Consider the following 144,179-nt stretch of genomic DNA (forward strand, 5'->3'; position numbering starts at 1 on the left):
ATCCCCATCTTAATGGTAGAAGGCAAACTAAATTGGCTCCAGATTCATCCAACACTTTCTGAAATCTACCCTCACTCAGGATTTTTGACTGGGAAAATTTTCTCTTTTGCCTTCCCAGGAGAAGTGCTTAATATGAATTATGCAAAATTTAAGAGTCTGGGGAAGGTCATCCCCTCAAGTGTCCCTTTTGGAACATGAGCCAGATGTGATAGATAACTTAATCTTCAATATGTCTTGGATTATGGAGAAAAGAGGTAGCCCGCTCTTGCAATTAGAGGTGTTAATTTGAGTGATAAATGACGTTTTTGACTAGAATTAAAAATGGTTGTCTATCATCCAAATCTTTGTTTCTCATACCATTCTCCAATAAAGTGATCAAGGCTTCTTGAAGAAATGTTTGATTCTAGATTTTTAACTGAGAGTGTACAAAATAAATGAGCGTTTCATAGCGGTGGAAATACAGAAGTGCTAAAACATGCACACAAACGGTGATGGGGACACAAGAGTCAACTGAAACAGCCTACAACGGCCAAAGCTGTAAAAATTTTTAGCAACAAAATAAATAACACAGTATTGAAATATAACCTTAATTGTAAAATATATACAGAAAAGTTCACATTTATAAATAATTGAATACATAGTTAAATAAAATAGAATTAGAGGATAACTACCTTTCATTTATTTTTTAGTTGATATGTAATAATTATATTTATTGGATATGAAGTGATATTTCCATATGTCTTTACAATGTTTAGTAATAAAATCAGGGTAATTAATATGTCCATCACCTCAGATATTTATTTTTAATTTTTAAAATTTTAATTTTTACTTATTTTTATTTTTGTGGGTACATAATAGGTATATTATATGGTTTGTCTGTGTTCTCACCTAAATCTTATCTTCCATTTTAGCTCCCATAATCCCCATGTGTCGTGGGAGGGACCCAGTGAGAGGTAATTGAATCATGCGGGTGGGTTTTTTCCGTGCTGTTCTCATAGTAGTGAATAAGTCTCACAAGATCTTATGGTTTTATAAAGGGCAGTTTCCCTGCACAAGCTCTCTCTTACCTGCCACCATGTAAGACATTCTGTTGCTACCACCTCCCCTTTCACCATGACTGTGAGGCCTCACCAGCCATGTGGAATTGTGAGTCCATTAAACTTCTTTTTCTTCAATAAACTACCTAGTCTTGGGTATGTCTTTATTAGCAGTGTGAGAATGGACTAACACTATATATATATATATATATATATATATATATATATATGGAGTATATGAGACATTTTGATGCAGGCATGCAATGTGAAATAAGCAGCACATCAGGGAAAATGGGATATTCATCCCCTCAAGTATTTGTTCTTTGAGATGCAAATAATCCAGTTATACTCTTTAAGTTATTTTGAAATATACAATTAAATTATTATTGACTATAGTCAACCTGTTGTGCTATCAAATAGTAAGTCTTATTCATTATAACTCTTTTTTTGTACCCAATGACCATCCTCACCTCCAGTTTCTGGTAATTGTCCTTCTACCCAAATGTCCATGAGTTCAATTCTTTTGACTTTTAGATCCCACAAATAAGTGAGAACGTGGTGTTTGTCCTTCTGTGTCTGGCTTATTTCACTTAACATAATGATCTCCCATTCCATTCATGTTGTTGCAAATGACTGGATCTCATTTATTTTTATGGCTGAATAGTATATACACCACATTTTCTTTATCTATTCATGTGTTGATGGACATTTCGGTTGCTTTCAAATCTTAACTGTTGGAAACAGTGCCACAACAAACATAGGAGTCCAGATACTTCTTTGATACACTAATTTCCTTTCTTTGGGGTATATGCCCAGCAGTAGGATTGCTGGTTCACATATTAGCTCAATTTTTAGTTTTTGAATAACTCTAAACTGTTCTTCATGTGGTTGTACTAATGTACATTCACATCTACAGCATACAAGGTTTCCCTTTTCTCCACATCCTCGCCAGCATTTGTTATTGCCTGTCTTTTGTATATAAGCCATTCTAACTTGGGTGAGATGATGATATCTCATTGTAGTTTTGATTTGCATTTTTCTGATGATCAGTGATGTTGGGCATTTTTGTTTTTTTGAGATGGAGTTTCACTCTTGTTGCCCAGGCTGGAGTCCAATGGCGCAATCTTGGCTCACTGCAACCTCCGCCTCACAGGTTCAAGTGATTCTACCATTAAAGTGAAAATAAGGCAGTTATAAGGGCAACTTTCACTTAATATAAAACTTCTGAATATTCCACTGATTTTGTACTTTACAATTTTACTACTTCCTTTCCTCATTTATGATTTGAACTATAAGACAAATTGAGAAAATATGTTCAGCAAAACATGTTTTTGTTTTGTTTTCATTTTCTGCTTATTATCCTCTAAGCAGAATCATAAAATATGTGTTTTAATGACAACAATTGTCCCCACCTGACTGTGTTTACATGTCCCTTTTACCTCTGCTAACAGTAGTGACCATTTGTAGCATGTTCCCTCAGAATACAGGATGGGATTTTTAAAATGTATTATGGATTAAGCATCTATGATGATCTGGAAAACAAGCCAGAATCCTGACTTAAGGAATGCACATTTTGCTAAAACAAAAGAAAAACTGCAAAATGATTTGAAATCAAGGATGCTAAATGATTAGAATTAGACCAATAGAAATACTATACATTTCTATTAACTATAAGAAATATCCACATAAATATTCAGTAATACAATTTGGGTCTTCTGGTAATCTGTCACTTTGCATTTTCTTTTCTTTTCTGTAGAGCTGAGGACTCAAAATACTTCTTCTTATGGCTGTCCTACATGACACCCCGTTTTGCTTTGCTCTCAAGCCTGGGATACACCTCAGACTAAGTGAGAATCAGGATATGCATACCAAATGGAATTACTTTTTGATCCAGAGAAAAACTGAATTTTCTGGATCTGAGACTTCTTTATTGAAAATTAGAAGTTTGGATATATTGAGCAATTCCCAGATTAATTTGTTCACCAATCCACTTCTCTGTGGTTATCTTTAAATCAGTTTGTTTTAGGTAAATAAATCTATCTGTAAAATAAACAATATGGTATCTTGTAAACAAGGACAGCATCAGTTGTAATAAAGTAAGGAGACCAACAACTTCTTGATCCCCACCCCAAATGCCCCAACGTATTGTAACTGTCATTTTACTGTCTACTTTTATGAAATCATCTCTTTTAGATTCCATATATGAGTGAGATCACGCAGTACTTATCTTTCCTGTTTTATTTCACTTAACATAATGTCTTCCAGGTTCATCCATATTGTCACAAATGATAGGATTCTGAGAGGGTGAATGTTCAGTGCTCTCCCCACATGATAACTACATGAGGTAATGCATATGTTAATTAGCCAGATTTATCATTCCACTTTGTATGTATACTACAAAACATCATGTTGTATGCTATAAATACAGCAGTTCCTCTGTATCTGTGGGGTATCGGTTCCAGAACCTCCCATGGAAGACCAAAATCAGACAATGCTTGAGTTCTTGTCATAAAATGGCATAGTATTTGACATAACAGCTGCATATTCTCCCTTATACTTTAAATCATCTTTAGATTACTTATAATACCTAATAAAATGTAAACGCTGTGTAAATAATTGTTATATTATACTGGTTAGAGAAGAGCAAGATAAAAGTCTATAATGTGTTCAGTACAGATGCAAATTTTTTTGGAGTATTTTCCATCCATGGTTGGATTGAGTCCATGGATGCAGAACCCATGAATGTGGGGGGCTTACTACACATATAGATGTATCTGCCAACTTAAAAAATAATAATAAATTTGAAAAAAAAAACAGTAAGAAGAAAATTGGTCAATGACCCCCAAATTACTAAAATCTTTTTAGGTACAGTTAACTGCTAAGCATTAGAAGTCTGATAATTATTATTTTGAAGTGTGTGTGCACGTGTGTGCATGTGTGTGTGTGTGTGTTAGGCTTATTGCAATGCTAAAGTTATAGTGGGAAGAAATCGAGATTTTTCTCCTTGGTGAAATTAGACTTGAATTATAATTGAAAATAGAATTGGTTTCTCACAGTGTGGACAATATTTAAATGCCATATCAATGACCTATTTACCATCTAAAATTGTTGTAAAGACACAGTTTTTAAATTCCTGAAGTGCTGCATTTGATGATTTCTAAATAAGTTTGCTACAAAAGCACTCTGAGTTTTCTAGATGGTAATATGGGATGCCCAGATGTGGTGGCAACATCTGATACAGAATAAGGTAGAAGTACTGATGGTTTGTTTTCATCCTCATGGGGTGTCAGTTAATTCCTCGTCATTGGGTAAAACAGCTCCTGGAAGTGTCTCTCTCTATTCTGCACTCTTTTTCCCCTGCATAAAATATGCCTTCTCAAATAAAGTAAACCTGTTACTATTAGCATGTGCCAGGAGCTGGGAAATTTGTTAAATAATTTTATTTACTCCTGAAAACCATTCTAGAAGCCTTTACCATGTTTTACAGATGAGGAAACTGAGGATTGTAGAGATTATGGAGATCTCCAAGTCCTTATATCTGGTGAAGAGTGGTCAGAAGTTAAATCTAGTGTCCTTTCCACTACGACAGAGTAGATCCCCAGGTTAACCTTTCTACCTGGCCTTTGTTTTCATGTAAAAAATTTGTTATAAAAATACAGTTTCAAGATGAAGAATAAACTGAATGTATAAGACTACTATGAGTGAAAGGGTCTAAAACACAAAACTCTATGTTTCTAAGTATTATGATTTCAAAAACAGACATAAAATCCAATTCAAGAAATGAAATAATAACCTTAGAATTGCAAGTGTCAGGCTGAGCCATACACAGCACCACCTCAGTTTCCCGGTCTGCACTACCTCACCCTCCTCTAGACAAAATAATATAACAATGGTAAGTCCAGTTACCAATGTGAGTCTCAGCCTAAAGGTTTCCTAATAAAAACAATACCCAAACACTAAATTCCCAGCATTTGTTCCAGCACTGAGAATCCCCTTCCAGAAAACAGGCCAATAATCGTGAGTTAATCTTAGAAGGGAGGGGCTCAGGCAGGTCCCATCAGTCTACTTTTAAAAGAATTACTCTCAGAACATAGGCCAATACTCCTTGTCAAGTAATAGGGGGAAAATGGAGAGACAAAACCCAGGTGTTAGAAAAAGCTGAGTCTAGGCCAGGAGTGGTGGCTCACATCTATAATCCTAGCACTTGGAGAGGCCAAGGTGGGCAGATTGCTTGAGCTCAGGAGTTTGAGACCAGCCTGGACAACATGGCGAAAACCATCTCTGCAAAATCTACAAAAATTAGCTGGCCATGGTGGCACATGCCTGTAATCCCAGCTACCCAGCTACTTGAGAGGCTGAGGCAGGAGAGTTGCTTAAACCCAGGAGGCAGAGGTTGCAGTGAGCCGAGATCATGCCACTGCACTCCAGCCTGGGCAACAATGGGATGCTCTGTCTCAAAAAAAAATTTAAAAAAAAAGATAAACAAAAAAAAATTGCTGAGCCTAAACAGTTTACTGTTTTTGATTGGGAAAGAAAAAAGAAAAAGTCCTGATGTAAAAATTATCTGCAAAGGCTATCAATTTTGGATAAATCAGAACATGGCTGTAATCTACTTACATTTCTCTCTGTGTTCTAATTCGCACCCAAAAGAGACTACAATGAGCTGTCATGGAGAAATATTTACATGCTGTTTAATAGTTGATGTAATAAATAATTCACATTTTAAACTCAATTGGCTATTATCCCTGTTGGCTAGATTGAGACATTGTTAATTATCAAAAACAGGAAACAATCTAAATATAATTCATACTTAGTTGTAGAGTGCACTCAGCCCATCAGCGACGTGTCTGGACACAGAAAGTGTGACACCTTCCCTGTCTCCCTCTGCCTCCTTTTTGTTGCAGAATTATAGAAATTGAAATATGTGGCTGTGAGACTGAGGGCTTAAGAACATAGACTCTGGCCTTTTTCCTGAATGAGACAGAGAGACTTGGTCCAAAGCCTTGTTTTCCCATTACTACCTGTGTGGTCTTGGAAAAATCAGCAAATCACTCTGTGCTTCATTTTTCTCATCTGCAAAATGAATTCTTCGACCTACTTCATAAGGTTGTTGTGATGATTAAATTAAATATAATGTTCCTAAAGACAGTACTTAGCAAACAGTAGGTGAGTAATAGATGGTTGTGGAAGTGGCTAGTTAGGATCACTGATTCCCTTCCCCCTAGAGTTAGAGATGTGATGCCTACTGACAGAAAAAAGGGAAGGTCCTGTGGATAAAATAACTTACTGGGTAGAACATTATTATGTTGACTCTTTGTTCTCACTCAGTCCAGTAAACTTCCGATTCTGTAAACAAAATAAATGCGTTGTTTGTTTACTTGGTCTTCAAATATTATTCATATGGAGCATAGTATATGACAGAACAAAGTGGAAATACAGAGGTGAGATGGGTTAAATTGTGTTTCTAAAGGATGTGTTGAATTTCTCACCCCCAGTACCTTTAAGTGAGATGTTATTTGGAAATACGCCCTTTGCAGATATAATCAAGTTAAAATGAGGTCATACTGCAATAGAGTGGGCCTTTAATCCCATAATACTGGTGTTTTGTTTATTTGTTTTTTCTTTGCAAAAGCAAGTTTATTAAGAAAGTAAACAAACAAAAGAATGGCTACTCCATAGGCAGAGCAGCCAAGACTGGCATTCTTATAAGAGGAAAAGAGGCAAAGAGACACATATACACGAATAGAGACAGCCATGGGAAGACAGATGCAGACATGAGAGTGATGCTGCCATAGAAGCAAGGTACATCTGGGGCTTCCAGAAGCTGCAGAGGCAAGGAAGAATCCTCCCCAGAGGCTTAGGAGGAGCACAGTCCTGCTCACACCTTGATTTTGGACTTGCCACCTCTAGAACTGCAAGACAATACATTTCTGTTGTTTTCAGCCACCCAGTTTGTGGTGCTTTGTTATGGCAGCCTAGAAAACTAATACAGAGATTAGAATATAAGATAAAGACAACCCTGGCCTTCCAAGAGCTTGAAACCTGGGTGAAAGGTGTACACAGAAAAGAAACTCACATTACAAGGCTGAATTAACCAAATGCTGAATATTGGTAACAAGTGACATGTAGCAGGGTAAACAAGGAAGTTTGAGGACACAGAATTCAAGTCCTCCTAACAGAACCGGAGAAAAACCATGGAGGAGGCCACATCTGCACTGTCCTGAGTGCTGAGCAGGATTTCAGGAGAGAGAAGGCAGAGATGCTGGACAGGCCAGCACAGGTGGATGAGTGTGCATGGACACTCTGAGCAGGGCTAGTTCCTGAGCTGGTTGCGGCAGAGCATGGGGCACTGAAAGGCAGACACTGGCCCAGAAACTCTTTCTGTAGAGCTTCTAGTAAGCCTCATGAGCCACCCTGGACCACATCTTCATCAAGTCCCAGATGTCTACATGCCCATTTGGTTTCTTTTCAGCTCATATAGTTTCCTAATTATTCTAGTTAATAGTCCACTAACTTAAATTCCCAGTTTCTATCTCTCTGGATAATATTCAGGTATCAATAAGACTAAACGTGTAATCCATTAGAAGTGAAGATTTATCTGAGCAGTCATAGGCAACATGGAAGAGTAGGACCCTGGGGGACAGGCAGGAATGTCTCTCTCCACCCTAAGAGGGTAAGCACTTACCCAAAGCTTCAGCATAAGATGAAAACAGATGGTTTTCACACTTTCAAAAACACACAAACCAGTGAAAAAAATATTTGCAACCATGTACTTTATATTCCTCTTGGAATTCACAGTTGGAGTCAGTTTCATATTTCTTAAAATAGGCCTCACAATTCTCCAGTCTGATTATCTTGGATCTAAGAAAATGAAACAAGTTATTAGGATACAGATTATTAAAAAAGTAAAGAGGTTACTCACTTTTTAGGTCTTCATCATGAAAAGATAAAGAAAAAGACAATCAGAAAGACTCATTCATTTGGGAAATAAACATCTTCCCCAAAGACAAAAGCCAGAGAAACCTGAGTATATATATATTTTTTTTTCAAGGGAGTGGTTGAGAAAAAAGGGAGGAGGGCTAACAAAATATTATTTATAAAACACTGGAATGAGAATCCAAAAATCTAATTTCTCGGCCCTACTGTGTAACTGATTGGCTTTGTGACATTAAGTAAGTTCTCTTCCCTGAGATCTTGATAACCCATTTCTTTAAGTCACTATATATATATATTCAGATAGACAGATGATAGATAGATGATAGATAGATAGATAGATGATAGATAGATGACAGATAGATAGATAGATAGATAGATAGATAGATATTAGGTCAGTGCAAAAGTAATAGCAGTTTTTGTATTGTTGGAATTAGCCATTGAATTGGAATTCATTCTTAAATAAATGTGGTTATGTTATACATTATTTTAATGCACATTTCTTGATTTTTTTTGCTGATGACTTATTACTTGCTGTTTATTTTATGTTTATTTTAGACTATGGAAAATGATGTTGGACAAAAAGCAAAACTGAGTGATTTTCTTATTCGAGTCAAAATGGGTCATAAAGCAGCGGTGACAACTCACAACATCAACAAAGCGTTTGGCACAGGAACTGCTAATGAACATAAAGGGAAGTGGTGGTTCAAGAAGTTGTTCAAAGGAGATGAGAGCCTTGAAGATGAGGAGCAGTCATGGAGGCTGATCCTCTTACAACTGCAGGAGAAATTGCTGAAGAACTCAACATCAACCATTCTATGATTGTTTGGCATTTGAAGGAAATTGGAAAGGTGAAAAAGCTCGATAAGTGGGGGCCTTATGAGCTGACCAAAAATCAAAATAATCGTCATTTGAAGTGTCTTCTTCTCTTATTCTACACAACAACGAGCAATTTTTTGATCAGATTGTGTCGTGTAATGGAAAGTGGATTTTATACAACAGTCAGCAACAACCAGCTCAGTGGTTAGACTGAGAAGAAGCTCCAAAGCACTTCCCAAAGCCAAACTTGCACCAAAAAAGGTCATGGTCACTGTTTGGTCTTGCCAGTGTGATCCACGACAGCTTTCTGAATCCCAGCGAAACCATTACATCTGAGAAGTATGCCCAGCAAATTGATGAGATGCACTGAAAACTGCAATGCCTGCAGCCGGCATTGGTCAACAGAAAGGGCCCGATTCTTTTCCAGGACAACCCTCGACGGCAAGTCCCATAACCAACGCTTGAAAAGTTGAACGAATTTGGCTACAAAGTTTTGCCTCATCCACCATATTCACCTGACCTCTTGCCAACCGACGACCACCGATTTCAAGCATATTGACAACTTTTTGCAGGGAAAATCCTTCTGCAGCAAGCAGGATGCAGATAATGCTTTCCAAGGGTTTGTCAAAACCTGAAGCACAGATCTTTATGCTACCGGAATAAACAAACTAATTTTTCATTGTCAAAAATGTGTTGATTGTAATGGTTCCTACTGTGATTAATAAAGATGTGTTTGACAGGAACAGAAAATCAAACACCGCATGTTCTAACTCATAACTGGGAGTTGAACAATGAGAACACATGGACACAAGAAGGGGAACATCACACACAGGGGCCTATGGGGGGTGGGGGGCAAGGGGAGGGAAAGCATTGGGACAAATACGTAATGCATGCAGGGCTTGAAACGTAGATGATGGGTTGATGGGTGCAGCAAACCACCATGGCGCATGTATACCTATGTAACAAACCTGCATGTTCTGCACATGTATCCCAGAACTTAAAGTATAATACTAATACTTCTACTACTAATAATAAAAAGATGTGTTTGAGCCCAGTCATAATGATTTAAAATTCATGATCTGAAACTGCAATTACTTTTGCACCAATAATATATATATATTACATAATATATTTATGCATGTTATTTATATATATAATCAAAACTAAGTTCATTAAATACATATAAAAATAAACTTATATGACAGCAATACCCTATAAAGGCACTAAAAGGGAAGAAATGTCCAGAGAAATATTTATTTATTTACCAAACGGGGTGGTAGGTTTTTCTTTTGTTAGTGTAAATCTGAAAAGTTATTTCTCCTCCCTTACATAACACAGACTTCCAAGTTAGTCAAGTTAGTCATTTAAAAACATTTATTTATTTAAACTTTTATTTTAGTTTCAAGAGTACATGTACAGATTTGTTACAGAGGTAAATTGCATGTTTTGGGGGTTTGGAGTAGAGATTATCTCATCTCTCAGGTAATCAGCACAGTACCCAGTAGGTATTTTTTTGATTCTCACCTTCCTGCCACCCTCCATCCTCAGATAGTCCCTGGTGTCTGTTGTTCCCTTGTCTGAGTCCATGTGTACTCAATGTGTAGCTCCCATTTATAAGTGAGAATATGTGGTATTTTGTTTTCTATTCTTGTGTTAGTTTGCTTGGGATAATGGACTCCAGATCCATCCATGCTGCTGTAAAGAACACAACCTCACTCTTTTTTATGGCTGCATAGTGCTCCATGTATATGTACCACATTTTCTCTATGCAGTCTATTGTTGATGGGCATTTAGGTTGCCTCCATATCTTTTTTATTGTGAACAGTGCTATGATGAACATACACGTGCATGTGTCTTTATGGCAGAACAATTTATATTCCTTTGGGTATACACCCAATATGGGATTGCTGGGTTGAATGTCAATTCTGCTATAAGTTCTATGAAAAAATGCTAAAATGCTTTCTACAATTACTGACCTAAGTTACATTCCCACCAGCAGCATGTAAATGTTCTCTTTTCTCTGCAACCTTGCCATCATGCTATTTTTTGACTTTTTAATAGCAGCCATTCTGACTTCGGTAAGATGCTGTCTTATCATGGTTTTAATTTGCCTTTCTCTAATAATTAGTGATGTTGTGCATTGTTTCATATGCTTGTTGGCCAAATGTCTGTCTTTTTTTTAAGTGTCTGTTCATGTTCATTGCCCATTTTTTAATGCAGTTGTTTGTTTTCTGCTTGTTAATTTGTTTCTTTTTTTTCATAGAATAAATTTTAGTCTTTTATTTATTTATTTTTCTTTTTCTTTTTTTATTATACTTTAAGTTTTCAGGTACATGTGCACAACGTGCAGGTTTGTAACATATGTATACATGTGCCATGTTGGTGTGCTGCACCCACTAACTCATCATTTAACATTAGGTATAGCTCCTAATGCTACCCCTCCCACCTCCCACTACCCCACAACAGACCAGGTGGCTGATGTTCCCCTTCCTTTGTCCATGTGTTCTCATTGTTCAATTCCCACCTATGAGTGAGAACATGAGGTGTTTGTTTTTTTGTCCTTGTGATAGTTTGCCGAGAATGATGGTTTCCAGCTTCATCCACGTCCCTACAAAGGACATGAACTCATCATTTTTTATGGCTGCATAGTATTCCATGGTGTATATGTGCCACATTTTCTTAATCCAGTCTATCATTGTTGGACATTTGGGTTGGTTCCAAGTCTTTGCTATTGTGAATAGTGCTGCAATAAACATACATGTGCATATGTCTTTATAGCAGCATGTTTCATAATCCTTTGGGTATATAGCCAGTAATGGGATGGCTGGGTCAAGTGGTATTTCTAGTTCTAGATCCCTGAGGAATCGCCACACTGACTTCCACAATGGTTGAACTAGTCTACAGTCCCACCAATAGTGTAAAATTGTTCCTATTTTTCCAAATCCTCTCCAGCACATGTTGCTTCCAGACTCTTTAATGATTGCCATTCTAACTGGTGTGAGATGGTATCTCATAGTGGTTTTGATTTGCATTTCTCTGATGGCCAGTGATGATGAGCATTTTTTCCTGTGTCTTTTGGCTGCATAAATGTCTTCTTTTGAGGAGTGTCTGTTCATATCCTTCACCCACTTTTTGATGGGGTTGTTTGTTTTTTTCTTGTAAATTTGTTGGAGTTCATTGTAGATTCTGGGTATTAGCCCTTTGTCAGATGAGTAGATTGCAAAAATTTTCTCCCATTTTGCAGGTTGCCTGTCCACTCTGATGGTAGTTTTTTTTGCTGTGCAGAAGCTCTTTAGTTTAATTAGATCCCATTTGTCAATTTTGGCTTTTGTTGCCATTGCTTTTGGTGTTTTAGACATGAAGTCCTTGCCCATGCCTATGTCCTGAATGGTATTGCCTAGGTTTTCTTCAAGGGTTTTTATGGTATTAGGTCTAACATTTAAGTCTTTAATCCATCTTGAATTAATTTTTGTATAAGGTGTAAGGAAAGGATCCAGTTTCAGCTTTCTACATATGGCTAGCCAGTTTTCCCAGCACCATTTATTAAATAGGGAATCCTTTCCCCATTTCTTGTTTTTGTCAGGTTTGTGAAAGATCAGATAGTTGTAGATATGTGGTGTTATTTCTGAGGGCTCTGTTCTGTTCCATTGATCTATATCTCTGTTTTGGTACCAGTACCATGCTGTTTTGGTTACTGTAGCCTTGTAGTATAGTTTGAAGTCAGGTAGCATGATGCTTCCAGCTTTGTTCTTTGGCTTAGGATTGACTTGGCAATGCAGGCTCTTTTTTGGTTCCATGTGAACTTTCAAGTAGTTTTTTCCAATTCTGTGAAGAAAGTCATTGGTAGCTTGATGGGGAAGGCATTGAATCTATCAATTACCTTGGGCAGTATGGCCATTTTCATGATATTGATTCTTCCTACCCATGAGGATGCAATGTTCTTCCATTTGTTTGTATCCTCTTTTGTTTCATTTAACAGTGGTTTGTAGTTCTCCTTGAAGAGGTCCTTCACATCCCTTGTAAGTTGGATCCCTAGGTATTTTATTCTCTTTGAAGCCATTGTGAATGGGAGTTCACTCGTGATTTGGCTCTCTGTTTGTCTGTTATTGGTGTATAAGAATGCTTGTGATTTTTGTACATTGATTTTGTATCCTGACACTTTGCTCAAGTTGCCTATCAGCTTAAGGAGATTTTGGGCTGAGACAATGGGGTTTTGTAGATATACAATCATGTCATCCACAAACAGGACAATTTGACTTCCTCTTTTCCTAATTGAATACCCTTTATATCCTTCTCCTGCCTAATTGCCCTGGTCAGAACTTCCAACACTATATTGAATAAGAGTGGTGAGAGAGGGCATCCCTGTCTTGTGCCAGTTTTCAAAGGGAATGCTTCCAGTTTTTGTCCATTCAGTATTATATTGGCTGTGGGTTTGTCATAGATAGCTCTTACTATTTTGAGATACACCCCATCAGTACCTAATTTGTTGAGAGTTTTTAGCTTGAAGGTTGTTGAATTTTGTCAAAGGCCTTTTCTGCATCTATTGAGATAATCATATGGTTTTTGTGGTTGGTTCTGTTTATATGCTGGATTATATTTATTGATTTGTGTATGTTGAATCTGCTTTGCATTCTAGGGATGAAGGCCACTTGATCATGTTGGATAAGCTTTTTAATGTGCTGCTGGATTCAGTTTGCCAGTATTTTATTGAGGATTTGTGTGTTGATGTTCATCAGAGATATTGGTCTAAAATTCTTTTTTTGTTGTGTCTCTGCCAGGCTTTGGTATCAGGATAATGCTGGCCTCATAAAATGAGTTAGGGAGGATTCCCTCTCTTTCTATTGATTGGAATAGTTTCAGAAGGAATGGTACCAGCTCCTCCTTGTAACTCTGGTAGAATTCGGCTGTGAATCCATCTGGTTCTGGACTGTCTTTGGTTGGTAAGCTATTAGTTATTGCCTCAATTTCAGAGCCTGTTATTGGTCTATTCAGAGATTCAACTTCTTCCTCGTTTAGTCTTGGGAGGGTGTGTGTGTCGAGGAATTTACCCATTTCTTCTAGATTTTTTAGTTTATTTGTGTAGAGGTGTTTATAGTTTTCTCTAATGGCAGTTTGTGTTTCTGTGGGATCAGTGGTGATATCCCCTTTATCACTTTTTATTGCGTCTATTTTATTTTTCTCTCTTTTCTTCTTTATTAGTCTTGCTGGCGGTCTATCAATTTTGTTGATCTTTTCAAAAAACCCGCTCCTGGATTCATTGATTTTTTGAAGGGTTTTTTGTGTCTCTATTTCCTTCAGTTCTGCTCTGATCTTAGTTATTTCTTGCCTTCTGCTAGCTTTTGAATATGTTTGCTCTTGCTTCTCTAGTTCTTTTAATTGTGATGTGAGGGTGTCAATTTTAGATCTTTTCTGCTTTCTCTTGTGGGCATTTAGTGCCATAAATTTCCCTCTACACACTGCTTTGAATGTGTCCCAGAGATTCTGGTATGTTGTGTCTTTTGTCTCATTGGTTTCAAAGAACATCTTTATTTCTGTCTCCATTTCGTTATGTACCCACTAGTCATTCAGGAGCAGGTTGTTCAGTTTCCATGTAGTTGAGTGGTTTTGAGTGAGTTTCTTAATCCTGATTTCTAGTTTGTTTGCACTGTGGTCTGAGAGACAGTTTGTTATAATTTCTGTTATTTTACATTTGCTGAGGAGAGCTTTACTTCCAACTATGTGGCCAATTTTGGAACAGGTGTGGTGTGGTGCTGAGAAGAATGTATATTCTGTTGATTTGGGGTGGAGAGTTCTGTAGATGTCTATTAGGTCCACTTGGTGCAGAGCTGATCTCAGTTCCTGGATATCCTTTTTAAATTTTTGTCTTGTTGGTCTGTCTAATGTTGACAGTGTGGTGTTAAAGTCTCCCATTATTATTGTGAGGGAGTCTAAGTCTCTTTCTACGTCTCTAAGGACTTGCTTTATGAATCTGGGTGCTCCAGTATTGGGTGCCTATATATTTAGGATAGTTAGCTCTTCTTGTTGAATTGATCTCTTTACCATTATGTAATGGCCTTCTTCGTTTCTTTTGATCTTTGTTGGTTTAAATTCTGTTTTATCAGAGACTAGGATTGCAACCCCTGCCTTTTTTTTGTGTTCCATTTGCGTCGTAGATCTTCCTCCATCCCTTTATTTTGAGCCTATGTGTGTCTGTGCATGTGAGATGGTTTTACTGAATATGGCACACTGATGGGTCTTGACTCTTTATCCAATTTGCCAGTCTGTGTCTTTTAATTGGAGCATTTAGCCCATTTACATTTAAGGTTGATATTGTTATGTGTATAAATTCTGGAGAATAGATCTTTGTCAGATGCATAATTTGAAAATATTTTCTCCCATTCTGTAGGTTGTGTGCTGATAGTTGGTAAGTTGCAAATATTTTATCTCATTCTGTAAGTTAAGTTATCTGTTTATAGTTTCTTTTATTGTGTAGACACTGTTTAGTTTAGATTTCATTTGTCGATTTTTGTTTTTGTTGCCATTGCTTTGTCGCATCATGAAATCTTTGCCAGCGCCTATGTTCATAATAGTGTTTCCTAGGTTTTTCTCAAGGATTTTTTTATAGTTTTAGATTTTATATTTTAGTATTTAATCCATCTTGATGTGATTTTTGTATATGGTATAAGGAAGGGGTCTAGTGTCTATCCTCTGCATATTGTTACCCAGTTACCCCAGCACAATTTGTTGAATAGGGAATCCTTTCCCCATTGCTTATTTTTGTAGACTTTGTCAAAGATTGGATGGTTATTGGTGTGTGGCTTTATTTCTGCACACTCTATTCTGTTCCAATGGTCTATGTGTCTGTTTTTGCAACAGTACCTGTTTTGGTTACTGTAGCTTTGTAGCATAGTTTGAAGTCAGGTAATGTGATGCCTCCAGCTTTGTACGTTTTGCTAATGATTGCTTTGTGCATTGAGGTTCTCTTTTCATTGCATATGAATTTTAGAATAGCTTTTGCTAATACCAGGAAGAATATCATTGGTGGTTTGATTGGAATAGCATTGAAACTGTAAATTGCTTTGAGATGTATGGCCATTTTAACAAGACTGATTCTTCCTATCCATGAGTATGGAAAGTTTTTCCATTTGTTTGTATCATCTCTGATTTCTTTGAGCATTGTTTTGTAATTATTTTATAAAGGTCTTTTGCCTCCCTGTTTAGCTGTATTTCTCAGTACTTTATTCCTTTTGTGGCTAATGTGAATGGGATTCCATTCTTTATGGCTCTCAGCTTGGATGGTATTGGTGTATAGAAATACTATTTTTTTTTTTAAGATGGAGTCTGGCTCTGTTGCTAGGGTAGAGTGCAGTGCCACGATCTTGGCTCACTGCAACCGCCACTTCCTGGCTTCAAGTGATTCTCCTGCTTCAGCCTCCCAAGTAGTTGGGACTACAGGAATGCACCATCATGCCTAGCTAATTTTTGTATTTTTAGTAGAGATGGGGTTTCACCATGTTGGCCAAGATGGTCTCAATCTCTTGACCTCGTGATCTGCCCCCCGTCAGCCTTCCAAACTGCTGGGATTACAGGCGTGAGCCACTGTGCCTGGCCAGAAATGCTATTGATTTTTGTACATTGGTTTTGTATCCTGAAACTTTGCTAAAGTTATTCATCACACCTAGGAGCTTTTCGACAAAGACTGGAATTTTTTTTTTTTTTTTTTTTTTTTTTTTTTTTTTTTTGAGACGGAGTCTCGCTCTGTCGCCCAGGCTGGAGTGCAGTGGCGCGATCTCGGCTCACTGCAAGCTCCGCCTCCCGGGTTCACGCCATTCTCCTGCCTCAGCCTCCCGAGTAGCTGGGACTACAGGCGCCCGCTACCACGCCCGGCTAATTTTTTGTATTTTTAGTAGAGACGGGGTTTCACCGTGTTAGCCAGGATGGTCTCGATCTCCTGACCTCGTGATCCGCCCGCCTCGGCCTCCCAAAGTGCTGGGATTACAGGCGTGAGCCACCGCGCCCGGCCAAGACTGGAATTTTATAGTTATAGAATCATATAGTCTGAAGAGAGATAGTTTGGCTTTCTTTTTTTTTTTTTTTTCTAATTGGATGCCTTTTATTTCTCTTCTCTGATTGCTCTGCTAGGATTTCCAGTACTACATTGAATAAGTGTGGTGAGAGTGTCATCTTTGTCTTGTTCCACTTCTCAAGGGGATTGCTTTCAGTTTTTGCCCATTCAGAATGATGTTGTCTGTGTGTTTGTCATAGATGACTCATATTATTTTGTGGTATGTTCCTTCAATGACTAGTTTTTTGAAGGTTTTTTCACATGAGGGAATGTTGAATTTTACTGAAAGTCTTCTGCATCTATTGAGATAATTATGCGGTTTATGCTTTTTGTTCTGTTTATATGATGAATCACCTTCATTGATTTGTGTATGTTGAACTAACCTTGCATCCCAGGGATAAAGCAAACTTGATCACGATGGATTAGCTTTTTGAAGAGCTGATGTGTTCAATTTGCTAGTATTTTGTGGAATATTTCTGCATCTATGTTTATCAAGGATATTGACATGAAGTTTTGCTTTTCTATTGTGCCTCTGCCATGTTCTGGTATCAGGATGATGCTAACCTCATAGAATGAGTGACGGAGGAATCCATCCTCCTCAGTTGTTAGGAATAGTTTCAGTAGAAATTATACCAACTCTTCTTTACACAACTTGTAGAATTCAAATGTGAATGCATCTGGTCCTGGGCTTTTTCTGGTTGGATGACTTTTTATTACTGATTCAATTTCAGAACTCATTATTGGCCTGTTCAGTGATTCAATTTCTACCTGGTTCAATCTTGGGAGGCTGTATGTTTTCCAGAATTTATCAATTTGTTCTAGGTGTATTAGTTTGTGTGTATAGAGGTGTTCATAGTAGTAGTCTTTGAGGGTTTTTTTTTTTTGTATTTCTGTGGGTTCAGTTGTAATGTCCCCTTTGTCATGTCTGATTGTTCTTATGTGGATCTTCTCTCTTCCTTTATTAGTTTAGCTAGCAAGCAGACTTCAATTTTATTTAGTCTTTCAAAGAACCAATTTCTGGTATCGTTTTTCTTTATATGTTTTTATGTATCTCAATTTCATTCAGTTCAGCTCTGATTTTGGTTATTTCTTGTCTTCTGTAGGCATTGGGGTTGGTTTGCTCTTGTTTGTCTAGTTCATCTTGGTGTGATGTTAAGTTGTTAATTTAAGATTTCGCTATCGTTTTTTGACATGCACTCTTAATGCTATAAACTTTCCTTTTAACGTTACTTTAGCTGTGTCCCAGAGATTTTGGTATGTTGTATATTTTTTTCCCATTAGTTTCAAAGAATTTCTTGATTTGTTCCTAAATTTCATTGTTTACCCAGAAGTCATTCAGGAGTCAGTTAATTTCCATGTAGTTGTATTGTTTTAAGTGATCTTCTTAATATTGATTTCTATTGACATTGTGTTGTGGTCTGAAAGTGTGTTTGGTATGATTCCTTTTTTTATTTTAATTTGCTGAGAATTGTTTTATGGCAGATTGTGTGGTTGATTTTAGAGTATGTGCCATGGGCACATGAGAAGAATGTATATTCTGTTGTTGGGAGGAGGATTTAGTAGGTATGTGTTAGGTTGATTTGGTCATGTTGAGTTCAGGTCCCAAATGTCTTGGTTAGTTTTCTGCCTTGATGATCTGTCTAATACTGTCAGTGGTATGCTGAAGTCTCCCATTATTATTATGTGGTTATTTGATCTCTTCATAGTTCTCTAAGAACTTGTTGTATGAATCTGGGTTCTCCTGTATTGGGTGCATATATATATTTAGAATAGTTACTTTTTCTTGTTGAATTGAACCCTTTACTGTTATAGAATGCCCTTCCTTGACTTTTTTTTTTTTTTCTTGATACAGAGTTTTGCTTTTGTCATCCAAGCTGGAGTGCAGTGGCACCATCTCGGCTCACTGCAACCTCCGCCTCCTGGGTTCAAGTGATTCTCCTGCCTCAGCCTCCCGAGTAGCTGGGATTACAGGCATGTGCCACCATGCCTAGCTAATTTTTGTATTTTTGTTAGAGATGGGGTTTCACCATGTTGACTAGGCTAGTCTTCAACTCCTGACCTCAGGTGATTGGCCCACCTTGGCCTCCCAAAGTGCCTTCTTTGCCTTTTTTGATTATTGTTGGTGTAAAGTTTCTTTAGTCTGAAATTAGAATAGCAACTCTTGCTTTTTTCTTTTTAAAGTTCGTTTTGTCTGAAATTAGAATGGCAACCCCTGTTTTTTTTTTTTTTTTTTTTTTCTATTTTCTGTTTGCTTGGTAGGTTTTTCTCCATCCCTTTGCTTTGAGCCTATGGGTATCATTGCAAGTGAGATAGCAGCATACCATCAGAGACTACTTCTTTATTCATTATGCCACTCTGGGTCTTTTAATTGAGGCATTTAGCACATTTACAATGAAGTTTAATATCGATATGTGTGGATTTTATCCCACCATCATGATGTTAGCTGGTTATTATGTAGACTTGACTATGCAGTTTCTTTATAGGGTCAATTGTCTATCTACTTAAGTGGGGTTTTTTTTGTTTTGTTTTGTTTTTGTTTTTTTTTTGGTAGTGGCCAGAAATAGTCTTTCATTTCCTTATTTAGCATTCTTTTAAGGACCTCTTGTGAGGCAGGTCTTGTTGTAGTAATACATTTCCTTATCATTTGCTTGTCTGAGAAGGAATTTATTTCTCCTTTGCTTATGAAGCTTAGTTTGGCTGGATATAACATTCTTGGCTGGAGTTTCTTGCCTTTAAGAAAACTAAATACAGGCTTCCATTCTCTTCTGGCTTGTAAAGTTTCTGCCAAAAAGTCTGCTGTTAGCCTGATGGGGTTCCCTTTTTAGGTGACCTGCTTCTTCTCTCTAACTGTCTTTAATATATTTTGTTTCATGTCGACCTTGGAGAATCTGATGAGTGTGTACTGGGGATGGTCATCTTGTATAGTATCTCACAGGGGTTCTAATATGGTTTAGCTACATCCCCACCCAAATCTCATTTTGAATTGTAGTTCCCATAATCCCCATGTGTTGTGAGAGGGACCTGGTGGGAGGTAATTAAATCATGGGGGAGGGTTATTCCCATACTGTTATCATAACAGTGAATAAGTCTCATGAGATCTGATGGTTTTATAAATGGGAGTTCCCCTGCACAAGTTCCCTTGCCTGCCACCATGTAAGACGTGGCTTTGCTCCTTCCTCACCTTTCACCATGATTGTGAGGCCTCCCCAGCCATGTGGAAATGTGAGTCCATTAAACCTCTTTTTCTTTATGTATTACCCAGTTTGGGGTGTGTCTTTATTAGCAGCATAAGAAGAAACTAATACAGTTTTTTGCATTTCCTGAATTTAAATGTTGGACTTTCTGGAGAGGTTGGGGAAATTTTCTTGGATGATATCCTCAAATATGTTTTCCAAGTTGCTTGCTTTCTCTCCCTTTCTTTCAGGGACACCAGTGATTTGTAGATTTCACCCCTCTACATAGTTCCACATTTCTCAGAGGTTTTGCTCACTTTTTTGTTATTTTTTCTTTATTTTTGTCTGGCTGAGTTAATTCAGAGAACCAGTCTTTGGGCTCTGAGATTGTTTCCTCAACTTGGTCTATTTTGCTGTTAATACTTGCAATTCTATTATGAAATTCTTGTAGTGTGTTTCTCACCTCTATTAGATCAGTTTTGTGCTTTCTTAAAATGACCATTTCATCTTTTAGCTCCTGTATTTTTTTTTTTCTTAAATTCCTTGGATTGGGTTTCAACCTTCTCCTGAATCTTAATAATCTTCCTTCCTATCTAAATTCTGAATTCTATGCCTGCCATTTCAGCCTGGTTAAGAACCATTTCTGGAGAAGTAATGTGGTCATTTGGAGGTAAGAAGACACTGTGGCTTTTTGAGTTCCAAGAGTTCTTGTGCTAGTTTTTGTTTTTTGTTGTTGTTGTTTTGTTTTGTTTTGTTTTTTCAGCTGTGTGGACTGATGTTCCTTAAACCTTTTAAATTGCCGTCATTTGGATGGGATATTTTGCTGTTATCTTCTTGGATGCTTTCAAGGGTTTGATTGTGGTATAAGAAGGGTATAAGTCAGCTGACTGGCTTTGATTCTGGAAGATTTCAGGGAGCTCAGCTCAACACTCCTTGGCTGTGTGCTCTAACACTGAGGGCTGCTACCAGCCTTGTTCTCTGGTCCCTCAAGACTAGGAATCTGCTGCACTGGAGGGACCAAGATGTTCCTGGTCTGCTGGCCCCAACACTCTGATTAGGGGGTGTTGGCCAAAGTGCTTCACTGAGGTAGTGACAGCAGGATCCTTGCCTGCTAGTGTATGTCAGTAGCCATGATGGTGATTGAGTTGCCTATACATCATCAGCAGGGTCAGAACATTAGTGGGTGTGGGGCTTTGGCAGTGGCACCAGCATATACACACTCACACTGGTGGTGGTGGCAGTGCAGTGGGGATGGTATGCTAGTAGGTGTAGGAGTGCTGGCATCCATGCACACTGATTGGCTTTTGGGTCTCTATAATATGCACTCTAATTGAACTTTAACATTTGCCACCCCCCTCAGGTTTTTACTTATTTATTTACTTATTTTTTAACTTTAGGTTTAGGTGTATACGTGTAAATTTGTTACATAAGCAAACTCGTGTTATGGGGATTTGTTGTGTAGGTTATTTTATCACCCAGGCTTTGAGCCCAGTACCTATTAGTTATTTTTCCTAATCCTTTCCCTCCTCCCAGCTTCCACCTTCAAGTAGGCCCAGTGTGTGTTGTTCCCCTCTATGTATCCATGTGTTCTCATCACTTAGTTTCCACTTATAAGTAAGAACATGCAGTATTTGGTTTCCTGTTTCTACAATAGTTTACTAGGAATAATGACCTCTAGCTCCATCCATGTCCTTGCAAAGGCCATGATCTTTTTCTTTCTTATGGCTGCATAGTATTCCATGATGTATATATCACATCTTCTTTAGCCAGTCTATTGTTGATGGGCATTTAGGTTGACTCTATATCTTTGCTATTGTGAATAGTGCTGCAATGAACATATGTGTGCATGTATATTTATAATAGAACAATTTATATTCCTTTGGGTTTATACCCAGTAATGGGATTGCTGGGTCAAATAGTATTTCTATCTTTAGGTCTTAGAGGAATTGTCACACTGTCTTTCACAATGACTGAACCAATTTACTCACCCACCAACAGTGTACAAGTGTTTCTTTTCTCCCACAACCTTGTCAGCATCTGTTATTTTTTGACTTTTTTTTTTTTTAGATGTAGTCTCAATCTGTCCCCCAGGCTGGAGTGCAGTGGTGCCATCTCAGCTCTCTGCAAGCTCCACCTCCCAGGTTCACGCCATTCTCCTGCCTTAGCCTCCCGAGTAGTTGGGACTACAGGTGCTTGCTACCACACCTGGCTAATTTTTCGTATTTTTTTTTTTTAGTAGAGAGGGGATTTCACCATGTTAACCAGGATGGTCTCCATCTCCTGACCTTGTGATCCACCTGCCTCAGCCTCCCAAAGTCCTGGGATTACAGGCATGAGCCACTGCACCTGGCCTTGACTTTTTAATAATTCCACTCTGACCAGTGTTAGGTGGTATCTTATTGTGGTTTTGATTTGCATTTGTCTAATGATCAGTGAAGTTGAGCTTTTTTTCACATGATTCTTGGCCACATGTATGTCTTGTTTTGAAAAAGTGTCTGTTCATGTTCTTTGCCCACTTTTTTATGGGATTTTTTTTAATGTTTGTATGTACATTTGTTTATGTTTCTTATAGATGCTGGATATTAGACCTTTGTCAGATACATAGTTTGCAAAAATTTCTCTCTCACATTCTCTGTAGGTTGTCTGTTTACTCTGTTGATAATTTCTTTTGCTGTACAAAACCACTTTAATTTAATTAGTTCCCATTTGTCAATTTTTGCTTCTGTTGCAATTGCTTTTAGCATATTCATCATTGAATGTTTATAGCAGCACAATTGACAATTGCAAAATTGTTGAACCAACCCAAAAGCCCATCAATCATGGAATACTACACAACCACAAAAAGGAATTAATTAACAACATTTGCTGTGACCTGGATGAGACTGGAGACTATTATTCTAAGTGATGTAACTCAGAAATAGAAAACCAAACACTGTGTGCTCTCACTGATATGTGGGAACTGAGCTATGAGGATGCAAAGGCATATGAATGATACAATGGACTCTTGGGACTTGGGGTAAAGAGTAGGAGGAGGGTGAGGGATAAAAGACTACAAATATGGTGCAGTTTATACATGGGTGACGGCTGCACCAAAATCTCACAAATCAACACTGAAGAACTTACTCATGTAACTAAATACCACCTTACCCCAATAACTTATGGAAAAAAATAAAATAAAACAAGAAACAAAACAAATTGATTAAAAACAGCAAGATGGAAGACTTCAACACAATCATATAAATAATTATTTTAAGTGTGATCTAAATATATCAGTTACAAAGCAGAGATATAAATATGTGATTAAAAGTAAGGGTATAGATGGCCAGGCTTGGTGGCTCACTCTTGTAATCCCAGCACTTTGGGAGGCCAAGGAGGGCAGATCATGATGTCAGGAGATCCAGACCATCCCGGCTAACATGGTGAAACCCTGTCTCTACTAAAAATACAAAAAATTAGCCAGGCATGGTGGCACGCACCTGTAGTCCCAATAAATATAGATAACTAGTTTTTGACAAAAGAGGAAAATGTAATCTGATAGAGAAGAGGCTGAGGCAGGAGAATCACTTGAACCCAGGAGGCAGAGATTGCAGTGAGCCAAGACTGCACCACTGCCACTGCGCTCTAGCCTGGGTGACAGAGTGAGACTCCATCTCAAAAAAAAAAAAATAAAGGAACTGTATAGAGAAAGATATACCACAAAAACATTAACTGAAAGAAAGCTAAAGAAATATTAAATTCTAACAAAGTGGCTTTCAGAAAATGAAAACTATAAGCAGTAAAGAACATTACATAATGATAAAGGGATCAATTCTCTGAGAAAGCATGACTACCCTAATATACGTGCTCCTAAAAACAGAGTTTCAAAATACATGAACCCCACATTGATAGATCTGATAGATAAATAGACAAATCAAAAATTACAGTTGAAGACTTCAATGTCCTTCTCTCAGTAATTGATAGAAAGTAGAAAATAATTCAGTAAATCTGAAGATTATTTCAACAGCACTACTAAGTAACTTGACCCAATTGACATCTATAAAACATTTCATATCAACAACAGCAGAATACACATTCTTTATGAGTGAACATGGAACATACACCAAAATGTACTATATTCTCAGTGATTTAACAAGCCTTAACAAGTCATACCATAAACTTTCAACCTCAATAGACTTAAACTAGAAATTAATAACACAAAAATATCTGAAAGGGTTCTAATATTTAGAAATTAAACAATATCCATAAATAATTCATGGGTGAAAGTGAAAATTTCTAGAAAGAATTTTTAAAAATATTTGAAACTAAATGAAAACTCATCATCCCAAATTAGCAGCATCCAACAATAGCAGCACTTTGAGGAACATTTATAGTACTGAAGGTATACATTTTAAAAATGAAAAATCCCAATAACACAAGCTTCTTCCTAAGAAAATTAGAGAAGAAGTTCAAGCCTAAACCAAGTAGAATGAAGAAAATAATAATATTAGAATAGAAATAAGTTAAACTGAAAACAGAAAAACAATACAGGAAATAAAATCAAAAGCTAGTTCTTTGAAAAGAACAATGAAACTGATAAACTTCATTTCAGCTTAATAGAGAAAGAGACAATGTGAGAAAGAGATAAAGAAGACACACATTACCAATATCAGAAACAAAGAGGGGACATTACTCTTCATACTCCAGACAGCAACAGGATAATAAGTTTGATATCATGAACAACTCTGTCTGATAAATTCTACAACTTAGGTAAAATAGAAAAATTTGAAAGCCATGTACAACGAAAACTCAGTAAAAAAGAAATTTATAAACTTACTAGCCCTATATACATTTTAGAAATTGAATTAGTGGTTAAAACCTTTTAAAAATGCTGTCCCAGAAGGCTTCACTGCTGAATTCTATCAAACACTTAAGGAAGCAAAAATACCAATTCTATACGTTCTCCTTAAGTGAAAAAGAAATATTTCCGAATTCATTTTGTGAGATATCACCCTAATAACAAAATAGATCAAAATGCTGCAATAAATGAAATCTAAATACCATTATTTTTTATGTATATAGATGTAAAACCTTTAACAAAATGTTAGAAAATCGCATCCCGCAATCAAAACAAATATGCTACAACCAAGTTGGGTTTATCCAAGCAATACAAGGCTGGGTAAACAATTGGAAAACAATCAATGTAGTTTACCATGTTAAAAGACAGAATAAGAAAAGCCGTATGGTCATATCAATAAATGCAGAAACAATTTTTAAGAAAATTCAACATATTTTAAAGCTAAAAGCTCTAAGTAAACTAGGAACAAAAATGAACTTCCTTAGTCAAATAAAGAATGCCCATGAATAACCAATAGCTAACATAATAATTAATGATGAAAAACTAACTTATATTATCTAAGATGTAGAACATGGCGAGAATGTCTTTTTTCACTGCTTATTATTTAACACTATGTGGAAGGACCTAGCTAGTGCAATAGGCAAAAATAATTAAATTTATAAAGTTTAAAAAAGAAGAAAGAAAATGGTCTTTATTTTCAGCCAACATGATTGTGTTAACTTTACAGAGAATCTACAAAAATCTCTTGGAACTAATAAATGAATTTAGCAAATTCATAGGATACATAGTCCACATACAAAATCAACTGCATTCTTACATATGAGCAATGAAAAATTGAAATCTAAAATTTAAAAAAGTGTAACACCTATTTGCATATAAATTTAATAAAATATGTGCAAGGTCTGTGTGCAGAAAACTATAAAACACTGACGAAATAAATTAAAGATGATCTAAGCAAACTCAGAGATATACCACGGTCATTGATTAGAAGATTCAGTATTGTTAAGACACTGATTTCTCCAATGAATTTTAGATTTAATGCAATCACAATAAAAATTCCAGCAAGCTTTTTTTTAATAGATATCAACAAGTTGGTTCTGAAATTCACACAAAAAGGCAAAGTAACTGGAAGAGCTAACATAATTCCAGAAAACAACGTTGGAGGGTCCAGATGACCAAATTTCCAGACTTATTAAAAGTTATAGTAATCAAGGCAGTGTGTTATTGGTGACAATGTAGATACATAAATCAAAATACAGAACCCAGAAATAGGACAATAAATATAGATAACTGACTTTTGACAAAAGAGAGAATGTAATTTAATAGAGAAAGGATAAGCTTTTTATCAAATAATATTAGAAAAGCTGAATGTTCATATGCAAAAATGAGCCTAGATCCATGCCTCACAGCATATACTATATAGATTAAAATGTGTTAAAGACCTAAAAGTACTCTTTAAACTTGCCTTTAAAGAACTTGGGAAGATATACTTAGATGCTTTCTGTTAAGGGGGAAGAGAATCCCTGGAGTAGGAGAGTGTTTTGAGTAAACAAATACAGCTAGAAAAATGAATGGGCACAAATGTCTGCAAGAAAAGACAAGAGGAACATAAGGGACCCCATGGAGAAAATGCTAACATCTGAAAACAATATGAAAACACTGACTAAATCAAGAGTGGGGGAAGACATATAACAAACAGAGAGAAAAAAATGTTGAAAAAGAAAGTTTAATTGGCTTGTAAGAAATAGACTGATCATAAGCAGAACTTCCAGAATCCTTTGGTAATAGTACTTTAGGGGCAAAGCAAACTTACAGGTTGAATTAATTTTTTAATACCTTGGTCTATGACCTTAGGGTATTATTATACTTTTATTATTTTAATGTTCTAATCATTAAATAAGACACAGATAAATTAATGCACAGAATAATGAATAATTATAAAGAGAGATCCCATATAACTCCCCCTCAAGGCAAGAAATGGCATTTCTGTTATTTCAGTTGCATCCTCTTTCTCTCCCTATTTGTAATCTGTATCCTAGAAGCATCACTTCCTTGCCTTGTAATTATTTTATGCCCTAGGTTCTTCATCTCTGAAATGCAAATGGTAGTGATATCTATCCTGTAGTGTTGTTACAAAGATAAATAAGATAAATGTCAATTTGTTCATTATGACATAGAGTAAATGTTTACTAAATATTTGCTCTTATTAGTGGTGCTCACATAACAAAGTAGAAACAAGGACTAGCTTTGAATATAGATGTAAAAAAGGAAAAGCTTATTGAAAATGACATGACCAATGCAAAATTACAGAATGTTCAATGGTATTGTTGACAAATATTAAAATGAATATTTTGTAAACTCAAAAAAGTTATACTTTTCCTGACAAGTCTCCTTAAAGGTAAATAAAGTATGTAAGAACACATACTTCTTCCCCAGAGAACATGATGAAAGCACTGCATGGGAATTGATGGAAGTAATTTTCTTACATAAGAACCAGAACTAGAGTTTCCCTCTCAGATTATAGAGAATGGAAAAAGAAACTCAAATTGCATAAACGGCAGATCTCAGCCGTAAAAATCTTTGTATTAAATAGGATTCAAGTTACATGCTCTGGTAACGTGGGTCTAAGAGGATGCTGATTGGTGAGTTGATTACATGGGGGACATATAAATAATTAACTGTAAGTAAGTAAGAAATGCCTTGGGAAGAAATAAAAATGTAACTTTAGAATATAGCCTTTACCTAAAATTTTGCCTGGCATTTGAGCTTGAACACCTTCAGAAATCACTTGGTTCTCTTTGGACTATGATTTGAGTAGTTTTTGAAAACAAGGCAAGTACTCCTCTTGCCTTCAAACTTTTTTTTATGGGGTGGCCTCCCATCATTTATTTGATTTGGTGATATGACAGGTAATAGTTACTAACATGGTATGAATTTTGTGTTTGCTTGTGCATAAGTTGGGGAAAATAGGAAGTGAAATATCAGTAGCACTCAACATGCTGAAGATGTCAAGTCAGATGTTGCAAAGAAACCATTTAAATAGTTAAGGAATGACTACTTTCAATGAAGAGAGGACAGAATCGACTATAAAGGAAAAAGGAAGAGATTCTGAATAAATTCAGAGCATATGTGACTCAATTATTTTTTTCTCTCTTAGCATTGCCCTCATAAACATGTGATATTTGTTGAAAATATATTTTTTACTCCTGTGTTAAGAAATCATATTAAGCAGTTGCTAATTTTTAAACAAGCTGTACTGCAAATTCTATAGACTAAGACATTTTTGGATTAAATGAACACTAAGCTTAAGGAGGACCTGATTGTCCACTGGGGATGAGATGACATGTTCTAGAAAAATAAGATAAATGTCAACAGATAATAGCGCCTACTTTCTTGGAGAACTGCATGTGAGAAAAGGGACATGCTGTTACAACTCTTGAGAGATAGCCTGAAAAACTTTGACAAAAAAGAAAGTAATTCTGAAAATGATATTGTGAGAAGAGTTCTTAGATAGAATTGAGGCTAGTGTCCTCATTTTGCAGAAAGGAAACCTATGGGCCAAGAATATAAGGTCATAAATCTAAGTGGCAGTGTTAGGGTATACACTCAAATCACTTTTCCCCCAGCAATTTTTCTTACAGGGACAATAGCTGAAAATGCAGTATTGCTATTCATGTTTGGGAGAACAAAATATATCTTGCTTCCTGCAGAAATATGTGAGCTGTACTTTTGTTGCTTTCTAGAGCTGGCTTATATAAGGATCCTGAACTGATTCAGTTTGTGTTTTTAATAAATACTTTGGCCTAATTTATAGTTCTATATTTCAACTTAGACATTTTCCATTTAAGTATCACTGTCTAAAATGGAGTGATGACTGAAATTCAAGAAGTGTCCTACTTTGCCTGAGAAATTCAGACATGTATGCAAACTTCAGAGTTGGGACAGTCAGGATTAATGTTCAGTTTATCCCGTGTGAGTTTTCTTACTTTCACATGGACATATGGTGAGAGGGTTATAAATTAAGACTTTGGAGTCAGAAAACTCAGATTTTAAGCCTTAGTTTGCTATATACCATTTGTGTTACTATGTACAATTTCCTAAAGCTCTAGAATCCTAATGTAATTTTCATGTGTTTTCCTTGTGATATATTAATATTAGCACAACGATATCATCCCTTGTACACTATTTTATTCTTTTAAATGTCCTTTCTCATCTATTATTAAGGTTGAGCTTCAGCATCAATCTCTAAGTACACAGAGGAAGACATATTTCCTTACATTTAAAGTGAAGATAAAGCATTTTAAAACAAGTTATAAAATTTGCAAGATTACATTTGAAGTTAGTGGCTGAATTAAGACAAGTAACAGGGATTGCCTCCAAATTATAAAGCATGATTAGATTTTTACTGGTAAATTAAAAAAAAACACTAACATTGTAGTAGTTAAACATGGTGGTTCTATGTCTGTAAAAAAGTTGAACCCAGAAGAAAAATTGCCAGGTAGAGAATTTAGTCATCAGCTGTAGCTGACAAAACCAAGACAACAATTATAGGGATTCAAATTACGTTTTTAGTAAACTTACGGTAAATGAAGACAGATTGATGCACTGGTTTTGTCTGAGAACATTCTGTGCCTTACTTTACTTAGAGGCTTAATTTTATGTAAGAGTCTTAATATGCTTGTTGGGGTTAAGAAGTGTATTTCAGGTGGGTTTTAAATAACATACATAAATTTGTGAAAATGGAAATGTATAAGAAGCAATTTTAAGAATAATTCAAACTAGTAGTGTATTCAATATTATAATTTTCTTCTTCAAATAAAATGAAATTGCCTTTCTTATTTATTGGCAAAGATTAGTGTGATTATGGAGAAGATCATAACCTTTTTCTCAAAAAAGTGCCTTTAATCTAATTCTAGTTCTTGAAATTCCACTATGAAAATGAATGTCTTCTTGAAATTTCAATTTCTATTACAATGAAATTATTCATTGTATTGATAACAATGTTAACTTGGTAACATGGAGAGATGAGGAAGAAATTTAAGGGGGTTTGAGAAGTCAAGAATGAAATTAGGGCTGAAAATGTATATTATAAATGGACAGTCATTCTGAGGATATCTGGTAAGAATTAATTAAAATATTTTGATGTAATATTATTTTTAGAAAGCAATGAAACACACTGGATAATTCAGCATCATCTTTGCAGCAACATCCAAGACTAACAACTTAAGATATGTTTGTTCACCACCTACAACGTTGGTTTTAGTTTATGCAATCAAATCCCATTTGTTGATATCAATATTGCTAATGCTTAGTGCTATGGTTAATTCAATGAATTTTCTACATTATTTTAAAAATAATATTTGTATGACTTGTTTCCTTAATAAATTTTGAATCCCAGAGAGTAAAAGCAGTATCCTTTGCAAGGAATTATTTTGTATTACAATATTGTATATTACATTAGACTTTGGAAATAAACATTCCCTATGATAGAATTTTAATATTGTTGATTGAACAATAGAATTCATACCTACTAGGGCAGGGATTGATCACAGTGTGCTAGAGAGCTAATGGAAATCATCTAGTATATATATACATGGAGAGTCTTATTAGAAAGCCATTTTAATTGAATACCAGATATTTACTCTCTGAACCACTTGAATGAGGTAAATTAAATCTAGCTAGTTCCTCAAATAAAATATGATCATTGTACTTCTTAACAAAGACTTGTAAGCTTATAAATTATGTCATTTCAGGTGACTTATATGTTCTATCTACACTGGACCATGGAAAAAAGCAATAATAGCACTTTGTTTATTCTCTTGGGGTTTTCCCAAAATAAGAACATTGAAGTCCTCTGCTTTGTATTATTTTTGTTTTGCTACATTGCTATTTGGATGGGAAACTTACTCATAATGATTTCTATCACGTGCACCCAGCTCATTCACCAACCCATGTATTTCTTCCTCAATTACCTCTCACTCTCCGACCTTTGCTACACATCCACAGTGACCCCCAAATTAATGGTTGACTTACTGGCAGAAAGAAAGACCATTTCCTATAATAACTGTATGATACAACTCTTTACCACCCATTTTTTTGGAGGCATAGAGATCTTCATTCTCACAGGGATGGCCTATGACCGCTATGTGGCCATCTGCAAGCCCCTGCACTACACCATTATCATGAGCAGGCAAAGGTGTAACACAATCATCATAGTTTGTTGTACTGGGGGATTTATACATTCTGCCAGTCAGTTTCTTCTCACCATCTTTGTACCATTTTGTGGCCCAAATGAGATAGATTACTACTTCTGTGATGTGTATCCTTTGCTGAAATTGGCCTGTTCTAATATACACATGATAGGTCTCTTAGTCATTGCTAATTCAGGCTTAATTGCTTTGGTGACATTTGTTGTCTTGTTGTTGTCTTATGTTTTTATATTGTATACCATCAGAGCATACTCTGCAGAGAGCCGCAGCAAAGCTCTTGCCACTTGTAGTTCTCATGTAATGGTTGTGGTCCTGTTTTTTGCACCTGCATTGTTCATTTACATTAGACCGGTCACAACATTCTCAGAAGATAAAGTGTTTGCCCTTTTTTATACCATCATTGCTCCCATGTTCAACCCTCTCATATACACGCTGAGAAACACAGAGATGAAGAACGCCATGAGGAAAGTGTGGTGTTGTCAAATACTCCTGAAAAGAAATTAACTTTTCTGAATTGTTTCTGCTTTTCTTGCCGTGGTTCCCTGATGAATGAGAAAAATTCACTCTCATCTTGCTCTTGTCCTTAATGTTTGGAGAGAAAAGTGGGCAAACAGGAAGCATATCCCTTCTGTGGTTTTATACTTCTACATTGACATCTCTTTAACAAATTGAACATTATTTTTATCCATACTCTCCTCCGCCTTTCTTAATCATTACAATTGTGCTTATGTGACATGAAATAACCAGAAAATTTCTTAAAAATAAAGGATTACATGGCGTTGTGTTGAAAAAATAAAACAGATTATGTGTTTTTTGTGCCTTAAATTTCTGAGAAGATCAATGAAATATTACTCTCAGCTTTTACATTTTTACTCAAGTCTAAACACAGAAAATGCATGTATTGCCTGTGTACAGCTCACGAATTTTTGCAAACTGAGCATGATTGTGAAATCAGCAACTGAATTAAGAGACAGAAATTATCAGCACATCAGAGGTCCTCCTTATTCCTCTTTATGATTAATACCTCCCAAAGTTAACCACAATATTTATTCCTAAAATAAATAGTTTTCGGCTGGGCACGGTGCCTCATGCCTATAATACCAGCACTCTGGGAGGCTGAGGTGGGTGGATCATGAGGTCAGGAATTCGAGACCAGCCTGGCCAAGATGGTGAAACCCCGTCACTACTAAAAATACAAAAATTAGCTGGGCGCAGGGGCGAGCACCTGTAATCCCAGCTACTCGAGAGGCTGAGGCAGGAGAATCGCTTGAACTCGGGAAGCGGAGGTTGCAGTGAGCCGAGATCATGCCACGGCACTCTAGCCTGGGTGACAGAACAAGATTCCGTCTCAAATAATAATAATAATAATAATAATAATAATAATAATAATAATGTTTTTATCTTTTCTTGTACTTTGAAGAGTAAGAGTGATTTACATTTTGCTGCTGAGTGTGTGTCTTCTCAGTATTTCATTTGTGAGTCATTTCTCATGTTGGTAAGTTTTCTGACTGTTTTCATTGATGTATACGGTATCTTATCATATGAATATATAATGATTGATTTATCCATTCCCTTGTTGCCAGACATTTGGGTGGTTTCCCATTTAGGGTTACTATGTATAGTGCGGCTTTGAACATTTTGACACATGTCTTTTTTGGTGAATGTATGTCTTTTATTATTTCATTATACTTTATAATGTAATTAAAACAATTTTAAGAAAGTAGTAAGTACTATATTTGTATTAATATTCTTTCATAATATATTACTGATATAAAATGAAAGATATTTATTGAAAAAATGATTATCCATAGAAAAACACTAAGTGAAATAAAACATTTAGAAATAAATAAGTGAAACATCTTGCACTTCTAGGATCCACACAATGGGGTATGGGATAAGCTGATTAATGCAAAATTGTCTGTCAATCATAGGGAAAAAGGAAGAAAGCTCTTAGAATGGTAATTTACACAATGAAGCTTAGAAAATATTCCAGGAATGCAGCATTAGATTATGATAGCAAGATTAAGACACAGGAATCACCACTGAAAAATGTTATCAAATAGAATATTCATTGTAGCATATGAAGTCACTTGCCATATTAAAAGAAACTAGGAAAATTCTGTTTAGCTTCTAAGAATGAATAAAAAATATACTTCACTGTACTCCCAATAAGGGCAGTGATGCCAAATGAAGAAGGCATGCTATGAGTTTATACTAATACTGGATTGTCACGCGCACACTCAAACACACACATGTGTGTGCAGGCACATAATGCAGAAAATAAAGTCTTTTCAGGAATTTATACTTAAGGCATAGTTGAAATAAATTTGCTCATATAGAAAACCAAAAATTAAAAGAAGAAAAAATTTGCTCAAAAGCAAATGATCACACAATAAAAATGACTGAATATAGGAAGACATTAGGTTGGAAACAGCTACGTCAGAGCACAGCATACAAAGACTGGGTTTATTGTAATTAATGGACACAAAATATAATATAAATCTTTATTGTATAAAATAGAAAATGATTTTAAAGTCAAATTACAACATTGGTTTAAAAATTTTCTAGGCTGTTAGAAAACAAACAAAATAACTTCAAGAAATAAATAAAATGTTATTTTTATTAGAAACTCAGTGGATAAAACATAGTAGTGTATCCTAATTAATCAGTGAATTCCAAATATCAACAAAATTACTCAGAACAAAGAAGAGAGAGACAAAGATATGGAAAAAGTTAAAGGGATATTAAGAGACCTTAGAAATGGAGTAAATGGGGGCAACATATATCTACCAAACTTCAGGATTTATAAAATAGTAAGAAAATACAATTAAAGAGATAATAATTGACAATTTCTAGAACTATGAGAAATATTTAGAAAAAAATTACAACAAAGTGAAAGAGTTGCTCTCAAAAAGAGCCCTACAAAATATTATTTCTAATTAATAATAATTTAAAACACAGGGTAGGATGCAGCGACTCACACCTGTAATCCCAGCACTTTGGGAGGCCGAGGCGAACAGATCACCTGCGATCGGGAATTTGAGACCAACCTGACCAACATGGAGAAACCCTGTCTCTACTAAAAATGCAAAATTCACTTGTGTGGTGGCACATGCCTGTAATCCCAGCTACTCAGCAAGCTGAGGCAGGAGAATCGCTTGAACCTGGGAGGTAGAGTTTGCAGTGAGCAGAGATCATGCCATTGCACTCCAGTCTGGGCAACAAGAGCGAAACTCCGTCTCAAAAATAAATAAATAAACAAATAAAAATTAAAACACAGAAAGACTAGAAGCCAGAAGAAAATAAAATTACATTTTAAAAGTGCCAAATGTAAAATATTATCCTTGAAGTCTATATTTTTTCAAGAAAAGTGAAGTGGGGAGTCTTCAGTAGAATAAAACAAAAGAAACCGCAATTTAAAAATGGCCAAGAGTTCACTATACAGACACACTCACTTAAAGTAGTTGTAAATATTAATTCTTATTAAGAGGAAAGATGTTCCAAGAAGGAAAATTTAAAATCCAGGAAGGAATAATGAATCAGGAAAATACTAACCTTATTTGTAAACTGAGATATTGTGTTAAAAATATTAATCATGTCTAATATATAAGATGAAAAATAGAGGAGAGAACAAAACTTAGACCACAACATCGTGGAAGTTGAAAAGAAGTATTGTTTGGTAGGAAAGAAAAGACACTGATTAAATTCAGACTTGGTAATATTAATGTACAGATATGATTTTTTGAGTAATTACTAAAATACCAGGAGTGGGAGAGAAAAAGAGACAAAGAAATGTATTATTATTATTTTTTGAGACAGAGTTTCGCTCTGTCACCAGGCTGGAGTGCAGTGGCACGATCTTGGCACACTGCAACCTCTGCCTCCAGGGTTCAAGCAATTCTCCTGCCTCAGCCTCCTGAGTAGCTGGGACTACAGGTGCATACCACCACGCCCAGCTAATTTTTGTATTTTTAGTAGAGACAGGGTTTCACCGTATTGGCCAAGTTGGTTTTGAACTCCTGGCCTTGTGGTCTGCCCGCCTCGGCCTCCCAGAATGCTGGGATTACAGGCGTGACCCACTGCACCCAGCCAGGAATGTATTTTTAAAAAGGAACAATACCATTCCAAATAAAAGGCAAGAAAATGGGAAGGAAACAGAAAAATTGGGCAAAAGCAAAAATAAAAGCAAAAAAAGATCATAGAAGCCAATTAAAATATATAAGTAAAACAAAATTAACACAATGTAGTAAATTCTTCAGCAGGATAATGAAAATTATCATAATGGTTTAAAATACAGTTTGTCAAACGTGCTTTCACAAAAGATGTGCCTAAACCGTCGATTACACATACACATGAAAGTGAAACTGAAGGCATGAAAAGGATAAAGCAGGCAAATATGTTAGCATTTGAAGCAATATTGATTATTGTGTCTTAAATAATTAAATATTAATTGAATTTGCAAGATAGAACATTTACAAATTCTAACTTTGTGTGGATGGAGAAGGATAGAGAGAATTTGATCCAAAACCACAAGCAGCATTAATAGACATATATAGAACAGTATAGTCAACAACTAAATTGAAGGGATTTATCATATTTTGTAGTTAATTCTTCCACAGAATAATTAATTATAATTAACCTGCCACAAATTAACTCTTCATCAGCATTGAATAATCCACACCCCAATCTAGATCTGGGTTTTAAACTCTTTACAAAAATTATCTTAAAATAGATCATAGGCCTAAACATAAAATATAAAACTATAAAATTCTTACAAGGTAACGTTACAGAAAATCTAGATGACCATGAGTTTGGTGATGACTTTTTAGATATAACCTCAGAAGTATCATCCTTCAAAGAAAGAGTTGATGATCTATATTTCATAAAATAAACACTTCTTTGCTGTGACAGGTAATATCAAAAGAATGAAAAGACAAGCCACAAACTTGCAGAAAAACTGGCAAAAAACATCTGATAAAAGACTGTTATCCAAAATATACAAAGAAATCTTAAAACAAACAATAGGAAAACAAACAACGTGGAATCAACCTAAATTCCCATCAATGATAGATTGGATAAAGAAAATGTGATTATATATATATACGTGTATATACATATACACGTATATACATATATACACATGTATATACATATACACGTATATACATATATACACGTGTATATACATATGTATATACATATATACACGTGTATATACATATGTACATATATACACATGTATATACACATGTATATACATATATACACATATATACGTATATACATATATACATATATACATATACACACATACTATATATACACATACATATATACATACATATATACATATATACATACATATATATACATATATACATACATATATATACACATATATATATACACATACATATATATATACATATATATATACCCATACATATATATATATATATATATACCCTGAAATACTATGCAGCCATATAAAAGAATGAGATTATGTCTTTGTCTTTTGCGGGAACATGGATGGAGCTGGATGCCATTATCCTTAGCAAACTAATATTGCATGTTCTCACTTATAACTGGGAGCTAAATGATGAGATCACATGGACACATAGAGAGAAACAACACATACTGGGGCCTTTTGGAGAGTAGAGTGTGGGAGGTGGGAGAGGAGCAGAAAACATAACTGTTGGGTACTAGGCTTAGTACATGGATGACAAAATAATCTGTGGAGCAAATCTCCATGACAAGAGTATACCTGTATAAAAATAATAAAGAGAAAAATAGAAAGAAAAGAACCAGACTAAAGAAATAGGCTGAAGTCCTTAACAGACATCTCACCAAAGAGGATATACAGATGACATGGAAGCCTATGGAAAGATACGACATATCGCAGGTGACCAGAAGAATATGAATTAAAGCAACAATGATATACCACTGCATATCTATTAAAATGACCAAATGCATAATACTGGCAATGCCAAATGCTGGTGAGTGTGTAGAGCAAAGGGAACATTCATTCATTGTTGTTGGGAATGAAAAATGGCACAGCCACCATAGACGAGAGTTTAGCAGTTTCTCAAGTACTAAACATACTTTTACCATAACATACAGCAATTATGCCACTTGGTATTTACCCAAAGGAGTGAAAAACTTATGTCCATGCAAAACCCTGGCATTCAGGTGTTTATGTTAGGTTTCTCTGCATCACCAAACTTGGAAGCAACCCAGATGTCTTTCAGTAGGTCTATGCATAAATAAACTGTGGTATATTCAGACAATTAAATATCGTTCAGCACTAAAAAGAAAGAAGCTATTACCCCATGAAAAGACACGGAGGAGACTTAAATGCATATTATTAAGTGAAATAAGCCAATCTGAAAATACTAATAATGTATGACTACAACTATATGACATTTTGGAAAAGGTAAAGTTATCAAGATAGTAAAACTGTGTTGGGGTGTGGGAAGGATAAATAGGTGGGGTGCAGGCAATTTTAGGGAAATGAAACTATTCTATATGATATAAGAGTGCAGAAATGTCTTTATACATAGACCAAACCCACAGAATATACAATACCAAGAATGAATCCAACCGAATCTCATTATAAAACCCTGTTGTATAACAAGAATAAACCCTGTGGACTTTCAATGATAGTGATGTATCCATGTAGATTCACCAGTTGTAAAGAATGAAACGCTCTGGTTGGACAATGTTAATAATAAAGGAAGTTATGCATGAGTAGGGCCAGAGGCTATATTGGAAATATTTATGCCTTCTGTTCAGTTTTGATGTGTGAGAAACTAAAAGTGCCCTAAAGATAGTCTATTTTTTAAAAAAGACAGAAAAGAGGACAGAATTTTATACTACACAAAAACATTTCTTGATTAGGTCAAAGTAATAAAGAAAATTGAGAAGAAAGTTATAGAGGAGACAAAGTAAACTGCAACAATAGAAACAAATTCAAAAATCTTAATAACGTTAAATATAATTATACTGCATTTAAAAGACAAAAGTTGTTAGAGTAAACGTTATAGGATGTTTTAAAGCAAACACTCTTCTGCAAAGGAAAATAATGGACTAATGATACACAAAACAACATGATAAATCTCAAAACAGTCTAGACACAAATGAATAAATGCTTCAATCAGTCATAATAAGTTTACAATTGGAAAAACTAAAATTGAATCATAAAAAACCAGAAAAGTAGTTGTATCTGGGGGAATGAACTGAAAAGGTGCATGACAAAACTTCTGAGTTGTTGAGTTTTCTACATCTTGAATTTGTTAGTGGTTACATGAATATATACATGTGTCAAAAATCATCAAAGCATATACTTCAAAACGTTGCACTTCATTGTATGTAAATTTAATCTAGAGAAAACAATGTATTACAAAAAAGTGTTCATATCTATTGGTCTCAAGAAAAATATGGCTTTCAAATCCCACTTATAAGTGAGAACATGCCTTATTTGGTTTTCTGTTCCTGTGTTAGTTTGCTAAGGATGATGGCCTTCAGCTCCATCCATACCCCATCAAAGAACATGATCTCGTTCTTTTTTATGGCTGCAGAGTATTCCATTGTGTATATGTATCACATTTTGTTTATCCAGTCTATCATTGATGGATATTTAGGTTGATTCCATGCCTTTGTTATTGTGAATAGTGTTTCAATGAACATATGTGTGCATGTGTCTTTATAGTAGAATGATTTATATTCCTCTGGGTAGATACCCAGTAATGGGATTGTTGGATGGAATGGTATTTCTGCCTTTAGATCTCTGAAGACTCACCACACTGTCCTCCACAACGGTTGAACTAATTTACACTCCCATCAATGGGATTATCTTTAAGAATGCTACGGCAAGTGAAAGAAGCAAGTTACAAAAAACTACATATTGTATTATTATTTTTATGTAAAAAAAAGTCCAGAGATGCCAATTTGTAGTAATAGAAAGTAGATTAGTGTTTGCCTAGAGCTGGGGGTGATGGTGTGAGAGAGGAATGAGGAGTGATTGCTAATGAGAGTGGGGTTTCTTTTTGAGGGGACAAAGATGTTGTAAACTTAGATTGTGTTGATGGTTGCCCAACCCTGTTTATGAAACATCAATTAAACTGTACACTTTAAATTGATGAACTACATAGTATATGAATCATATCTCACTAAAGCTATTATAATAAATGAATGTTAAATCTGTTGGCTGTTGCTGTGTATGTACTATTCTTATATCTTTTATTAATTTACTATCATTCTCCTATCACATGACATGTAGCTGTCTTTTTTTAATCCAAGAGATAATTTTCATCAGCTATCCTTCCTTTGCACACATTTCTGTTATAAAATATGGACATTAATATTCCATTATTTACAATTATATTTAGCATTTGTTCCAAAACATATTTTTAAACATCTCCTAGATCTCAAAGTACGTTTTGCAAAGTAGGAATAGAAGATATACTGACTCGCCCCACTACTCATCTAAATAACTGAGCAGCAGAATAGGGATCTCCAAAGATGTTCACATCTTAGTCCTCAGAACTTATCAATATATTTTGTTACATGATAAGGTGATTAAGACTGTAGATAAAAATTAAGTTTGTTAATCAGTTGACCTTAAAACAAAGATGTTATCCTGCACTATCCATGTGGGCTCAACGTATTCACAAGGTTTATTTAAAATGGGAAAGTGAAGCAGAATAAGTTAAATTTGAAGATGCTACACTGCCTGCTTTGGAGATGAAGGAAAGGGGCCATAAGGAAGCTGGTAGATTCTAGAAGCTGGAACAGAATGAGTTTTCCCCTACAGACTTCAGAAGGATTCGTCCTTTCCAATGCCTTGATTTTAGCCCAGTGAGCCTCATTTTGGACTTCTCACCTGCAGAACTGTGAAATACTGACTTGGTATTGAATTAAGCCACTAAGTTTGTGGTAATTCGTTGCAGCAGAAACAGGAAACTAACACACTAGCTTAATCATGATGAATGTTTCCACAAACCTGGGCATAATTGCTCTTTTACTTCCTGCTCTTTATTTTTCACTCATTTCTTCTGCTAACTCCAGATAGTGAAAATATAAGTAGGATCTCTTGGACATTTTGGATGTTGTTTGAAATAAAGAAAAAGGTAAGATAAGGTAAGAAGAGTAAAGTAAAAAAGTCAAGCATGGGGAAAGAAACTAATAGAAATAGGAAGAGAAAAAGCAAGATTATTATTAGTTTTCGTGAGTCAACCTTAAGGATTTACAATATAAAAGTAAATGAATTAAATTCAACACCATACTTATTCCAAGCATAGGCCAAACATGAACCTTATCCCACCTATTTCTCCATAAATCAGCATAGAATCAATTAAGAAGAAAAGCAATGTTCCCAAATAGCACAATCGAATATACTATTTTCTATTACAATATAGCTTTCAAGAAAGAACAATTACAATTCAATAAATAACATAAAACAGATATCTTAATATGTTATATCAAATATGGACTATTTAATGCATATAGTAAAGCATATTAATTCAAAAACAAGGTTTAGAATGATAAAATTATTACTTCTCTTGGCTGAATTGCTTTGGATTAGGGCTATAGTCGTTAATATGAGAATTGACCGGTTTTTGTATTTAGCAACAATTTTTAAAATTTAAATTTAAAAAATTGAACAGACACTAGAATTAAAGTTCATTGGTAGGGCTGCAATTTGGTTTTGACTATGGAGGAAGACTTTGGGGAAAAGCTGTCTCCAAGGTCATTTATCATTTTGCATCTTCCTCTTTAAATAGACCTGTAAGAATAGAGAAAAGAGCATTTATTGTCAAAGACCCTGTGAAATGGCAGGTATCATTAGATGAGAAAACCAGGAACAACAAAGACTCATTTCTACCAGCCTTTCAGTTTGGGGGGTCAGGTTATTTTCCGGTACTAATTATTCACAAAGGAATTCCCCAGGCATCACTGTTACTTTACTTTGGGCAGCTGCACCCAAATTAACTCAAGAAGAGATAGAAACATAAAGTGAACTCAAGCTCTGGAAAATACTGGTGAGATTTTTTTTCTTTTAAAACGAATACAGAATATTTGTGGAAAAAGATAATTAAATTGTTAGATTTTGAACATTTGTAAAATAATGGAAAAATATTGTTCTCTGAAATACAGAGAGAATGAAATTATTAAAATCATGATAGTAAGATAGTAACATGTACCTAAACATGACTGTGAGGAAGGGTAGGATGGACACAAATAAGAAAATGTCAATAATTTCAAAGGAAAGTGAGTTATTATGCCCAACATGCCCAGATAAAGGAGGAAGGCATCCTTGTGATGGATATTGGCTTAAGGAGAGAAACAGCAACATGTTACTGCATCAGTTGGAGTCAAGAGAGGCCATGATTCAGAAGGTTAACAGCCTTTACTAGGATGCACATTCTGATAAATGGAACTTTAGATATCAATCCTGCAATTAAGATAAATGAATACCTGAATAAAATAGATTGGTGAATGAAAAAAAAAATTCCTCTAGAACCTTGTGATATGGACGGTAGGGGAAAAAATCCTCAGGCTTGTGTGCAAAAGCCCAGTTTCTTCTAGATGAGAGCAAAACAACATAAATAATTGTTGCCCAAAACTGCTATGTTGTGAGCTTCCTTAAGTTGAGGGGCTCTCTTAGTGGAGGATAGTATTTTTCTTTTAATTCAGCAGGATAACTGAAGAGGAATGAGCATGTAAAAGCAGGGGATGTGCTTGAGACTGTATCTAAATCATATTACTATTACTCTTACAATCATTATTTTGTAATGCACAAGAGATAGCACACCTGTAATGACTACTGTGCCAACTCTAACATGAATACCTGAAGAAACACAATCCTATAGATTCCCAAAAGCTGGAAGTATTAGGCACAACTTCACTGCATAAGGATAGCTGAGAGCACAGAGTTTAATAGGAGTTGTCAGCATTCAGCTGGATGGATCTTGAGAGGATCTACAGGTCTCTGCTAGACCACCTGTAATTGGAGGGATCATTTACACCTGCGGTTGATTAGAGAAAGAATCCTAAAAGCTCCTTTAATCAAAACTATTACAGATACCCTTTTCCATCCATGTACCAATGACCCCATTGTAGTGCCTGAAATTTCACCAATGAATATTCATCCATTTAGATAAATGTCATTTTCCTAAACCCATTAAAATTGTCATTCAGTGATGATCTCTTCCAGAAATATAAATCGACCAAATTGGGAGAATGAATATGGCCAGAATAAAACTTGAAAGATTAGAAAGATGTATGAAGCAATGTTGACATTAAGGGACAGTCTTCTCTTTTTTACACCCATTTTCTTCGTTTCAGTTAATAGACAAATGTTTAAAAATACAAAGCAAAGTCAGTCCTGGAAAATCCTAAAGTATTCTGAGTTTGTACATGGAGAAATTACATAAGACTTCACTCCCTCTCCTTTCAAATCAAACAGGTCTTGCTTTGTCTCTAGAAGTTTCTTTTATTGCTTTACCTTATTTCTGCCTTCCTATCAGGGTTTTATGAATATTTCATACTGACAGAAGTGATATAAGTTCATGGCTGAAATAACTATTAATGTGATACGTAACAGTGAAATTGAAACTGTCATTTCACAAATGGGATAAGAGAATTTCTGTGAAGTTAAATAATTTACCTTGGGGGTTACAGTAGTATCATTTTAGAATCAAGTTTGTGTACTTTTGCTCCTCTTTCTATTACATCACACTACATCTTGACTATCAGGGCTCGAGACCACACTGGTGGAGGTGCATACATCATGTGCACAAAGATAGAGTTTCATGAGAAGAACTTGCAAGGCGCAAGAGTGGTTAAACTTGCAGAGAAATTGCAGAGTATTTGTGAGTGGATGTGATAATCAGGCATGGCAGTATTCAAAAGGTGAAATGTGGCCGTATGTTTTCACTTATGGGTCAAAAATAAAGCAATCATTTCCAGATATTTGCCAGTAGATAACATAGATGTTACCATATCCCAAAATACAGAAGTTGTTTCAAAACTCAGTGTCTTATACAAAATAAAAACTAAACAAAGTTTAGAAACAGCTAAATAAACATTAATAAAAAGTGAGAGGCATATGGTAACATATATATGAGATTGAGGGGATTTACTTTCTCTCTCTGGATTTTGTTTTCTCACCTGAAGTGAACGAATGTGATCTTATCTTGAGGCAAGATGATCAAAATAGATGCATTTCAATTTCTTCAAGTATGCATGCCAATCAGCATTTTTTCCTCTTTTGATCTACTGTGATTTTCCGTTGGTTCTGCGTTAGAAATAAAATAAATACAGTCCTTTTTATGTTTTCTTTTTTTCAGGTAATTTAATTGTCTCCTAAGAACTTGACCCATTCCATGGAAAAAATAAACAACGTAACTGAATTCATTTTCTGGGGTCTTTCTCAGAGCCCAGAGATTGAGAAAGTTTGTTTTGTGGTGTTTTCTTTCTTCTACATAATCATTCTTCTGGGAAATCTCCTCATCATGCTGACAGTTTGCCTGAGCAACCTGTTTAAGTCACCCATGTATTTCTTTCTCAGCTTCTTGTCTTTTGTGGACATTTGTTACTCTTCAGTCACAGCTCCCAAGATGATTGTTGACCTGTTAGCGAAGGACAAAACCATCTCCTATGTGGGGTGCATGTTGCAACTGTTTGGAGTACATTTCTTTGGTTGCACTGAGATCTTCATCCTCACTGTAATGGCCTATGATCGTTATGTGGCTATCTGTAAACCCCTACATTATATGACCATCATGAACCAGGAGACATGCAATAAAATGTTATTAGGGACATGGGTAGGTGGGTTCTTACACTCCATTATCCAAGTGGCTCTGGTAGTCCAACTGCCCTTTTGTGGACCCAATGAGATAGATCACTACTTTTGTGATGTTCACCCTGTGTTGAAACTTGCCTGCACAGAAACATACATTGTTGGTGTTGTTGTGACAGCCAACAGTGGTACCATTGCTCTGGGGAGTTTTGTTATCTTGCTAATCTCCTACAGCATCATCCTAGTTTCCCTGAGAAAGCAGTCAGCAGAAGGCAGGCGCAAAGCCCTCTCCACCTGTGGCTCCCACATTGCCGTGGTCATTATCTTTTTCGGCCCCTGTACTTTTATGTACATGCGCCCTGATACTACCTTTTCAGAGGATAAGATGGTGGCTGTATTTTACACCATTATCACTCCCATGTTAAATCCTCTGATTTATACACTGAGAAATGCAGAAGTAAAGAACGCAATGAAGAAACTGTGGGGCAGAAATGTTTTCTTGGAGGCTAAAGGGAAATAGTTGGACTTAATAATTTAAGCTAGACGACCTTAAAATTTCTCAGCCTTGGTTAACTCATCTGTGCAATCAAGACAATAACAACCTCATGGGATTTGGAGTGGAAAAATGAGACAATAACACATTCAAAAGAGTAAGGTATTATTTTTCATTATTATAGTATTTTTATACTATTTCATAATTAGATAACTTCCTGAAATATCTATGACACAGAAATATTATTAAACTTAGAATCACAAAAGTGCAGAAGAGCAATTCCTCTTGGCTTTCCTTTGAGGACAGATTTCTATTAACCTACCTTGCTATTCACTGGTTTTATCATCATCCCTGAAAGCAGAAACTCACCATATGTATAAAGTGGAGGAAATAAATTTTAAAAAATTTAGAATTTCCAAAAGTGTGGGAAGTGTTTTCGTATTTTTGGGCTTAAATTTTGAGGTTTCGGGCAGTACAGTATCACTCATATATTTCCTTCTAAAAAAACAATCCTCTACCCTGCTGCTTAGGCTATGTATAGAGTAGTGGGGAATTGATAAGGTTGTAATGTGTGCTGACTGCTGACATCTGGGGAGCAGCAAGAGGAAAGGGCCTCATAGTTCACACTGTAGATTTCACTTATCCTTGTACATGCGTGTTTCATCACTGTCCTCCACATTAATACTGGGAATTATTTAGCTCAGTCTTTCAAAAGAATAAACCTCCAATCTTTTGTGAAGTAATATAGAGGAATTCTTACCTGTCTGTGTAGAAAATGGCCTGTGGAAATAAAATAATTTTCATGTAATACAACGTATGTTTCACTCCTACATTCTGTAGAATCATATGCTACAAGCATTTAGCATCTCAGGAGTTTTGCAAGTGAACTAACTTGCTAGTTTTCTCTGTCCTTGCTCAGATGGCTATAACTTCTCCCACAATGCTAAGTTAACTACTTAGTAACACTGTTCTCTATTTCTCAAAAAATGTGTGAAAATCTTTCACCAGCTGGTATTTCCTGTTTGCTTTTTTGTCATTGTGGATTAACATATAATTTCTATTTTGCTCTTATTTTAGCAACAATTCAGATGGCAGAGGAAATACATTTTTGTGGATACTTTACTATGTTTCACAGAGATTCTATTTTTTAAAGTATGCATTTATTAGCTTTTGTCATAATACAATGACAAAAGAAGAGAAGAAAAGAATAAAATCAAAAGTTACATAATATTAACATACAGATGTCTTATTTACATGAAAATATAAAGGAACACATGCATATTGAACTGTCTGAAAACTCAAACAGTTCAATAATGTAAAAAATGAAAGAAAAACATAATAATCACTTTCCTATCTTTTCTTACAAACACACCATTGTTCTGTTTCTTATGATTCCTTCCATTAAAAATAATCCTATACCTATATTCACTTATAATTTCTATTTTGTTTTATGTTTGTAGTCACATAAAGGAATAGTATAAACATTGACACATAACTTTTTCCTTTAGAGAATAATATACTCTGACCGTCACTTCATGACAGCACTTACAAATGAAACCCCAGGATCTAGTCAGATTGGACGTAGATGATCTCACCATAGCAGTTACACTAGAGACCATGCCAGAAAACAGTCCTCTCCCAGGGAAGGTCAAAGCAGCCGGCAGTGTGAGAGGGTGAGATGAACGAGGTAACATCCGGGGTTCGCAATTGATTGAGCATGTGGCCAGAGACTGGGAGGTAGTAACTGAGAATGTCCTTAGGATTGCGACCAGTCCTGTTTTCCAAACTAGACCTAAAGAAAAACACAACTGAGATAACTTCCTTAGTGTTGCAACAATTCCCAGAACCATAGCTGATAGAGAACATCTTCCTCTTCCAGCACCCATTTTCTCACCCTTGATTTCTTTCACCCTTGGCCAGAACTTCAGTTGGTTTGGGTTGTCTGCCTTGTGGGGTGACTGAAAGCTTTATCTATAAGAGTTTGATCCCTAGTTGCCTTGTTCTTATTTACTGTAGTTGCCGCAATTGTCCAGTTACAGTTATCCCTGGTGTGCAAGTGCTAAGAGAGATTCCACTACATTCTCTGCATTCTGGATATAATCATCTCTGTCCTAATCCATTATAACAACACTAGCTACTCATAAAAACCAGAATCAAGTACCCTAGTAAAAATAGTAACTATTTTTTTTTTTGCGTGCCGGTCCATTTGTGTAAGGAGCACAAAATAGTGTTCCTGCTGTGTTCCTGGAAAATATCTTCTTCTCTCTAGAAACCAGGACTTCTGTCCTCATGAATCTGAAGACTAAGAAAGTGAGTTTCTGGGAGTGTAAAAAATAGAAAACACTCACTTTCACCCTTTGGATCTCAGAATGATGTATGGCAGGCAAATGGGGACTCCACACCACATATCAGGCATCGGTTCAGCATTCAATGCATACTCTGAATCCTGAAGACAGCATCCCGTCTCCTCCAGCGCTGACTTCTATCTAGTCCCTTGATTGAACTCTTAACAATCCTTTCCCCTCTTCTATGAAGCTAGAAGCTTACGGGTGATGGGCTATATGGTAAGATCAGTGAATTCTGAGATCATGAGAATATTTTATATCTCCTTTGCCCTAAAAGGTCCTAGGCAATCTTTAAGGGATATTATATCAATGTATCAATCTGTCTGCGAGTTGTCAAATGTTGGTGTAGATGAAGGCACTATGGAGATAGGAGGCAAATCTATGTCTACAGTGTCTATTGTTTCTGATTAGGAGCAATTGCTTTCACTTTCAGGGTGGAAGAGGTTTTGTATAATTAACCCGCTATCAGTCACATAAATATTTTCCCAGAGATAGGCATCACATTGAGTGCTCAGGCATGGATTCTGCTACTGGCATGTTGGACACTCACAGGGGGCAGACGGCAGATCAGGATTTATGGTAGGGAGCTCGTGTCTCTGAGCCCAAGCATAAAACATCCTTGCCAGTATAGACACTCTGTCCATGTGCTTATTGTGCCATCACTGGAATATCCTTAGGCTGGATCATGTCAGAGCACAGTCCATCCTCATGGTGTAGATAGTTAAAGCCTGTTCTCTTGTACATGCTTTCAAGTTAGTTCCAACTTCAATAGGTCTATTCACATAACTCTTTTCCAGATCGCTTGGTCCAGTCTTCTGACCTTCCAGACACTTGATCAACAAACTAGGCATTTACCACTGCTTCAAGTCAATGTATATTTATTACCCAGGACTCTTCCCCTTCTATACAAAGTTGAAACCAAGAATATTATTCAGGATTTTGTCCACTAGCAGAAATTCTCTAGGCTACATACCTTTGAGGCCACCATTTAGGGCTGGGATGTCATTTTAGGTTAATATCAATGTATTGTGGTGACTTGTTTGTGAACCTGAACAGAATCCTTTCCTCCTCTGTCAGATCATCTCAGAGCATTCCCTGTGAGGCCATATGTGTGACTTGAGGAAGAGGCATTGATTTAACAGAGATGAGTCATATGAGAGTCAGAACTATCCATTTGTTCCTGAACCACTCTTTTCTTCTGATCTGCTCAGGCCAAGCTTTTACCAGTTCAGGCTTGTATTTGTTAAATTCAGATTGTTTTATTCCAAGTATTATATTTTATTCTATTTATTTCATATATTAACATAAAACCTTGAAAAAATTTGATTATTCATTTTTTCCCATTCCTTTCTCTAAATTAGTGTCAAGATTATCTTTTTGAAAGCAGCCTTCCCATAGAATATAGGAAAAAATTTTTTCCTGCTTGTCAGAGGGAATATTTCAAGACATGATAAAAGGTATTAGCATCCTAGACAATATTATTCCCTAAAGTTTCCCTTATTTTGCATATTGAAAACAATTCCAATGTTGTAATAAATTTAACTTTTGGTTTGTCTATTTAGCCTACAAGAACAGTAAGTTAATCTTCCTCATACTCAGTAATTAGATACAAATGAGGATGTGGAGGTGCCTCAAGGACACCAAAGATATGAGGGAGAAAGAGGAAAAATACAAATGGATGGTGGAGAGGGTGATAGAAAACAGAAAGGCATTGGTTAAAGAAGCTGTGGATCACCAAGAAACACTTCTACTCCCACCAGTGATTTAAAGTTGCCCCTCCCTGCATTGGGGAACAAATTTTTCTAGCTTCTGTAATACACTTATAATTTATTTGCAAGTAGTATGCAGGAAAGGAAGTGTGATGTCTCAAAACAAGAGGTTCTAGTCTGTGGGATATAGACATCTCCCTCTGAGAACCCTCATATTTATAGCAAGTGGCCTGAGAATTAATATGTATACCAAGAACTTAATCTCACTTTTTTCAACTTCATTTCTATTTGTTTTATTAACTCAAGTTAGTAAAATAACACTTATTAAAACATTTTTATTAATATAATTTTATTCTACCAAATATGTATTGAATGCTTTTTATATACTAGGCTCTGTTTATCATTTTATAAAAGTTTGATCTTTTAATCCACATAAATATTCCATGAAGTAGGTAATAAAACTGAAAGAAAACTGAAACTCACAGAACTTAAGCAGCTTGCCCAGGTTGCACACTTATCTACCCTAAGAAAATGTTGAAAATGACAATTAATGGCTGGCATTAAATAATCAATTGCTATATAAGTAAATTAATAAATAAGACAAATGAAAACACAATGGAAGAGAGCTTGGATAATAGTTTATAACTAACTTTTCTGTAAAATTACCTATGCGATGGTTAAGGATATAAATAAAATATTCTTTCTGAACTACACTAAAACTAATTATTTAGAAGAATAGCAGTGTAAGTGAGGTCGGGTCTTGAGATACATCAAATGCTCCAGTAGAAATCTCTTTCACTGATACGACTTAGCACTTACAATCAACACGTCAAATGAGATGTTGAAAATGTCAGGATGCGCCTATTATACAGTGCAATATTTTTCATAATATGGTATGGAATGTAGTCTCAATAAGGAGAAAACGTGCAATCTTTGGTGGTCATTTGCTGTTTTTATGTACAATATCTAAATACTTTTGCAGATGCATCCTGCCTGCCTCGTAAGAACACTAACGTCAAGTTGTGGAAACTCTCTTGGTGGGCTCTGAACTCTGATTTTCCTCTAAGTAGCCGTAACTTTGACATTTTCAGTATATCTGTGTAATGTTTGGTTGGGTTAATTTCTTCCCAAGGGTGTTAATATGACTCTCGCTAGCTTGATTATAAAACAAGTCTCCTAGGAGTTAATCTTTGGATTGAAGCATTATTAGCAAACAAATGCAAAGTCAACACATTTTTCTGGACTATTGAGAGAAGTCATTTTCTTTTTCCTAATAGAGTTGCTGAGAGTACAGATACAGGACTCCTGCTTATAATCTTACCAAGAGTGAAAAAGGTCAACACAGAAGGAAGCAGAGCCAACAGATAATTAGAAGGAACCAGTTCTTATAATAAAATTTTAACAACAGAATGTACCTATTTTCAAACAATTTTATCATATTTGTTTTCTGTTATTGCTTTTTACATTTATTTAACTACTATAACAAATACATGTAAATTTACTATCCATACCAAAACTTAAACTGTTACCAAAAATTAAATCCATTTTTAACCTCTTTTCTATGCTATCCCCTGTCTTACCTGAAAGGTAGCCAATATCCTGATTTTGTTAATGCATAATTCTCTTATTGCTTAAAAATAAAATATATTTGCCTAAGATGGATATGTTTTTTAAAGATTTATCTGGTTTTGAATTTTAAACAATTTAACATACTATATGTAGAGTTTTAGGCATTGATTTTACTTTTTATTCAGCATTAAGTTATTAAGTTTTGTATTGGTTATTAAGCATAGTTGTAGATACATTTCATTGATATACAGTATTGTTTGTGTGATTATTTCAAAATGGGTTTATCTCTTACCTTGTCAATGAATAGTTGACTTCAATGAATAGTACAAATGTGGACATTTTTGGAGTGTTTGTGAACCAACTTAGTAAGTTGCCCATACTAGGAGAGAAGGATTGGGTAGCAGAATGTCCTGTTTTTGTTATTGTTTTTTTTTTTTGAGACTTTGTTATTGTTTTAATTAGAGGAACGGATAAATTTTTATTCCACAAGACAACCTGGGTTTACATTTTTTTCTGTCAATTTTAAAATGTCAATTTTTCGTCATTTGATCTAAGTGATATGGGGGATAAAATTTCTTGAACACTAAAATAAACTGGTATCCTGTGAAAATTTGTGATCTAGAAGGTTAGATTTGAGGTATTTGATTATGCTTCTGGTAATGAGAAACATATCTAGAAAAATATTCTCATCTACCTCTACACACCTACATTAGTTAAAGATCACTTGCATAAGTTAGGAGAGGCATAATAATGAAGAATCTTGGAATATTTTATATCTTAGAATTCTTTCATTCTCAGAATATAGCCTGGACACAAAAGCCCAGTCAAGTAGAATAAGATCTCCTGTCTGAAAAATTATGATGAGGTGTATCATCTTTACTTTCTTATTTACTTGTTTCACAGCTCAATAAATAGACTTCCAGAACCTTGAGCCTTAAATGAACGTGGTAGCTTCTATTGGCAGACTTTGTCTGCAGTTACTTTAGCCTATAAGAAATTCTTTAAAATGAAGACCTCAAAAAGGCTGGCAATCACAGACTAATTTGCCTTTTCATGATGGTTTCTGGGTAGCCTTGGTCAACCCAGCTTTACCTCACTTTTCTTGCTTGTGGTTTTCAGAAAAACTGTAGATTGTGCTGGAAATGCAACATTCTGAGATGAGTCACTGTGTGGAATAGCCCAGGCTATGTTTCTGCTCCTCCGAACAGGATGTCCTACAACACTTTAGCATTTCAGCCAGTTAGGTGTCCTTGGGGCATAAAATCCAGAGAGAACTTCTTTCAGCGTCCATCGGCTATAGGCAACATGAGGCAAACACAGATGAGATTCCATCTGCCCTTGGCAGCTTTTCTGAGCTTTAGGTGACTGACTTGCCATGAGTCCTAGATTTTACTGTCACTTGCAGGCTATCTGTGAGTAATAAAGTGTAAATGTTTTGTCTCATCAGACTCAGGCAAGTGGTGGAAATTACAGCCAAAGATGCAGTGGGCTGAAGTGTTCACACCCCTATTCCTGGTGGGTGACGTTGTGATAGTCTTTACTATCTTTTGCTCAGTGGAAGTCCTCCCTTGGGACTGATAGCCTGTGCACAGTGAATCTACTACATAATTTTCATTCTATTGCATCAGTTTAAAACTCAACATAATTTATTAGATTATATAGAGAGGTTAAATGCATAGGTCGAGTGTTTCTCTAGTGTGTAATTTATTGGAGCCTTCACTAGTCTTGCCATCGTATCTGAAACCAGAAAGCCTCCATTTATGTTTAAAGTCTAGGAAATTAAAACAAACAAACAAACAAATAAACAAACAAAACCCAGTTATTTGGAATCTCCAAATGTGTGGCCAGTGTCTGTATATTTTTAGTTTATTTTGTGGGCAAGCAGCCAGTATAGCAGTCATATATTTTCATCTAGAAAAAGAATCCTCCACCTTCTTACTTAGCATATGTGCATAGTGGAAAATTAAGGAGGTCATGTTGTGTGCTGGCTGCTGACATCCTGGGAGCTGCGAGAGGAAAGAGCCCCATAGTTCACAGTGTAGATTTTCACTTACCCTTGTACATGGTGCTGCACATTTAATCACTGCCCTTCACATTAATACCAGCAATTATTTAGTTCAACCTTTCAAAAAAATAAACCTCCAGTAGTTTGAAGGATAGTGTAAAAGAAATATCACTCAGCTGTGTGGAAAATAATGGCCATGAAATTCAATGGATATTTCACCACTACATTCTATAGAACCTGATGGTCCAAGCTTTTAGCATCTCAAGAGTTTTGCACGTGAATTAACTTGCTAGTTTTCTCTATCCCTACTCAGATGGCTACAAAACTTCCTCCACCCTGCTAAATCAGTTACCTGGTAATATTCCTCTACATTTCCAAAAATGTGTGAAAAATCTTTCAACCAACTGGTATTTCCTGTATCATCCATTTTGTCATTGTGAATTAACACATAATTTTCTATTTTACTCTTATGTTAATAACAATTTAGATGGCATAGGAAATACATTTTTACAGATAGTTCACCATATTTAGCAAAACTTCTATTTTAAAAGTATATACTTATTAGTTTTGTCATAATATAATGACATAAAAAGAAGAAAATCAAAAGTTGCATAATATCACCATGCAAATGAATTATTTACATAAAAATATAAAGGAACACACACATAAGTTTTGAAAATTCAAATATTTCAATAATGTGAAGAATGAGAAAATCCAATCATCTTCTTTTCCATTCTTAAAAAGGTACTCACCGTTAAACATTTCTTATCATTCTTTCTATTAAAAATAATCTTATGCCTTTATCCACTTGCAGTTTCTATTTTACACTGTGCTTATAGTCACTAAAAAAAAGATAGTCTAACGCTTGTCACATAACTTCCTCCTTTAAAGAAAGATGTATACTGACTATCTTTCCATAGCAACACTTAGAAATGAAACTCCAAGATCTTGTCAGTGGGTGCTCTGGACCCACCGCAGATACACTGGAGACTGTGTCAAAAAACAGTCCGCTCAGCTGGGCATGGTGGCTCACACCTGTAATCCCAGCACTTTGGGAGGCCAAGGTGGGCAGATCGCCTGAGGTCAGGAGTTCGAGACCAGCCCTGGCCAATATGTAGTGAAACCCCATTTCTGTTAAAAAATACAAAAATTAGCTGGGCGTGGTGGCACATGCCTGTAGTCTCAGCTACTTGGGAAGCTGAGGCAGGAGAATGACTTTAATCCAGGAGGTGGAGGTTGTACTGAGCCAAGATCACACCACTGCACTCCAACCTGGGCAACAGAACAAGACTCAGTCTCTCTCTCAAAACACAAACAAACAAACAAAACAAACCAACAAACAAACACTTTGGGAGGCCAAGGCAGGCAGATTGCCTGAGCTCAGGAGTTAGAGACCAGCCTAGGCAACATGGTGAAACCCTGTCTCTGCTAAAATATAAAAAATTAGACTGGCCCCTCAATGTTTGCCTGTGGTCCCAGCTACTCAGGAGGCTGAGGCAGGAGAATTACTTGAACCCAGGAGGCAGAGGTTGCAGTGAAAGGAGATGGCACCACTGCACTCCAGCTTGGGCGACAGAGTGCGAATCCGTCTCCAAAAAACAACAACAAAAAAAACACAGATGCCAAAGCATCTGGTAGTGTGAGAGGATGAGATGAACGTGATAGCAGCCAGTGTTCTCAATTGAGTGTGTGGCTGGAGTCTAGGTGGTAATAATTGAGAATCCCCTTAGAATTGTGACCAGTCATGTTTTTCAAACTAAACCTAAAGAAGGACACAGACCTGAGATACATTCCTTACTGCAGCAATTCCCACAACAATAGCTGATAGAGACCATCTCCCCCTAACACCTCTCATTCTAGATTTCTCTCACTCTTGGCCAGAATCTTCAGTTGGTTTGGATTGTCTGCTTTGTGCGGTGACTGAAAAATTTGTCTACAGGAGTTCTATCCCTTGTTCTTATTGGGTTGTAGTTGCTGAAAATGTCTAGTTACAGTTATTGTTGGGTGTGTAACTGCTGAGAGAGATTCCACTACGGTCCCTGTATTCCGAATACACTCATCTCTGTCCCAATCTATAGTGTCAACCCTAGCTACTCCCAACAACCAGAATCAAGTACCCCAGCCAGAACAATAACTCTTTTTTTAATCTGCTGATTTACTTGTATAAGAAACACAAAATAGTGATTTCTGCTGTGTTCCTGGTAAATATTATATTCTTCTCTAGAAACCAGGACCTCTGTCCTCATGAAACTGAAGACTAGGAAAGTGAGCTCCTGGGAGTAAAAACAACAGAAAACACTCTACTTTTGTCCCTTGGATCTCAAAATGATGTATGGTAGGCAAATGGGAACTACACACCATATATCAAATATCAAATATATGGTGTGTAGGGATCAGATCAGGATGCATATACAGAATCCTGGGAACAGTATCCCATCTCCTCCAGAGCTGACTTCTAGCTATTCCCTTGACTGAGTTCTTAACAGACCCTTCCCCTCTTCTATGAAGCTGAATGCTTATGGATGATGGGCTACATGGGAAGATCAGTGAATTCTGAGGTCATCGGAACATTTTACATCTCCTTTGCCCCAAAATGGGCACCAGATCCTAGGCAATGTTTAAGGGATATTACGTCAACGTATCAGTCTGTCTGCAAGTTGTCAAATGTTGGTATAGATGAAGGCACTGTGGAGATGGAAAGCAAATCTATGTCTACTGTATTTATTGTTTCTGATAAGGAGAAATTGCTTCCATTTTCAGGATGGAAGAGGTCTTATATAATCAACCCGCTATCAGGCACATGACTATTTTCCCAGGAACTGGCATCACACTGAGTGTTCTGGCACGGAATCTGCTACTGGAAGGTTGGACACTAATAGGTGGCAGAAGGCAGATCAGCATTTGTGGTAGGGAGCTCATCTTGCTGAGCCCAGGCATAGCTCACATTCTTGCCAGTACAGACACGTTCTGTTCATGTGCCTTTTGTGCTGTTAATGGATAACATTAGGATGGATAGGCAGAGCATAGTTCATCCTGATCATCTGGATAATTAAATTCTACTCTCTTGTACATCTTTTCTAGTTAGTTCTCACTTGTATAGGCCCACTTACACAAGTCTTTTCTAGACCACTTTGCTCACACTTTTCATCTTCCAGATGGATCAACAACCTAGGCACTTGCTACTGCCCCTGAATCAATGTATATCCATAATCCAAGGCACCTCTCTCTCTTCATACTAGGCAGAAAACAAATTTGTGACTAAGGACTTTGTTCACTAGCATAATTTTTCCATGCTACTTATCTTTGAGACCACTTTTGAATTATACTGTGATGGGCAGCTCTTCCTTACAGATTAATGCCCATGTATTGAGTTGACTTGTCTGAAAACCCAACCAAAATCCTTTCCTCCTCTGTCCATTCATCACAGATTACTGCCAATGAGGCCATACACATGAGTTTGGAAAGAGGCATTGATTTAACAAGAGTGAGTGATATGAGAATTAGAATCATTCATTTGTTCATGTATTACTCTTGCCTTCTGACCTGCTTAGGTCAACCTCTTACCATTTCAGGCTGTATATCCATCAGAACTTAAGATTTGTTGAATCTGATAATATCCATTTCATAATGTGTAGTTGAGGTTGCAAAGAATTTTAGTATTCCTGATCGGTCACTCAGTATCTTTTGTATGTGCTATTTAAAAATAGCTGATTTTGTCTTCTGTATTTATAAGGATCGATAAGTATGCATTTACCTGCTGTCAAAATTTCTGCGATCAATCTAAGTGTAAAGTACTCAGGAAAAGGAGCTGTGATTGAGACACCATCATTACCCACTATAATCCATTTGATTTCAGCAGAGACCAGATGAGTTAATAAAAGAGACAAAAGGTGACAGCCATCTCCACTGCAGAAATATACTTTTTATCCAAACATCTCCATTGCTCTATTCAAGTTCCTTTCTTCTGCATTATTTGGAAATGTCACTAAAATAATTCATATCTGTGATGTAACTATTTCTGTTTCAAATCCTAAAAAGATTTCCCTGGGTTATCACATTCCTTGTTTAATCTGTTAATATTATCAAAGTTTCTACCATCAACTTATTGCACTCTGTATTTCTAGCTCACATAAATATCTCTACCTTAATTTGAGCTATCTATCTTGTAGTCATAGTAGCCCTCTCTTATAAACAAATTACTATAATTGTTGATTCAAGAGAAACATTAATGCTTCCCCAAATTAGAAGAGATTCCATTAAAAATAAAAAGTAGATTTTACAAAAAGAATAACTATGTGACTACAACTCCAGCAGTGAGAGTCTCCCTAATATCAATAGCTCTTTCAGAAGGGTGGATTTTCTCTCTGGGTTCTGTCACTGTTTTAGAAAGATCTAGGTAAACTTATGAACACTTATGATAAGATTTCAGTATATCGCTCAAGAAATTGAAAGGGAGATTACTTAAGTCATATATACTGTCCCTTACAACAAGAAGCTTCTACACTTATTTAAATCTGGTACTTTCTGCTGAGTCAGGAAGAACAACTAAGTTGATCATCAGACATGACAAAACCAAAGTATCTAATAAAGAAAACCATTAAGAAGAGGGAAAATCTGTCAGACTGTGAGTATATATATGGGTAACTATTAGCAGGGAACTCCAGAAGAAGTCAACATGGAGAAGAACAGACAAACATCAGACCAAAGCCATAAATGACATTTGGCAGTCAGGAGAGCCAGAAACACAGCAGTAAAGGAAATGAACTTTATGTATCTCTTTGTACCTCATGCTGTCTCTTCCTCACATAAAATTGACTCAACACTAATCAATGTTATTTATCCACACTGTCTCTTTTCCTGAAGGAACTAACACTCATGCTCCAAGAGTTACATTAAATCAACAATAAGGAGATAATAGTCTCTATTGACTTCTTCCAGGTCATTCCAAACTATAATGAAGAATTTGGGACCTTCATTCACGTTTTTACATCTGAGATCAATTTCTTGCTCCACAACTTTCTCATGGCACTTTTCACTTCTGCGTTCCTCAGCGTATAAATCAGAGGGTTGAGCAAAGGTGTTCCAAGTGTATAAAACACAGCTATCATCTTATCCATGGGGAATGTGGTTGCAGGGCGTGTGTATATAAATATGCAAGGTCCAAAGAACAAGATGACCACAATAATGTGGGAGACACAGGTGGAAAGTGCTTTCTTTCTTCCTTCAGCACTGTGGTTTCTCAGAGAATGCAAGATGATGGCATAGGAGAACATCAGCGTGACAAAACTCAGTGTACAAATGGCCCCACTGTTGGAAACCAGGAGTAGGTTGACCACATAGGTGTCTGAACAGGCTAGTTTCAACAAGGGCTGCAAGTCACAGAAATAGTGGTCAATCACATTGGGGCCACAGAAAGGCAAACTCAAGGCAAGAAATATCTGAGCTAAAGAATGCACACAAGATCCCATCCAGGCCACAGCCACCAACACACCACATACCCGGTGGTTCATGATGGTCATGTAGTGCAGGGGCTTACAGATGGCCACATAGCGGTCAACAGCCATGAGGATAAGGATGAAAATCTCCAGGCAGCCAAAGAAATGGAATGTAAAGACTTGGATCATGCACTCGCTGAAAGAGATAGTGTTATTCTTTGAAAGGGCATCCGCAATCATTCTAGGGGCTATGGAAGTAGAGAAACAGGTATCAGATAAGGACAAGTAGAAAAGAAAGAAGTACATTGGGCTCTGAAGTGTCTGGCTGGTCTTGATGGTAGTAATAATCAACAAGTTACCCAACAATGTCCCCAAATAGAAGAAAAATATAATAACAAACACTATTTTCTTCCATAAAGGATCCTGTGTCAACCCAAGCAAAATGAACTCAGTCACATTGTTATTCAGTTGCATGGTTTTCATGAATGAGAAGAGGCAAATATGAAATTTTTTATCTGAAAAAAAGAGTTAATTTATTGTACGCTATGTGATGTTATTCAGCATTTTATGCAAAATTGAATATTTCTCATCAGAGACATTTTATTAGTGGTTTCTTAATAAGTCACTTCAGTACTTTGTTTTTCAATTTTAATGACCATTTCATAGGGTTACTATGAGTCTCAAATATGCTTACGAATATCATACTTTGCTGTAGCATTCTTCACATACAAGCCCTTGTTAACTTTGGCATCATTCTGATTATTTTTTCCAGTTCAATGTATGTAAAATGGTATGGATCTATTGTAAATTAACTTCATTTTTTTCCACTTTCAATAAATATTAGCATCTATTTTTTGCATGGTTTATCACTCAGCATTTAGGATATAGTAAACTGCCCTTGGAGATCTATGATATAAAGTCCCACACCACCACCATCCCATAGAGAACGTCTTATTTATACATAGTTTATAATTACAGATTCATATAGATATATAATATTTATAAATACATAATAATCTCAACTTCTATGCAAAATTTCCCCCAGGTATTCCAGGTTAAAAAGAGGCTAAGGAAACACCTACAACCTCTAATTAATATGCTTCTACCTTGAAGCATCATTATGATTGTACTGATGTGTACTAATAAATTCAAATGAATATTCTTTGATAGTTGGTAATATTTTAAATTCTGCATTTCTAATTTTCTCCTTCTTATTTATTAAAACACCTCTTGGAACACTCAGAATTCCTGAGTTTACATTTATATGAGAAGAAATGAGAATGGGGTATTATTACTCACTAGTTTATGATTTCACAATTTAAGTTTTCAGCTTGAGCATTTTGTAACTGGGGTGGTTTGGAGGGATGTCACCAGAAAGTTAGTGTAGGCCCGGGTCATAGTCGTAATCCCCAGCAGGTTTTTTATTATCCATGTATCTGAAAACCCCATGTTCCTAGAGCAGAGCAGAGATTCAGAAGAGGGAGGAAAACGTGGTTTTAGAGAAAAGAGAGATTATAGTTAGTCGGTAATTGACTTCTTCAATTTTTTTTTCCAGAAAAGTCAATGATCATTCAACTTTGAAATGTCACTTCTTTCAATGAAGATTTGTTTATTTTAATGTGGAAAAAATATTACCATGAGGCTTCACTTTCAAGAACAAAATATTTACTCGAGATCTTTCTTGTTAAGATGTTATTGGAAGGTACATATATAAATATCAAAATATAACCGGAAGTGTAATTTATTTAACTATAACCTAGAAGACATACTTAACCCATTGTATTTCTCCCCAATTCCATCCTTACCTTCAAAACGTCGTGTTGAAAGTTGTGAGTTGGCCAAGGCAAATAGTATGATAGATAAAACAGATACAGAATTCCCCTTATATATATTTCTTCCTCCCCTGGATAAATTTTACTCTCCTGAACAGATTTGAAATATACCTTATTTTCCTCCAAAAAAAAAAAAAAGGAAAATGATGAAGTTATTCACTTTGGAGTGCTCAGAATAAAAAGTATATGTATCTTTGGATTCTATAACCTCTGAAAAGTGCCTTAAACTATAAGGGAACTGAGTTGGTATGTTAATCATTACAATAAGCTTATTTTTTCCTTATTCATTTAAAACAGTGATCCATCTTAAAGTATTTGTACTTGAGAAAAACATGGTAGACTTTGGAGGCAACGGTCATTTTCATCTCTAATATTCTATGATTTTGAGCATTCTGTTGAGTGTACAGCTGTTGGTCTTCATATTAGCAATCCCATCAGGTTATTTCCAGAACAAGATTATTAGTATTATACATTTGGACATAGTTTTTTAGGTAAATTAAAATTATATACATATAATTTAACTTTTTTTACTTTATTATTTTAAATTATATATAGTTTAAAATTATATATAATTTAATTATAGTTAACTAACTATAATTAATTAACTAATCATTATAAATCCTCATCAAATATTTATTCAATAGTTTAATCAATAGTCAATATCTGTCTTCCTCTCTGGAATTCCTTTCCATTTCTAGCTACTTCAACCATCTTGAAACTTCAAGACACAACTGTGAAGAAACGTCCTGTAAGTGGCCTTCAATAATTGTCTTGCAATAAAGAAAATTACCTCTGCTGCTTTTTAAGGCCTACCATTATACTTTTTCTTATACCATTACACATAATTGCTTAAAGACAATTATTTGTGTACTTCTTTTAGCTTCCTTCTTGGAATAAGAATATTGGAAAGCTAGGTTTTCTCTGGATATTACTTTCCACTGTACCAAATCCAGTGTCTAGTATAATATAGGTGCTTGGTGTTTTTGACTTGAGCATTCTCTCTTACCTCTAAAAATGTAATAGTACTATTGGTTATTTTAATATTATTCTGATTGCAAAACACATTCACATCATTAATTTACTTGAGCTATTAAGAATAGTAGACTGACAAATATGCTCCTCACTTAAAATGCCAAAAAAAAAAAACCAAAATAAAACAGCCTGAGATCAATTTTAAATAACTCAGTCAAGTAGCTCCATGACCTGGAGTAGAAGATGTTCTCTGCACGGCATCACATGGCCATGGAAGGCTTTGGGACTCTGACTCCCATAAAAATGATCATCTCAAGAATTTTTTTTCTTTATATGAATCCTTGGCCCTTAAGAGATGCAAGGAGAGCCTTTACATTTCTCATAGCCTCCTGATAGTAATGCACACTTTTGTGCATATGTGTGTGCATGATTCTACATTCACTTTTTTTCCAGAGAAGTATTAACAGCTTTCAAGTTCTCAAAGAAATCAGACACAAAAGTGGGTTACAATGGTCTGGAGACAAAGCAGCACCAGTAATATAGCATATCTTCTAATAACTACTGCATTTTCTTCAATTTCTCAAACAAGAGTAGCTAACTTTAAGATGGCTGGCTACACTGGTCAAACAATAATAAGCAGGCAATGGAGGTTTTGGAGGTAACAGAGAAGAGCTGAAAGAAAAGCAACCAGGACATCGTGGAGGACAAATGAGGGTAGACTTCAGGGTTAGGAGGCTCCTTCTATGCTTCTATGTGGTATTGCAGAGGCCACAGCAAGAAGCAATGTTTTCCTTAAGGATTCTCTTAAACTACCCAGCCCTTCCTAAATCAGTTTTATACTCGACTTCTATAGTTGAGAGAATCCCTATTCTCATTTATTTCTAGGCATAATTTACCATTCTCTGCGGTAAAGAAAACAGGTTGTCCCAAGCTGCTGTATCCTTCCAAATGCCAAATTCAAGCCTGATATAATCTGTCCTCCTTGGGCGCCTCACTCTAGTCAGTGAATCCCATGATTCCTGTTATCCAGCCAAGGGATGCCCTGAAAAACCACCTGGCCTGAGAAACGAAAGGTTGTCATGCAATTCAACACCCATTACCTATGCTTCCTATATCAGGTTGTTGTTCCAAATGTCATATAATTAATATTTAATTACCTCTCTTTCCAAATCTTACTAAATAGATAGCAGGAGAATAATGGAGTTATGAGGGTGTTAAACATGACACATGGGCAAAGGCTGGGCAGGGAGAAATATTGAACAAGAGGGAAGATTTTTTTAACCCAAAATATTATCAACCACATTCCTACCACATATATAGCATATTATTTTTCATCTTCAATATTTAACATTAACCTCCACATTTTCAGGTTTGCTCTAAACATTTCCTGAGGAGTAGTTATTTAACTTTTCATATGAAATCTCAAATGTGTATCAGTTACAAATTATATTATGGTACCTTTTAAGAAACAAGGAAGGGGCAATAATTCTATGCTGTGGTATACAGTATGCTCTTCAAATTTGTCACTGGGAGGAAAGTTTGGCATTCTCCAGAAACTTTGTTAAGGTCACTATTCTCTATTAGCCTTTTCTCTAGTTGTTTAACAGGCATAATCTTTCCTAAGTCTCCAGTACTCATCAACCTTTAGTGAGTGCTTATCTTGCACAGGTACCTTACATTTAAAAACAAAATAGTGAACTTTTATTCACTCTGCCATCTCAAGAAACTGTACTAAACCTCAAGACAAGGAAAGTATCCTTTTCTCCCCACACAAAAATGATGGCTTTTCATATGACTAGCGCTCATAAAATATTTTTTGAGTTCAAAAGATGATTTTATTCCAAAGGTGATGTATTATTCCACATTAACAGTAAACCTTTAAATTTTGGGTTGTTTTTTTCCTGCCATTTTTTTTTCTCAGAGAATTTGAGAACTGTACAGTTGCAAAACATAGAAATATATTTTTAAATTATTTTGAATTAATCTGTAATAACTCTCTGAGCTCACAAAGATGAAAATAACCTATCACTTACATGTCAGAAGAGTCTCTAAATTAGTCTTGCCCGTACATCCCTTTTTGAAAGCAGCCTTCCCATAGAATATGTTTTAAAATGTTTCTTTCTACAACCTTGAGGGAATAGTTTAACACATAATGACTGAAGAGAAGAGCATTCTAGAGAGAATTATTCCCTAAAGTTTTTCTTTATTTTGCCAATCAGAAACTTCTCAGGTGTTGGGATAAATTTAGCTTTTGCTTTGTGTATTTAGTCAAAACAAAAAAGTTAAACTAACAAGTTAACAACAAGTTAACCCTTCTCATATCCAGTAACCAGATAGGTGCAAGGATGTGGAGGTGTTAGGTGCTTCAGGCACACCAAAGGTACCAGTGAAAAAGAGGAGAAATATAACATAGGTGATGGAGAGGGTAAGACAGAACAGGAAGAAGAAAAAATAGCATCATTGGTTAAAAAAAAAGTGGTTCACCAAGAAATAACTCTGCATCCACCCAGTGCCCTAACTTGCCACTCCCTGAATTAGGAAACGAACTTTTTTTAGCTCCTGTAACACACTTGTAGTACATTTGCAAGTAAAATCTAGAGAAGGCAGAGTGGTGTTCTGAAACTAGAGATTCTATTCTGTGGGCTACAGACAAACCCCCACCAATGAACCACAGATTTATAGCAAGTCACCTGAGGATTGATATATATGATCAGCACTGAATCTCATACTTTTTTTCAAATTAATTTCCATTTTATTTACTAACTCATGTTAGTAAATAAAAACATGTATTAAGGAATAAACTTTGTTGGAATAATATTACTTCACCAAATTTTTATTGAATACCTTTTATATACTTGGCTCCGTGCTTGTCACTTTACATAAGTTATATATTTGAATTCACATAACTATCCCATGAGTTATGTGTTAATGTTAACAAGAAGAGTCAAACTCTGTAAAACATTTTAAGAGATTTATTCTGAGCCAATTATGAGTGACCATGGCCTGTGACACAGCCCTCAGGAGGTCGTGAGAACATGTGCCCAAGGTGGTCGGGGAACAGCTTGGTTTTATATATTTTAGGGAGGCATGAGACATCAATCAAATACATTTAAGAAATACATTGGTTTGGTTCAGAAAGGCTGGACAACTCAAAGTGCATACTTCCAGGCTATAGGTAAATTTAAACATTTTCTGGTTGTCAATTGGTTGAGTTTATCTGAAGACTTAGGATCAATAGAAAGGAATGTTCAGGTTAAGATAAAGCATTGCGGAGACCAAGTTTTATTGTGCAAAGGAAGCTCTCAGCAGACTTCAGAGAGAGCAGGTTGTAAAATGTTTCTTATTGGACCTAAAAGGGTGCCCAGCTCTTAGTTGATTATCTCCTGGACCTGGAAAGGAAGGAAGGAAAATAAAAGTGAAAAGGATATTCTTTATAAAATGTAGATGTTTCCCACAAGGAACAGTTTTGCAGTGCCATTTCGAGATATGACAGAGAAACATGTTTTGGGGTAAAATATTTTGATTTTCTTCCTTGTTATACCAGAGTCGATTGGAAAGTAAGTCATGACATACAGGGTCAAATAAAGCCCTTCTGATGAGAATTTATGGTTTGTAGGGCATGACTCCCCAGACCCCCTAGATAGAAATTTGAGTAAGATTAAAATATTAGAGCTTAGTCCTCAGTAATAACATTTCACATGAGAGAAAACTGAAACTCACAGAAGCTAAGCAGCTTGCCCAGGTTACATATTTAGTAAGTTCAATATTAAGATCTGTACCAATTACTGTTTTATTCTGTGTTTTTTCCTCTTTCCACTTTTTTTATACTAGCCTAAGACCAGAGAGTACTAGAAAGTGATGATGATGAATGATATTCAGAATGGCTGAGTAGTGGTATCTCAGGTTGAGGATCTTAGAATAAAAGTAAGGTAATGAGGACAGGTTGAAATTCAGGCAACCATGGCATATACAAGTAGAAATATTCAGTAGACCGTTGAATTTTTTTAAGTATAAATTTCAAGTCAGTACTGCAGAATTTGATTTGGAAATCATTATTTGTAAATGACAGTTTAAATCATGAGGTCGTGTGACGTCATCCAAAAGAAACAGAGAGACTGAAGAATTGAGCCAGAACCAAAATGTTGTGTTGCACCAAAATTTAAAAGAACAACCGAAGGATCTCAATATACATGTTCAAAGGATCGTAATACAATCATGAAAATATAAAACCCAATGAGTAGACTTTCAGCAAGCAGTGTGTGAGTTCTGTGCATAAGATCACATGAGCATGACAGCCTGAAATTCACACACATACAAGTCCTGATTGAGGTGATCAATTACTAGAGAAATTTAAAATAGGAAAATTTTATATAAGGCCAGAAACCAGGAAAGAATTTTTATTTCATCCTCAAACTCTTAGCAGTACTATAAATTGTAAGCATTTGTTGAGGGTAGGAATCATGACTATCTTGTTCTCCATCATATCTACCATAATAAGCACTTGTAAACCACAATTTATAGTATGTAAGTAATAATCAATAGCAATGATTGATGAGATACCATTATGGATTAACAAACCACCACTAAAGAATTTACTCATGTAACCAAATACCACCTGTACCCTAATAACTTAAGGGAAAGTACTAAAGAAACAATAAATGAAATGAAATAAACTAATAAAAATGGGAATAGAAATAATAAAAAATCAATAGTAAATGGATGAATGAATAAAACAAATAAAATCAAATTTAAAAATATGAAATATATACTTATATTTTCTGTAAAACTACCTCTGTAATGGTAAATAAAAGAATCTTTTCTATTTCTTTCTGAACTGCACTAAGACCACTAATTTATAAGGCAACAGATAGAAGTGAGGTCTGATCCTCCAACACAACAAATACTGCTTCAGGAATCCCTTTCATAGAAGTGATTTACTGACACAATCAATAGCACTGGGAGACCTCAAGCCTATTATGGGGACATTGAAAATGTTGGTTGTCTCCATGGTAGAATATAATTTTCATGATGTGTGGAATGTAGTATCAATAAGGAGGATGCATTCAACCTTTGCAGGACATTTATTATTTTGCCGCACAACATCTAAATACTTTTGTGGGTACATCCAACATACTTCATAATGGTGGCTAAACCAGAGTTATAAAAACTGCCTCAGTGAGCCCTGATTTTCTGTGTCTGACAGGAGCCCATTTTCCTGCTTCGATAACAGAACCCTGATTTTCCTCTGAAAAACCACAACTTGCCCAAATTCAGTATATGAGGTTTGGGTAGTGTTGTTTCTCAAAAATGGAAATATGGCCCCTGCTTGGTCAATCAGAAAACATATATACAAAGCTGTGATGATCAGATCAGGAATCTAGCAGCAAATGAGATGTAAATTCAATGCTTTCACTTGAAATATTGAGAACAATTGTTCTTTTTTTTTTTTTTTTTTAAAAAAAAGGAGTTTCTGAAAGTACAGACCCACAATTCTTGCCTGTTGTCTTACCAGGAGTGGAGAAAGCCTGATCAAAAATGGAACTAATACAGAAGAAAGCAGAGTCAACAGACAAGCAGAAGGAACCAGTTCTAGCAATGTCAACTGTAGAGTTCACCTCTTTCCAAACTACTCTATTTTATTTATTTTATATTATTGCTTTTTCTACCTTTGTTTAAGTAGTACAGCAAACACTTGTAAATTTATACCCATCTCCAAAATTAAAATGTTACTAATGATTAAATCTATTTTAATCCCTTTCCTATTCTCTAACTTGTTCATGTATAGCTATCTTCCTTTTTAAAACTAAATTATCTTTCTCACATATGTATGTTTTTTTATTTTTACCTGGTTTTGAATTTTAAATAACTTATCATGCTGTATGCAGAATTTTCACTCAATATAGTTACTAAGTTTTGTATCCATTGTTGAATGTAGTTATAGAATTATTTTCACTGCTATATCATGTTTTATTGTGTGATCATTTCAAAACATGCTTAACCATTATCCTGTCAATATTTGACTACTATAAACAGTACAACTATTAACTTTTTTTTTTTTTGAGTTGGAGTCTCTCACTGTCGCCCAGGCTGGAGTGCAGTGGCACAATCCCAGCTCACTGCAACCTCCGTCTTCCAGATTCACATGATTCTCCTGCCTCAGTCTCCCGAGTATCTGGGATTACAGGCACACACCACCACATCCAGCTAATTTTTTTGTATTTTTAGTAGAGATGGGGTTTCACTACGTTGGTCAGCCTGGTCTTGAACTCCCGAGCTCGTGATCTGCCCACCTGGTCCTCCCAAAGTGCTGGGATTACAGGTGTGAGCCACCGCACCCAGCCAACTATGAACATTTTTTAACATGTCCCCTCGGAATGAAATTGACAGGAATGCATTACAGGATATCCCAATATTCAGCATTATAAGATAATATTATGACATTTATACAAGCAGCCCAGGAAATACAATCGCACTACGTGCAAAAACAGAAGAGGGCTGGAGTATTTGCAAACAGAACTAATAATCTCCACATTATAAGGAAAGAATTAAATTGAAGAATGCTCAGTTTTGTTATTGTTGTTTTTATTAGGTACATGGATAAATTGGTAATCCACAAAAAACATGGGCTTGTTTTATCAGTCAATTTTAAAATGTCAATACTTAGTCACTGGATATGTGTCATATTTAGACTAAAATAGATGTCTAAATAGATATCTAGTAAAAGAAGTAGAATTTCTTTGAGCCATAAAGATGTCACTTCACTTGTTAAATAGTATTAAACTATGTCATCTGGAAAGTTAGATCTGAGCCATATGATTATGCTTCTATTAATAGCAACCACATTTTCAAAAATATTTTCTTCTACCACTATATACTGGAATTAATTAAAGATGACTTGCAGAGGTTAGCAAAGGCATAATAATAAAAATTTTAGAAAACGTATGATATATTAGGGTTCTTTGTTTCCTAGGCTATAGCCTGGACTCAAAAGCCTGGCCAAGGAGAATAAGATCTCTTGCCTGGAAAATAGCAATGAGCTGTTCTCTCTTACAGGTTTGCCAGACATCTCAATAAATAGATGAACTTCCAGAACTCTGAATCTTAAGCAGATATGATTGACAGATTCTACTGACAGACACTTTGGCCTCAAAGATAGATTTACCTTTATCCTATTTGATAATTAATATAAAACCCAATATAATGTATTAGATGATGTATAAATGTCAGTTGCATATATCAAGTGTTTCTCTAGGGTATAATTTATTGGGGCCAGGAGCTATGCTGAGGTGATGGTGATGATGCATTCTTTAGATCAGCCCTGCTTACAGATTCCTTGGAACTTCAGCCCCTGCCTCTGGCTCATGAAGCAGGTAAAGGAAAAATGCATTCCCTGAGGTTTATGGCAAACTGTGGTCAATATCTCCTTCCAACATGGTCTCTTGGTCTCCAAGGCTGATGCCATATTTTAATTATTCGAATGTTTGCTGCCAAAACTGCTTCTATGCTAATTGGCACTGTTGTTTACCAACTCTCCTGTGATAACTTCTAGCAGCCAATAATTTCTTGGTCAGAAGCTTCAGAGATGAATCTGAAGCTTTGGTGACTATTGAGCCACCAAAAACGGTCCCTACTACCAGGCCCCAACTCCCCTAACATAGTAAATATTCCCTGAAATCATTACATCAGCTGCCTTCATGGTGTTTCTCTATCCAGTAACCTACCCAGTCAAGAATTGTGCTAACGCCTCGTTTGTTTCTCCCAGTCTGTGAATTCACACCAATTCTCTGCCTTTGCACAGGGTATATTCCTGTTAACATTTTATCCCCTTCCTTTTATGCAGATCAAATGCATAGATCTCCTCTCACTCAAGACCTTCATGTCTCTTCAAAGTTTCCATTAATTATACATATGGTACCTGTGGGTACCTTTTTAGTGTATAGACAATTATTTCTCAAATTTGAGTATCTTGTAGCAGACTTTTAAATAGCAATGCTCTGAAGTTGAACTTCAGCCTTAGTATTTAGCCAAAGTAATTTGTCAGCTTAGAAGTCAGCATTGGAAAGGCTAAAGAGCTAAATGACTACATCCATGTCATTTCTGACATTTCCGTCCTTCATGGATATGACCATGTAGTACCCACCAAGTGGTTACCAACAAGTACCCACAGGTACCACGTATAAATTAGTCATGGCAATCAGACTCACTGTTAAAATATGAATGTTGACTCTCAAATATTGATTTCAAATCTTGATAAACATTCTAGAGTAACTTGGAGAGAATATCTCTTATTTGTTTGCCTTTTACATTTTGGTTTTCTTTTGGATATCAAACATTAACTAGATTTACATATTTATAATATCAGTTATTATAATGCTAACCTTTTTTCCAAAATGAGAACACATAAATGACAGCCACAGCTGCAACTGATGCTAAATCCCTTTAGTAATAAGGATAAATAGGGTCACAAAGCAAAATGAAATTGCCCAATTTTTAAAACTTTACATCTCATATAGAATAAAATCTTATTTTTTTCTTGTTGCCTTACACAAGTTAATAAAATTACCTGACAGGACTAACATAGTTCTGTACTATTTTTAAGTGTGCATGCACATACACAGAACCCATTAAGATATCTGAAATTTATCTTTCAATAATATTTTTACTCTTTGTTTGGTTCGGACAGTTGTAGAGAATGATGGCCATTAGAAGGGATCTGGATGATTTTCTCCAGTAAGATGTTGAAGAAATGTTTCCAGGATAGGGCAGGAAAGGGGAGAGGGAGAAAGAAGAGTTAGGAAGCAGGATACTGGGTCAAATTAAGAATGCAGTCTTTGGAGGAAAGGAAAATAACTTCTTCATCCACGGGAATGGTGAATGCTCTAGGTGCCCGTTCTGGTACCCACCAGGATTTCCAAAATGATGTCTCTTGATTGATTTTCGGCAGAGAAGGCCACAACAGAAATTAATCTAGGGTTTCCAGCTACTGAAGAACTAACAATTATCCAGATTTCTATTCTTCCTATGTGGATCAGACAAGGTTGCTGAGTATGTAGGGGAGGCCACTGTCATATCAGAGGTGTAAGTGGTGTATGGTTAAGTCAACCGATTAGGGATAATATCTGAAATCAGCTTTGTGAGGTGTACTATGTGGGAGCTGAGGCCTCTGGGAATGTGGGGTCAGAGCTTCTTCCATAGGTCATAGAAATCAATAAGGAAATGTGCTTTGAGATAGGAGTCAACTATATTTGAGTGTAGAGCTGTTAGTTTCCTTCTGGGTCACCTTGGTATTAGCTTTGGCAAACTCTAGCCTCAGGATCTCTGGGTTCTCAGTATGGGAGCAGATGCCATGCAACCCATATTCGGCCACTTCTGCTTTCACTTCAGCCACCCAAGGTGACAGTCTTGGTTGCCTGAATGTAATCCTGATCAATAACATTGGTTAACTTATTTTTCTTGAATGTTTTTAAAAATTCCTACTCTTTGTGTTATTATGTCTGAATTTTTGAAAACTACAATTTATTATGTACATCATTTTGGATATTTTTCTTCTAATATTTTTGTGATGATGGGGTGGGAATTCTGTTTTTACTTTTATTGCTATCCTATGTGAAGAATTTCTTTAAAAAATGTGTTTTCTTGAAGGATTCCTGACCTAAATGAATTACATATTTTAAAACGAAATAAAATGATTAACAATATTTTTATATTTTAAATTTCAATATTATATAAAGATTAGACTTTTGACATGTTAGCCTCAATTATTCTCCTTGATTTAAGATTATTTAAATAAAGAAAATTCTTGACTGAAAAAGTCTCTAACATTCTTCGCAAAATTTTATGCAACAAACAAAAATTCTTGTTTCATGAAAGGGTCATATATGCAAAGTGACTTCCAAACACAGAACGAGCTGAGAAACCAAAGAATGAGGGAAACAAATTCAGCTTGTTGGTAGAAAGGTGATTTATTGGGGAAACTTACAGGCATAAACATGATGTTGGGCAGCCACAAGACAGATAAATCTCTACACCAAAATCCCCAAGACCCAGGGCTTATATCTTGGAGAAAAATATATGTGCTCTGGAAGGGATATGTAGGTGACTAATAGAATCTACAAGCATCACAGCCTATGATGTATTCAACAGTATCAAGGGTTGTCTTAGAAGAAAGGTGAAACTTACAGTGAACAGGCGTTTCTACATAAATAATAATACATCAGCTAGACATCTTGGAGGCATTCTCAGACTTGGGGTTAATCAGCAGTTACATGAAGGATTAGCATCTAAAATAGAGTCATTCTTGTTCCCACACCTTTAATACTGCATTACACATCAATCTATTTTCCTATTTATTTAATTACATGAAATATCTTAATTGTGTTATGTCTGTTCTTGCACTGCTATAAAGAAATACCTGAAACTGGGTAATTTATAAAGAAAAGAGGTTTAATAGTTCCGCAGGCTGCATAGGAAGTATGGCAGCATCTGCTTAGCGTCTCAGAGGCCTTAGGAAACTTCCATTCATGGCACAAGATGAAGGGGAAGCCAGTTTTCTCTACTACATTTATATATATTTTCATTTTAAACTTGTATCTTTTAAAAATTTACCATGTTGTAAGTATTTTTTAAAAATTTGTAAATGTAAGTATCTTTTAAAAATTTACCATGTTTAAGTATTTTTCCATGTTGTAATATTTTACCATGTTGTAATATTTTTCCAGATAGTTGCACATTGCCCATCAACTTTTTGGAATAACTATTTTTTTTCCAATAATTTGAGATACCTACCACCTTAATCTTATTCCAAAATTTGGTACCTATTATGATCAGGGGTTTGTGTTCAGTTATGGTTATTGTCAATTTGTGCTATATTTTAATATTTTATAGGCTTTTCCTCCAATTTTTAGTCTAAAGTTATCAGACCAGATTTTACGTATTTATTTTTTAAATATAAACAAACATGGCTCATTAAAAAATATTTATTAGTTACTTTACTGGGAAACTCTTTAATCTGTATGTTAATTTGTGGAGAGTTGAAATCTTTAGGATATTGATATCTTTAGGGCATCAGTCAGGACTAGTGATGTTAGATAGAAAATTCCTGGAACTCACACAGAACCTGTAAGAGTTTGGGTTTCCCACTCACCAGAATAGAACAACACAATTCTCAGTGCCCCAGGGAAAGTATTCAGAAATGGTTGGCCTCAGTAGTGACTTAACAAACTGTCATAAACCAAACACTGCTCTAGTCCACTAAAGGAAGTTCAAAAATGCTTAAAGGAATGTAAAATATCTGGCAAACAAGATAAAGTTCATACTATTTATCATCCAATAAAACTTTACTAAGTATATAAAGTAGCAGGACTATATAATCCAAAATCAGAGGAAACACAAGTTCAAACCAACACTAAAATGACAACAACTTTTGAATTTGTAAATTGAATGCATTAAAATAATTATAACTATGTTTAATATTTTCAAGACAATAAAAATAAAGTTGAATATGCTATGCAGAGATATGAAAAACATAAAAAAGACCCACACTGAAATGTTAGCAATTAAAAAATACAATAACTGAGATGAAAACACACTGGATGGAAGATTAACTGAAGAATGAACGCTGCCAAAGACTGGCCACTGCTGCAGAAAAAGGTTAGTGAACTTGAAGATGTACCAAGTATCTAAATTGAGGAATAAAAAAGATGAACTGAAAAATAAATAAACATAACTTTGACTGGCTGTGAGAAAATGTTAAATAGCCTAGCATATAAGTAATTGGAATCCTCACAGAATACATTTGGAGAAAGAACAGAAAAAATATATATGTGAGGAAATAATGGCCAAAAATTTTCCAAATTTGATGAAAATTATAAACCCACAGATCCAAGAATTCAACAAACTGTAAGCAAAAATATTATGAAGAAAAATATACTAAAAGATATTTCACAACAAATTGGTAAAACAGTGATAAAAAGAACATTTTAAAAGCAGCTAAAGTGAAAAACACATTATGTACAGAGGAATAGAGGTAAGAATTGCATTAGATTTTTCACCAGAAACAATGTAACCCAGAAGACAGTGGAGCAAAATGGAATTGTCAACCCAGAATCAACACTCAGCAATAACATCTTTTCACACACAAAAAATGTGAATTAAAGACTTGTAGATATTTAAAAGTCAAGAAATGCATCAGCACCCAACTGCACTACACTAAATGTTAAGCTAGTCTTTTAGTCAGAAGGAAAATGAATTCCAGACGGAAATCTGGATCTACTGAATGGAATGAAGGCCACGAGAAGTGATCAATATATGAGTTCTATGTCCCCAACTGTCAACATTGATTTATGTTTCATTATTGAAAAATATACATTTTGTGACAAAATAAGATAATTTACATCTTAATATTTTTCCATCTATAAACTAAATATTAAATACTCAAATTTAAATGCCATTTTGATGTAGTTACCACACCCCTTTTAAAGTCTCTGAAAGTCAAGTATGCTATCCCCTATAACATAGACAAAAACCGGAGTATAAAATGAGCTTATTGTAATTTTTATGTTTAATTTTATTTTTAATTGACAAATTATAATTGTATATATTCATGGGGTACAACGTGATGTTTCAATACATGTATACATTATGGAATGACCAAATCAGCCTAATTAACATATTAATTACTTTACATACTTATCTTTTTTTGTAGTAAGAACATTTAAAGTACAATCTTTTAGCAATGATTAAATACATTGTAATTGATTACAGTCACCCTGCTGCGCAACAGATACTGCAAAACACATTTCTCCTAACTAGAACGTTGTACCCTTTGCCTAACAGCTCCCTTTTCTTGATCTACCTCCTTTCCTAGCTTCTGGTAACCACCATTCTACTCTCTACTTCTATGAGTTTGACTTTTTCAGATTCCACATATAAGTGAGATCATGTGTTTGTCTTTTTAAAAGCTTCATAAACTATGAAAAATATCATCAATTTACCAAAAAGGCCTTAACTTATGAAAAGAATCAGTTGATTTTAAGGAATGTCTCTCTACTGTATTAACTCTGCTTTAGCAGACATTTGTCAATATAGATAAATGCCCTGCCCCTGAGACCAGAAGCCATCCTCCCAGGAGTAGAAGCCTGTGGTCCTGGAATTGTAACATGCTCTAGGTAAAAATGTAACTGTGTAAGAAGAGTTATTTTAACAGTCTGCTCCATGAAAACTGGTTGGAACCACATTTACAATAACACGTACAATAAAGTGGAAGAATTTTGCTAATTGTAGGAAGAACTAGAAACAAATATTTGAAATAAATTAGGAACAGATGAAGCTCAAGATGGCTTCTGGAGCAGCTGCAGCTTTAGTATCTGGACTGCCTCCAGATTTAAAATGTCTTAAAATCTATTTGGAGGGGGTTAAAACAGACCATTTACAGAACTAATAACTGATGCCCAACACTTCAGATCATTCAGAGAAAAACAGAAGGATAAAGACTTTCAATCTGAAGGGAAAAAGCCTATTAATAAGGAAGTTGACAATACATTTTTTAAAACTGGGAAATTTGTCAAACGTGTGGACAAATAAGCTAAGGCCATGCTATCATAAATGTGTGGATGTAGATATATTCTCAGAACTATTTAATAAACTGTTACAAGAACAAACCACACACCCTAATCCCTGCTTAGATTAGGACAATCTGGTTAATTGTAATTTCGGTACCTAAATCACCCTTTGATTAATTTCCTTCCCACAAGGTGGTGCTCAAGTCAAATTGCAGACCAAGTTGCAGCTCCTTGAACCTCACCAACCTCAAGTTTAATCAAATCCTGGAGGATTTTGCAGATTGATTTATGTCTTCAGAAAATGTTAACGGATTGAGTGAATTTTTAAGCAAGTTGTGCCTCACTCTATGACTGTCACTTTGAGACCACACTAACAGGTCTCACTTTAAATTCATGACCTGGATCTCAAGTGAGCTCTTGAAGTGGATAGAGCATCACCCTGGAGGTCCATGGTCCATTTATTTTCCCCCTGTCCTAAAGGATGATTTCACATCCCTCAATAGCTCCTTCGTTTTCCTCAGTCTCAACAGATGACTCTCCTCTCTACTTCACAGATAAATGGTAAATCAATCAGAAAACTATTTCTGTAAACTCATATCAACCTATCACCACACCGTCCAGCATTTGTGCCCACATAGGCAGCCTCCCTGCCTGTCATCACAGAATCCTACTACCTATAACCTATCTGTGTTACCATCTAAAGCCAGTATCCTCCACACATGCACCAGACCACATTCCTCTTGTCTACGTAAGAGCAATGGTCTGATAATTCACTGCTCTATCTTCTTAGCAATTTTTTCTCTCAACAGGATCATTCCCATCATCATGAAAACATCCCATTACGTCTTCTGTCATGCAAATTCCCTTCTCTTAGCAGAATACCCTCTGGATTTAGTCACATTGACACAAATGACAGAATTTCCTTTTTCATGACTGTATAATATTACTATATATATATACACACATACACACACACACACACATATATATATCACCTTTTTTCTGTTCATCCACTAATGAACACTTAGTTTGTTTCATATCTTGGCTATTGTAAATAATAATTTTGAAATAAACATGGGGGTGCAGACATCTCTTTAACATACTCCCCTTAATTCCTTTGAGTGAATACCCAAAAAGTGGAATTGCTGGATCATATGGTAATTCTATTTTTAGTTTTTTGAGACGCTTCTATACTGTTTTCCAAAATGATTCTATTAATTTATGCTAAGTGATATAAACCAGGCACAGAAAAACAAAATCTGCTTTATCTCACTAATGTGAGACCTAAAAAAGTCAAATTCATATCCTTCGCCCACTTTTTGATGGGGTTGTTTGTTTTTTCTTGTAAATTTGAGTTCATTGTAGATTCTGGATATTAGCCCTTTGTCAGATAGTAGATTGCAAAAATTTTCTCCCATTCTGTAGGTTGCCTGTTCACTCTGATGGTAGTTTCTTTTGCTGTGCAGAAGCTCTTGAGTTTAATTAGATCCCATTTGTCAATTTTGGCTTTTGTTGCCATTGCTTTTGGTGTCCTTCTAATGGAGCTCACTGAGCATATTCTAAAATATATGAGATATATTAAAGGACATTAAAGCCATGATACTCCCAAACAGTAAAAATGGGGCGGGGGGGGGGGGGTGTGGAAATTAGATGCAATAAATTTGAGGAATTTCAGGGCTGATTAAGGAAAAATATGTGAACATGAATAGATGGTAGCATGCAATGAGCTTTATTGGAAGCTCAGACAGATTTGCAAGTGAGGAAAATTCCCTCACAGCATGAGACCATCCATCAGCACTGCCTAGAATGGGAGGAAAGCAAAGGAACTGCAAGGGGAGAGGATAAGAGAAGAGGCGTACAGGCATAAGTAATATCAATCAGCAGCAAGGTGAGGAGTCTGTGGGTCTGAGAGCTCCAGGGGCAAGTAGTGACTTGAGGTCTCGTAACCACAAGGTTCACCTTTTTCATGGCTAGCTGATGTTGGGTGCAGTTTCATGAAGTATGCAAAGCAGGCTAGCTCTAAATGACTAAAAATCTGCTTTTATGGTCTATGTTTACTACCATTGGATATATAAAAAGTTGAGTTATGGTGCTGATGGACTTTTGAGCTAATGGTTCTCACTCTGCTGTGAAGAAGTTAACAACAAAGAAGAAAAATACAGATGCTATCTTTGGCTCATTTATGCAACATTGGCCTTTGCAGATAACACCATTTATTATATATATATGCATTAAACAGTGTCATATTGCTTCACAGGGAGTGAAAAAATACTGCAGTGTAAAATGCATATTAAAATCCCAGTGAAATAAGATTTTGCCATCCCCAGTACTGCAAAATTTAAAGTTATAAATGCCCATGTTTTAGCAAGGATGTTAAATTATGAGAACTCTCAAGCACTGCTTGTGAATGTCAATTTTTACAATCTGTGGGATAGGGAGTAAGTATTAAGTTGAATGTATTCATTCTCTGTAACTCAGCAATTCAAGTATCATTTACACTCATCATGGATATTGTTACACATTTCTACCTAGAGCCAATTCTAAGAATGTTCACAACAGCTTTGTCTGAATTAGCAGATAAAAACAAAACAACACAAATCAGTTGTTCGAGAATAGAGGAATAGATAAATAAATTGCAGGTTAATAGCGCAAAACACTAAGGAAAAAAATGAACTAAATGTTTTTATCCAAATATGAATCTCCAAAAATATAATTTTGAGAGAAGAAAGCTATTTACAGAAGATTCAAGTTCAAAAGCAGGCAAAATTAGATAATATATTGTTTTAGAACTATATCTATATCTACATATTAATAGGATATATTCGTATTTTATATATCAATATTTATATATTTACATTAATACTACTAATATAAAAATAAACAAGATATTTATAAATATGTAATTCAATGAGTAGTTACTTCTGAATGGGAGAAAGGGCATAGTTTGGGGAAGGAACCTTAATTCATTTAAAAAGAACACATAACATTCTATTTTATGAGGTTGGTGGTATAAAATAATTCATTTTATATGAGTCTTTAAGCTGCAGCCATATATATAATATCTGTTTTATTTTATATATGTTATAATTAAAATTATAAAACTCAATTTTGTGTTGAAAAACAAATATTATACTTAAAAAAAGAAATAGTGAATTAGAAAATATGCTGGAAAATTCTCCAGACACCAGTGCAAAATGTTAAAAGATAAAGATACTGTTTAAAATATGTAGATTATATGGAAGAACCGCATGTACATACAAGTGGAATTCCAGAAGTTATGAAACAGTTATCAAATGAGTAATTTTAGGAAATCACTTTTTAAGGAAAACATAATAATTCAGATAATTATGCATCGATCACTGGTATACATTGATTATCCAATGATTGCTAATTGACATAGGTGAAAACAAAATTATTTATAATACACTATAGTTAAACGTATGACATTTTAGGTTTGAAATGTATAAACTTTCCCTTTGTAGCTGTGCTGAGATGTGACCCTTATTATTGTTCTAGTGGCCACATACTGAGAATAAATCTGAAGAAAATTAGCATTATTTTGCAAGAAAATAGCTTCAGGTGAGGTTACCGTAGATCTCCATCCAGACAATAAACAGCTATCCTTTTCTGTAAATGAGGAAGTGACTGATTGTATTTGCCCAGAGCCAGAATTGATTTTTTGAGACTATCAGAGTCAACACCCAATGTCACTACCTCAATTACAGAGTCTTATTTTTAGAGCCCATTTGTTGACATAACAAATTGTAGAATTATGGCTCAGATTCAGACATCAACAAAATAGGACTTTTCAGTGCTTGCTCCCATGCAGAAATAGCAACTGGACTTCTATCCATGCATAATAACCTTCACAAGAGCAAAGAAAACCAAGTGAGAGATTCCAGCAATTGGGCATAGCACAGAAATAATGAAACATGCATTGAAGAGGGCATGAAAGAGAACTTTATATTACCTGTGTCACTCCTTTCCCAACCCTAGGCAGCACGGCTTGGAGAGAGATACCCTCTGCTTGGAGGGAAGAGAAGTAAGTGAGCACCAAACTTTTCCTTAGACAATACCAGGTCTGCTCTAGTAAAATTCAGCATTGTTCAGGTCCACATGGCCCCAGACTTCAGGCTAACACCTATGGACGGGGCCCAGGCTTGCTGATGTGCCTGACTGCATCCCACAGCCTCAAGTTCCAGGCCAGCACAGCAGAATCAGTTTCAAGGTTTACCTCAGGACAAGGTTTGCCCCAGTGGCTGCAGGCTCCAAACAGTCCACACTACTCAGCTGACCCTTACAACCCCAAGTTTCAGCCCCATTCCAATGCCAAGTCAGTTCTCATGGCCTCAATCACCAGTCCAGCACCTGCAAACTCTGGCTCTCGGCCTGCTCAGTACAAAGTTGGTCCCTGCAACCCTATTCTCTAGGCCAACCTCTGTGGCCTTAAGCTCCAGCAGACACAGCAACCAGGCCTGTTGTAGCAGACACAGAGACCTAGCCCAACCCAGAAGACCCCAATGCTTGGCCAGCTCCCAAGAACATACACCCCAAAAACCACCTGTGGACCCAGGTTGCTGGTTTACCCTGATGGCCTTTGGACTCAGACTGGCTACTGCATCTCTAGGACCTAGACCCACCTTCATGGATCTAGTCTCCACCATGAGACTCCCATACACTGCCTCCAGGCTGACTCCATGACACAGGCTTTATGTCAACCACTGTGGCTCTAGGTACCATGCCATCATGATTCCAGTCTTCAGAAATATACCACCGACACAGGCTCCATGCCTTCCCAGCAGCAGGTCAGCCCCAGGCTCTCAGCTTGTCCTAGTGCCCCCCAGGCCAGGTCTGTTCTAGCAGACCTAGGCACTAGGACTACCCACTAGACAGTAGAACGTGGATGGTCCCCACCAACAAAGGCTCCAGGATGACTCATTCAGACCCAGGCTCTAAGCCAGCTCCCTGGCTGCAAAACATAAGCCCACCTCTGTAGACCTCAGATCCAGGCCCACTCCAATATCAGGCCCATACCCATGGATTTCAGGATCCAGGCTCAGCCCAGTGGACCAAGGTTCCAGGCTTAGGTGCTGGAATTAGCATTTCAATGGCTCCTGCAGATGCAAGTTAAACACCAGGTCAGCTCCTGTGGAATCTTCCTGGTCAGACTCCAGGTCAACAGGTCCTGGAGTCCAGTCTGGAGTGGATCCAGACTCCAGGCCAATGCCATGGACCCAGTTGCCAGATCTGTTGACTTGCTGACTCAAGAACCAGAAGTCTCCCTGAGGAATCCAGCAGCAAGTCCACCTGCAGATCATGCAAAACAGCCTAGTCAGAATCTCTGAATAGGTTGACTGGTCAAGCCTTTCTCAGACAAAGCCACTCTTCAAAGATTGAAATAAATCTCTACTTCCTCAAATGCACAAAAAACAATGCATGGTCACAAGTATCAAGAACAACCAGGGAAATGTGACATTACAATAAATAAATAAATAGATAAATAAAAAACAAATAAAAATGCTAGTAGCTAACTCTAAAATAATGGAGATGTCTGAACTGCCTGAGAAATAATTTGATATAATTTTAACAAGATCGGTGAACTTCCAGAAAATACTGAGAAATAATTCAACAAAATCAAGAAAACAATACATGACCAAACAAGAAATTTAACAGATTGAATTTGAAAAAAAGAACAAACAGAAATTATGGAGCTGAAAAATAAAATGAACAAAAGAAAAAATGCAAAAGAAAAATATTAACAAAAGGATTTATCAGAGAGAATCTGTGAACTTGAAGGCAGGTTATTTGAAAATATACAGTCAGTTAAAAATAAAGGGAAAAATGAAAAGGAATGGAAAAATCTTACAGGACATATGGGACATCATCAAAAAAGCAAATTTGCAACTTATAGGAGTTGGAGGGAAAGAGAGAGAAAGACATAAAACTCATTTAAAAAATAATAGCAGAAAATATTCCAAATGTAGGGAAAGCTATAAATATTCAAGTACAGGAAAGTGAAGTCTCCAATTAGATGCAATCCAAACAAGATGATGCAAAGATATAATTAATATGTCCAAAATCATAGACAGAAAATCTCATATTAGAAAGAACTTAGTAAGACCAGCAACAAATTTCTCAGCAGAAACCTCACAGGTCTGGAGATAGTGGGATGATAGATTTAAGTGCTAAAGGAAACACACAGACACACAGACACACAGACACACACACACACACACACACACACACCCCCCAAACTACCAACCCAGAATAACTTACCCAACAAAGCTATCCTTCAGAAATGAAGGAGAGAGAAGCTGAGGGACTTCACCATGACCAGATTAGTTTACAACAAATGCTAAAGAGAGTTCTCCAAACTGAAAGAAAAAAGCACTAACTAGTACCATGAAAACATATGAAAATATAAAACTCACTATTTAAAGTAAGTATATAGCCAAATTTGGAATACACCTGGACTATAATGATGATGTGTAAGTCACTGATATCTTTAGTTAGGTTTAATGACAAAAGTATTAACATAATAGTTATGATAATTTGTTTAGGGACATAAAATAGACAATGATGTAAATCATGACACCAAAAACAAAAAATGTAAAGTGTAAATTGAATAAAAAGACTCACTTCATGTGAGTGATGTTACATTTTTATCAGCTTAAGATAGCCTATTATAACTATAAGATGTTTTATGCACACCTCAACATAACCACAGTGCAAAAACCTGTAGTAGATACATAGAAGACGAAAAAGAAAAAATCAAACTATACAACTAGGGTGAAATCACCTAATCACAAAGGAAGACAATAAGAGAGGAAAAAGGAAACAAGGATCTACAATACAACCAGAAACAATTTTTAAAATGGCAGTAGGTAACTTCTTATCTACCAACAAATACCTCAAATATAAATAGATTAAATTATCCTGTCAAAAGACATGACATAGAGTGGCTGAATGGATGAAAAAGAAAGAAAAAGAAAAAAAAATAAACAAGACCCATCTAAAAAAAAAAAAACCAAGACCCATCTATCTTCTGCCTATAAGAGACACACTTCACCGATAAGGAAACATATACATTTTAAAATATGGGCCCTTTCACTGTTGTGTTGCTTTTTTTTTATTTTTCCCAAGACTCCAATTATGTAAGTATTGAATTATTTTTGTGTTTTTTTATTTTTCCCTAGACTCCAATTATATACATATTGAATCTTCTTTGACTGTTGACATTTCACTTATTTTTTGTCTACCCTTTTCCTTTCCTTTTTTATTTTTCATTTTCTTGATTGTTTTCCTAATTATTTTTGGTATACTTTATTAAATTTATATTTGTGTTTAGTCTCCCTTTTCTATTTTGTAACTGTATCTTGATTTCTCAAATGGACTATTTCTTCAATTTGTTTATTGAGTCTGCCCAACATTTTTTAGGTATAAGCCCTTTTTGTCTATTTATATTTTATTTAAAATGTTTAATTCAAGATATTTTTAATACTTAAAAATGCTTGTTAAATTATATTTAATTTAATCTGAAGTGTTGTGGTATAATTTCCTTCTGCCCATTTTTGTATCATTATATTTTCATTGCTTGGAATATTTTGATCTTATTTGCTGACTCCCCTCCCACCCTTGTAGTACATTGCATGGACAGAGACATTTTTGTGTGCTAACTTTGTGTACTATGATGAGGTTTTCAGGTGGCTTAGAAAATTCCCGGTTTTAGACTGTTATATTCTAACATTATAGTGTGTGTGTGTCCCTGTGTGAGTTCCTGTGTATGTAGAAATATAGGTATATATGTAGTTTGATTGATAGATTTATACATAGATGTCTATATATAGGTAGATAAGTGCAGTCAGCCATACTCAGTCTATGAGTTCCACATCTGTGTATCTAATTAGCTGTAGATCAAAAATATTCAAGAATAAAATTGCCTCTGCACTGAACATGTATAGATGTTTTTTCTCAGCATTATTTTCTAAACAATACCGTAAACTATTTAGATAGTATTAGGTGTTATAAGTAATCTAGAGATAATTTATAGTATACCCGAAGATATGCATAGGTTATATGCAAATACTATGCTATTTTATATCAGAAACTTGAGCATCTGCAGATTTTGATAACCCTGGAGGTCATGAAATCAATCCCCTATGAATACTGAGGGACAACTGTACATATACACACACATATAGCTGTGTATGTATGTATATCTAAATACATAACAATACACAAAAATATTTATAAAATATTACCTCCAAGAAACTTCGTTGTAGTGAGTGTGTGTGTGTGTGTTTTGTTTTAGGAGAATCCTCAATTTACTTGCATTACTTCTTCTTTCTTAACCATTACAACTCCATAGGGCAATGTCTTTTTTCTACTCTCCTCCTTTTCCCTGGAAATAACTTTTCAAGGTTTTTCACAAGTTTTATGCAATAGCTCGGCTTTTTTTTTTTCCCCTAGGTAATGCTGTTTTCTATCAGGCCTTGACTCGGTTTTTAATTTCTGTTATGAGAGTAGAACTTCCTTATTGATTTTATCCATTTGATTCCACTAGTAGGATTTCTATTTCCCTTTTCTCTTTTCTAAGCTGTCTCTTCAGACTTCACTCTACCCACATGGAATTATGACATTTTCAAATTCAGTTCTTTTCTTCTGAAAAATATTTCTCTACCTATAGTCAACTTTCACTTCATAGGGTCATCTGTCTTAAAGTGATGCACAAATGTGTGATTTATTTATTTACTTTCTTTGATCTGAATGGTTTTTGAGAGGATAGATATAAAGAGTAACTTTTAAGTGCTGTTATTAGCTTAAAGCCTTTTTCTCTGTCTTTTCTATGGAATTTCTTACTTGTCTTCATTTCATTGATATAGATATACACTACCATAAAATGTATTCTGGTAATTGTCCTATGTATACCTTCTATAATAATTTTGCTGTTGTGATCTGGATCATCCCTGTATTATTTTTAATGGCAAGGTTTTACATTCTTAAATGAAATGTCTTATTGTTTAGTAAAATATTTTTATTAATTTATGCTTTTCTTCTGTCTTCACGGAATTCTATTTGCATATTTTTCAACTTTTGTTGGCTTTTTAGTTTTTAATATGTTAAAATATAGTCATGTTTTATGACTGCTCATGTGTATGTGAAAACTGTATTCTTATTACTGGTATCACTCTGCCCTCTAGTGGGTATTCTGTTTTTGCCACTTGTAACAGAAAAATTTATTCCCTCAGCTACTATTCAGGAGGTGGATTTTGTACTACTAGACTATATGAAAACAAATTCTACCAATTACAATTGGCTAAGAATTATACAACAATTAGACAAGAATTGACTTGTAATATTGATGAAAAGCAAAATATTTTGTTCTCATTATGTCAAACTAGGATAAAATTTAAAGAAATTTCTTCATGCAAGAAAGAATATTGGACTAAGATTTATTTGTCAACCTCTTATATAATTTGGTAGGTTTCCTTGGAAAATCATTGAAATATTCAAGTTTTGATTAACCATTTATAATATTTTTGAAAACCTTACAAACACATTTGGAAATTCTTTGAGAATTAAATGGTGTAAAAGTTTGATTTATAAACATATACTTTTGCAAAATGTAAAGGAAAATGCAAAATGCAAACAGTATGTGATATATAGGTATACTTAATGCACGTTGTGCACATGTACCCTAAAACTTAAAGTATAATAATAATAAAATTTTTAAAAATGTGTATGCGGTTTATGCATAATATATGTATATGTTTCTGTATTGCTTGATTCTTCTCTGTATGTATATATGTCTGTCCTGTATCAGCTAGCTATCTATCTACCTATCCATCATCCATCACCCATCTGTATTTAAATTAGTGCTTCCCTTAAGCCTTCTGTTTCAAACATCAGGCATAAAGAGGATTTTGTTGCTCAGAGGCAATAGCTCTGCATTTATTTCTCCCCAAGTCCCTGGTAAGCACTAATTTTTTTGTCTCTGTAATTTGATGTTTCTAGGTACCTCTTATACATAGTATATTACAATATTTGCCTTTTGTGTCTGGCTTATTTCACTTAGCTCAATGTTTTCATGGTTCATCCATGTTGAATTATCTCTCCGTGGACACTTGGGTTGTTTCTACTTTGAGCTACTGTGAATAATACTGTGAAGAACATTGGTACACAAAAAATATGTTTGAATCTCTGCTCTCAATTATTTGAGTATCTATTGGAAGTGGAATTTCTGGGTCATGTGTATTTTCACGTCTAATTATTGGAGGAACTACCATAGGTTTTTGTAGAGCAGCTTCACCATTTTACATTCTCACCAGTAATATTCAAGGAGTCCAATTCATTCCATCTCCCCTGAAACCTGTTATTTTCCAACTTTTCCTTCTTTTTCTTTGTTTGTTTTTTCTTTTTCATAATTGCCATCCTAAAGGGTGTGAGGTGGTAGCTACTTTGTTTACTTATTTCTGTGTGTGTGTGTGTGTTATTATTGTCATAAGACCAAATACATGAGCTCAACATTCAACAGAATTTTAATTTTATGCAGTATGGTTTTAAAAAAAAAACTATAAGCACAATGTTGTACAGCAGAACTCTAGAACTCTAGAATCTGTTCATCTTAAATAAAGGAGCTGCTGTTCATTGTGGTTTTGATTTGCATATCCCTAATTAGTAGTGCTGGACATGTTTCCACATGCTTATTGGCATGTGTGTAGCTTCTTTGAAGACATGTGTATTCAAGTTCTTTGCCTGTTTTTGAATTGGGCTGTTTTTGTTTTGTAGATTTATAGGAGTTTTTAAAATATATATATTCTGTACATTAATCACTTAGAAATATGATTTCAAAAGATTTTATCCTATATTTTGGGCTGCCATTTTACTCTGTTAGGAGTGTTCTTTGAAGTTTTTAGTTTTTAATTTTGATGAAGTCCATTATATATATATGTATGTATATACATATATTATATACATATATACACATTATATATACATGTGTATAATGAGTATATATACATATATATGTATACATACATGTATATACATACATGTATGTATACATATATGTACATACATATATTATATACATATATGTATGTAAATACTTTTGGTGTCATATACAATAAATAATTAACAAAGTCAGTGTCATGAAGTTTTTTTTCTAGGTCTTCCCCTGACAAGGTTTGCATCTGTATCCCCACAAAATCTCATGTAACACCCCGGTGTTGGAGGTGGGACCTGGTGGTAGGTGATTGAATCGTGGGGGCGGTTTCTCATGAATGGTTTAGCACCATCCTCTTGGTGCTGTTCTTGTGACATTGAGTGAGTGAGGTCTCATGAGATCTGGTTATCTAAAAGTGTGTAGCACCCCCCTGCCACCCCATCTCTTCCTCTTGCTTCAGCCACGTAAGATGTGCCTGCTTCCCCTTCGCCTTTCACCATAATTGTAAGTTTCCTGAGGCCTCCTCAGAAGCCAAGAAGATGCCATCATCATGCTTCCTGTACAGCTTGCAGAACCATGAGCCAATTGAACGCTTTTCTTTATAAATTACCCAGTCTCAGGTATTTCTTTACAGCAGTGTGAGAACTGACTCGTGTATATCCTAAGAATTGTATAGTTTTGGCTCTTACCTTTAGGTCTTTAATCCATTTTAAGTTAATTTTTTGTTCATTGTGTAAGATAAGGGTTCAAATTTCTCTGGTAGGAGGCTAGTTTTCTCAATACCATCTGTTAAAAAGACTGACCTCTTCCTATTGAATAATCTTGGCACTGATGTGTAATACATTTGACCATATATATGTATGTTTACTTCTGGGTTGTCTATTCTATTCTATTAGTCTATATAACTTTCTTTATAACAGTACTTTACTGCTTTGATTACTATAGTTCTGTGGTAAGTATGAAATCAGAAAGTGTGAAACCTCAAACTTTGTTTTCCTTTTTCAAGATTGTTTTGGCCTTTTAGGGTCTCATGTAATTCTGTCTAGATTTTAGAATGGATTTTTCTATTAAAAATGTCATTGGGATTTTGATAGAGTTTTCACTGTATTTGTAATTGCTATGGGGAGTATTGGCATCTTAAAATATAAAGCCTTCAAATCTATGAACATGAGATGACTTTTCATTTATTTATGTCCTCTTTAATTTCTGTCAGTAACATTTTATGCTTTCCAGTGTATTATACTTTTGTCTGTTTGGCTAAGTTTATTCCTGAGTATTTCATTGTTTTTGAAGCAAATGCAAATAACTTGTTTTCTTAATTTTTTGGGGTGGGGCTTGTTTTTTGCAAGTATAGAAATGCAACAGATTTTTGTACGTTTAATTTGTATCCTGCAATTTTTCTGGATTTGTTTATTAGTTCTAGGAGTTATATTTGGGTAAGGGTGTTTGGAATCTTTAGGATTTTCTATACATAAGATATGTCGGCTGGGTATGGTGGCTCACGCCTGTAATCCCAGCACTTTGGGAGGCTGAGGCGGGTGGATCACCTGAAGTCAGGAGTTCAAGACCAGCCTGGTCAACATGGTGAAGCCCTGTCTCTACTAAAAATACAAAAAGTGAACCGGCCATGGTGGTGGGCACCTGTAATCCCAGCTATTCAGAAGGCTGAGGCAGGAGAATCACTTGAACATGGGAGGCAGAGGTTGCACTGAGCCAAGGTTGTGCCATTGCACTCCAGCCTGGGCAACAAGAGTGAAACTCTGTAAAAAATAAAAATAAAAAAAATGAAAAAAAGTCATCTGCTAAAATTCTGATTTTCTTCTGTCAAATTTGGATGATTTTAAAAAACTTTTCTTGCCTAATTGCTCTGGCTAGAACCTTTAAAACGATTTTGAATGAAAGTGGTGAAAGAAAACATCCTTGTCTTATTCTTGAACTTTGAGGAAAATCTTTCAGTCTTTCCACCTTTGAGTATTAATTAACTGTAGGTTTTTCATATATCGCTGGCCTTTAATATACTGAAGATGTTTTCTCTATTCTTAGTTTTTTTAGTGGTTTTATTATGAAAGAGTGTGCACTTTTGTCAAATCGCTTTTCTGCACTAATTGAGAAGATCAGGTATTTTTTCATTTACACTGTTAATGTGGTGTATTATACTGATTAATTTTAATGTGGTAAATTGTACTATACTTGCATTCCAGGAATAAATTCCACTTGCCATGTGTTTAATTTTAGTGTCTTTTTACATGCTGTTGAATACCGTTTGTAGTATTCTCTTGAGGAATTTTTGCATCTCTATTTGTAATGAAATTCACAATGAATTTCGAGAATCACCGAACTACATATCTAATAAATTAAAAAATAATGCATATCACATTTACTTAAAGAAAAGTTGAACAGGTATTTATATAAGTTGAATAACCATTTGCTACCTAAAATGAAGCTCACAGTGCAATGTTATATAAAAAGGATAATATAAAATATAGCTATGATATTTATTATATAAGCTTTGTATCAGATACACACTAATACATACATACACACATGGGGGTGAGAAAACTGGAAATAAAGAAACAATTGAGAGTATTTATCTCTGGATTGTTGCCCAATGGCTGTTTTTTTTTTCTTTTGTACATTTTTGTATTTTCAGGTATTTTAAATTAAAATATATTGTGTGGTTCAACATATTTAAAAGATCATGGGATTAAAGTTTATGATGAAATTATTCACCAGTTATTACAAGAAATTACATGCAACCAGGATATCACATGGGGCATTGTTTTATGTAATTGCTTTATTTGTGGCCTCTTAGGCAATACTTCAATTATATTCTCTAGGGTTAACATCCCTAAGGCCTTTGTGGCATATATATTTGTGACACAGTTTGGTGTCAGGATTCAGTCTTTTGGTATCATTTTTCTCTCTGTTATCACTGAGTTTATTTGAAAAAATCAGGGGAAAAAAGTCATTTTCTTGAAACATTTATTGAAATATATTACAAACTCCTGCCTGCCACTTTTATTGTGATTTGCTTTTTTTTTCTTTTTTTCAGTTCTCCACAGGAACTTTCCTGGAGTCCGTTAATCTTTGCAAAAGAAGCGTTAGTAAATGAATAAGTCAATTTATTCTGTACTTAAGTGAGTTATTCAATTCTTACTTTATATAACTTTAGAAGGAAAAGAGTGTGTTCCAACAATCTTTGCAGGAGGCAAACCCATATGTAAATCTAACTGCCGTTCCATTAACTAGGAATATTATCTTTCACCATATTTATTATTATTAATTTGCCTGTATTCTTTTTATCACAATATTCTTCTTCTTTTTATGGGCACAAACTTTAGTTTTAATAAGTAATAAGAATTGTATGCTATGTTGTATAATTTGCAATTACATGCATTATTCCTCGGAATAATTCTTAGAAAAAGAGTTTTGAGGTCAAGGCCAATATTTTATAATTTTACAGTTTCTAAAATGCCTATTACAGTGCTGAGTGCATAGCAAATGCACAATCGGATAGCCATGTTGGGTGTCACTATGAAAGAGGGAAAGCCTGTGCACAGCACCTTGAGCCCTCATTCAGCTCAAAAAGGGTGACACTTCCTGGGGCTAAATGGGAGATTGTGAACTTTGGCCCCAAGTCTTTCAGTCAAGAAATAGAGTGTAGGAAGTGGGTTCAAAAGTGCCACACATAGAAAAGATGTTTGGGTAACAATAAGTCGAATATATACTATAAAATACATATCTTTGATGGAAATGATTTTCTTTTCAGGCCCAGTCTGCTCAGAGTTTGTTAGAACATCCTTAGGAAAGAATACAGATATTGGAAAATGCTTGAAAAAGTATGTTCAGTTAGGAAATTTGCACTCAATGAGTTTTGTGTCAAACTAAAACATAAGTTTAGAAAATAACAACAAATGTAGACGATCAAATCACAGGTGTCAAATGAAGTGAATTTAAAGGAGCAATTAAAGAAAGAAACCGCATGGATATGTAAGTTGTACATAAAATACTTTTATATGTAACCCTAACCCTAACCTATATAATTCTCTCTCTATATAATCATATATATATATATACACTGCATGCACTTATGTTTTCTGCAAAATATAAGTGCGTGCAGTATATTCTCTTGGAGGCTAAACATTGTAACAACTCAGTGTAAACTATAGAGTGTTTAATTTCACCTAATGATAAAGCATAGAATTTTTACAGAATGCTGTGTGGAATGGTGTTCTTTCTATGCCTACTGCTATTTTAGCTTTCGGTAAGCAGTCATGACATGGTTCTGGATTAAACTGGCACAAAACAGTAATTGAGTTATTTTGAATGAACTCAGAACATTTTTTAAAAATCCAATACCTCATTTTCCCTTCTAACTCTCCTTGTTTTATTCTAATTCAAGATGCTTAGGTCCCATGGGGTTTCACTATAGCTACTTGTTCTGTAGGACTCCAGGTGTGCCTCAGTGCATTGTGAGTTTACAATGTGGTCCTGATTTAATAGGCAAGTCCAGCTTCTTTAGTATTATTATAAACTTTTACCCCAATACATGTATAATATGTGGCTAGATTTATTCACTCACATATACATTCATTTATTCAATCAAGATTGTTGAGAATCTACTATGTCCTAGCCTTCCATATTTGCCCTCATTAATGTTATTTTATTGTAGAACAACAATTTGTTTAAATGGCAAAGAAGAAAACATGAGTAAAATATATATTATATTACAGATGTTGCATAATATTGATATTTTTCAGGGTTTATAGTTACTGATAATGACATAACTACTATGACCATGATGAATGAGTCAAGTTGAGATAAAATTATTGGAAAAGATGAAGAAACTAAAAGTATAGGATATCAGAAAGATTATCTGTGTCTCTATTGTAAGAAATTCAATGCAAACAAAACAAAACAAAAATGTCCTAACCAAATAAAAACCATTGTAATTCTTCTGAAAGTGATGTCTCATCTTTGAAGATTTGGAGGAGAACTGAATTTTGACCACCTGAGAATGTTGTGGCAGAAAGTACTTCAGAATAATAAAAATGATCTGGATGTATTATTATTGTTTGCTCCCAAACCAAATCATTCTAAATATCTGATATTATAATATATCAAGAAAAGGAAACAGATTTTTTCATTTTTTCAATAATTATATAAATGTGGCTGATCAAGTGCATCATTCACATTATACAGGAAGGATCTGAAATATGTGGAGATAAATGTGTGATTAAATGTAGGGAGGTCATTGGAAAGGGAAATTCAGAAATAGCTATAGAAACAACTGTTACAAAAATGTAATGATCATTTTACTCCATCATTAATTTCCTTTTTGGAGTTCCAAGTTCTCATCATTTAATAGGTGAAGAAGTGAAAAAATTACCGAAACTCAAAATAAGCATTGTATTGAAATGAAATAAAATGGAAATGCTTATCTTCCTCCAAGATAAGCGTTTTCACTAAACTCTGACTCATGCAAAAGGTAGACTGGCCCTTCTCGTGAAGCCAGTTGCCTCTGAGGCTACTGAACTGGATGGTTTAAAATATACCAGAGCCAACTGCACTTTTGTTCTTCCTCTCTCAGTTCCCATATTTTATTATTACGTTGACATACATTTTATATGCACTGTGTAAATGTGATTTTAGCAAATTCTAGCTTTTGAAACAATGTAATTGTTGAAACTAAGCATATCCATAAGTCTTTTTATAGATAATCACTAAACCTCTCAACATTTCCTCATTTTACTTGCCCTTGTCCAAATATTTCTTCTTGAATCTCTGAATCAACTTCCCTATTTTGTCCCAGGGACCAAGAAAATCAGACTTCTGAAGTCACCTTCATCCTCTTGGGCTTCTCAGAATATCCAGACCTTCAGACGCCCCTGTTCCTGGTGTTCCTGACCATCTACACAGTCACTGTGCTGGGGAATCTGGGCATGATCACAGTCATCAGGATCAGCCCCAAACTCCACACCCCCATGTACTTTTTCCTCAGCCACTTGTCCTTTGTTGATTTCTGTTATTCCACCACAATTACACCCAAACTGCTGGAGAACTTGGTTGTGGAAAATAGAACTATCTCCTTCACAGGATGCATCATGCAGTTATTCTTTGTCTGCATATTTGTAGTGACAGAAACATTCATGCTGGCAGTGATGGCCTATGACCGATATGTGGCGGTGTGTAACCCTCTTCTCTACACAGTTGCAATGTACCAGAGGCTTTGCTCCTTGTTGGTGGCTACATCATACTGTTGGGGGAGAGTCTGTTCCCTGACACTTACCTACTTTCTACTGGAATTATCCTTCAGAGGAAATAATATCATTAATAACTTTGTCTGTGAGCACGCTGCCATTGTTGCTGTGTCTTGCTCTGACCCCTATGTGAGCCAGGAGATCACTTTAGTTTCTGCCACATTCAATGAAATAAGCAGCCTGGTGATCACTCTCACTTCCTATGCTTTCATTTTTATCACTGTCATGAAGACGGCTTCCATTGGGGGGCGCAAGAAAGCGTTCTTCACGTGTGCCTCCCACTTGACGGCCATTACCATTTTCCATGGGACTATTCTTTTCCTCTACTGTGTTCCTAACTCCAAAAGTTCGTGGCTCATGGTCAAGGTGGCCTCTGTCTTTTACACAGTGGTCATTCCCATGCTGAACCCCTTGATCTATAGCCTCAGGAACAAAGATGTAAAAGAGACAGTTAGGAGGTTACTCATTACCAAATTATTATGTCTCATATTATAAAATCTAGAAGTCGTACTTATTCCTATTGAATAATATTGTGCAGAACTGCCCAAAAGTTGTAGAATTGCTAACAATCCGAATCCCTTTTTCAAACAGTAAAGCAGTGTATGTACTTAATGTAACCCCTACTTAACTGGTTATTTGACATCTGTTCAAATTCTAGTAGATTAGCTAACAAGTAACACAGTAATTTAATCTCTAATGATTTAACTTATCATTAAACTCAGAATTTGTCATGTAAAGATTTCTGAGTTAATATACATTACCCTTTTGTTGCTCAGTTAACCTTCTGTTCTTTTTCAGTTGTTGGAGAATGGGCTTGTAGATTTGTTCTGAAAATTTATAGCTTACCATGAAGGAAGATATAGCAAATGCAATACAGTAAACTAAGACATGTTCAGCACTCAGACACTAAGTTTAAAAGTAATATTTATTTAATTCCACATAGGGCACATTGGTATATTATAAATGTGTATAAGGCGTAAGTCTGCCCACAAAGTCCAGAATATTGTTTGGTAAAATTGTATTGGTTAACATAAAATTTTATTTGATCATTGTACACAATATATCAAAAAATGAAAATAGCCACATATTTTAGAAATAGACATTTTGAAATCTGAATTTGTCATTCACTACAATCTTGATTTTCATATAAGTTATAAATTTGATCCATAACAGAATACCATAAATGTCAGTGATACATAACATTAGGTAATTATTAATTTTTTGTCAATTGATTTGGCAGTCCTGATAGTATCAGCTAGTGCATCTTGGTTAATATTATCTAGTCTAACGGGTCTAACGGGAACTCATAGACCTACATAACTACTGAGTAGCTCTGCCTCTGTATCTATGGTCCTCTGAACCATTGGGCTAGCTGGAGTATTTTCTTCCAGTGTTGATGAGTGAGTCACAAGGGGAAATGTACAACAAAAGCTAGTTCAAGCTTCCATTCGCCTCATGTTTTTTAGCATTATTTTAGGCAAAGAGAATCACATTGCTGGGCTCAAAGTTAATGACTGAGGAAGGATATCTGCCTCTTATTGTAGAATTGAAAAGTTACGTGGCAAATAATGTAGATACACAGAGGAATGAAGGATTCTGCCTACTATTTCTATATATCTAAATTGTTGGGAAATTTTAGTTAATGGGAAATTATCCTTCTTATTCCAGATAAATTTTTGTCCTAGTTTGACAAAAGTCTTCTGTAAATTGATGAGAAATTTAATCGACTTAACTAAATGACTGTTTTTGTTGATTGTCACTTGCTGTTGATAGTTAATGTTTAAGAGGAAAGACAAAGTCTTGGTAAATTTCCATATATCATGGTTCCTGTATTCCTGACTCTCATGTTCAAATAAAAATGGCAATTTCCTTTATTATAAAGTTTATTATAAAACTAACCTAATCCATTTATCTGATTGTTTAGCAATACATAAAAATATTTTTTAACAAATCATATTATATAACTATAGTATTGCATAACTTATTTAACTTCTAATTGTTCATCAAACAGAGGACACATACACTTAAGTAAATGTTCCATTCAAGTACATTAATAGGTTGTGTGTATGTTAACAAAAACATTTTAAGAAAAAAGAAAAATGCATTTAGAGAATGTGAAAACAGTATAAAATGAACTATACTTGGCACATTCTAAAGGTCCTTGGATTTAAAATCCTATTTGAAAAAAAAAGATAGATATTAGGTAAATTATAATTTGTAAACTATAATTAGCTTTCTATATTGTAGGAGAAAACAAAACAATAACTTTGAAGAAAACGGGTTTATTACAGTAAGACGGCTGTGAACATTTCTGTCGGAATCTTTGTAAAGGCACATACAGCACTTTTATTTCCTTTTACAAGTACCTAGGAAAGATAGCCGAGTCATATGGTAGGTGTACGTTTAATTTCTTAAGAAGCTTCCAAATAATCTTTAAAGTGGCTGTACCATTTAAAATCCTCCTAGCCGGGTATGATACTTCTGATTGTTCCCCATCTTGGACAAATAACTATATGGTCATTATTTTCAATCTTAGAAATTCTTACAAGTATGTAACGGTATCTTATTGGATTTGTGTTTGCATTCATCTGATAAGTAATTAAGTTGAATATATTTTCATGTGATTATTGGTTATTTGTATTTTTTTGATAAAGTCTATGTTCAAATACTCTGCCTATTTTTAATTGCAATTCTTTTCTTATTATTGGGGCTTGATAATTATTTATATATTGTAGATACAACTCTTTTTCCTCCTCAAATGTGTGATTTGAAATATGTCTTTGAATATGTGGCTTATCTTTCACCCTCTTTAGAGTGTGTTTTGAAAAACAGATATTCTGGATTTGTGTAATAATGTATATAGAAACGCAAAGTAAGTGAAATATCCAAAAAATATTTTTAAAAGAGAATGATTGGAGGAATTGAAGGTTTACTGTAAAACAAAAGGAAACAAACCAGTGTGGTTTAGGTATAAAGACAGACAAATTGAGACTATAATAGAATAAATAAAATAGAATCCAGATATAATCCAAGAAACATATAATCAATTGATCTTTGAAAACGTATCTGAAAAAAACTGGATAATTGAATGGGGGAAAATAACCTCATTTGCTACCTCTCTCCATAGAAAATTAATTCGATATTTATTATCAAATTAATTAACCATAACAGCTGAAACACTAAGGCCTCTGGAATAAAGAACAGGTGATTATCTATATGAAAATTGACAAATGAGACTATCAATAATTAAAAACTGCCTATCATCAAATTAGATCATTATAAAAAGAAGAGACAACCCATAGATTAGAAGTAATTACCTGTAGACTGGGAGTGTATATTAACAATATATAGAGTTGTCAATTACTATATATAACAAATAAGAAAATTAAATTAAAATAGACTAATGTGCAATTACTTTGTAAAAATATATAGATGGATAATAATCTCACAAAAATATTCCAACAGTATATGTTTTCAAGGGAATGTAAATTAAATATCAATTTACACACTATGATTGCTTGAAGTTTTAAAAATAATTAATTTTTTAAAAAGGCACAAATATTAGTTTTCAAAAGTTTTCATTCACTGTGGTCACATCATCTACTAAAATATCGCTTTCCAAAACTTTTAGATATGTATTTTGCAGTGTTCTCTCTAGCTTTTTTTATGTTCTCTATATCTCTATCTTTGCTGCAAGTTGTATCAGTTCCTCATAGATGTCACAAAATTTATTAAGTTTCTGTAATAGCTTTTTGGCCTTAGAAACACCTTTCATAGTCTGGTGAAGCATATGAGATCTTCTTTAGAAAAACATTTAAAAATAAAATGGATATAAATGTAAATCAAACATATTATATTTATATAAAATTACCAAATATTAAAAATATTAACTTTATGGACTTGTATAATATCTGTGCTTTATTATTCATATTAGATAATATCTACATACATGCACATTAACTACTATAATTTGGAGTAAGGATGATCATAGTAATATTTTTAGGTAGGTTATAATATATAAATAATAAAAATATATCTGTGATTTCTATGGTTAGAGTATTGCTAACAGTACTGTGGTTTGTGGTCTACCTTCATAATTAAAAACACACTAAATTTCAGTTAGAGTTAAACAGAAATAATTATGAGTTTTTTCCATATTATTTCATCATAAACTAGCAGATCATTTAAAATACGTTGTACACTATGTTGTATAACAGATCTGTAGAACTTATTCATCTTGCATAACTGAAAATGCATACCCCTTGAGCAACAGCTCCCAATTTCCTCCTCCCCCTAGACCCTGGTAAACACCTTTCTACTCTCTGCTTCTATGAGTTTGGCTCTTTTAGATACTTCATATAAGTAGAATCATAATAGTGTAGGACATTTTCTTGACTCTTTCACAGGTCTTGCAACGGGGGTGCCTTGTTTACTCAGCCTGCCCTGCTCAACCCCTTGCTGAAGGGAGCCTGAGAGTGAACCAGTACAGGAACTGGAGTGGGCAAGTGCAGAACCAGCTGCTTTGGTGCCAGCAGGAGCAAACTCCATGTGAGCCGCAGGGCAGTGTCCAGGTGGCGTGCCCGTGACCCCCAGGCCCCAGAGGGTGTGTTAAAATGCTTCCTTAGCTGTGCTTTCTGCAGACAGCCATGTGTTACCAGCTCAACGGGCCCTTTGACTCATCACATGAGGAAATTGCCTTCCACCAGTAAGGGCAAAGGGCCAGGGTGACAAACCTTTTAGGTATCCACATCTGGTGCATCCTGAATTTTTGTCTGGTGCCCAAGACGAATGAGGTCATGTGGACAAATTGAAAGATGGTGAATGTGGAGAATTTTATTGAATGATGAAAGCTGCTCTCAGTGGAGAGGGAGGAGCTGGAAAGGGGATGGGAAGGGAAGGTTGCTATCCCCTGAAGTCAATCCACCTTTCTGACTTTCTTTTCCAAAGTCAAGTTGCTTCATCCAGCCACTGTCTTTGAAGTCAAAGTCACCTCTCTCTGACATCCAGCCACTTCTTCCTGAGGTTCAGCCACTTTTCTTCTCTGCTAGCTGGGTCTGGGATCTTACAGGCACAGGATGGGGGTGGGGTGAGCCATAGGTAGTTTTGGAAAAGACAACATTCAACTGGTAAAAAGACGTTATTCAGAAAGAACCAATCAGGGGAGAGCAGACACATAGGGATGGAAGTTCTCACTTAGGGCCATGGGTTTCAGGCTGTTTAGCTTGAAGGTGGGGTTTTGCCAAAGACCTGCCCTTGTCTGCCTAGAATTTCTCTGCCTCCTGTCATTATCAAGAACATATTAGTACTTCTGTTGCTCATTTATCTAATTTAGCATAAGGCCCTCTAGGTTAATTTCTGTTATCACATATAGCAGGATTTGCTTCTTTTTAAAGCTGAATAATATTCCATTTTACGTATATACCAGATTTTTTGTGTCCATTCGTCTGTCAATGGGCTTTTAGATTGTTTCCATATTTTGAGTATTGTGAATAATGCTGGAGTGAACACAGTAGTGTAGATATCTCTTCAAGATCTGGATTTCAGTTCTTTTGGTTACATACCCAAAAGTGAGATTGCTGGGTCATATACTAATTCTAGTTTTAATATTTTAAGGAACGTTGATATGTTTCCCATGGTGGCTGCACCACTTTATATGCCCATCAACAATGGACAAGCATCCTTTATCTCCACATCCTTGCAACACTAATTATTATTATTATGTTTCATCATAGCCATACTAAAAGGTATGAGGTGATAGCTTATTGTGGTTTTGTCTTGTAATTCCCAGATGACTAGTAATTTCATCGTCTTTTCAGGTACATATTGGCCACCTGTATGTCCGTAATGGAGAAATGTCTGTCTAAATCCTATGCCTGTTTTAATTGGCTATTTCCCTTGTGTTGTTGAATTGTAGGAGTTCCTTATATATTTCACATATTAACTTCTTATAAAACATATGATTTGCAAATATTTTCTTCCATTTCCTAGGTTGCCTTTTCACTCTATTGATTGTTTCTTTTGCTGTGCAACTTTTTAGTTTGATACAGTTCCACTGACCTATTTTCACTTTTATTGTTTGTGTTTCTGTTGCCATGTTCAAGAAATAATGGACAAAACCAATGTCGGGAAAATTTTCCCCTATATTTTCTTCTAGGCATTTTACAGTTAATGACCCTAAATTTAATTTTTTAAATCTTTTTTGAGTTGACTTTTGTGTATCATGTCAGAAGAGGATCTGACGTCATTCTTTTGCATGTGGATATCCAGTCTTCCTAACACCATTTGTTGAAGAGACTATCCTTTTTCCCATTGTGTATTCTTGGTACATTTGTTAAAGGTTAGATGTCTGTATGTGTGTGGGTTATGTCTGGGTTTTCTATTCTGCCCAGTGGTCTATGTGTCTGTTTATATGCTAGTACAATACTATTTTATTTATTGCAATTTTGTAATATATTTTGAAATCAGGAAGAGTGATGCCTCCAGCATTTTTCTCTTTTTTTTCTTGTTTCCTTTAGCTGTTTTGATCTTTTGTATGTTTACAAAAATTTTAGTTTTCTATTCTATTTTGTAAAAATAGAAAAATCTAGATCTATGTGATTTTAATTGACATTGCATTAAATCGTTACATATATTTGAGTAGAATTAACATTTTAACATTAAGTTTTCTAATCCATGACCATGGGATGTGAAGCATAAAATTAACAGAAATATGGAAATAATAAATGTTAGGACAGAAATAAATGAGATAAGTAATATAAAAAACAATACAATAAATCAATAAAACTCAGGTTTTTAAAAAATATAAACATAATTGGCCAAATAATAGGTGGACCAAGAAAAAAAAGAGAAGACTCAAATATAATCAGAAATGAAAGAGGAAACATTGCATCTAACCGACCAATGCTATAGAAATTAAGAAGGATCAAAATTGACTACTATAAACAATTGTATGCCTACAAATTGGATGACTTATAAGAGATAAAGAAAAATTTTAGAAATGTACAAGCTACAATGACTGAATCATGAAGAAATAGAAACTCTGAACAGATCAAAGACTAATAATAAGATTGAATCTGTAATCAAAAACCTCCCAACAAAGAAAATGCAGGACAAGACGGTTTCACTTGTGAATTCTACCAAACATATAAAAAGTACAAACACTAGTCTTTCTAAAAACATTCCAACAATTAAAGAAGTGAGAACACTTTGAGACTCATTTTATGGAACTGGCATTATGTTGATAACAAAGACAGACAAAGATACTACAAGAAAAGGAAACCACAAGCGAATATACTCAATGAACAGATTCCTATTGCTTTTCTATCTGTAGTTCCTTAGTTGTATCGTGTCTGAGACACCATCAGCTCTTTTGCCCTTGATTTCCCTATGTGTGATATGAGGTCCTCTGCAATGGAACGAGCTTTTTTCTGAAGACACGTTTAAAGGGGTGTTGCATGATTCCCTCTTCCTCACATGCAAAATACAACTATAACCTCAGATGTACCATGATGATGGTGAAACACAAGTAGAAAGGAACATGAGCCCCTGCATTACTAACATGTAGCAGAGATGCCCAATGTTTAGGGGTGCATTTTGGACCTGCACTAGTGAGAAATAAGTCTTTATTCTTTAAAAGCATGTTAGATAGAGTACCGAGATTAATGGATATATCATCCTTTCCATAAAGTGGCATTTTCCATAAACTGGTTTATTTTTAGAAACATGTAACCCAGTTTTTTCCAGATTCAACAGTCAGCATAAACATCTGAAGATCATTTAGCCATATTTAAAAAAGGCAAACACAAATTGTTTTCTATTAAAAAAAACAATAGTGTGACTACCAAATGAAGTTTGTATTGCTAACAAAGGATAAATAAAAGATGTAGCATTATTTAGTCAGCTCTGTATTTCAACATATAATAACATAAATATATCTTCTTAAAAAGAGAAAATAAATTCAACATGAGGTAATGATACCTATCTCTGGACTATTGTTTTATAGCTGATTTTTCCCTTTCACATTTGTATTTTACACCTATGTAAAGTCAAGATATATTCACTATTACGATTAATTAAGTGAGGTTGGTAAGATAAATGTCAAGGGCTTTAGAAAGGCACTATACAAACAAGATATCACATGGGACAGTGTTATATCTAATTGCTCAAATGGTAGCCTCCAAGGCAATACTTCAGTGATATTCTCTAGTCACGAGGTCCCCAAGGCCTTGGGGGCATATATTTGTGACACAGTTTGGTGCTAGGACTTAGTTTCTAGATGTGACCTTATCTCTGCTATCTATGAGTTTTCTTAATAGGTTGGGTAAAAAAGTAACATTTAAAATCTTCAAGGAAATATACTCTCGACACTCCTACTGTTGTTTTCAGGTTTGTTTCTATTAATTAAGTGCTAAGCGGGAGCATTATTGGAGTTCGTTAATTTCAGCAAAAGATCCTTCAGTAAATGAATCACTCAGATGCCTCTGTATTTAGGTGAGTTGATTTAGTTTTTTTAAAATTTTATTTCAGAAGGAAAATACTGAGTTCCGGTAATCTTAGTACGAGACAAACACACGTGTAGGTTGAAGTGCCCTCAAATCCACTTAGTTCATTCAACAAGCAGAGGACCTATGTTGTTATATCCCGATTCCTTCTCCCTTTCAAATGATATCAATTCTGATTTTCTCATTCGGCTCCCACCATGTACTCAGCAATGAAATCAATACTTTGGCAGATAAAGAAGAATAAAGCAAAATTGGCCTTATCTTTAAACTTTCTATACTTTCTGAGGAGATAAGCGAGACTAATAACCAAATCTGTAAATGATAGGTTATGGTTTATGGTAACTGTGAGTTATAAGCACTAATGTTTGCAATATATACAGAGGAGAAGAAACAATGAGTAATCTTTACAAGAGTAGATGGTAAAATAAAGCATTATAAAAGTGAGAATAGATAGAAAGCAAACTTTATGTAAATGAGCATGTGCTTTATAACAACTTGATACATCTACCATGACTTTGAGAAAAATGTGTTAGTGGTAATGAGATTGAGTATCTAGATCTAAGCAGTTTGGGAAAATCCAGTCTGCACAATGCAGTTTTCATGCATTCATCAATAAAAAACATTTGGAATTGTTAAAGTCATTGGCTCTCAGGTTAAAGTGATTACAGAAAATTATTCTTGCGGTGTTGCAAAGGACATTTCAAATTGAGGAGAGTGACTGGGAAATACAGTCATAATCTAGTTTTATAGTGTTAAGATTTTTATAAATAATTGTTTCAGGGAAATTGCTGGGTAATTGGTCCTTTTGGAAGATATCTTTCCTACAGGCACAAGCTTGTGGGAACTAGAGAAAGCTACTGTGTAATGGAAAAACATAAAGGAGAATGGGGAAAATATAGTTATGACTTAGACTAAAGCCACAAATAAAATTCTACAGTACTTCCATTTTGTGGGTTCAGGAAACTGATTCTCTGCATTGTATTCACAAATGTGTCCACATGTTGATAGCTGTCCTATATAGGCCTCATTTCAATAACTACTTAAGGTTTCTGAAACCACACTAATTAGCTATAATTCTAATAAATATAAAAGTGAATATCTAATGTGCTTTATACCGTGTTTTATAACCACTACATTCATTAGCAATCTTTCTGCTTCCATTCTACTGATTTAAATTTTATATCATGAATATATTATCACATTTTACCATTGAGGAAATGCCTAGTGGCATCAAGGCATATTGAAAGAATACTATGGTGTCCTGTTTGAGATGGGTCTTCCTGACACTTATTCTTGGCAAAGCTTTAAACTTAAATCAAAAGGACAGAATGCAATTTTCCTAAAAACTAATATTTATTTGCAGTACTCAGTACTTTCATGTTTATTATTGTTTGTCACCTACCTGTCTTCTGAGATTTGCCACATCAGAAAATGAAAAACCTTTCATTTAAAATTACTTCAACTATTTTATCACTACAGAAACATACATCACATATTTTGTTGCAATAATCTTCTCATAAGTGATATAATACATCATTAAAAATAACATGAAAATTTTTTCAAGTTGAGTTCAACATGCATGAGAAAGATTAGCATATTGGTGTAACACAGCTCCAGAATGTGTTGAAAGTATTGGATTATAAGGAATGAGAAAGGTGTTAAAAATAAAACCACCAATAAACTGTTAAATTTACCATTTTACAGGAATGTTAACATTTTACAATTTGTTAAGAGTTGTAAGTTAACTGTCTCAAAGCTTTAGAGGTACAGCAGGAATGAAACTGTAGAAAAGTATATATTTCCTCCAACAGAAATATTTGCACTTATCTCAGATTCATGCAAACTTAGAGTGGCTCTTCTCATGAAGCCTGCTGTCTTACTATCTGAAATATAGGAAGGTATACCCTGTTTTGTTTTTCCTGTCTTAATTTTGTTTTTTATTATTCCATTCACAAAATAATCCTATTCATCTTGTAATTTTTATATAAGTACTCTACCTTTTGAAATAATTTGATAGTGGAAACCTAGAATTTTCAGCAACACTCTTAATAAAGATCCACTAAGTCTCTCAATATTTCTTCCTTTCTGTTTCTTATTGCACATATTGGCTTCTACTTCTCTGGATCAACTTTCTTATTTTTTTCTCACAGGATTCAAAAAAATCAGACTGCTGGAGTCACCTTCATCCTCTTGGGCTTCTCAGAATATCCAGACCTTCAGATGCCCATGTTCCTGGTCTTCCTGACCATCTACACAATCACTGTGATGGGGAATCTGGGCATGATCATGGTCATCAGGATCAACCCCAAACTCCACACCCCCATGTACTTTTTCCTCAGCCACTTGTACTTTGTTGATTTCTGTTATGCCACCACAATTACACCAAAACTGCTGGAGAACTTGGTTGTGGAAGACAGAACCATCTCCTTCACAGGATGCATCATGCAATTCTTCTTTACCTGTATATTTGTGGTGACAGAAACATTCATGCTGGCAGCGATGGCTTATGACAGATTTGTGGCAGTGTGTAACCCTCTGCTTTACACGGTTGCAATGTCCCAGAGGCTTTGCTCCTTGTTAGTGGCTGCATCATACTCTTGGAGTTTAGTTTGTTCCTTAACATACACATACTTTCTGTTGACTTTATCTTTTTGTAGGACTAACTTCATTAATAACTTTGTCTGTGAGCACGCTGCCATTGTTGCTGTGTCCTGCTCTGACCCCTACATGAGCCAGAAGGTCATTTTAGTTTCTGCAACATTCAATGAAATAAGCAGCCTGGTGATCACTCTCACTTCCTATGCTTTCATTTTTATCACTGTCATGAAGATGCCTTCCACTGGGGGGCGCAAGAAAGCGTTCTCCACGTGTGCCTCCCACCTGACCGCCATTACCATTTTCCATGGGACTATCCTTTTTCTCTACTGTGTTCCTAACTCCAAAAGTTCGTGGCTCATGGTCAAGGTGGCCTCTGTCTTTTACACAGTGGTCATTCCCATGCTGAACCCCTTGATCTATAGCCTCAGGAACAAAGATGTAAAAGAGACAGTCAGGAAGTTAGTCATTACCAAATTATTATGTCATAAAATATAATGCTAGAAATATTAATTATTTATCCTTGAGAGCAGCACTGCAGTTGTTCAATAACTAGTCATTGCATGAAATTATGATAACCCACCAACTGACAGTACAATATCTATTCACACTGATGTTTAGTAAAATAACTTTAAAGTTATAAATACTGTAAGTATGAAATCTCAGACCATTTAAACTAAATTTTTGATCGAGAATATTGTAATACAAAAGTTTTTGTGTTAGTATACGTTTATTGTGATTGTCCAGGTCAAATTTCAGTTCAATTTAAATCTTGCAAAATGTAAAAATTTTTGAGATGATCTGAAGAATAGTAGTTTATAATGAGGAAGTTTACCTGATAACATAAAATTACTATGATAAGAGCTGTTCAGTATAAAACACTATCTACAAAATAATTACAATTAATTCTGTATGGGCAACTTTGGCATTAGAAGATTTACAGACAAACAAAAATAAATAAGAAAATTATCTTCCTTACGAAGTCCAGAATCTGGTATAGTTAAGTTATACTTGGTATTATGAATTATATTTTTCTTTATGCATGATAATAAGAAGATGGTAAATATTTTTGCAAATAAATGCCCATCACCCTAGTTCTGCCACTGATGCCAATATGATTGTGCATGTTATTTATTTATTAAAAATTTTATTGAGATAATTTTCTATTCATTTTCCTTTGTAAGAAATAATATAGAGGAATTCCAATTATCTTTTAACCAGTTTCCCCCTAAGATAGTACAGTATAACAACCAGGATAATGATATTGAGATAATACACATACATTATTCAAGCATTAGTTATGTATTGATAAAAGAAATATTCATAAACTCAGTGATATCTAACAGCAAGCAATCCTTTTGAATAAGTGACTTGACTGGGGTAGCTCTGTTGATATCAGTTCGACCACTTGGGTGTCAAGAATGGGGTAACTTGATCAGCTACCTTTGGATCTAGAGACCTGTATGTATGTCATCTTCTTTGGACCCTTTGGCTGATAGTCTTTGTTGAAAGCAGAGCCACGATAGAGTATTCCAAAAATAAAAGCGTACTTAACGTTCCTGTTTGGGTCTCACCTGTTAACATTTTATGAGTCAGAGAAAATCACATGTCCAAGCCCCAAAGCAAGAGTTGAGAAAGTTATCTACTTCTTGTAGAACTGCAAGATTACAAGTCAAGAGTGATGGGTACAGGGAGAAATGAAAAACTGGGTTCAAAATTGATTGAAACATTTACATCTTTAAACACATTCTTCCTTGATAATGCCAGATAACTTTACTGCAGAAAACAGATAACCCATGGCTCTAATTGATTTTAGAGAAGTTTTCGAATAATTGAAATAATTTGATTGCCTTAACCAAATGGCTGGTTGAGATTAAGTATAAGAACTTACATTTTCTCCTTGTGTCTTGCCAGTCATGATTAAGGCTTACAAGCACAGAATATGAAGTCAACCATGTGTTGAAGGTCCAATCCAACCTGTTAAGTGATACTTGTTTCCCCTCAAGGTTTATCTTTATTTCCAAATAAAAATTCAATAATTTTTTGCCTTAATGCTTTACACCAACTTACATGTCTATGTAACTTACTGTTTAGGAATATACAACAAAATTCTCAACACTTACAGAATATAGCAAAAGTAACAGAGGATTTACTTTAATTTTTAACTGTAGATAATGAGTCATAATTAAATGCTCTAGTCGAGTATTTTTAAAGCTGTGTGTATGTGTGTGCATATGTGTATAGTTTAATAAAGATGTTAAGGAGCACAAAAAAGGATTTAGAAAGTTTGAGTATGCATCGCAGAATATTTAGTATATTCAATAAGGTTTCCAGGATAAAGTTAGAATATACTATTTTTAAATATTGATTTGGAAGATGTAAGCTGTAATTTGGTAGGTTTCTTTTAGTACAAAATAAAAATCAAAGGAAAAAAGAATAGTTGCTAATCCCTTTAATACAAGATTTTTTTTATTTTGGTAAATGTTCATAAACGGGCAGTTTACACAAATATAATGCAATTTCCCCCCCCCCATATTCTCAAATTATACTTTGAGTGTGAAAGCAAACATGTTAACTGTTAAGATAAATACATTTTAGATAATGTAAGTGAGTTTGCTAATGGTCATATTAAGTGATAGTTATGGGCTTTTTTTTTTTTTCCAAAAATACATTTGTATGCTGCTCTTCTTTTAAACTTTTGGATACAGTAGGTATAAATGTGACTTTTTTCCCATGGAGGGCTGTGGCAGGACATTTGCTATCATATGCACAATACTAAAGCAAGTTATATAGTTTAATGCTCACTTCTTAGTGGATTAACAACTATAAAAATTATATCTGGACCATTTTATGTAAATGTCAACTTTCATATTATGTTGACTAAACGAAGACGGCATCAAAGATTGTATTAGTGTTGGACAAATATATCATTACGTGATTATATTACATAACACTTTGCTTACGTGAGTGGTTTTTACTGCTATCAAACATAATAGGAAAACAGAGTCCCTATAAAGAAAATGGAAACATATATGATTGATTAAGAAAAGGATAAATATTTGATTCAATAGTCAGTATTTCCTGCTTATGGCATTCTTGATACATAGAATATTTAAGCTCAAGGATACCTTGTTGGTAAAAGTTTTCCCCTGAAACTTGTCATGCAGTTTAAGCACCAGGAAAAAATCCTAAGGAGAGTACATAACAACAAGCCTGAACCTGTGGATCTGAGAGAACCAAAATTCAGGAAGAATTTCTGGAGGTAATTCTTGGCTATTTTAGATAACAACTTATAAACAGAATATAGAATACAGCAATACTAATAACAAAGTTTTCACATAAATTTCAACAATAATGAAACAAGTTGTATATTATTCTAGGAATTTAAAGTGGATATATCATTTAAAACTCATCAATGAATTTACCATATTAGCAAAATAAGGGAGAAAAGCATATGTTTATTTCAATTTATAAAGATATTTATTAAAATTTATATCTTGTATTAGTCAAAATTCTCCAGAGAAACAGAACCAAGGGGATGGATATCTGCTTAGCTATATCTATATCTGTCCATAGAGAGGTATTTATTTATTTTAAAGAATTAGCTTATGCGATTATAAAGGCTGACAAATGCTGAGAACTTCAGGGTAAATTAGCAAGCTGGATCCCAGGGGAGCCAATGATGAAATTCTAGTCTAATTTGGAAGGCCCAAGAACTAGAGAGCCAGGGGTGTATTTCCAGTCAGAAGGTCAACAGTTTTGAGACCCATGAAGAGCTGATGTTCCAGTTTCAGTCTATAGGCAAACACCTAATGTCTCAGTTCAAAGGCAGAAAGAGGAAAGAATTTTCCTTTGCTTGGGAGAGAAGTAGCCTTTTGTTAGACTCAGGCATTTACTGATGGACGTGTCCCATCCGCATTAGCAAAGGCAATCTACTTTACTTAGGCTACTGATTTAGTTGTTAATCTCATCCAAAAACACCCTTATAAAAACATCTATAATAATGTTTGACTGAATATCTGGGCACCCCGTGGCCCAGTTAATTGATGCATACAATTAACTTTCATGCACCTGTTCATAATAAAACAAAACAGAAGAAAACAAAAGCTCCCAGAAAAATAGAAATAGAAATGTCTTAATCTTTTACCTACCAAATCTATAGGTAAATATCACAATTAAGGTTAAAATAATCGGCTAGGTGCAGTGGCTCCTGCCTGTAATCCCAGCAATTTGGGAGGCTGAGGTGGGCGGATCACAAAGTCGGGAGATTGAGACCATCCAGGCCAACATGGCAAAACTCCATCTCTACTAAAAATACAAAAATTAGCTGGGAGTGGTGGTGTGTGCTTGTGATACCAGCTGCTCAGGAGGCTGAGGCAGGAGAATGGCTTGAACCAGGGAGTTGGAGGTTTCAGTGAGCCGAGATCGCACCACTGCACTCCAGCCTGGAGACAGAGTGAGACTCTGTCTCAAAAAAAAAAAAAAAACAAAACAAAATGAAAAAAACAACAAAAAAGAGAAAAGAAATAATAGAAGCTTTGTTTTAAATTTCAACTCAAAAGAAGAATGTTCATTATTTCCACTTCTGTGGAAAGGTTGTTCTAGACAATTGAGTAAGACAGGAAAAAAAGAACATTAGTGAAGACAGAATAACACTTTCATGTTTTAAGATAATATAATTGTATGAACATCCAAATCCAAAAAGATCTATCAAAACCAATTAGAGTTAGTAAGGGAATGTAAAAGATCTCTCAATGTAAGATAATTAACATTTTTTTCCTAGATCTGTGATATCTGTCTACATCCTTCCACACTGTATTAATCCCAGCATCCCTCAGCTTTAGAGATAGTAGTTCTTTTCTGCAGTAACCACTACTGTGGTATATTAAGGTTTTGTGGGGTTTTTGCCTTTTCATCAATTGTTTAACAATTGTAAAAATAATTTTTCTGTACTAAATGTTATGTTTTGAAATCCCTAGAAAGATTGTGTTTTTCTCGAATGGACTCAGACTCTTGGTAATAATGTTCTCTGAACTAGACCTTCAAATATGGGTATCTAATCATACACTTGGCCGTGAAGACAGGGCTAAGCATCTTTAAAATAGAAATTGTATTCAGTAATCCATGGTGTATAGTAACATGGCTAACTATATAATCCTTTGTGCATGATTATAATGAAGTGCTCACTGAATCAAATGCCTGGAGGACTGAGGTGGGGGTTTCACAAAACTGTCATGGAAGTGGTGGTGATTACAAGAAGTGGGATCTTCTGAATGCCTGGGAGAGCTTGCAAAAAGATAATAAAAATTCAGGGCATCCAAATGTTGGCATAATTTACTATCAGAGAACTAGAGATATTTAAGACACTGGGCAAGTGTCCTCAATTTCTTAGTGAGAAACTGATGTGTCAGAGATGATATCTTAAATAAATCCTATAAAAATACAAGTATTCTTAACATCAGAAAAGAATTCTTTTGATCTTGTGTTCTGCAGAATGTTGAGCTATCCTCTCCAAAGCAAATGACAACTTAGGGCAACTTGTACTGCAATTAAGTGATTTAAAATGTACGGAGTCTTTCAGTTATGGAGGCAACACACATCACATTTGAGTAAGCTGTCGCAAACCATTCAAAAAGTAAACTTCAGCTTGCCTCTCTTGCATAATTCCTTACCAGACACTCTTATTGTCCCACCTCTATCTTTTGAATTTTACTCCCAGTGATTGTGGTAGTCAGCCATACATGGAACCCCCAGTGATCCCATTCTCTGGTATTCACATCATTGTGGAGTCTCCTCCCATGCTTTACCTGGCTTGGTCTGTGTGATGAATAGCATGTGGTAGGAATGAGAATACATAATACTTGAGGTTCAGTCTTAACAGTCTGGATTCTCTATCTCTGTCTTTTTCCACCTACATTAGGTCTCTCATTCGGGAGGAAGTGGCCATATTTGAATAACCCTGTGAAGGGACCTTTGGGATGAGGAACCTAAGCTTCTGGCCAACAGCCTTCAAGGAACAAGAGGTGCCAGCAATCTTGTGAGTGAGCTTGGATGCAGAAGTTTGACATTGTTTAAGCCTTGAGATTACTGTAGCTCTGGAAGGCTGGTTGCAACCTCATGGGAGACTCTAAACTTGGAGCTAAGCTGCTCCTGGATTTCTGATGCATAGAAACCATGAGGTAATCAGTGTTTATTGTTTCAAACTGCGAAGTTTTGGGGATACTTTTTAGCTGTCAATGAATAATTAATGCAAATGTATTAGTCAGTTCTCACACTTCTATCAAGAACTACCTTGAGACTTGGTGATTTATGAAGAAAAGAGGTTTAATTGACATACAGTTCACAGGGTGTACAGGAGGCAAGTCTAAGGAGGCCTCAGGAAACTTTCAATCATGGCAGAAAGGTGAAGAGGAAGCAGGAATGTCTTCTCATTGCTGGCAGGAGAGACAGAGTAAAAGGGGAAGTGTACACACTTTAAACCACCAGATTTTCTGAGAACTCATTTACCATCAGGAGAACATCAAGGGGGAAGTCCGCCTCTGTGAATCACCTACCAGGTCCCTCCTCTAACACTGAGGATCACAATCGACATGAGAGTTGGGTGGGGACGCAGAGTCAAACTATATCAGTGGATTTTTGGTGCCTGGGAATATATTGTTGCCAAATTAAAACCCAAGATGTTAAGGTGGCTTTGGAAATGAGCAGTCAGTTTTGAACAAAATATCATTGAAATCTTAATATGTTTTGGAGGTCTTTGATAAGATTACAGTTTAGAGATTCCAGGTGAGTGAGAAAAATATTATTGGAAGTTGTAGAAAGGAATATTCTTGTTATGTAGGGCAGATGTTTAGTAATGCTATTGCCTATAGTAATTTGAAAAGTACAAAATGTGCCTAATATTCTGGGTTATCTAACAACAGATATTTCCTAAGTGAAATGTTTAAAGTTCTACCTGGTTTCTCCTTGAAGATTAGAGTAAGGCATGAGAGGCAAGAAACAAACTAAATTATTAATGTTGAAAGATCCAGGATTTGATGGCTTTGAAATCTCTTAGCCTCCCATAATGGGAAAAGTTGGCAAAATTAAGAAATGGTTTCCAAGGATGATCAAATCCATGGCATTGCTGTGAAAACATGATTTAAAGATGAAGTCTAGGATTTGACTATAAAATCTTAAAAAAAAATAGAAAAACCTCAGAAAGATCTAAAGTGGTATCTCAGAGTATATTCACACAAAAGACTCTCAAAAGAGATTAAAAGTGCTCCACCTCCTCTATCAACAACAAGGCTTTTAGGAACCTTAAGTGTGCCATCTCTGAGCCATCTCATAGAAGCCCAAGGTAGGGAAAGACTTATATCTAAAAGACTTAAGGATGTGTTTTTATCTCTAATATAGTGGAATTCAATAAGATTCATAGAAGATCCACAAAGTTCATTTATGTATATATGTGTATATGTATACACACACACACACACACATATATACACAAACACACACACACAGAAAAAGAGAGAGAGAGATCACTACCTTAAATTGAAAGACACAGTGACTGAAAAAAATTGAAAGGGGCCTATGAGTTATCAAAATTCTATTAGAAGAAAACAAGCTAAGAAACCTGCTAAGTTGCAAATATGTCCCACATTTCATGAGAAGAAAGGATGATTCAGACCGTGGCACCAAAAGTCCAGAGGTGAGAGCTAAGGAACCGAGACTAATTAGGCTAATTATTCCCAGATTTTGCAATTTAACCAAAGAAATTTCTAAATTTCCCTGGCTGGACTTCAGAATTCCAATGGATGAGTAATTCCTTTGCATCTGTTGAACCAGAATGTTTATAGCAATATCTCTTACCAGTACCAACATTGTATGCTAGGTTTATAGAGTAACCATTACTTGTCTCCTTAGTTTCATAGGTTGAGAGAAACTGGACTTGAGAACCTCTAATTAAGACAATACATCCATGGAGGTTCCTTTATATTTGGTCCTGATGGTGATTACATATTGTCAACTTTAACAAAATGCTGTGGTGGAATAAGGCATTTGGGCCCTTGGGAGGATTTGAGTGTTTTTTTATGTGGCGAAGGGACAAGAGTCATTGTAGATCAGAAGGCATCATGTAGCATCCCCAAAATGGCACCCAATAATTTCTACTTTCTTGTAATGATCCATTTGTTTGAAAGGTCCCCAAGATCTGTTTTAATCAGGTATGGTAAAATATAGAGACATTGACATGACTGTGTTAAAAGAAAAATTTTATTATACTTACAGATCCCTAGAAAGAGGAGGCATGACATGTTCCGCAAGGCTACACAAACAAGCACCAGGGTTGGTCCAGAAGTGGAAGGAGTGAGGGGAAATATGACAAGAATTTTTTTTTGAGATGGAGTCTTGCTCTGTTCCCAGGCTGGAGTGCAACAGCACAATCTCAGCTCACTGCAATCTCTGCCTCCCAGGTTCAAGCGATTCTCCTGCCTCAGCCTCCAGAGTAGCTGGGATTACAGGCGCCTGCCACCACGCTAGCCTAATTTTGTGTATTTTTAGTAGAGTTGGGGTTTCACCATGTTGGCCATGCTGGTCTCAAACTTCTGACTCCAAGTGATCAGCCCACCTGGGCCTCCCAAAATGCTGGGATTACAGGCGTGAGCCACCGCGCCCGGTGAAATACGAGCAGGGATCTTTACAAAGGAACTGCTGAACGGACTTGCAATTGGCTAGCTTGAATAATTTCAGCAGGCCCTTGTGTGTAGAGGCTTTCCCTAGGTGTCTAGTGCCTGGCCCTAGGGATGATTTAGGAAGGAGGATAATGGCCCAGAGCATGAGTGCCTGGTAGAGGAGGTGACCTGAGCAGTGGTTCTGGATTTGTTAGTTTGCAACTCTAGGGTGAGTTGTTTATCGTCTCTAAGAATTGGCAGACCATGGGTGGGCCCATCCCTCCAGGGTTCACAAGGCCCAAGATGTCAAAGCATCAGAATATAGAACATAAAATACACGGTTAGTACCCTTGTGTAGTCCCCTCCTAGATTGTGTAACCAATAGCATACTGCAAAAGTGCCAGTGTGTCAATGGGAGATTGGCTCACAAAGGTCTCCAGCTTGTGTGTTCTCTTGAATCCCTCATCTGGAATAAGCAAATAGCCATGCTTTGATCTGCCCTTTTGAGAAGCATGGGAAGGAACCGAAGCTTCTGGTGAATAGCCAGTGAGGAACAGCCAATAATCATGGAAGTGAGTATAAAGGTGGAATCTCCAACCTTATTGAGCCATAAGCTTACCACAGTTCTGAAGAGACTTTCAGCCAGAACCACCCACCTCAGCTGCTTCTGAATTCCTGATCTTCATAAATTATGGAAGAAAATAAATATTAGTTAAATAACTAAAATACTGTCCAATCTCTTACTGTCCAAATCATCATTGTTTTGCCTAAGGAATTTTTCTGAAGCTCAGTAGTTAGATCATCGCAAAGGTGAGGCAAGTGAGATGTTTGAGGCAATGAATCCAACCAAACAGATCTCATTCAATGAGTGATAAAAGTTGATGTAAAAGATGCCAGTGAGGGCCAGGTGCGGTGGCTCATGCCTGTAATCTCAGCACTTTGGGAGGCCAAGAGGTGGGCAGATTACGAGGTCAGGATATCAAGACCATCCTGGTTAACACAGTGAAACCCCGTCTCTACTAAAATACAAAAAATTAGCCGGGCTTGGTGGCATGCACCTGTAATCCCAGCTACTCGGAAGGCTGAGGCAGGAGAATCGCTTGAACCCTGGAGGCGGATGTTGCAGTGAGCCGAGATTTTGCCACCGCACTCCAGCCTGGGCTACAGAGTGAGACTCTATCTAAAAAAAAAAAAAAAAAAAAAAAAAAAAAAAAAAATTCCAGTGTGATCTATTCTTGATGAGTGATTATTAGCTATATTCTGTACTATTTTCCAGACTATTCTCATGAGACTAAGCTTCATTGTCCTGTAGTTGTAGCTGACTTGTCAGTGCATCTTATTTGGTTGTCTTTTCTTTCCTGTTTCACTTACACATCTACTATTAATTAGTTTTACTTATTAAATAAATTACCATATTAAATAAATTACTTATTAAATAAATTATCTGAGCATGACTGCTTGTATCTAATCTGCTTTGGGGAAAAAAAAAAAAAAACACACACACACAATTTTAGTTCAAAAGAAATCTTTAGCTTTGGCCCGGGCTACCTGAAATGTTTCTCTGATTTGGGTATTTTAAGTCGGCAGATTGGATGATACTCACAGTGTTAGATTCCACAAATGGAGGACACTACAGTGAGATTGGTAAACTAAAGCAGAGTAAAGCTCTTCCTCATTGTGTGTGTCTGTGTTCTTGTTCCTGTAAGCATATGATATTTTTCTCTATAGCAAAACCTGGTTCAAACTTCAACATTGTTAATCCCCTCAATTCAGCATATGGCTGTACTTCCTTTAATTTAATCATATGGCTGTACTTCCTTTAATTTGACTGTATATAATAATGTTGGATGGATGTAAAACAATCCAGATTAGATTATTATTGAGAATATTTTCTCTCTCTCTGACTATTCCATTGGAGAAATAAATTTCTCATTTCAACTGGGATTGCTATTATACCTTATATTAGTAATACCTACAATATTCATGTGTTTTTTTGTGTTCCCTCTTGTGTTTCTACCATAACTGTAAGAAGACCATGCCCAGGTAGCCTGCTAGTCTCAGAAGAAAGAGAAACATGAGGATCAGGACTACCCTCAGTAACTCCCCAGCTGCAGTGTGTAACAAAGCCACATTAGCTGATCCACTGTTGTGTGAGCAAGAAATGTATGCTCAACGCTTTATTGTGCTGGGGTATTATAATTTGCATATGTAGCAATAACTTGATGATACAGAACTTGGAATTTTGAAGTGAAATACTCACCTTTGTGTGTGTCACACAAACACACACATACACACACACACATGCACACACAACTCTGAGATAGGTAGGCTTTGTTCTAGGCCAATTGGTGAATGGTGAGTGATTGGAAGTAAAGGGGGCTATTCAACATAAACCAATGTTTTATATCTTTTTATAATTAAAAGTTCTTTAAGGAAGTCAATGGATTGATTTTATATGTGGTTAAAATTGTGTGTGTGTTCACTTTTGTGATGTTGATAATTCAGATGCTATCTGTTTTGCTATATCGTGTGATATGGATATGCAGTTATTTTACCTCCATACATCGAGAGGCATGTTCTTTCTCCACATATCTGTAGTGTAATACCTGCCATATTGAAGTACCTCTTGATAACTTAGTCTGTTTCTGAACATTTTATTATCTTCTACTGTGTGTTCATCTGTTTCTACAATATTATCACACTGCATTAATTACCATATAGTAAAGCTAGTCTTGACATTCTGTTGAAAAAAGCCTCAGGGAATTTTTTTTTTTTTTTTTGCTCTGGGTACTTACTATTCTTGGCCTTTCACACTTTCAGAAAAACTTGAGGATGTTCTTGTCACTCTCCAAAGTAAATGACAATGATGATAATGATAAGACGATGATGACAAAAATACCAGAGTGGTATTTTTATTGGACAGAATGAAGTTTATTTTGAGAGAATAGATATATATTTTTCCAGTCTTTGAACTTAATACAATTCTATGTAGGTTTGCATTAAATCCTCTTAATATATTTTGATACGCTTATCTTTAGAGTTACTGACCTACCCCTAGGTATTGAATATTTGATGTTATCATAAGTAGTCTATTCTTAAATATTTCATTCTAGTTTGCTGCTTTTATAAAGACATACAGTTGATTTTAATATATTTGTTTTGAATTCAGAAACATTACAAAACTCTCATTCATTTTTTTCCCTTATCCATGTTATCTCTACATTACTATGTATTATTATCTGTGAAATGTCATCTTATGAAAAGATGACCTTTTTTGTTTTATCTATCTATTGATCTATCTGTAATTGATCCTTGTTTATATGCATTATTACACAACTGTAGTGGTTAAAAGTTACAGTACAATGATTGACAAAATAAAGAAAGCCGTAAATATTTATGATTTCAAAAGTAATATCTTATGTTTTAATATTAAGCCTGTTTGTCCTGTAGTTATTTGAAGCTCCTTTATGAAATTAAGAAACATATAATTTTATTTGCTAAGGAAGTTTTTACATGCTTTGATATTAAATTTTAAAAGAAATAGTTCTTATGAGTGTTTATATAATCAAATGCCTTTAGTGTTTTAATATATCATTGTTTGGAGGTATTTGAAGTAACATTATATTATTACTAATTATTATTATTGTCATGGAAAATTTATCTAAAAGTTTAAGAAAAAGACATTGCTCAGACACTTCTTAGGCCTGAATTCCCCTGGATTTGTTATTCCAGTTTACTTTTATATTTTCCCTTTATTTTCTATCAGAGTCTTTTAGGATACTGTTAACTTTTATATCTTAGAAAAATAAAATAATTTCTCCCACTTGGAAAATTTTTTATTATACTTTAAGTTCTGGGTTACATGTGCAGAACATGCAGTTTTGTTACACAACCATCTGATATGTGACAAAACTGATACACACAAGCAATTGGGAAAAGATTCCCTATTTAATAAATGGTGTTGGGAAAACTGGCTAGCTATATGCGAAAACTGAAACTGGACCCCTTCCTTACATCTTGTGTAAAAATTAACTCAAGATGGATCAAAGACTTAAATGTAAGACCTGGGACCATAAAAATCCTAGGAGAAAACCTTGGCAAGACCATTCAGGGCATAGGCATGGGCAAAAACTTCGTGTCTAAAACACCAAAAGCAATGACAACAAAAGCCAAAATTGACAAATGGGATCTAATTAGACTAAAGAGCTTCTGCACAGCAAAAGAAACTATTATAATCAGAGTGAACAGGCAACCTACAGAATAGAAAATTTTTGCAATCTACCCTTCTTGCAAAGGGCTAATATCCAGAATCTATAAGGAACTGAAACACATTTCCAAGAAAAAAAAAAAAACCATCAAAAAGTGGGTGAAGGTTGTGATCAGACACTTCTCAAAAGAAAAAATATTTTTATGACTGTTTCTTAAATAGCAATTGGATTGGGACTATAGACTCTTTCTTTTAATATCTCTCTTGCCTGGCCTCTTGGATCTCAACATTTCTTCTGAAAAAAAAAATTACCTATAGTTTAACTAGTTCATTTTTAAAAATTTTTCTCTTACTATACTTATTTTGGTAGCAAAAATATCAAATTATATCACTAAATCTATTCTCTCATTGATTACCTGACTGAGAAGAGTTTGGCACCTTTCTTTTAAATAAATCTTTAACTTTGAATTGGCAGAAATTTATTGAAATATTTCTTTTTTTAGCCCAAGAAGGTGACATGTCATCCATAATTCAGATCTCTATTTAAACAATTTGTTTATATAAAGCAATTTCGCACGCCTCTATTGAAATAGCCACAGCCTTGGTTTCTGTTTTTAAAAACATGTTCAGAACTTACGAAAATAATGACTTAAAGCTGTAATGAAACCACACATTGGAAGATAAAAAAAGTTAGTATTATGTGCACAGATCATTCCTTAACCAAAACCTGCATGCAACTCTGAACAAAGTTTGTAGCATTGGAATTTAGAATTGCAAGATAATAATACACATAATCAATACTTTTAAAATTACAACTTGTTGGACAAATATGCTTGTGCCAACATGGGCTTTCATTGTCTTATTCATTTATTTATTTTTAATTTTTATGGCTACATAATAGTTGTACATGTATATGGGGTACATGTGAAGTTTTGATACAAGGATACCAGGCATAATGATTAAATCAGGGTAATTGGGATATTCATCACATCAAGCACTGGTCATTTCTTCTTTTAAGAATATTCCAATTTCACTTTTCTAGTTATTTTGAAATATACAATAGATTATAGTTAACTACAGTTGCCCTATTGTGTATGGACTACTACTAGATCTTATTCCTTCTATCTAACTGTATTTTGGTTAGATATAATTAATCTTTGATCATTAATCAACACCTGTTTATACACCACTCTCCCCACTACCCTTTTCAGCCTCTGATAACCATTATTCTATTTTCTATATCCATGAGATTGACTTTTTATGTCCTACATATGAGTGAGAGCATGTAATATTTGGTTTTCTGTGCCTGGCAAATTTCCCTTAACTTAATGACCTCCAGTTCCATCTACATTGTTGCATGTGTTAATCCGTTTTTGTTCTGTTATAAAGGAAATTGTGATGCTGGACAATTTATAAAGAGAAAGGGGTTATTTGGCTTACAGTTCTGCAGGCTATACAAGAAGCATGGCATCGGCACCTGCTTCTGGTTAGGGTCTTAGGAAGCTCACAAACATGGTGGAAGTCAAAGGGGTAGCAGATGTGTCATGGAAAGAAAGAGAGCAAGGCAGAGAGGAGGGAGGTCCCAGACTCTCACATGAACCAGCAGCTCTTGAATGAACTAATGGATCAAGGGCACCAAGCCATTCATGAGGAATCCATCCTCATGACCCAAACATCTACCACTAGGCCTCACCTCCAACATTGGAAATCACATTTCTACATGGAATTTGGAGAGGACAAACATCCAAACTACATAACCACAAATGACAGAATTTCATTCCTTCTGTGACTGAATAATATTCCACTGGGTGTTTATACCACATTTTCTTTATCCATTCATTCATTGATGGATACAGGTTAATTCCATATCTTGGCTATTGTGAATAATGCTGCAATAGACATGCAAGTGCAGGTATACCTTTGATATACTGATTTCTTTTTCTTTGGCTAGATACCCAGTAGTGGATTGCTGGATTGTGTATTAGATCTATATTTTGCTTGTCTTTACTTTTTTAGTTTTGGCTTATACACTAAGATGTCTATAAAACAGAAAACTAAAAAAAAAACTTCTGTTTCTGAGTGATAATATTTTAAAGTAATCCTTGGCTTAGATTCTAAAATTCTTTTCATTGATTTAATCCCTGACTTGACTTCAACTGGAATATCAGGCAAAATGTATTGATGGAGGTCGGTCTTAGAAATTTCCAAGCAGATATTTAATTTTTGCTGCCCATGGCCTATTAAAAATAGCTCATAATATAAATATAAACCATAACTAGCTGCTTAAATTTAGCCTATCAATTTGTCTAAATTTTTCAATACTAGCTGCATCAGAATTTCCAAACCTTTTGAATAGTTGTAATTTCTGTTTCCAAATGCCACTACACGTGTGCATGTCTCAAGACTTCATGGTCAGTAACCAATGAGGTGGTATATTATTGGGTCAATATTTGACACCATTTTTTTTTCTTCTCTGATTTGTGCCCTACAGGAATAGATTCAGAAATTCCATTACATGGATTTAAAATATCAGTACTATGACTTATATGGTTATGCTGAAAACTATAGCTGGATATACAGTGCAATTCTGATACCTAACATATCCCTATTCTTTGAAACACTAGCTCAAGGCATGTTTAGACTATAACAATAAGCCAACATAATTGAATGTAAAAATATGTACAATGTAATGTTAAAAATGTTTGTGTATAAATAAATGCATACACATAAAGCAACAGAAAAATATTTTAAAAGCATATCAGCTCTAATTACATAGGGGTTATTAGAATAGTCATGGTTGTGTTTTTTGTTTTATTTTTATTTTTTCAAGTTTTTCAGTACAGCCTCTATATAGACGTATATTATTTTTTAAGACATGACCAACACTTAGCAACTCAGAAGAAATTATATTCTAAGTTACAGAAGAGAAAGTTTTCTCTAATTATTTTGTTTATATCTCGTGACAATGAACTGTCAGGATTCTCCAGGGTCTGTGTCCCTGAAGTCAAGCAGTTAGATGTAAAACAAACAAAACGATCACAGAATGTGGTCTCAAGGTCTGTCCCTTCCTCAGAAGCATCTCTCTGCTCCTTTCAACTTCTTGACAGTTGGAAAAATGCCATTTCAGTACTTCATTGAATCATATTTTGTAAGAATTACCAACTGACTGATTGAAGGACTAGAAAACTTTAAACAAAATTTCCTTTTTGAGAGAGAAAGTGTGTGAAGCTCCTTAATACTAGGAAGAACACCTTCAACAAAAGGTGTATCAGGAAAATCCGGCTTCTGGTGAGTTGGCTCACTGTAGAGTCATTTCTTCACTTTCACATGAGGAATACTGGAATCTGGCACATTTGTGGCAGGGGAGAAAATCCATGTGAGTTGAATAACAGCAACATCTACTTAGTTCATGGTTTATATTCAACAGACTAAATTTTATTTTTATTACTTCTAGGACCATTGCCCTGAATTTGAAAATATAAAATCTCTACCTGTATGGTAGGTACTTCAGAAGTTATATAAGAGAGGTTGAATGTAAGTCTTGTCCTAAAGAAGAGATAGTCTTCAGAGAAAAAGCTGAAAGGGCCACACACACACATATTAGAAAAATATTCCATCTGCAGTATAAATATTGTTATGGTATGGATGGAGAGAAAATAAAAGAAGAGAAAAAGACATTTTGATTAACTTCAAGGAAAAAGACATTTTGATTAACTTCAAGGCTTTCTTGGAAGAATTATGCAAATGATTTCTGAAATAATGACACAATGTAAAACATGAAGGAGAAAGGTGGCATTTCAGAAGGATAGACAGTAGACTAGAAGTTATAAATGACTTGTTTTCTAAAATAAAGATTTAAAATAGTGCTATAAATAAACAATATTATGGTGACTAGATGATTTGGTTATATAGTTCTTGGGGATATTATAGAAACTAGGCCAAAAAGGTTCAATTTGATACATTTGTATAAACTATATTAAAAGACACTTACATTATTGTATTCCAGGCAAACAGGGAGTTGAAAAATGTTAATCTTACAGATTTGACTACAGTTTGATAGGATAATTGGAAATCTTGTCTCTAGATGAGTAGTTGATGACAGTGGAAATTCAGCAAGAGGGACATTTTGAAGATTTTTTTCTCTCTCTCTCTTTATTTTAACATTTCCCTAATTGTCTGTCCCAAAGCCACAAACCTGAGTAGGCAAAAAAAGAATCATCAGGAACCACACAGGAATGCAATGGTAAAATGAAAATGCTATGTTTGCGGATTGAGAAACAGATATAATTTTGAATCCAAGATTGAGTGAAAACTCTTAAATTAAAGGACTCCAGGATATAACACTCTTTGAAAAATATCTTTTTAAATTTGCACTGCAAAGACATTTTCAAAACTTCAAACTGATGCAATTTTTCTGGGAGGTTTACACACTCAAAAATTAAAGTGTAAATGAGCTGTTATCTGTCAAGCTTTACCAAAGTATAGATTTGTAGCCAGATATTTTAAAGTCATACCCTATTAGAGAGTTCCGTGCTAAAGATTAAAGGACCTACCATATTGGTATCGACATTTCATACATGATGAAGTTAAGGCTCATATTATTAAACATTTTGCTAAAGTTACATATGTCATAAGTAGAAGGCTGAATCTGAAGTAGCGGGTTCTCTTTCCTAAGTCCATATTCTCTACAAGATAGCATGATGTGATGCTACCATTTTCTCCATAAATTTAGATCAGCTTCCCTCAATAAAGAAAATAACCGTTGAGATTAGAGTTTCTGATTAGACAGTACAGTGGGAATTTTATTGTTTGCTTTGCTAAGAACAAGGATATAATTTATTCATTCAATCCTGGGAATCCTCCCATGTATCAAGTGTAATTAGTTCAAAGCAATACCATTACTACTTTGATAACATTATGGCTATAATATTATCTTAACAATTATAGTCTTTATTATGCACTTTTCAGTGTCTGTTTTGTCTGTGAACTAATAAATATACAATATGGACCTGGCTTTCAAGATAATTGTGAGATGGGCGAGGAAGTGTTGCATTTATTTTAGGTGATTGTGAACTCTTCTAGGTTTTAAAGCTTCCTATAATTATTTAATATAAGTTCCTGTTGAGCACAACATATATATTCTCCAGGAGTTGAGATGAAAGAATGTTTGATAGAGATTTAATGAATTGCCCAAATTGCAATAGGGCCTATAAAAATGGAACAGACTGAAGAATAGTAATATTAATTGAACCTGAAGAAACAGTGAAGGAATTCCAGATAGAGAAAGTGGCCTAATTAAGGCAAGTATCTGTGGTTAAGTACTGATGCAATTACAACAAAGGATTGAACAAACAGTGAGGGGAAGCAAGAAAAGAGTTAAACAGTGCATGAAATATAATAATAAATGCACAGTCCTAAAATCTGTCAGAAAATTTTAAGTGCACAAGCATGGAGGTGCAGCTTACCAGTAATAACTGAGGACAAAGATTGGCATGGCAATAAAGTGACCTAAGGCAGTTCAACTATTTAACAACTTCTCAGTTAGGCACCGTTATTAGATACATGGCAAATAAAAGAAGATTGCTGAGTTCATTGCCTCTTGGCATGGCAGCATACTCTTGGGAAAATGAGGTTTACTTCTCAGTGTCAATATCAGCTCAGATAATCAATGGTATACTTAGAATATTGAGTAGGTTTTCTGGCATATTTAGTAACCAGGGTGAGGAGGAAAATGAAAAACCACAAATGCCCTCACCCCTGAGCCCCACAAAACAAACAAACAAACAAAAAACACTAAAATTGTTTAACTAGAGAGGAAAAGAGAGCCACGTAAAATGTCCTTAAATATTTAAAGGACTATAATGTGAAAGGGTTGAGTCTTAATTTCTGTGAATTCCAGACATAAGGTTTGATCCATTTGCATTAGAAAAGTACCCAAAAATGCAATAGAAAAATATCAGTATAGTGAATTTTCAAACATAGAACTACTAAGATGTTTACTTTCATAATAAGTTTCACTGACAGGGTTTGAAGAGTGATCAGTATACATGAGGAAAAATGAATAAAAGATAATACATATATAGTACTTGATGTATGGCTTTATACACAGACAAAAGAAAAAAATAGCTATTGTTGCTAAAATACTATTGCTTATTTTTAATCATAATAACATGGCAAGAAATCTGGAGCCATTGTAGTTTTTTAAGAAGAGAAATTAATAAGTAAATATGTACAGAAAAATGATTCTGGAATCAGTTAAGAATAGGGAGTACAGGGAGAAAAATTGGGGGTTAGAAAATCAGTTGACAATTGTGATATTAATACAAGCAAGATATAACTAGGTTCTGATAAAAACAGTTGCAAGAATTAACCTTTCTACATCTCAGTTTTCTCATCTGTACATATTGGAATTATAATAATGTCAAATTGATAATATTGACATAAGGATTAAGTGTGTTAATATGTTCAAAGCTCATAACAGTTCCTTGCATAAACAAATACTATATGTTTATTAAATAAAATTCAAACAGATGAGAAAATGTGAGGGAATGTACTTTAATGCAAGAAAGAAGCACTAAAAATATTACTAATGAAGACTGAAGAGAAGGCATGGGAAAATATTCAGAAATGCTCTTTTTTTCTGCTTGCCAAGCTTTGTCTTCTCTTGGTTTAGAATCTTTCAGAAAGGACACTTAGTTTCCACTAGACAGAGTATGATCTAAACATTCCAAGGATTATTTCTTCAATGCAAGTTCTAGAACCTTTAGTGATAAAATGGCTTAATCTAGCTGTCTTGTAGTAATAAAATATTGTATCTCAAAATTCTTAACTTGTGTAGTTGTGACGTAACTAAAGTAATCCAAGATCCTGAATGTAAAAACAAGCCTTTTTAATCAAAGCCTGTGACTAAATGCATGAAATTCACAGAAGGTCCACCCAATCTCCTATGTAGCAGAAAGTGATCCTATAACAGATTCTCTGTGCCTGGGATTAGTTATGATAGATTTGATGGTAAGTTGTCATTTGTTACAAACAAGACCAGAAGTTGTGGCAGTTCACAGATGTGTCCAAGAAGGCAACATCTTATCTATTGGGTCTCCAAATACATTTACAGAATGAGTTTGTGGTTTTTATTGTTTGTTTTTTAGGGTTAACCATGTGAAATTTATAATGTGAGGATGACTATTGGTTTACATAAACAAAATGTTTATATTTTTCAATCACACATATTCTGTCATTCCTCATTGACTACCACATCTAAGTTTGTCACCACATCAAGAAAAAATGTTTGGATGTTGTAAGGTATATTTACTTTTTTTTAGTAAAGCCATAAGCTAGATAATGATGTTTCAGGCAAAGATGGACTGCTTATATGATGGTGAGCCCACAATATTATAATAGTGCCAAAAAATTCCTATCACCTAGTGACATCCTAGCATCATAAAGTGGTAGTGTAATGCATTACTCAAATGTTTTTGGTGATGCTGGTGTAAACAAACTTACCGTGCTGCCAGTCATATAAAACCTCAGCATATACAATTATATTCAGTATCAAATACTTGATACTGACACTAAAGGATCATGAACTGGTTTATGAATTTAATAATATATACTTTTATCATCATTTTGGAGTGTACTCCTTCCATGTATTAAAAAATGTTAACTGTAAAACAGACACATCCTTCAAGAGGTATTCTAGAAGGAGACATTGTTATCTTAGGAGATGACATATCCATATATGTTTCTACCCCAGAAGGCCTTCTAGTGGGACATGATGTGGAGGTGGAAGACAGCGATATTGATGAACCTGACTCTATGTAGGCCTAGGCTAAAGTATGCACTTATATATTAGTTTTTAACAAAACAGCTCAAAAGTAGAAAAAAAAAACAAAAGCAGAAAGTGTCTTATAAAACAAGGATACAGAGATCTCAAGATGGATGAATAGGAACAGCTCCAGTCCACAGCTCCCAGCATGAGTGGCGCAGAAGACGGGTGATTTCTGCATTTCCAACTGAGGTACCGGGTTCATCTCACTGGGGAGTGCCAGACAGTGGGTGCAGGACAGTGGGTGCAGTGCATGAGGTGAAGCAGGCTGACACATTGCCTCACCTGGGAAGTGCAAGAGGTCAGGGAATTCCCTTTCCTAGTCAAAGAAAAGGGTGACAGACGGCACCTGGAAAATTGGGTCACTCCCACCCCAATAATGCGCTTTTCCAATGGGCTTAAAAAATGGCACACCAGGAGATTATATCCCGCATGTGGCTTGGAAGGTCCTACGCTCACGGAGCCTCGCTCATTCCTAGCACAGCAGTCTGAGATCAAACTGCAAGGTGGCAGCGAGGCTGGGGGAGGGGCGCCCACCATTGCTCAGGCTTGAGTAGGTAAACAAAGTGGCCGGGAAGCTTGAACTGAGTGGAGCCCACCACAGCTCAAGGAGGCCTGCCTGCCTCTGTAGCCTCCACCTCTGGGGGCAGGGCACAGACAAATAAAAGACAGCAATAACCTCTGCAGATTTAAATGTCCCTGTCTGACAGCTTTGAAGAGAGTAGTGGTTCTCCCAGCACACAGCTTGAGATCTGAGAACGGGCAGACTGCCTCCTCAAGTGGGTCCCTGACCCCCGAATAGCCTAACTGGGAGGCACCCCTCAAGAAGGGGCGGACAGACACCTCACACGGCCGGGTACTCCTCTGAGACAAAACTTCCAGAAGAACAATCAGGCAGCAGCATTTGTCGTTCACCAATATCCGCTGTTCTGCAGCCACTGCTGCTGATACCCAGGCAAAAAGGGTCTGGAGTGGACTTCCAGTAAACTGCAACAGACCTGCAGCTGAGGGTCCTGACTGTTAGAAGGAAAACTAACAAACAGAAAGGACATGCACACCAAAAACCCATCTGTATGTCACCATCATCAAAGACCAAAGGTAGATAAAATCACAAAATGGGGAAAAAACAGAGCAGAAAAACTGGAAGCTCTAAAAATCAGAGTGCCTCTCCTCCTCCAAAGGAATGCAGGTGCTCACCAGCAATGGAACAAAGCTGGATGGAGAATGACTTTGACAAGTTGAGAGAGGAAGGCTTCAGAGATCAAATGACTCCGAGCTAAAGGAGGAAGTTTGAACCAACGGCAAAGAAGTTTAAAACTTGGAAAAAAAATTAGATGAATGGATAACTAGAATAACCAATGCAGAGAAGTCCTTAAAGGATCTGATGGAGCTGAAAACCATGGCACGAGAACTACGTGATGAATGCACAAGCCTCAGTAACCGATGTGATCAACTGGAAGAAAGGGTACCAGCAATGTAAGATGAAATGAATGAAATGAAGCATGAAGAGAAGTTTAGAGAAAAAAGAATAAAAAGAAATGAGCAAAGCCTCCAAGAAATATGGGACTATGTGAAAAGACCAAATCTACGTCTGATTGGTGTAGCTGAAAGTGACGGGGAGAATGGAACCAAGTTGGAAAACACTCTGCAGGGTGTTATCCAGGAGAAGTTCCCCAATCTAGCAAGACAGGCCAACATTCACATTCAGGAAATACAGAGAATGCCACAAAGATACTCCTCGAGAAGAGCAACTCCAAGACACATAATTGTCAGATTCACCAAAGTTGAAATGAAGGAAAAAATGTTAACAGCAGCCAAAGAGAAAGGTCAGGTTACCCACAAAGAGAAGCCCATCACACTAACAGCTGATCTCTTGGCATAAACTCTACAAGCCAGAAGAGAGTGAGGACCAATATTCAACATTCTTAAAGAAAAGAATTTTCAACCCAGAATTTCATATCCAGCCAACCTAAGCTTCACAAGTGAAGGAGAAATAAAATCTTTTACAGACAAGCAAATGCTGAGATATTTTGTCACCACCAGGCCTGCCCTAGAAGATCTCCTGAAGGAAGCACTAAACATGGAAAGGAACAACATGTAACAGCCATTTTAAAAACATGCCAAATTGTAAAGACCATCAAGGCTAAGAAGAAACTGCATCAACTAATGAGCAAAATAATCAGGTAACATCATAATGACAGGATCAAATTCACACATAGCAATATTAACCTTAAATGTAAATGGACTAAATGCTCCAATTAAAAGGCACAGACTGGCAAATTGGATAAAGAGTCAAGACCCATCAGTGTGCTGTATTCAGGAAACCCATCTCACATGCAGAGACACACATAGGCTCAAAATGAAAGGATGGAGGAAGATCTACCAAGCAAATGGAAAACAAAAAAAGGCAGGGGTTGCAATCCTAGTCTCGGACAAAACAGACTTCAAAACAACAAAGATCAAAAGAGACAAAGAAGGCCATTACATAATGGCAAAGGGATCAATTCAACAAGAAGAACTAACTACCCTAAATATATATGCACCCAATAAAGGAGCACCCAGATTCATAAAGCAAGTCCTTAGTGACCTACAAAGACACTTAGACTCCCACACAATAATAATGGGAGACTTTAACACCACACTGTCAACATTAGACAGATCAACGAGACAGAAAGTTAACAAGGATATCCAGGAATTGAACTCAACTCTGCATCAAGTGGACCTAATAGACATCTACGGAACTGTCCACCCCAAATCAACAGAATATACATTCTTTTCAGCACCACACCACACCTACTCCAAAATTGACCACATACTTGGAAGTAAAGCTCTCCTCAGCAAATGTAAAATAACAGAAATTATAACAAACTATTTCTCAGACCACATTGCAATCAAACTAGAACTCAGGATTAAGAAACTCACTCAAAACCGCTCAAATACATGGAAACTGAACAACCTGCTCCGGAATGACTACTGGGTACAAAACGAAATGAAGGCAGAAATAAAGATGTTCTTTGAAACCAACGAGAAAAAAGGCACAATATACCAGCATCTCTGGGACACATTCAAAGCAGTGTGTAGAGGGAAATTTATAGCACTAAATGCCCACAAGAGAAAGCAGGAAAGATCTAAAATTGACACCCTCACATCACAATTAAAACAACTAGAGAAGCAAGAGCAAACACATTCAAAAGATAGCAGAAGGCAAGAAAAAACTAAGATCAGAGCAGAACTGAAGGAAATAGAGATACAAAAAACCCTTCAAAAAATCAATGAATCCAGGAGCTGGTTTTTTGAAAAGACCAACAAAATTAATAGACCGCTAACAAGACTAATAAAGAAGAAAAGAGAGAAGAATCAAATAGACGCAATAAAAAATGACAAAGGGGATATCACCACTGATCCCACAGAAATACAAACTACCATCAGAGAATACTATAAACACGTCTACGCAAATAAACTAGAAAATCTAGAAGAAATGGATAAATTCCTCGACGCATACACCCTCCTAAGACTAAACCAGGAAGAAGTTGAATCTCTGAATAGACCAATAACAGGCTCTGAAATTGAGGCAATAATTAATAGCTTACCAACCAAAAACAGTCCAGGACCAGATGGATTCACAGCCGAATTTTACCAGAGGTACAAGGAGGAGCTGGTGCCATTCCTTCTGAAAGTATTCCAATCAATAGAAAAAGAGGGAATCCTCCCTAACTCATTTTATGAGGCCAGCATCATCCTGATACCAAAGCCTGGCAGAGACACAACAAAAAAAGAGAATTTTAGACCTTGGTGAACATTAATGCAAAAATCCTCAGTAAAATACTGGCAAACCGAATCCAGCAACACATCAAAAATCTTATCCACCATGATCAAGTGGGCTTCATCCCTGGGATGCAAGGCTGGTTCAACATACTAAAGTCAGTAAACGTAATCCAGCATATAAACAGAACCAAAAACAAAAACCACATGATGCAGTAGATGAAGAAAAGGCCTTTGACAAAATTGAACAGCCCTTCATGCTAAAATCTGCCAATGAATTAGGTATTGATGGGACGTATCTCAAAATAATAAGAGCTATCTATGACAAACCCACAGCCAATATCATACGGGAATGGACAAAAACTGGAAGCATTCCTTTTGAAGACTGGCACAAGACAGGAATGCCCTCTCTCAACACTCCTATTCAACATAGCATTGGAAGTTCTGGCCAGGGCAATCAGGCAGGAGAAGGAAATAAAGGGCATTCAATTAGGAAAAGAGGAAGTCAAATTGTCCCTGTTTGCAGATGACATGATTTTATATCTAGAAAACCCCATCATCTCAGCCCAAAATCTCCTTAAGCTGATAAGCAACTTCAGCAAAGTCTCAGGATACAAAATCAGTGTGCAAAAATCACAAGCATTGTTATACACCAACAACAGACAAACAGAGAGCCAAATCATGAGTGAACTCCCATTCACAATGGCTTCAAAGAGAATAAAATACCTAGGAATCCAACTTACAAGGGATGTGAAGGAACTCTTCAAGGAGAACTAGAAAGCACTGCTCAACGAAATAAAAGAGGATACAAACAAATGGAAGAACATTTCATGTTCGTGGGTAGGAAGAATCAATATTGTGAAAATGGCCATACTGCCCAAGGTAATTTATAGATTCAACACCATCCCCATCAAGCTACCAATGACTTTCTTCACAAAACTGGAAAAAACTACTTTAAAGTTCATATGGAACCAAAAACGAGCCCGCATCACCAAGTCAATCCTAAGCTAAAAGAACAAAGCTGGAGGCATCACACTATCTGACTTCAAACTATGCTACAAGACTACAGTAACCAAAACAGCATGGTACTGATACCACAACAGAGATATTGACCAATGGAACAGAACAGAGCCCTCAGAAATAATGCTGCACATCTACAACTATCTGATCTTTGACAAACCTGACAAAAACAAGCAATGGGGAAAGGACTCCCTATTTAATAAATGGTGCTGGGAAAACTGGCTAGCCATATGTAGAAAGCTGAAACTAGATCCCTTCCTTACACCTTATACAAAAATTAATTCAAGATGGATTAAAGACTTACATATTAGACCTAAAACCATAAAAACTCTAGAAGAAAACCTAGGCAATACCATTCAGGACATAGGCATAAGCAAGGACTTCATGTCTAAAACACCAAAAGCAATGGCAACAAAAGCCAAAATTGACAAATAGGATCTAATTAAAGTAAAGAGTTCCCGCAGAGCAAAAGAAACCACCATCAGAGTGAACAGGCAACCTACAGAATGGGAGAAAATTTTTGCAGTCTACTCATCTGACAAAAGGCTAATATCCAGAATCTACAATGAACTCAAACAAATGTACAAGAAAAAAACAAACAACCCCATCAAAAAGTTGGCGAAGGATATGAACAGACGCTTCTCAAAAGAAGACATTTATGCAGCCAAAAAACACATGAAAAAATGCTCATCATCACTGACCATCAGAGAAATGCAAATCAAAACCACAATGATGTACCATCTCACACCAGTTAGAATGGTAATCATTAAAAAGTCAGGAAGCAACAGGTGCTGGAGAGGATGTGGAGAAATAGGAACACTTTTACATTGTTGGTGGGAATGTAAACTAGTTCAACCATTGTGGAAGTTGGTGTGGCGATTCCTCAGGGATCTAGAACTAGAAATACCATTTGACCCAGCCATCCCATTACTGGGTATATACCCAAAGGATTATAAAACATGCTGCTATAAAGACACGTGCACACGTATGTTTATTGTGGCACTATTCACAATAGCATAGATTTGGAACCAATCCAAATGTCCAACAATGATAGACTGGATTAAGAAAATGTGGCACACATACACCATGGAATACTATGCAGCCATAAAAATGATGAGTTCATGTCCTTTGTAGGGACAGGGATGAAGCTGGAAACCATCCTTCTCAGCAAACTATCGCAAGGACAATAAAACAAACACTGCATGTTCTCGCTCATAGGTGGGAATTGAACAATGAGAACACATGGACACAGGAAGGGGAACATCACACACCAGGGACTGTTGGGACTGTTGGGGGGTAGGGGGAAGAGGGAGGGATAGCATTAGGAGATATACCTAATGCTAAATGACGAGTTAATGGGTGCAGCACACCAACATGGCACATGTATACATATGTTACAAACCTGCACGTTGTGCACATGTACCCTAAAACTTAAAGTATAATATTAAAAATAAAAAAATAAAATAAATGAAACAAGGATATAAAGAAAAATATGTTTGTGCAGCTATACAATGTGTTATTTTTTAAGGTAAGAATTATTACCGAAAGGTCAAATTAAAGAATTTATAAAGTAAAAATGGTATAGTAGGCAAAGGTTATTTTATTATTGGAGAAAGAAATTTTTAAAAATAAATTTTGGATAGCCAAAGTGTACAGTGTTGATAAATTCTACAGTAGTGTACATAACATTCTAGGCCTTCATATTCACCCACTGTCTGCTTCCTGACTCCTACAGAGTAGCTCCTGCAAGCTTCATTCATATTAAGTGCCTTATACAGAAGTACCATTTTTTATCTTTTATTCCATATATTTTACTGTACCTTTTCTATGTTTAGATATGCAAATACTATTGTGTAAAAGTTGTCAGGTCTCTACAATAGGCTATACCATCTAGGTTTGTGTAAGTATACTCCATGATGTTCACACAAAGATGAAATCACCCAATGGCACATTTCCTAGAATATGCACTCATTGTTGAGCAATGTATGACTGTAGTATAAATTTTGTGGTTTATAATTGCTAAAAAATAGAGAAATTTTTGTGTCCTACAATATGTGCTGCAAACAGGCTGCATAACTAACAGAAGATAATCTATTGAAACTTTTAAGAATATCTACAAAGCACATTCTCAGGAAGCGGTTTTATAACATTGAGTGTTTTGAGCCTTATATTAGATTGGTGCAAAAGTAATTGTAGTTTTTGTCACTGAAAGTAATGGTGATAAATAACTATATGATGGCTATATAATTGAGGGAACATATTATTAGTGGAATTTTTAATCAGACCACTTAAAGATTCTCTTAAGTAGATGTTCTATATATCCATCATAATGAGATAAACTTGGAACAGGTAAAAATGTAATGTATCAATACAGAACTGTGACCATCTGACAAGACACAATACGCCCCCCAGCCAAATTTTAGTATTATGTTTTTATGTATGTTTATTCTTTCAAAGGACTCTTTTGCCACGATCATATGACTACTATAATCTGCTCAACACTTTTTTGATTTTGCTGATATGTTTCCTTTGTTGTCATATAATTATGTTTTACCATGAGAATTCATTGCTGTATCATATAAATTTACATACAGCTTGTGTACAATAATATTGATAATTACTATTTTTTCTTGTTTTCCAGATGAGGGAACAAAAGTGCTGAAAGACAAAACTATTTTTCCCTAATCAAAAAGACTATAAATTATCAAGTAAGACTCTTAGTGAAGTCGAAGGCCTTGAATACACACTAACCACATTTGTCTTCACTCCTTTACATCAAGCCTCTTCTGGGTTCCTCCTACCCTACCTTCTCAACTTCTGTTGTTACAACTAATTTAATTTTTCTTTATTTTTCTCTCTTTCTGTCTCCATCACCTTTTTCTGTCTCTCTCTCTCTTTTAGTGAAGGGCCATGGTACCAGAAGAGGGAAACCAGAGCTCTGTGACCACATTCATTCTGTTGGGTTTCTCAGAATATCCACACCTCCAGGCGCCCCTCTTCCTGGTGTTCTTGACCACCTACACTGTCGCTCTGGTGGGAAACCTGGGCATAATTGTGGTTGTAAGAATCAATCCTAAGCTCCATACCCCCATGTACTTTTTCCTCAGTCATCTATCCTTTTTGGATACTTGTTATTCCAATGTATTTACACCCAAACTGTTAGAGACTTTGGTTGTGGAAGACAGAGCTATCTCCTTCAAAGGATGCATGGTACAATTTTTCTTTGGTTGTGCATTTGTAATCACAGAAATGTTCATGTTAGCGGTGATGGCTTATGACTTGTTTATGGCTGTTTGTAACCCCCTGCTCTACACAGTGGCTATGTCTCCTAAGCTCTGTGCTCTCCTGGTAGCTGGAACTTACACATGGGGTGGACTCTGTTCCCTGACACTCACATATTCTCTTTTGGTGTTATCCTACTGTGGATCTAACATCATAAATCACTTTGGCTGTGAGTACTCTGCCATTCTTTCTCTATCCTGCTCTGATCCCTACTTCAGCCAGATGGCGTGTTTAGTCATTTCTATATTCAGTGAAGCTTGTAGCCTCCTGGCCATCCTTGCCTCCTATGTCTTCATAGTTGCCACTGTCATCAAGATGCCTTCTATGGGTGGACCCCAAAAGGCCATCTCCACCTGTGCCTCCCACCTGACCACCATCTCCATTTTCCATGGGGTCATCCTGCTCCTTTACTGTGTGCCCAACTCCAAAAGCTCATGGCTCCTGGTCAAAGTGGCTACTGTACTTTTTACAGTCATAATCCCTATGCTGAATCCCCTGATCTACAGCCTTAGGAACAAAGATGTAAAAGAGACTGTCAGGAAGTTGATAAACTCCCAATCACCTTCTCACTCAAAATAATTCAAATAAATGTTTGTTTATGTGTCCTATGTCCATTTTTTTCATATACATGATTGATGAGAGTTTATATTTAAATATATGACTGTGTTTGAAGTCCATTACATATTGGATACGTCACATTTTTCAATGTTCAAGATGCCTTACCATTATCTCTAGTTTGTAACAATGTAATGCATTCTGTTTTACCCCTTTTCAGGAGATTTCAGAAAGAAATTTATTTCAGTCTTCCCACCAGACACTGGATGTGAGGATTAAGAGGAAGAAATCTATTTCAAAGGACTCACTACAAATTTTCTGGTTTATTTTAAGCTATGCTTTAAAAAAGTGCAGCAACTAGAAGTAATAACTGCCTGTAGGGAGTTACTGGATCAATATTAAAGGCCTCATAACCAACTATTTTGACTTAGCAAGTTTTGTAAAGTACAAGTTTTTGCTTCACCTTAACATTTTATTCTAGGCCAGATGGGACCTTGGGGTTTACATTATGAAAGATATTACCTTATTTTAAGCTAGGAGATACTAGCTACTATATTTATAGTCATCACTCATTTTTGAGTAACAATGTAATATATCATAATCCAATAAAAGTTGAAATAATGCTGAATATCAACAAAAAGTTCAATTTATTTCTAACAATACTTATATTCATTACTGAAATTGACTCCTTTACAGTTCTGGAGGCTGGAAGGTCATATTCAAGGTGTGGGCAGGGCCACACTCCCTGCAGAGACTCCAGGGAAGCTCCTTTTCCTACCTCTTCCACCCCTGGTGACCAGAGGCTTACCTCGGCTGGGGGTAGCAGCACCCTATCTCCACCTACCTCTATCTCCACAGGGTCTTCTTCCCTGTGTTTGTGTCACTCTCCAAATCCCACTCTCCTTTCTAAATGGGCACCCATCACTGGATTTATAGGGCCTGCCCAAATCCATTACGGCCATGTCTTAATTTGATAACATCTGCAAACTCTTTTTTCTGAACAAGGTCACATTCCAGGTGCCAGGGCTAGGACTTGAACATATCTTTTTGAAGAGCACACGTAAACCCACTATCATGAGTGACCCCAGACATGGCCCTTCTGGTCCTAGATCTCAGTTTCCTCACCTATAACCTGAGGGCCGTCCCAGAAAAAAAAACATTATATATATAATATGTAGGTATATATATAAAATATATGTATATATATATCATATATATGTATATATATAAAATGTATGTGTATATATATATAAAATATATATACACACACACAAATGTGGTATATATACAAATGTGGTATGGTGTATGTGTGTATAGTATATATTTATACACAAGTTGACAACCTGGAGAGTAAGATCTTCCTTGAAGGGGGATTGGTAACATGGATCTTCAAGGACTTTTATACATATACATATAATATATATACACAAACACACACACACATCACACACCCCTACTCATACATATATATACACACACACATACGTGCAATACACATGGTATATATATGGTATACATATATGAAATATATGATATACATGTGGTGTATGTGTATGTATATATATACACACCTATATGTGTGTGTATATATATACATACACATACACACTCACACACAAACCTACTCATACATACATATACCACATTTTCTTTACCCATTCATCGGTTGATGGGCATTTAGGTTGATTCCATATCTTTGCAATTGTGAATTGTACTGTGATAAACATACACAATGCAAGTGTCTTTTTTGTATAATGACTTATTCGTTTTGGGTAGATACTCAGTAGTGGGACTGCTGGATCAAATGGTACATCTACTTTTAGTTCTTTGCAAAATCTCCATACTGTTTTTCATAAAGGTTGTACCAATTTACATTCCCACCAACAGTGTGTATGTTCCATTTTCACCTCATCTGCACCAACACCTATTGTTTTTGACTTTTTCATAATGACCATTCTGGCTGGGGTAAGGTGATATCACATTGTGGTTTTAACTTGCTTTGCTTTGATGATTAGCAGTGTTGAAATTTTTTAATATGCTAGTTGGCTGTTTGCATATCTTCTTTTGAGAAATGGCTATTCACATCATTTGCCCAGGTTTACTGGGATTATTTTTTTTCTTGCTGATTTGTTTGAATTCTTTGTAGATGCTGGTATTAGTCCTTTGTCAGATGTAAAATTTACAAGTATTTTCTCCCATTCTGTAGGTTGTCTATTTATTCCGTTGATTATTTCTCTTGCTGTGTCAAAGCATTTTAGTTTAATTAAGTCTCATTTATTTATTTTTGTTTTAGTTGCATTTGCTTTGGGGGTCATAGTCATAAATTTTTTGCCTAGGCCAATGTCCAGAAGAGTTTCTCTTATGTTAACTTCTAGAATTTTTATGGCTTCAGAATTTAGATTTAAGTCTTTAATCCCTCTTGAGGTCATTTTTTATATAGCGAGAACTAGGAATCCAGTTTCATTCTTCTGCCTTTTGTTAACCAATTTTTCCATTATCATTTATTGACTAGGAAGTACTTTCCCCAGTGTATGATTTTGTCTGTTTTGTTGAAGATCTGTTCGTTGTGGGGATTTGCTCTTATTTCAGAGTTCCTATTCTATTCCATCAGTCTGTGTCTACTTTTATATTAGCACCATGCTGTTTTTGTTACTATAGCCTTGTAGAATAATTTGAAGTTGGATAATGTGATGCTTCCAGATTTTTTCTTTTTGTTTAGGATTGCTTTGGCTATTCAGGCTGTTTTTTTAGTTCCATATGAATTTTAGGATTGTTTTTTCTAATTCTGTGAAAAATGACATTGTATTTTGATAGGAATTGCATTGAATCTGTATATTGTTTTAGGCAGTATGGCTGTTTCCACAATATTGATTCTTCCAATCTGTGAGCATATGGGATTTTTTTTTTCATTTGTTTGTGGCATCTACAATTTCTTTCATCAGGGTGAAAACTAATTATTTTTTCTTATAGTGTAATTGAGATACTTTGGGCTTTCACGTTTCTTTTTTTTTTTTTTTTTTTAACGTTTGTCCTGTTACATCCCACCACCAGGTTTGTTTTTTTTTTTATATACTTTAAGTTTTAGGGTACATGTGCACTACGTGCAGGTTTGTTACATATGTATACGTGTGCCCTGTTGGTGTGCTGCACCCATTAACTCGTCATTTAGCGTTAGGTATATCTCCTAATGCTAACCCTCCCCCCTCCTCCCACCCCACAACAGTCCCCGGTGTGTGATGTTCCCCTTCCTGTGTCCATGTGTTCTCATTGTTCAGTTCCCACCTATGAGTGAGAACATGCGTGTTTGCTTTTCTGTCCTTGTGATAGTTTGCTGAGAATGATGGCTTCCAGCTTCATCTATGTCCCTACAAAGGACATGAACTCATCATTTTTTATGGCTGCATAGTATTCCATGGTGTATATGTGGCACATTTTCTCAATCCAGTCTATCATTGTTGGGCATTTGGGTTGGTTCCAAGTCTTTGCTATTGTGAATAGTGCCACAATAAATATACGTGTGCATGTGTCTTTACAGCAGCATGATTTGTAAACCTTTGGATATATACCCAGTAATGGGATAGCTGGGTCAAATGGTATTTCTAGTTCTAGATCCCTGAGGAATCGCCACACCAACTTCCACAATGGTTGAAGTAGTTTACATTCCCACCAACAGTGCAAAAGTATTCCTATTTCTCCACATCCTCTTGAGCACTTGTTGTTTCCTGACTTTTTAATGATTGCCATTCTAACTGGTGTGAGATGGTATCTCATTGTGGTTTTGATTTGCGTTTCTCTGATGGCCAGTGATGATGAGCATTTTTTCATGTGTTTTTTGGCTGCATAAATGTCTTCTTTTGAGAAGTGTCTGTTCATATCCTTCGCCCACTTTTTGATGGGGTTGTTTGTTTTTTTCTTGTAAATTTGTTGGTGTTCATTGTAGATTCTGGATATTAGCCCTTTGTCAGATGAGTAGATTGCAAAAATTTTTTCCCATTCTATAGGTTGCCTGTTCACTCTGATAGTAGTTTCTTTTGCTGTGCAGAAGCTCTTTAGTTTAATTAGATCCCATTTGTCAATTTTGGCTTTTGTTGCCATTGCTTTTGGTGTTTTAGACATGAAGTCTTTGCCCATGCCTATGTCCTGAATGGTATTGCCTAGGTTTTCTTCTAGGGTTTTTATGGTTTTAGGTCTAACATGTAAGTCTTTAATTCATCTTGAATTAATTTTTGTATAAGGTGTAAGGAAGGGATCCAGTTTCAGCTTTCTATATATGGCTAGCCAGTTTTCCCAGCATCATTTATCAAATAGGGAATCCTTTCTCCATTTCTTGTTTTTGTCAGCTTTGTCAAAGATCAGATAGTTGTAGACATGTGGCATTGTTTCTGAGGGCTGTCTTTTGTTCCATTGGTCTATATCTCTGTTTTGTTACCAGTGTCATGCTGTTTTCGTTACTGTAGCCTTGTAGTATAGTTTGAAGTCAGCTAGTGTGATGCCTCCAGCTTTGTTCTTTTGGCTTAGGATTGACTTGGCAATGCGGGCTCTTTTTAGTTCCATATGAATTTTCAAGTAGTTTTTTCCAATTCTGTGAAGAAAATCATTGGTAGCTTGATGGGGATGGCATTGAATCTGTAAATTACCTTGGGCAGTATGGCCATTTTTACGATATTGATTCTTCCTATCCATGAGCACAGAATGTTCTTCCATTTGTTTGTATCCTTTTTTATTTCCTTGAGCAGTGGTTTGTAGTTCTCCTTGAAGAGGCCCTTCAATTCCCTTGTAAGTTGGATTCCTAGGTATTTTATTCTCTTTGAAGCAATTGTGAATGGGAGTTCACTCATGATTTGGCTCTCTGTTTGTCTGTTATTGTTGTATAAGAATGCTTGTGATTTTTGCACATTGATTTTGTATCCTGAGAATTTGCTGAAGTTGCTTTTCAGCTTAAGGAGATTTTGGGCTGAGACAATAGGGTTTTCTAAATATACAATCATGTCATCTGCAAAAAGAGACAATTTGACTTCCTCCTTTCCTGATTGAATGCCCTTTATTTCCTTCTCCTGCCTGATTGCCCTGGACAGAACTTTAAACACTATGTTGAATAGGAGTGGTGAGAGAGGGCATCCCTGTCTTGTGCCCAGTTTTCAAAGGGAATGCTTCCAGTTTTTGTCCATTCAGTATGATATTGGCTGTGGGTTTGTCATAGATAGCTCTTATTATTTTGAGATACGTCCCATCAATACCTAATTTATTGAGAGTTTTTAGCATGAAGGGCTGTTCAATTTTGTCAAAGGCCTTTTCTGCATCTATTGAGATAATCATGTGGTTTTTGTCATTGGTTCTGTTTATATGCTGGATTACGTTTACTGATTTTCATATGTTGAACCAGCCTTGCATCCCAGGGATGAAGCCCACTTGAACATGGTGGATAAGCTTTTTGATGTGCTGCTGGATTCAGTTTGCCTGTATCTTATTGAGGATTTTTGCATCAATGTTCATCAAGGATATTGGTCTAAAATTCTCTTTTTTTGTTGTGTCTCTGCCAGGGTTTGGTATCAGGATGATGCTGGCCTCATAAAATGAGTTAGGGAGGATTCCCTCTTTTTTTATTGATTGGTATAGTTTCAGAAGGAATGGTACCAGCTCCTCCTTGTACCTCTGGTAGAATTCGGCTGTGAATCCATCTGGTCCTGGACTGTTTTTGGTTGGTAAGCTATTAATTATTGCCTCAATTTCAGAGCCTGTTATTGGTCTATTCAGATATTCAACTTCTTCCTGGTTTAGTCTTAGGAGGGTGTATGTGTCGAGGAATTTATCCATTTCTTCTAGATTTTCTAGTTTATTTGCATAGAGGTGTTGATAGTATTCTCTGATGGTAGTTTATATTTCTGTTGGATCAGTGGTGATATCCCCTTTGTCATTTTTTATTGTGTCTATTTGATTCCTCTCTTTTCTTCTTTATTAGTCTTGCTAGTGGTCTATCGATTTTGTTGGTCTTTTCAAAAAATAAGCTCCTGGATTCATTGATTTTTTGAAGGGATTTTTGTGTCTCTATTTCCTTTGATTCTGCTCTGATCTTAATTACTTCTTGCCTTCTGATAGCTTTTGAATGTGTTTGCTCTTGCTTTTCTAGTTCTTTTAATTGTGATGTTAGGGTGTCAATTTTAGATATTTCCTGCTTTCTCTTGTGGGCATTTAGTGCTATAAATTTCCCTCTACACACTGCTTTGAATGTGTCCCAGAGATTCTGGTATGTTTTGTCTTTGTTCTCATTGGTTTCAAAGAACATCTTTATTTCTGCCTTCATTTCGTTTTGTACCCAGTAGTCATTCAGGAGCAGATGTTCAGTTTCCATGTAGTTGAGCAGTTTTGAGTGAGTTTCTTAATCCTGAGTTCTAGTTTGATTGCACTGTGGTCTGAGAGATAGTTTGTTATCATTTCTGTTGTTTTACATTTGCTGAGGAGTGCTTTACTTCCAAGTATGTGGTCAATTTTGGAGTAGGTGTGGTGTGGTGCTGAAAAGAATGTATATTCTGTTGATTTGGGGTGGAGTGTTCTGTAGATGTCTATTAGGTCTGCTTGGTGCAGAGATGAGTTCAATTCCTGGATATCCTTGTTAACTTTCTGTCTCGTTGATCTGTCTAATGTTGACAGTGTGGTGTTAAAGTCTCCCATTATTATTGTGTGGGAGTCTGAGTCTCTTTGTAGGTCACTAAGGACTTGCTTTATGAATCTGGGTGCTCCTGTATTGGGTGCCTATTTATTTAGGAAAGTTAGCTCTTCTTGTTGAATTGATCCCTTTGCCATTATGTAATGGCCTTCTTTGTCTCTTTTGATCTTTGTTGGTTTAAAGTCTGTTTTATCAGAGACTAGGATTGCAACCCCTGCCTTTTTTTGTTTTCCATTTGCTTGGTAGATCTTCCTCCATCCCTTTATTTTGAGCCTATGTGTGTCTCTGCACGTGAGATGGGTTTTCCGAATACAGCACACTGATCGGTCTTGACTCTTTATCCAATTTGCCAGTCTGTGCCTTTTAATTGGAGCATTTAGCCCATTTACATTTAAGATTAATATTGTTATGTTTGAATTTGATCCTGTCATTATGATGTTACCTGATTATTTTGCTTGTTAGTTGATGCAGTTTCTTCCTAGCCTTGATGGTCTTTACAATTTGGCTTGTTTTTAAAGTGGTTGGTACTGGTTGTTCCTTTCCATGTTTAGTGCTTCCTTCAGGAGCTCTTTTAGGGCAGGCCTGGTGGTGACAAAATATCTCAGCATTTGCTTGTCTGTAAAAGATTTTATTTCTCTTTCACTTATGAAGCTTAGTTTGACTGGATATGAAATTCTGGGTTGAAAATTCTTTCCTTTAAGAATGTTGAATATTGGCCCCTACTCTCTTCTGGCTTGTAGAGTTTCTGCCCAGTGATCATCTTGTTAGTCTGATGGGCTTCCCTTTGTGGGTAACCTGACCTTTCTTTCTGGCTGCCCTTAACTTTTTTTCCTTCATTTCAACTTTGCTGAATCTGACAATTATGTGTCTTGGAGTTGCTCTTTTTGAGGATATCTTTGTGGCGTTCTCTGTATTTCCTGAATTTTCATGTTGGCCTGCCTTGCTAGATTGGGGAAGTTCTCCTGGATAACATCCTGCAGAATGTTTTCCAACTTGGTTCCATTCTCCCCATCACTTTCAGGTACACCAATCAGACGTAGATTTGGTCTTTTCACATAGTCCCATATTTATTGGAGGCTTTGTTCGTTTCTTTTTATTCTTTTATCTCTAAACTGCTCTTCTCACTTCATTTCATGCAGAAAGATCCTTAGAGGACCTGATGGAGCTGAAAGCCATGGCACAAGAACTATGTGATGAATGCACAAACCTCAGTAGCCAATGTGATCAACTGGAAGAAAGGGTATCAGTGATGGGCTTTCACTTTTCTAAAAAAAATTTAGCATAGTCTTTGTGGACTTAGGGTTGAATTATAACCGGATAGATTTACTTGGGAAAAAAATAGCAAGTTTGCATCACTGGGTTTTCCAAACCATGAACTTTCTATATCTTTCTTTTTATTTAGATTTACTTCAATTTTTATAAAAATTGTTGCATCTCTTTTTTTCTGTAAAGTTCTTGCACATATTTTGTTAAATAAATCACTGAGTGCTTGAAGTTTTTCATGCCATTTTCATGTCAGTTGTGATATATGTTATTTTTAGATTTTAATACAATTTATTTTTATATTGATTTTGCTTCTGATAATTCTATTAGAATATCGTATTAATGTTATAACTTATTTGTCGATTATTTTGAGTTTTCAACATATGCATCATATTCTCTTCAATTAAATGTAAACTTTTTGTGTTGTTCTAAATGATATACCTTTTACTGGTTTGTCTTGTCTTGGTTAACTTGCTAGGCATCTCTGTATTATGTTGACTAAAGAGTAAATTTGGGAATCCTTGAGGTCTTAACTTCACAAGGAAATAATTTTTATTTCATATTTAGAATGTTTTCTGTAGGTTTTCTTTTTGTAGATTCCTTTTTATTTTCTAGATTAGCAACATGGTTTGCTTCACTTTGTTTATTTTCATTTGTTTTTGTTATGCTTTGTTTTTTAGTGAATGGTGATGTAATAACCCATACTCTGAATAATATCATGGAATTTTATTGTCATACTGTTAAAAAAGAAAAAGCAAATATTGATGTGTATAAATAATATTATTTTATTAATATAAATTCATAAACACACAAAATTAATCTATATCAATATGTCAGAATAGTTGTCACCCTTGAAGTTTACTGACTGGGAGGAGGCATAGTATGTGCTGCTGGGTAATATTTGATAATAACTAGTATGTTAAACTTGTTGGTTTATGTACAAGTTTGTTCACTTTATTGAGTTGAACTCTTAATTGTGCACTTCGTAGCATTTAAGTTATATTTCAATTAAAATAATCTAAAAGAATGAAAGAAATGTGGATTCCTTGGCAGCACTTAGAAAAATCCACATTTTTAAGAAAGCGTTGCAGTTAGATTCCATGCACACAGTTCTTGGGACAGCGTTTGGCACGTAGCGTATTTTTTGTGGATGAACAGCTAGGTGTGGGAGTAAAGGAAAGAGAATGGAAGGTACAAACTGTCTATATGTGGATATGATGTTGATGAACATCACACAGATGTTCATCCGGTGTGATGAACATCACACAGATGTTCATCCGGTGTGATGTACATCACACAGATGTTCATCCGGTGTGATGAACATCACACAGATGTTCATCCGGTGTGATGAACATCACACAGATGTTCATCCTGTGTGATGAACATCTCACAGATGTTCATCAGGTGTGATGAACAACATCACACAGATGTTCATCAGGTGTGATGAACCCAACAAAGCCTTGCCTTATCCTGTGGGAGCTTTGGCACACATGTGACATACAGTCTCTGAATTGATCCCCTTGGGCCAGATCTTTGTATCCATGCCCAATTAGTTAGATGAGCACCCTGGTTCCATGTAGCTGAAGCCAATGCGGAAGAAGTTGACAACCTGGAGAATAAGATACTCCTTGAAGGGGGATTGGTAGCATATACATCTTCAAGGACTTTTATACATATAATTACTGGTAAGAGTGCAAATTGGTAGAATTACTTTAGAGAGTAATTTGGGAATAGCTACCCTAAGAAAATATAACTTATGACACAGCAATATTGTTTCTAAAAATTTATATTTAAAAAGATCATAAACATATAAATTTGGATATATTTGAAGTATTAATTATAACAACAAAAGACTGGAGACTCTTAAATGTCCATTAATAACTATTTGGTAATTAATTATAACATATTTTAAAAATCACACCATGCAACCATTAAAAATACTAAGTCATTTTAGTATATACTTATATTTTACAAATACTTCTATCTCTAAAATAGAATCTTTCAGGAAAATTGAACAAGGACTACACAGTAGTCATAATTTGAAATCATATATTTAAGAAGTACATGTGTGTGTCTCTATTACATATGAACATGCAAGTACATTACTATTTCTTAAGGATTCAAACAAATGAAGACTTGGCAGTGGTTACTTTAGGTGGGAAAACAGAGAGTGGCATGTGGAGATTTTTTTTTAAGTATCTTTTAAATCACCTTAGGTAAACATATTATAAAATCAAATACCATTATATTTAATTAATCACAACATGTGTTAATATAGAAATGGATGGCTAAAATATGTTGGCATGATTTCTATTTTGTGATCAACAAAGTATCTAAAATTTTATAATCATCAAGTATCTGTTTTTGTCTCTGCCTTTCTCTCTTTGTAGGTAGATTAATAGATACATATATTTACAAGATATAGTTACCCATATATACAGATAATATGTAAATATCATAGGTAAATATATTTGTGTTTTGTGTATTTATATATGTAAATATTTAATGCACATACCGTGGATTACTTATATATTATTTCCCCTTACAAATATCTCTATATTACTTCAAGAGATAGATTATATTGGACCTAAAAATGAACTGAAATGTATTATTGAGATTCATCCTCATTGTTTTATGGCATATTTTTAGAAGAATTATCATTGTCAAGTATGCGTTTTGGTGTATACTTTTTCTTCAATAATTATTTTAAACATTTCTGGCAATCTTAATATTTTACGCTCTTTGTTTCATGAAATGATACACTTTCAATGTATTTTCAGTTTTCAATTATGGATGTCTTTCTCATTTACAATTATCTTAGACTTCTGAAAGTTTTCATTATGCTATATTGCATGTAGTGTTACAGAAGTACAAACACTATGGAGAATTAATGATCTAGGGAATGGTCTAATTTCTGCCTCTAATGATGCACGGTTAGAATGCTTAATTCAATTCCCAGAGTGTAAAAAATCAAGAATGGAGTTTTCTTTATGAAAATCACATTCTATATCAATTTAAGCATTAGAATCTCATGCTAATGCCACTTTCATTTCATCCAACAAGTGAGATAATAGAGTTGCTTTGTAAACTGCAATTATTAAAAATATAAATGGCTTCTGTAAGATTGATTTTTATCGATTAGTTTCACAAATACCTTTTAAATATGTAGCCTGGCACTGCATTAGACACTAGTGCAGTAAAATGCAGTGTAGATTTAAGAGTGTGGTGGGGAAGAGCACAAGGAAAGCAGTCAAATCAATCAAACTAGAAACCTAAGGTAATTGATATGACTGATGTATGTCTTCAGATTGCTGTGATTTTGTAGCATCTCTCTATATGGAAGGATATTATTTGAGTCCTGGTTATTCCACATAGCACTATTGTGGCCTAGAAAACTAGACCATGTATTGTTTGTTTCTTTGTCAAATACGTGTATTGTTAGGAAATATCATGTGGGTTTGCATACACTAAATAAATTTCTATTTATGTAGTAATTAGGAGCTCAAACATGTTAATCACTCCCAGTCCAACTCCCACCACCCACATACACACACACAGTCATGTACACTAAAAAAAAAAAAAAATTCTGGAAATTGGTGTAGCAAATTGATTCGAAAGGAGCAAGTGTGGACGTTAAGAGGCTGCTTGTTGTACATTTCATTATCTCAGTGTCAGAGGTGATGAGGTCTTAGCAGTAAGCAGCAGTGATTGTAGTGGTAAAGATTAAATGAAATGGGCCTTTTTCTGTGAATGTTGACATGAAAAAAAAACCTTTAAATATTTTCAGATTTACAAAACAAGTGGAAAACTTGTCCAGAGAATTCCTATACACTCCTCACTCAGTAATCCACACTTGACATCTTACACAATTATCATTACAATTTTGTCAAAAAGAGCTTCTAGGTCACAAAATAATCAATTGAGTAAAAAATTAACCTACAGAAAAGGAAAACGTACTTGCAACCCATATATCTGATAGCAGATTAATATCCAAAATATATAACAAGCTCAAATAACTCAATAGCAAAAAATAATCTAATAACACAGTTGAAGAAAATGGCCTAAGTGCTTCAATAGATATTTCTCCAAAAAAGACAAACAAATGGCCAATAGTTATATTAGAAATCAATATCACTAATCATTAGAGGAATGTAAATCAAAACCAAAAAGGGATTATGTCACCTAACGTGCTAAGATAGCTGATATATGGCTATTATATATATGTATGTTTTATGGCTATTACATGTATAAACACACACACACACACATGTATGACAAGAATTAGCAAGGATGTGGAGAAAAGGGAATTTTTATATACTGTTCATAGGAATGCAAAATGGTGCAAGTGATATGGAAAACAATATGGTGGGTCATCAAAAAATTAAAAATAATATTACTGTATGATCCAGCAATACCGCTTCTCAGTATTATATCCAAAATAATTGAAATCAGGATCCCAAGGGTATATTCGTATTCCATGTTTATTGCAACACGATTCACAATAGGCAAGATGTATTACAACCTAAATATTCATCAACAGATGAATAAATAAATTGTTTTATATACATACAATAGAATACTATATTGCCATATAAAATAAGGAAATTCTGTAACATACGACAACATGGATGAAGCTTGAAGACATGATTTTAAGTAAAATAAGCCAGTTGCAGAAGGGCAAATGCTGCATGGTTCACATACGTGAAGTGTCTGTAATAGCCAAATTTATAGTTTGAAATAGTGGAATGGTGGTTGCTAGGGGCTGGGCAAAGTGGGAATTAAGAAGTCACTAATCAGTGGGCATAAAGTTAATAAATTCCATAGATCTATTTTAAAACATTGTATTCATAGTTAACAATACTGTATTGTGCACTTAAAA

The 144,179-nt window shown here is 35.4% G+C and overlaps 6 protein-coding genes across 6 annotated transcripts; 5 read left to right on the plus strand and 1 right to left on the minus strand.

Moving 5' to 3' along the window:
• Nucleotides 1-30,623: 30,623 nt before the first annotated feature.
• LOC747017 (olfactory receptor 4P4) lies at nucleotides 30,624-31,553 on the plus strand. Its single transcript, XM_001155635.6, has one exon. The coding sequence runs from the start codon at nucleotides 30,624-30,626 to the stop codon at nucleotides 31,551-31,553; it is 930 nt and encodes a 309-aa protein (XP_001155635.6).
• A 9,311-nt stretch (nucleotides 31,554-40,864) lies between these two features.
• Nucleotides 40,865-45,386, plus strand: OR4S2 (olfactory receptor family 4 subfamily S member 2). The gene is made up of 2 exons (XM_521935.5): nucleotides 40,865-41,089; nucleotides 43,400-45,386. The coding sequence occupies exon 2, from the start codon at nucleotides 43,436-43,438 to the stop codon at nucleotides 44,369-44,371; it is 936 nt and encodes a 311-aa protein (XP_521935.4). The 5' UTR covers nucleotides 40,865-41,089; nucleotides 43,400-43,435; the 3' UTR covers nucleotides 44,372-45,386.
• Nucleotides 45,387-56,948: 11,562 nt separating this feature from the next.
• On the minus strand, nucleotides 56,949-57,881 carry LOC466888 (olfactory receptor 4C16-like). Its single transcript, XM_016922369.2, has one exon. It carries the CDS (start codon nucleotides 57,879-57,881, stop codon nucleotides 56,949-56,951), a length of 933 nt encoding a protein of 310 aa, XP_016777858.2.
• Nucleotides 57,882-78,890: 21,009 nt separating this feature from the next.
• Nucleotides 78,891-91,470, plus strand: LOC747092 (olfactory receptor 5D13). The gene is made up of 3 exons (XM_054661781.2): nucleotides 78,891-79,101; nucleotides 88,485-88,554; nucleotides 90,528-91,470. The coding sequence occupies exons 1-3, from the start codon at nucleotides 78,891-78,893 to the stop codon at nucleotides 91,468-91,470; spliced, it is 1,224 nt and encodes a 407-aa protein (XP_054517756.2).
• A 7,716-nt stretch (nucleotides 91,471-99,186) lies between these two features.
• On the plus strand, nucleotides 99,187-105,041 carry LOC747111 (olfactory receptor 5D13). Its single transcript, XM_054661727.2, has 2 exons — nucleotides 99,187-99,465; nucleotides 101,627-105,041. Exons 1-2 carry the CDS (start codon nucleotides 99,437-99,439, stop codon nucleotides 102,567-102,569), a joined length of 972 nt encoding a protein of 323 aa, XP_054517702.1. The 5' UTR covers nucleotides 99,187-99,436; the 3' UTR covers nucleotides 102,570-105,041.
• Nucleotides 105,042-130,446: 25,405 nt separating this feature from the next.
• On the plus strand, nucleotides 130,447-131,397 carry LOC747129 (olfactory receptor 1165-like). The gene has a single exon (XM_001155994.3). The coding sequence runs from the start codon at nucleotides 130,447-130,449 to the stop codon at nucleotides 131,395-131,397; it is 951 nt and encodes a 316-aa protein (XP_001155994.3).
• The last annotated feature ends 12,782 nt before the right edge of the window (nucleotides 131,398-144,179 follow it).

Source organism: Pan troglodytes, chromosome 9, assembly GCF_028858775.2.
Source record: "Pan troglodytes isolate AG18354 chromosome 9, NHGRI_mPanTro3-v2.0_pri, whole genome shotgun sequence".
NCBI classification, from domain to species: domain Eukaryota; kingdom Metazoa; phylum Chordata; class Mammalia; order Primates; family Hominidae; genus Pan; species Pan troglodytes.

What these genes read in the sequence shown, in the direction of transcription:
- LOC747017 (XM_001155635.6), top strand. Translation starts at nt 30,624, where the DNA reads ATGGAAAAAAGCAATAATAGCACTTTGTTTATTCTCTTGGGGTTTTCC.
- OR4S2 (XM_521935.5), top strand. Translation starts at nt 43,436, where the DNA reads ATGGAAAAAATAAACAACGTAACTGAATTCATTTTCTGGGGTCTTTCT.
- LOC466888 (XM_016922369.2), bottom strand. Translation starts at nt 57,881, where the DNA reads ATGCAACTGAATAACAATGTGACTGAGTTCATTTTGCTTGGGTTGACA.
- LOC747092 (XM_054661781.2), top strand. Translation starts at nt 78,891, where the DNA reads ATGCAAGTTAAACACCAGGTCAGCTCCTGTGGAATCTTCCTGGTCAGA. An exon ending in AGATCATGCAAAACAGCCTA is followed by an intron (nt 79,102 to 88,484) that starts GTCAGAATCTCT and finishes TTTTCTTTTCAG; the next exon opens with GCCCAGTCTGCTCAGAGTTT. An exon ending in ATTGGAAAATGCTTGAAAAA is followed by an intron (nt 88,555 to 90,527) that starts GTATGTTCAGTT and finishes ATTTTGTCCCAG; the next exon opens with GGACCAAGAAAATCAGACTT.
- LOC747111 (XM_054661727.2), top strand. Translation starts at nt 99,437, where the DNA reads ATGAATCACTCAGATGCCTCTGTATTTAG. An exon ending in TCAGATGCCTCTGTATTTAG is followed by an intron (nt 99,466 to 101,626) that starts GTGAGTTGATTT and finishes TTTTTCTCACAG; the next exon opens with GATTCAAAAAAATCAGACTG.
- LOC747129 (XM_001155994.3), top strand. Translation starts at nt 130,447, where the DNA reads ATGGTACCAGAAGAGGGAAACCAGAGCTCTGTGACCACATTCATTCTG.